This window comes from Physeter macrocephalus, unplaced genomic scaffold (genome assembly GCF_002837175.3).
Source record: "Physeter macrocephalus isolate SW-GA unplaced genomic scaffold, ASM283717v5 random_116, whole genome shotgun sequence".
In the NCBI taxonomy this organism is placed as follows: domain Eukaryota; kingdom Metazoa; phylum Chordata; class Mammalia; order Artiodactyla; family Physeteridae; genus Physeter; species Physeter macrocephalus.
The window spans coordinates 1-105,542 of NW_021145402.1; the positions used below are offsets into that span (position 1 = coordinate 1).

Here is a 105,542-nt window from a genome sequence, read left to right on the forward strand (position 1 = left end):
GTCATAAGGGAGACTGAGGCAGGAGAGTGGCCGGATCTGTACGAATCCATCTCAGCATCTAAGGAGGAGCCTTGCATTTTTATCCTTGTTCAAGGTCAACCTACACTTTCCAGAGCTTTGTAGCTTTGTGAATAATCTGCATAGACAGAGTTCATGTATACTTAAGAATAAAGGCTAACTGGCCCTGTCTCTGAGTGAACTTTAGCGTCAGAGTATTCTATTACATACTCTGGTTACACCTCTTATCAGCATAGTGGGCACTGAGGCATATTATAATCTCTGACCCTCAGTGCTTTGGCTATATACTGATAATTAATTTAGAGGATTGTTTGGAGAGTTAAATCAGTTGATATATCCAAACCTCCTGGCACATACTAGGTGCCCAATGAATGTAAATTTACTCTCACTCTTTTAAAAGAGGGATCAAAAGAGAGGAAGGGGGCTTCCCTGGTGGCGCAGTGGTTGAGAGTCCGCCTGCCGATGCAGGGGAAGCGGGTTCGTGCCCCGGTCCGGGAGGATCCCACGTGCCGCGGGGCGGCTGGGCCCGTGAGCCATGGCCGCTGAGCCTGCGCGTCCGGAGCCTGTGCTCCGCGACGGGAGAGGCCACAGCAGTGAGAGGCCCGCGTACCGCAAAAAAAAAAAAAAAAAAAAAAAAAAAGAGAGAGAGAGAGAGGAAGGAGGTCTTGGGAAGTGACCCAGTTTTACCTGGAGCAGAGGAATCGTTAGTCCTTCAGGCTCTAGTAATTGTGTAGTACTAGAAATAAATTATCTCGTTTGTGAAATACATAGTGGCAACAAAAGAGGTCTGGAATTCTCTCAGTGAAAGGTATGAATCATGTGCTGTTGGTTGATTTTTTTAGTTCTTGGTGGATATGGCAGCCCTTTAAAAATCCAACTGCACAAGCCAAAACAGCCAGAGCTGGGGGTTTTAAGGTGGCTGATGTTATTTATTTTAAAGGATAAAATGTGTTTATTTTAAGCCCTTTCAAATAAGAAGGATCATTCAAAGTCCTTTTTCATACCCACGATTAGACTAAAGACAGGTGTCTCTTTGTCATGGAATCTGAGATTTTTCCAAAGTTGAGGAACTCAGAAACAGTGCTCAAGGTTGTGTCCTGAGCACCTCACACGGTACCCAGAAACTATACTCAGGAACTGTCTATACATGCTTGTGGAATCCAACTAAGACCAAGGACTTGGGCTCAGGAAACCCAGGGACCAGGATTGGATCTGCCATTCCTTTCTTCATTTCTACCATGTGGTTGCTTTGAGTTCTGACAGTCTTCTTTTTGTAAAGAAAGGGCCTGGGGCTTCCCTGGTGGCGCAGTGGTTGAGAGTCCGCCTGCCGATGCAGGGGACACGGTTTCGTGCCCCGGTCCGGGAGGATCCCACATGCCGCGGAGCGGCTGGGCCCGTGAGCCATGGCCGCTGAGCCTGCGCGTCCGGAGCCTGTGCTCCGCAACGGGAGAGGCCACAACAGAGGGAGGCCCGCATACCACAAAAAAAAGAAAAAAGAAAGGGCCTGAACTTTCCAGTACCGAAGAACTGAGCATTTGTCAGAGAGAACCTCTAGACCCAGAATACTGCATGTTCACACCAGCCAACAGCAAGTGTTTTTCATGGCAGCTTCTTTCAAAGGTGGGAAATGCCTTCATAGTAAACTTAGTTTTGTCTCATCTGGATTGTGGCCAGTCTAGAAATCTGGACAAATATCGTAAACCAAAGAAAGTTTGCACACTTCTAAGACAAGTAGCAATTAATTACTTTAAATAGAAACCTTGTCACTTACAAGCAACATAAATATTTGTATTTTGAACCTCTAAGTAGTGGTTGGGTTGACCATTCTGGCCTTAAGCGATTTTAAAAAAAAATCAATTGGTCATATTTTAACAGGGAAGACATTTATAAAGAAAGGGAGGGTCAGGTCATGGAGTAAGAAAACATGAGCCAAAAGAAAGACAGACCTGGGTTCAAATCCCAGCAACCAATTGACTCACTTGGGAACCTTGGCCACGTTACAAAACTACTGGTTTCAGTTTTCTGTTGGGTACAAATGAAAATAATGGCCTGTAACTTTTCAGAGCTGTTGTGGTGATGAAAATACATTAATTCCTAATTAGATTCTAAACTCCTTGAAATCAGAAGCCCGGTGTGGTCCATCTATGCTTCTAACATCTGGTCCAAATTGGTGCCATTTGCTTGCTTTGATTTCAGATGAGCTGCTTAAACTTTCTGAGCCTTAATTTTTCACTTGTAAAGTGAGTAAAACAGTAAAGTTGGTAGAACTCTATATCGTCGGTAAGATGCATAAATTCCTGTCACAGAATCATTTGAGCAACTAGACTGTGCTTGATACCTACACACAGATTCTATATCCAGTATTATTTTGTGAGCAGATATGTAGGCTTTCTGCAGATATTAGTTTAATTATCACTCACACAGATGCTGAACTTGGCTTATTTTAAGGTAACTACAGCTCGGGTGAAGTGGAAAGTTGGACAACTCTGGAAAAGGTACTTGAAGGACATGGTCCATAGGAGCGATGGGAAAATCTCTCCCCGATGCTCTGATTTCGGTCATGCAAAAGTGCAAAAATTTCTCATTCACTCTCCCACCCCCACTCTTTTCCTACCCTCACAAGAGCTTTCTAAAAAGTACCTTGAGAGCAGGAGGCTGTGTTTAATTTTGCACAAACTTGAAGCTGCGGCTGGAGGGAGCAGGGCTCTGGGGCTGGGTCACTTTGGTAACACTTCCCACATGACTTTATCAATGGGTGGGCCACGGAAACTTATCCCATGTTTTCTTACACCCCACCCCAAACCGCCCAACCTGCCCAAGTGTTCGTTTTTTGAAGCCCAAGAACTTTCAAAGGCCTGAACCCAACACAGGGGCTTTTCTTCATGCTTTGATTTTCTGCCCATTAAGTGTTTGTCAGTGAGTTCGTATTTCGCCTCCTCTGCAGCCTACACATCCCAAGAGGTCCCTGGAGGTTTAGGAAGTTAATTGATCCTTGATTAAAAGAAGGAGAAATGCTTGAGTTGAGGTCTAGAATCACCAAATGGTGTGTGTGTGTGTGTGTGTGTGTGTGTGTGTGTGTTTACATACATTTTGGTTCTGCTTTGCAGAAAGCTTGTAATGTACCTTTCATTATAGATAAATCTAAATTCCAGGATACTGGCTTCAGAGTTTTCATTATATTCAGTACCGTCGTGTGTGGTGCACAGTGAATGTTCAGGGAGCAGGAACCAGTGCTGTTGCCTTGACTGTTCCAAACAAAGCATTTTCTTCTTCAAAGCCCATGAGATTTGCTGGGCTTCAATTAATGTATTAAACTCATAGGTGCTTCCTTCCCTCTATTTTAAGTGACTCATTTACTTTAGAAAGCACCCAGGAGTCAGAGCATTTGAGCCCTGTCCACCACTACCGCCGACAGAGGGACTCTGGTAAGTCACTTTAATCCCTTTGAACCGTAGGGTGACTTAACGTGTTAGCTGTTATGACTGCTCCTCCTGTTGGCCTTTGGGCCACTGGAAGGTTGGGACTCCAACCCAGTAGCCCCATCAGCGCTGAGAACAGAACAGGCAGCAGGTTTGTCAGATTTGCCACGGTTTATGTGGGGATCCTCGGTACCTTGTGTATCTCTCCCAGCTCTGTATCCAAACTTAAAATTGTATTCTCGTGATGGCAGTGGCCATCAGTTTTGTTGATGGCCTATTGCGATCCCTAAATGACACTGTTTTTATGAGTGTATTTAGCCCCTGGACCCCAGAAACCTCCGACTCACATAAGGGTCAAATTAAGCCTCCCATCCGGGCCGTCTTTAGTGCCTCTAGTAGAGTGTTCTTTTGTGCCCTCACTGTAGTCTCTGTATCCATCGGTCCTCACACTAAAAATGTTTTAGTGCACTTGTTTTCATGACTTTCTTACAACACCATGCACCTCTTGAGGGCAGGTACTGTACTTTGATGTACTTACCCCTTGATTCCCAGTGGCTAGCCCTGGAATTTTCTTAAAATGAAATGATCAGGGACTGCAGTGGTTGGTAATAAAGATGGTGCCAACGTTGGAAATGGAGATCCTGTTTTGGAAAAGAACGCCTCTTCTCTGTCATGGAGAGGCAAGGCATGGTGTTATGTCTCTTGAGGACTGGCTGCCCCATTGGGGGGACACGTTCATGCTTTTCCCATCAACTGAAGGGGATCTGAGTTTATTCTTTTCCCGGAGCCAAGTCAAGATTTGACTGGCATCACCCCCAATCATACCACAGGTTTGTAGGGGAGACAGAAAAGGCCACTGGGTTTTCTAAATGCTGTCTCCACACCTTTCAAGAAAATAAAATGGACCATATTCCGATCCAACTTCTTGTCTGTGATCATCATCCACATAATTAGAACCGGAAACCCTCCCCAAGCCTTGGACAAGGAAGGAAGGAAAAGGATTTGGATTGTTCCCAAGTTAAGAGTACAGAGGAACTGACCAGACAGATTTTCTTTCCTAACCTTCTCTGTGGGACTTTCCCCTCCTTCTTCCTTTTAGCGTTTTTGAGTGTCCACAGTGTGTGCCAGACTCGGTGCTGACACCACCCCGTGCTGTTGTGCCTGGTTTCTTCCAACTAAAACAACTTCCTGTACTGGTTTTATTCCATGATATGTGTCTTCCCCTACTAGATTGTAAACTTCCTGAGGGCAGGGCTTGTGTCATCTTTGTAGTCTTTGTACTTAGTAGGCATATTTAAGACTCAATAAATATTTGTTGAACGAATGAATGAATGAATACATTATTATATCCTCCCAGCAATCCCAAAGCAAGATTTTGTTTTTCCCATTGAGCAGATGAGAGGGGAGGTTTTGGAGATGGAAAGTAACTTGCTCAAGTAGTAGGGAGCAGAGTTGAGATCATTAACCGAGTTCAGTCTGACTCCACAGCTCTTTTATATGTGTTTTATTGTTCTTAGGAACATATGTTTTACAGACCTATCATGTGAACACTAGTAAAAATAGAAGCTGGGGGCCTTAGGAGCGGAGCACAAATGTAAGGAACTTGGGGTCTGTTCCCTTCCTTTTATTAGCAACGCTTTGGATCCTTTTGGCACCACAGAGACTGACCGGGCTCAGATGTGAAGCTAACGGTGTTTATCACGATGTGTGGAACTTTAAAAGTGGACTATTAATATCATGCTGCTGGCTTCACAGCTCCTTTTCATAGCCAACTTGGCCACATTTCAAAATGTTTAGGCAGTGGAATGAAGACGGCTCAGGCCCAACGTGATATCTTTTCTCTCCCAGCCTCCAACCCAAGAAGATCAGCTAACTGCACTTGCCATCTCGAAGCCGGAACATGGATTCCCTGCTTCCCTTTCTTCCTTTTCTCCATCGCAGAGACAGAGTTTCAAGAGCTAATAGTTGTTGCCTTCCAGGGCCCCTCTGTGTTTACTCTCCGAAGGTCAGGCGTAACGGTGTGGTGTGCGGCTGGGCTTTCTTTTCAAAGCACCAGTATGAATTTGATAAAGTAAATTGTTGTTCTAGCGGGAAGCAGTTGGGGGGGGGGGTCACAAAATAAATAGCTGTAGAATTCAAATAAATCCAAAGAATAAAACCAAATAAATCCATGTGTAAATTGTTCTAGCGGGAAGCAGTTGGGGGGGGATCACAAAATAAATAGCTGTAGAATTCAAATAAATCCAAAGAATAAAACCAAATAAATCCATGTGTGTATGCACAGTGATACATAAATACACTCTTTAGAAAGTGAGCATTTTTATCGCTGCCAGTCTGGACCAAAGTCATTGAAAAACTGCGGAGTTCATGGTACATTTTTTTTTTTTCTTTAAGAGGCCGTCCGGGCCTTCAAGCCACATGACATGAGCTTAATTCTTTTTGAAAAACATGAAAATGGAATCTTATCTTTTAAACGGCTGCTTATCGTGGGTTTTTTTTTTTCCACTAATGAAATTCATATATGGATGAAACCAATTTGCAAAGTTAAATGAGGGATTTAGGCACTTAGGGGTGGACTAAGAGACCCCGAGTGAGCTAAGCATTCTTTCTGAGCCGCTGTTCTCTCCACTGGCAGATGAATGATAGTAGTGCTTAAATGATTTTAAAATGACTACTCAGGGTTGTTGGAAGAGTCAATGCAAAAATGGTTGCAAAATACCTCACACGTTGTTGGTGCACAGCAGTGGTGGGCTGTTACCATCGACAAGATGGTTTTCATGGTCTTCCTTAGTCCTGACATTCAGTGGCTCACCTTGCACTTTTACTTTACGTTTTACTCACCATTGTGAGGTGGCCTTGGGGCTAGGTATTGAACTTGGATATAGGGGAGGAGGTGTCTTTCCAGCCTAAAGAAGAGCATGAACCAAGACAGAGGCTCTGTGTCCTGTTTTGTTGGAGGGTGTATCAAGGAGGTTCAGGTCGTGGGGAACTCTGGAGGTCATATTTAGGGATGTCATCTTGTCCTGTGCAATGGGGAAACATTGAAGAAGCTTGAGCATGGCCATGACATAGTTACGGTCAGGAAGCAAACTGGTGGATGTGGGTAAAAGGCACAGAAGGCCAGGAGACCAATTTGGAAGCTGCCACCGTGTCCAGGAAAGAGATATTGTGGGCCTTCACTTTTTGCTTCAGGCTTATGAGGGCCTTTCCTGGCAGGTGATGGAATCCATTTTCCATGACCTTTAAGAGAATGGCATCTGAGCTGGACATTGATAAACTAGCAGCAGCTGCAAGAGTGCCTCGGTGCCCCTGATGCCCTTGGGCTCTGCTCCAGGTCTGTAGGCAGGAGGGCCCAGCTCAGCTCTGCTCAGTCTTGTCACAGACTCTTTGAACAGTGAAAGGAAAGCACTGGAAATGGCATTCACTAAGCAGCTACTATGTGCGAACACTGTACTAGGAGTTTTATGTGCTTTGTTTCCTATTCCCCTTTCGTCATCACCACAGTTCATTTGTGGGGAAACTGAGGCTCAGGAAGATGGAGAGAGAAGCAGAAGTCACATTGCTAGGAAGTGGTGGATCTGGGGTTCAAATTCAGGTTGTCTGATTCCAGAGTCTTCAGAATTCCAAGCCACAAAGTCTTGGGATGAGCTTCTCAAAGGGGAAATGATTGACTTAAGAGAGGAAGGCACTTGGAGGCATCCTGAGACATCATTAGATTTGGGGCTTTGTTAGTAATAATTACAAATCGGGCTTTGATTTTTAGCAGGATGTTGTAGAGCAGTGGAAAAGCTCCTGCCCTGCCACTTCCACCGCCTCCCTCTGTGCTCTTGGACAAGACAAGAGGATCACACCACACCCTTCTTAGTGGCGACTAAAGGAGGGAAGGGGGTGCATGTAGAGAAGGCTCTCTGTAGGCTGTAGATCAAATGCAAGGAATTAACATTGCCGTCGATGTTGTTATCTGGGGTGGTCTTTGCTGTAGGTCATTCTTCTTTGGCCTCCTCGCACTGATGTTTTTCCCTCTCTCTTGTTTTTTTCTGGTATATGCGATGATGGTTCCGTCTGGACCAGCGGGCCTGCCCTTCATCATCATCGAGACAAGCACCATCAAGCCTTACCACCGGGGGTTTTACTGCAATGACGAGAGCATCAAGTACCCGCTGAAAACCGGTGAGACAATCAATGATGCTGTGCTCTGCGCCGTGGGGATTGTCATCGCCATCCTCGCGGTAAGCGCCCAGACCGCCGTGTACAAAGCACATCGTGGACTATCCGAGCTAGTAGAGGTTTGGAAGATCGAGTAGAATTTCATTTGATTAACACTGTTTCATGCAGTTAATACTATTACTAAAAGTACTTTAAAATACTAAATATATATATATATATATATATATATACACATATACTAGAAGTATTATAAAAGTATGCTAAGCAACCTTCCACAATGCTGTGCATACCTTATTTATCCTTACAACAATCTAACAAAGTCTAGATATCGTTCTTACCTTTCTTCTACAAATTAAGAAGCCGAGGTCCGCAGAGTAAAAATAATTTGCCCAAGGTCACTTAGTTAATGAGTGGTTGAGTTGGGATTTGAACCTAGTTGTCCCTCACCCCAGAGTCTGAGCTCCTAGCCATTGCGCTATAAATCTGAGCCCCAGAGGACGGGGGTAATACCTTACCAAATATCTCAGGCCTTTTCTGTGCTCTTTCCACACTCTCGTGGTGCTGCTCTGACAGTGGTAATGCCACTGACATTCTCTGGCATATTGTTTCATTCTCTCATCCAGTGGCTGTAGTGTCAAAGTGCAAATAGAATGAGACTTGCAATCCAGGGACCTAGGTTCTAGACCTGGCCCTCCACTGCCAAGCTGTACATCTTTAAAATCAGGGGTGACCATCTTGCTTCAAAACTTTGCAGTCAGAAGTAAAAGAGATCATGACTCTATTGAAGTAATTGGCAAACTCGTAATTGCTGACCAGGTTGCTCATACGCCGGTGTAAAATCTAGACTTACATCCAGATCTTCCCTTAGGGGATGAAACCCTCATTGAAGATGCCAAAACGTGCCACCGACTTGACAAGGTCCAGAATTACTTTGAGCAGTGGTAGCCTCATGGGAATCAGGGTATGGTCTATCTGGGCTTTATTTAGAAGGTCACTGCCCTGTTTCAGATGTGTCCATTTAGGGCAGGGGAGGGGGAGAGTAACTGAGGGTAATCCAGTCTTATAATTTGTAGTTCATACATTTTCACAGCCATCCATTCCACACCTCCAGTATTTTCTAAATTTTTTCTTTGTCCTTGAACCTCAGCCATATGGGCAAAGGGATAGGCATCACATCCACCAAGATCGAAAATCTTTGTTTCAGATCCTTGAGTCATCTTTCTATTCATCCTAGACTGGAAGCTTATCTTTGGCCTGTAAAAGCAAGCCAAGAAGGAAGAAGTTAATATTAAGAACACTGCATGTGAAATAAGGGCTTAGTATCCCCCTCATTCAAATGGAAGATCAGAAGCTTGGAGGGGTTCAATGACATGCTCAAAGTCTAAAGCAAATAAAAATTCGAGCCTAAACCTGGCTTATTCCCAAACCGTCTGTCCCTCTTGCAGGCTTGATTTAGGCTTGGAGGTTGGCTATCCTATCCAAGTGCTGAGTGGGATGGGCAGTTAGCTACTGTTGCCTTCTCTGCATCAGATGGAAGCTGCTGATGGTCATGGAGCACAGTGCATGGAGTTTTTCTTTTGACTTCCCCACTCTGGGGGTTGGGTATAACTTTGAGACCCCTCTTTGTTTTTTAAGAACATCGTAAACGAGGCACGCAGTCAACAGTTGGACATTGGGGAGGGGGCAGGGAGGCTAGTAGAATTCTTTCCAACCTTTCAAAGAAAAACAGTCCATTTGGCAACTGCAGTAGTTTCTTAAAGGTGGACTAAGGATCTTTGTGTTCAGAAGCGGAGAAATATAAAATCTAATTTTACTCTTTGCTCCAAATTAACAGTGCGGGGTTGAGTTCTCTAGGAAGAATGGCTTTGCCTGGAAGAAACGTTTGAATACTTAATACAGTGTCTTGTGCTAAGGTTTGAACAGGTGTTTTTTGACGCTTGGAGGCTCAGTTAATTGAATGCTTTTCGAAGCCGACTCTAACCCGGGAGGGGTTGAGATAAGAATAGCGCAGTGACAGTGATGTTCTGTGATCTTTGTGCTCTTCACGTGCGGTTATCAGTGGCTTGCCTAGTGGGCTGCTCCTAGACGGGGCGCCGTGGAGAGAGACACTCCTCAGAGGCCTGGGGCCCCTCTGGCTACGTGAATCAGGTGAATCCCTGGTTCTTCTAGGCCTCATTTTCCTCGTCTGTGAAATGAGAGTGCTGTTTGACTTCACTCCTGGGGGTTGCTGTGGGAATCAAATGCCATCCCTTCCGTGGGCACATGCTTGGCTGCAGTGGGCTGGGTGGACCCAGTGTGCTCAGGTAGCTTCTCTGAGGTCCGTGTGTCTCTTCCATCTTTCCTTCCTCAAGCAAAATTCCTGGTCAGCAGCTCTTTCCCTGCTGTTTGCCAAGAGCCCCTTCTTCCTCACGAGATGCTGGCGTTTCTAAGAAGAATCTGCTTTGAAGAGCTTAGTTGTGGCTGGCCTCTCTCCTCATGTCACATGGATGTTTTAATTAAAATGCTCCCTGACCTCCCAGGTTTCCTGGAAATGGTCATGTGCTGTGGCCTTGGTTATATAGGACGGGCGGCAGCGATGTTTCCTTCTCCCACACAGGGTTAGCAAAATAGGTTTGGTGGGGCTTCCCTCTGGTTCTGAAAAAGACCAGCCAAGCAAATGCGCCAATAATTGGTGTCCTTTATCCGGGGCTACTGTTGTGCCATGGAAACCTGAGACCGTGTTCAAGCCTTTTGCCCTCGTAGAAACCCCGCCACCCTGGCACGAGGTTTTCTGGTGTCTCAGTTTCTCATGGGGTTAAAGTCATAAGCGCTGGTTCATCCCTGAGCTCCTCTGCTATGGAACGTGTAGCAAATTAATGAACCTCACTGCGCTTCAGTGGGCTCATCTGTGACACGGACAATATATGTCTACTTATGAAGGTTTTCAGAAATAAATGAGCTAAAGTATGGAAAGTAACTTAGGGCCCGACACAAGCAGTATAGTAGGTAAATGTTCACTATTTTTATTGTAAATTAGGAAACAGTCAAAAAGTCGTGAAGTGACTTAGCCAAGACCTTATACCCGGTATAAGTAGAATCAGGAAAGGACCTCCAGCCTTTGGGCTCGTCACATCTCCCGCTCTTTCCTTGTAGTTTATTCGTCAGAAACCGGGTCTCTTGACTCTCGTTCCAGTGCTCTTTGCAAGAAAACTTTTACCTCCTGATCTAGCTGCCCCTGCATTTCAGCTGGAGGCATGTGTGAGAGGTGGGCTCCTAATGAGGTCTGCTTGCCTGCTCACCTGCCATTAAGGAGCACTCAGGGGAAAAAGGAAAAGCAAAGACCTCAGAGGAAAAGTGACTAATTCCCTTAATATATATTCTCAATTCTGGAAAAGCTATACGACTTGAATTCAACAACAATAGCAACCCCTCTCTCCCACTGTGACTGGCCAGAGAGCCTGGCTGGCCCCGTCCAGAATCTGCTTCTGATCAGAGGGTGTGAATGACAGTCAGGGAGGGTGGAGGGGGACCCAGAGCTGGAAATCTAATCATCCTGCTACTTGCTGCCTGGGTCTCCTCCCACCGAATGTCAGGTTTGTTTATAACAACACGAGAAGCCTTTACTGATTTGGATGCCCTTGTTCCAGTCTGAAGAGTCCCCACAACAAAGGAATCGCATGCCAGTGGGGTTTAGAGTGTGGTTTAGAGATGCACATATCAGAAGTTATAGAGAAAGCAGACACCTTTCTATGGCAGGAGATGTGGAAAAATCTAGTCATTTTGACCTCTTTTTCAGATGTATCGCAGATTCTGGAATTATAGCATAATAAGAATTCCTTCCAAATCCACAAGGCAGTGGTTCCTATCCCTGCCTTGTAAGGGTTTAATGACTCTAGCAGCAGTGAGATTAGGAGCAAAAGCAGTACATATCATCCCCCATCTAGCCTTCTCTCGATTTGCCTTGTACCGCGCTGTGAAGAGAATTATGGGCAAAGATCGTAATATGGAAACATGCTTAGTATTCTTTTTAAATAAACATGAGCTCAGTGCTTGCCTTGGTCAGACCCTGAAAGGGGTTTAATAAAGATTCTTAATATCTAGGAGTTGAAGCATGATGAGTCACAAGTGAATCCCCTTCTCCCTCTGGCCGTAAAAACACTACTTTTCCTCAGATCCCATTGATTTTGACCTCTGTCATGATATTCCTAACTAGAGAAAAAGCTCAGGCTTTGGCATCATCTGATTGAGGTTCATGGCCTAACTTCTGAGCTTATCCATTCTGTGACTTGTCCTTCAACTTCGAGCAATCCATTGACCCCTTCGGAAAAGAGCTATACCTTCCTTTACTGTAAATTGGTGACAATAGTTCACCAACCCCATCGGCTCGTTCTGGGAGTCAAATCAAGTGACATTATGTGTGTCATCAGTGAGAATCAGCCTTTTCTTTTCTGTAGTGTCGTACTGTAGCCTTTGTACTGTGCATACAAAGTAGCCTTCGTATGCATATTCTTTTACTTGTACTTGGTAGTGCTTCTAGTGGGTAGATTGGTACAGCTAAGGCAACTGGGAATCAAGATATGAAGTGACTTTCCCATGACTAATGAGTGGCAGGGCCAGACCAGTAGTCCTCTGGATTCTAAGGCAAGGCTTTTAAAAAAAATAATGACACCACTGCTGCCTTCTAAAGGCTGCCTCCCCGTCCACAATTACTTATCAAGCCCCCAGGGCGTGGCAGGTGTTGGGGATGCAGTGTTGAACCTCAGCCCAACAATCTGTGTGTTGTCTCTTGTCACTAAACTGCCAGAAGCTGCCCCATCTCAAGCAGACAAATAGCACCTTCAATACACATCGCCTTGTAATGTGTCCACATCTTGTCTCCCCAGCTAGATAATAGGTTCCTGCAAGGCAGAGATCAGGTCTTTTCCTCCAGCACATGGTAAGTACTAAATAAACACCAAGCAAATATCACCCCTTCTCCAGGATGCATCCCTTGGCTGCCTCCTCCCCCCACCTTCCAAAGGTCCCAGAGGTCCCCGGGCCCACTGCTATAGTTGCAGTCACTGTGTTGAACTGTCATGTCTGTTTGATTGTCTATTTCCTCGTTATCCTGCTAGCTGCATCACGGTAGGGACGGGTCTGATTTGATTTTGTGTTGCTAGTGCAAGGCACAGACTTGGGTGCTCAATATATATGTTTGTGAAAATCACAGAGGAGGTCATGCATTTTGGGCAGAAACTCACAAGCATTAGGCCAAAAGATGTCAGAGGTCCTAGGAAGCAGGGACAAGTGTCCTGTTTATCTCCCTAAAATCTTCACTATGGTCCCTAATGCACGTGGGGGCCTGCTCTCTACCACATGCACATTTCTGGCTGGAGAGACAAGAAGAAGAGCTTATAGCTCTGAGACTTGTTTATTCAGGATCAGGCTTCAGTTTGCCCACATCTGGACTTCATTACTGCCTCCCCACCCCCCCCATCTCCCTTTATCTGAGAGAGCACTGCCAAGAAAACAAGGTTCCCCAAGATTGCTTCCTCATTAAAGGTTAGTCAGTCTTCAACTCTGAAAAACATGAAGTCGAGCTGGCCCAGTGGTGCCTTGCTGGGAGACCCAGTTCCCCAGTTTACAATCCACTACATCTGTGCAATTACCAAGACCACCAACAGAGAGTGGCCGTGTTAATCCTTCAACTGTGTCATCCCGGATCAGACAGCTACAGAGTTCTTCTGAGACCTTCTTACCCCTGGGGGTGAGGTGGGGGGAGGGGCCCTATTTGCAATGTAACAAACACAGGCATTGAGATTAGGATTTAGGTTTCTCCCTTTCCCCTCCACGCCCCACACTCTGCAGAAATTCTTCCTTAGTTACTATCACTCTTAAGGGTTCAGGTTTATTTGGAATATGTATCTAATATGAAGGTGATGATATTCTCCACTTTAAGTGATAATGTTTAGGAGGCTGGGAAATCTGTTTGCGTGAGTCAGCGTTAGGGGATGGGGTAGAGGATCGGATACCATTGATGAACTATCTAGCGGGCAATATGCCTTATCTTAAGTCCTCTTCAAAGCTACAGGGGGTAGGTATTATTTACCCCATTTTACAAATGAGGGAAGGTCCTGAGGCTTACAGGGGGGATGTGGCTAGCGTGAGGTTACTCTGCTTAATGAATGGGGAGCAGGAATGAAAACCCAGGTCTGTCTGGCTTCAGAGCCGAGAGCGTGAACTGACATTGAAGACCCCCTCTGTGCTAGGGGCTATGCAGAGTGTTCTTTATTTAGTGAGCTAGAAAAATCTTTAGTTCCTGGTGTAGAGAGCTCAATGTATAGAGGAAGACGAAACATCTAGACCACCGGGCAGATGACTGCCCGAGATTGACAGTGTGGGTTGGTGTTTTGTAGCAAGTGGTTTGTGCAGAATCTCTGGGTGAGACCTTCCTTAGAACAAGCGGGCAGCTTCTAGGCTTCCTCTTGGCCTAGAAGCTGATAGACAAGACATAGATACTGTCCTTGGAGCCTATGGTATAAAGGGGAAGCAGGGCAAGTACAAGACTGACTGTACCATTAGATCCTCAAGGAGACTAAAGAATTGGTCTGAGAACTAGAAGAGAGTCAGGGCTGTGCAGGGTGGTGGGCTCCAGAGAGGTGAGAGCTTCAAGGACAAAACAGGCCAAATGCTATAGATGGTCTAAGGTGTAAATAAAGTGCTATGGGAGTTGAGAGGAAGATCACTGAAGGTTGTTTTCATTGGTGAAGGCTTCATCGTCATCATCATCATCATCCTCCTTCACGGAGCACTTGTCCCATTTAATATCACAACAACCCTTGAGCTCTTGGTACTGTCATCATATCATCCCCCTTTGTACACATAAGAGGGCCGAGAGTCATAGAGCTCAGTTGTCCAAGACTCCTGAGTAAAAGAGCCCAAACTCTAACCCAGTGCACTAGTTGGCACTTGAGCTGTGCTTTGAAGCAGAGGTGAGACTTTCATCAGAGATCCTGATAATCCAGGCAGAGGGGATGGCTTCACCATGACTGAAACAATAGGGTGTTTTCAAGAATAGTCGAGCCAGACCCGTTTGGCTGGAGAAATAGAGTGTAAGGGAGTAGACAAAGATAAAGTAGGAAGAGATAACTGCAAGACTGTGAAACTCCTTGAGTGCTGAGGAGGTTTTACTCCAATTAATTGCCTAGAGATTGATGAAAGTGTTTTCAGCCTACTGGGCCAATTTTCCAACCAAGGTTAAGGATGGGGCCTGAACCACAGTGGTGGTAATACAAGGGGAAGAGAGAGACAAGAATGGATGTGAGACTCCTTGCAAACGGGAGATGAACAGAATTTGATGACAGTGGGTAAAGGAGATGGAGGGGTCTAAGATTTCCTGTCTTTGCAGTTCTGTGTTTGGTGGCATCTTGAGCAGAAATGAAGGGAAGAGAAGTGAGGTTTGGGGCAGAAGTTGGAATGAGTGTGACTTGGTCAGGTTGACATGCTGATGACATCGGTTTGATAACTAACTAGTTGGATGATTTGGCAGAAGATTGGAACAAGACTGATAGGTGTAAATGGTAAGCTGAAACTAGAGAGAGAAGGATGCCCTTTTGAAGGTCATCTTCACAGAGGTAGTCATTGAAGCTGTTGGAGCAGCTGAGATCACAATGAAAAGGCAAGGATACAACCCTAGGAAGACCTACCTTTATCTGGTAGAACCCAAAAGTGGAGCCACTGGAAGAAGAAAGGTGTTTGAGAAATAGGAAGAAAAGCACAGTGGTGATATTAAGGACGTTAGGAAATTCAAGGCCAAAAGGAACGAGAGGTAGGCAATAGGCAATGCTACAGAGAGAACAGTCGGGAGACTCTTGCATGGATAGGCAGAGCTGGTCATCTAGGAGACACATGGCTGTGAGTCCCTGACTTTGGAAAATACGATGCTTCACGCTTCAAACTGCCTTCCTTGTAAAGCTTGCGGGCTTAGGGCAGCCACTACTGATTTCAACCATTAATAGCTTCTATGGTGACCTCTCTCTGGCTTCTTTGCTGTCCATTATTCTAGATATTGGAGTTTTGACCTACCCATAAAGCCCAGAAACTCCACTGGTGGCCTTGGACAGATTTAGGTCCCCATTGCCTTTCCCGATCTGTCAGGCGATGATCTCCAGCCAAGAGGTTGAAGACAACCTAGTGGGAGAAGAATGGGATATTAAATTTCTCATCAGTTATTTCTCATCACTAAAGATACTGCATTTCATTGTAGTAGATGGAGCATTCAGCTCAAAGAAAACACAGCTACATTTATCTCCATCCTTGGAAGCAGGACCCAGATACGATACATTTTTCCTTTCCCTTGGGACTGAGAAATAATGTGAAGAAAAGGATTCTCCATCATTTAATGTTTGTTGAATGAATGAATCCCTTCTGGGCTGAGAGAAGTTCATTAATTCAGAGCTGAGATGTGAAGGGGGAGCTTGGTGCTCTGTGGCTGGCAGGGATCTAGATGTGCACGTGCCTGATAGGGTTACGTGACCTTCCCAGGTGCTCAAGGAACGTCTATCTCCCTGGAGATACCCATCCTGCCACCACCTGCTAGGGCTTCTAAGAGAATGCTAGCTTGACACCATTGGACAGAACACGGGAGGCCCAGGCTGCAGCGACAGCCCTGCCACTGCCCATTGCCTTGTACCTGAGGGTGATTCAATGGCCTCTCTGGCCTTTGTCATACTCACTTACAAAGTATGGATAATAATTTAGTAATCCATAGGGTGTTGTGAGAAGCAGATAACACAGTGGATAGGGAAATGTTTTGTAAGCCATAACAGGCTATGCAGATGTTATCATTCAAGCAGATCAGAATATAGGGAAGTTTGTCCTTCGAACTCAGCAGGGGAAGAAGATGAGTTCTCAGGCTCTGAAAGACGGATTGTTGGGACACTGTGTGCAAAAGTCTTTTCTTGGGAAAATCTATAGAGTGGACTGTTGTAAATAGCCCTCGCTGCCTGGGATTTAGACTTCCCTTCTGCTTTGTTCCCCTGAAAAAGACATCCTAGATAAAATGGTCAAAACCAACATCTCCATACCCGTATTTTCTGGTTCTACCCTGGAGGGGTGGTACTTCCACATTCTTTAGTGTGGAATGTTCCTTTCCAAGGAGCTCTTAGAACTATCTTGGAAAAGATGTACTTGTATAAAAGTGCAGGCATTTCCTGGAGATATTGCAGGTTCAGATCTCAATAAAGTGAATATAGCAACAAAGCGAGTCACACGAAATTTTGTTTCCCCGGTGCATGTAAAAGTTATGTTTACACTAAACCGTAGTCTATTAAGTGCGCAATCGTATTATGTCTAAACATCAATGTATATGCCTGAATTAAAAAGCACTTTATTGCTAAAAAAATGCTGACAATCATCTGAGGCTTGCGGGAATCATAAGCTTTTTGCAATGGTAACGGTAAAGACCACTGATCACAGAGCACAATAACAAATATAATAATAATGAAAAAATTGGAAATATTACCAAAACGTAATACACAGAGACACGAATTGAGCAAATGCTGTTGGAAAAATGGTGCCGATAGACTTGCTTAACGCAGAGCTGCCACAAACCTTCAGTCTGTTAAAAAAAATCACAACAAAACAAACAACCAAAAAAACCCCACAACATCTGCAAAGCACAATAAAATGAGGTATGCCTGTGTTAATTTTTTGTTTCTCTTTTTCCAAGGGCAGAAAACAAAAACAGTGTTTGCATGGATCTTCTGCTAGGAGCTAGGCATTTGATATACCACCTTCTTGAATCCCCTGGCAATCCTGCCAGGTAGAGATTAATCTTTTTTTTTTTTTTGAGCTTTTTTTAAAAAAAATTTTATTGTATATTGGAGCACAGTTGATTAACAATGTTGTGTTAGTTTTAGGTGTACAGCAAAGTGATTCAGTTATTCATATACAGGTATCTATTCTTTTTCAAATTCTTTTCCCATTTAGGTTACTACAGAATATTGAGCAGAGTTCCCTGTGCTATACAGTAGGTCCTTGTTGGCTATCTATTTTAAATATAGTAGTGTGTACACGGCAAGATATTACTCTTATTTCATAGACAAGGAGACCTAAGCCCAGAGAGGTGAAGTCACTTATCTAGGTCCAAGGTAAGAGACGGGATTCAGACCAAGGTTTTTCTGGCTCCAAAGTCAGTGCTTCTTTCACCACCATGCGCTCTCTTCTTTCCAAAATGTCTCTCCTAATGTTTTTTCCAAATTTCCCCTCCGGAACAGTTCAATATTTGTGAATATGTGGCCAGTTGAGCTCTTGTACACCAGAAAAGACAGGAAGAGGAGCTGTCTGAGAGTTGGAGACTCCCTCCCTCCAGACTGCGGCCACTCTCGGGCAAGGACTGATTGACTGATCCCTTTCTCTCCCCTCGTAGCTTAATTGCAATGCGTTCCCACTTTATTAGTTTCCAGATTCCGTGCCAAGTGCTTTAAAAGGCAGGTAGGGGAGAATTCTTCTCTGCTCGCTGGCAGCCTGCCATCACCCCCAGAATCTGTTGCTTGCTGTTTCAGAAAGGGATCGACATTGAAGGCATTTTTCTCAGCCGTGAAATTTACATATCACAACCTTGCTGACTGAAGCAGAAATGAGGGCTCCAGGGGCCGGAGTATGGGAGTGGGGACAGAGCCTTTGCAGGGGGGAGAGGGAGGGGGAGGGAAGAGCTTATTTTATTACCCGGGAATAAAAACATTGTGAGTAATGAATAAAGTCCGAAAGCAGTAAATCTGGAACTCCAGAGTTACGTGTGTAACGTGTTGGAGAACAATTTAAGCCCTCGCCTCTTCTGCAGAAGTGAGGTATTTGGGCAGCCCGAATTTCATTAAATGGTCTTTTAAGGGTTAGGATTACAAGAAGCCAAACCCGGCTGGTTCATAATGATGATTTATGGCTGTGTTGTCGACTCCCCGACCCTTCTGTACAAGGGGATGGAGAAAATACATAATTTGTTGCTCATTAACTCCAAGATCTGTCAGGGCTGCCCCAGAAGCCATGTGGTCCCGGAGTCATGTGTCTGCTAAATGGCTTCAGCCTGGTCCTGTCCTCGAAAATACGCAGTTGCCATTCTACAGTGGAAGTTGTTTTTAATAACAATAGAAATAATAAAATGATCTCGATGTATTTCTTCTGTGGGTCTTTGAACTTGAGAGTCAGAATATCTGGGCTCTGTTCTTAACACTGTAAGCTTACTAGCCTCACATCCTTCAGATAAGTCACTATTTCTCAGTGCCTTAGTATTCCCACCTGTAAACTGGGTATATTGTCTTCACAGGTTACAGATTAAATGAAACTGTAAGTTGCTAAAGAAACAAAAGATTGCTAGTATTGTTAGGGTTGTTATTGGGAATTTGAGGGGCCATCAAATATTCTCTTTTTTATCTTCCCCTGAGAGGAGGAAGCATTTTAATTAGCAGCTTGCTATTTGCAAGACTGTGGCACTGCAAACTGAAGTTTTAGAATGAAGGGATGTTAGAGCTGGAAATGGTCCTTGAGGTGTAATCAAACCCTTTCTCCCTAAGATGGCTGACGCAGAGAGGTGACTCCCCTGAGATTCATCAATAAAATGATGTAAGAGATGCTGATATGCCGTGGGAACCCACATGTTCTTTTTCAGCATCAGATAGGAAATCACGCTCAGGCCATGCCAGTGTAGAAGCAGTTTCTTAATCTGTGGCAGTGGATGGTTCAAGGAACTCAGGAGCAATCCAAGGGCAGGGATCACTCATGGGGCTTTGGTTCTGTTCCTTGCCTGTGGTGTCATCTCCGAGGAAGTACCGTGCCTCTGCTACTGCTTATTACCTTTGTTTGGTTGGGAGGCTACTGGTGGAGGTGGCACAGGAGAGCTGGGAATAAATGTCGTGGCAGTTATGAAGGAATGAATCACGGAGTCTAGCGCCCTCATTTTGCAAACGGAGAAACTAACTTATCCCAAGTCACTCAGTGAGTAGGGACTTGAGCCCTGGCCCCTTGACTCCTAGGTTAGTGCTTGTCCCCCCATGTCTAACGTCACGTGGGCATGATTTATAAATAAAGAAGAATAAGAAGGAGAGAACATGATGGTGGTAACAAACATCTGGAATGTGTTAGCCTCTAAGGTTACATAGGGTAAAAGTATAAACAGGTTCAAAAGGGGAATTAGACCATGAATGGTAGGAAAGAATGCTGGGTGGAGAGTTAGAACACCTGGGTCTAATCTTTAGATGTGAGTTAATTTGGACCTCAGTTTCTTCCATATATAATGAAGCCTTTCATTTATGACCGGCTAGGCTTCTCAGATTTTAATCTCTGCAGCATGTTGTCAAAGGACTCTTAGTAACGTTTAGAGGACATTTCCAATTTTGCAATAAAACTGTGAGGACCACCATCCTGCTCCCTTTCATTCATTTGTTCATTTCAGCTGATCGTCCTGTTCTCCCAGGGAATGGCTAAGCCAGGATGCCAGACCGGACTGGCCTTTGATCATCTCTCTCTAATACAGAGTCATAGGATCTAGGAAACTCAATATGATCTCGGAAACCAAAGGGTAGCACTTAGAAATATCAAGTATTTATAAACACAGAGTCACTGTATAAATGTTAGCAGTGCTGGTAGCTGTTCTCATGACTGCACCTGCTCGCCCCTGGGCCCGGCTGGCATTCCATGGCCATCCTCCCCCCAGACTTGGGAGCCCTGGCCTTGGATCAGATCCCTAGCCTCGACGCCTTCCCCAGCTGTAAAAGAAGGACGGGACACTCTGAGAAGGACTCTGCCCGGATGTGTCAGCCTGTTGCTTCCCTTGTGGTTGTGAACGTGCTCTCTGTTCCCTGAAAGGGCAAAGGGTGGCTCATCAGCCTTCGCTGTGAGGAAGTGTGAAAGGGACTTTGCGGTGAGTGGTGAGTTGAACATCGCTCCCTGGACTCTGGTTGCATCCAGGAAGTGGCCAGGGCTGTGCTGTGGAGTTAAGACAAGGGCAGCAGGCTGTGTGGTGGTGCATCACCAGCGCAGAATTGCTCCTCGGCTGTGTAGGCAGCATAGGCGTTTGAGTCAGCTGCCCACCCCCCATTCTTCACGTAAAACCCGACCGTTTTGGTTAAGGTGCTTTCCCTCCCCCAGCCTCAGTCTACCTCCTGGTCGTACTGAGGAGTTCATAAAATAAAGTATATAAAAAATAGGGTAGAATCTGCCCGCCGATGCAGGGGACACGGGTTCGAGCCCCGGTCTGGGAAGATCCCCCATGCCGCGGAGCGGCTAGGCCCGTGCGCCTGCGCGTCTGGAGCCTGTGCTCCGCAACGGGAGAGGCCGCGACGGTGAGAGGCCCCTGCGCCGCGACGAAGAGCGGCCCCCGCTCGCCGCAACTAGAGAAAAGCCCTCGCACAGAAACGAAGACCCAACACGGCCCAAAATAAATAAATTAATTAAATTAAAAATCATTAAAAAACAATAAATAAATACTGGTAATGCAATAGATAATCAGTAGTTGGTGGCCCTTTTTTTTTTTTTCTTTTTAAAGTAGTGATAAATCGCCCCTAAGCATTAAGGAGTAGGCACAGTGGGATGGAGGAAGGGTGTGAAAACCCAGACCTGCTCACTGCCTTTCACACAGAAACGAAGACCCGACACGGCCCAAAATAAATAAATTAATTAAATTAAAAATCATTAAAAAACAATAAATAAATACTGGTAATGCAATAGATAATCAGTAGTTGGTGGCCCTTTTTTTTTTTTTCTTTTTAAAGTAGTGATAAATCGCCCCTAAGCATTAAGGAGTAGGCACAGTGGGATGGAGGAAGGGTGTGAAAACCCAGACCTGCTCACTGCCTTTCAGGATGGAGGAGACGGTGAAGGTGGCCTTGGGCATTCACAAACTCCGAAGTGCCTTGTAATAAAAGTTTCTTGGTTTGTAGGCCAGTGTTCTTTTCATCATGCGCTACTTCTAAAGAGTAAACTGAAAGAATCACTTTCTGTGACCCAGGGCATTTCCCATCCATGTTACCACATTTCCGGCAGTAACTCTGCAGAGATTTAAGTTATTTCAGAACGACGCCAGGTAGGTGACAGAGCCTGGATTCAAACCCAGGACTGGGTCTGGGGGCATTCGCCCTTTCCCACAGAAACCTCAGCCGTGGCTCAGCATGGCACAGACTGAGGCCCGGTGTAAAGTTAGATCATTATTGGTGATCCTTTACCCCAAATCCCAGAATCCGGAAATTTGCTTAGGCCCTCAGACCATGACCTTGATTCTTCAATAGCTAAGTCATTATTTGTCTCTCTCTCTCTCTCTTTGTTTTAAAATATATGTGTGTGTATAACATATTTTTATATATTATGTATTTTTATATATTATATATTTACATATAAATATATTCGATTGCATATTTTTCTCGTTACAAACGTACTATATGGCCATGTAGAACTTTTTTAAAAAAAGGAAAAACATGACTGTGTTGGCACATTAATCTTTTCTCCTATGCATATTTGTGTCTGTATACTTCTTAAATAGAAAATTGGGATTTCCTAGGTTATAACTTGCAGTTATGTACTGAATATCTCTTATGTCAGTAAATATCCTTTACAGCCTCACTTTTGTTGATGGGTCTTGATACTGCTAACCCCCCAGCCATTGTCTTTCAGATCATCACAGGGGAATTCTACCGCATCTATTACCTGAAGGAGAAGTCCTGGTCCACGATTCAGAATCCCTATGTGGCAGCCCTCTATAAGCAAGTGGGCTGCTTCCTCTTTGGCTGTGCCGTCAGCCAGTCCTTCACAGACATTGCCAAAGTCTCCATAGGGCGCCTGCGTCCTCACTTCTTGAGCGTCTGCAACCCTGATTTCAGTCAAATCAACTGCTCCGAGGGCTACATTCAAAACTACAAATGCAGAGGCGACGACGGCAAAGTCCAGGAAGCCAGGTGAGACCCCCCCACCTCCCGGGGCGCTGTGTCCATGCCTTTGCTGTAGGCAGTTCAGTGAGCACCTACTTAGTAGGGTACCAAGTTCAGAGCTGGGCCCCAGTTTGGATGGGTGAATAAAGCAGAGTCCACCTTCTTAAGGAGCTCACAGTCAGATGATTGAGACAGATAGTAAATAAACAATTACAATAGAGCATTGCTAAGTCCATTCATTCATTCATTCTTTCTTTGTTTCGTTTATTCACACATTCATGGGTGCCTGCTAGGTTCCAGGCAATCCACTACCAAGGATGCAAAAGTGAACAAGGCAGTGCTGCTCTCGGGGTCACAGTCTAGGGAGGGAAGATGCACAGACGTGTATCGGGGATATGAATACGGCCCTTACACTGTCCTCTCTTGCTCTTACAGGAGGTCCTTCTTCTCTGGCCACGCCTCCTTCTCCATGTACACCATGCTGTATTTGGTGGTGAGTACTTTGATTCCAGTGGAGTCCAGCCCCAGCTTAAATCCTGTCTGTGCAAAGAGCCATCAGAATAATTAGGGACACACTTCCCTGAGAAATCTTTGAAAAAGATATTAGATAGAAGAATTAGCTTCTATTCTGAGCCCTGCCACTGAGTTAGCGGAAGTTGTTTCACTTTCCAGACTTTTCCCGTTTTTCAAACAAAAATAATATTTACCATGGCTGCTTGATAAGGATTGAGCACCCATTTTGGAATGATTAAGTGATAAAGACACTTGTATAACATCTTATGGTCATAAGCACCGTTTTCTGAAAATCCGTGAACTCAGTTGATCCTTTCAGAAGCCTTATTTTATAAGTAATATTATCTCTATTGTGGGAAAGGATTACTAAGTAAGTCTTAGAGAATCAAAGCAAACTGCCAAAGTTGACGCAGACACCAGAACTATCGTTCAAATCCATGCCTCTGCTCAAATTCCTCGTAATGTTCTCCGTGCCATTCCTCCCCCACCCTCTACTGATGGAAGGGCTTTAAAAATCATTACGTGACTACAGAGTGATTTTGAGTTTTACAGAATCCTGCAATCCATGAGCACCCATGACCTCATAATAGCACAATGAAGTAGGAAATCCTTGGCCCCGTTGCTCAGATCCAGAGACCAAGGCCCAGAGAGGATCAGTAGTGTGTTGGAGGACCTTCAAATAGTGGTAGAGCCATGGTCTGAGGTCCCCTGTTGGCTTCGCCGTGCCATGCTTCCTGGAGATGCCGGATGGTGCCAGTGAAGCGCCTTGCTCCCCTCCAGCTGCCACACAGACAGCCGCGGGTCTGTTTCTCTTTGTCAATTAAATATGGTCCTGCTGCCTTTCCTTTCCCCTTGAATGAGGTCCGTGTGCCAAAGCACTTCCTGCTTTTGGCTGCTTTGATGGAGTTCAGAGCGAGAAGGCGCTGAAAGGTCAGATGTAGCTCAGAGGAGCATAGCTGTTTGGAAAAAGAACATTTTGATTTCAACTTATTTGAAAAGCATAATTAGGAGTTGGAAAAACAGCAGAGAGGTTTTGTTTTGTTTTGTCTTTTCCCCCAATCCTTTCCAAGTCTGGAGGCCTCCAGGCTTCCTGTTACCTAGGATACAGAGCTAAGAGGTAGGCCCCAACCTCTAAAAACATTAAATGTGGATTTTAAAAATTCACGGAGAGCACTTCCCACCATTCTTCATTTTTTGTTGTTGTTGTTTTTGCTTTGCTCTTAGGAAGGACAATTTAGCAGCAATATTTTGTTTCCTGTTCCATTTATATTTTACCCAGGGCTGGAAGCAATTTTACAAAATATAATTTCAGTGTTTTGTAAAGTAAAAGTGCTGACAGGTCTCTGGTACCTTCTATGTGCCAGGCACTGTGTCGCACTCATGCTATACCTTTCGATTCTCTCAATAACCCGGTGAGATGTGTTTTGATTACACTGTTTTCAGTTTCAAACAAACAAACAAACCTGAATCTAAGAGGTATTTGAAGGCTGGTCCTTATGACCCCAGCATCGTTGTATGTTCTTTTCATTGTGCTGCATGACAAAAAAATAAAGCCAAACAAACCTCTGCAGGATAAACTTACAGAATATAAGCTCCAACCCTAATTTCAATGTCGCTTGAAGGTGAGCTGCCTTTCTTCAGATCTGCTTTAATGGGTGAGATGCCCCCCTACCCCCAGCACCCATCACCTCCTGGAAGCTATGATTATAGCAAGAGCTCTCTGCGGGGGTGATGGGCGAGGAGTAGATTGTGATTGAATGTTTATTTGCATCTTTGAGGGAGGAAAAAATTATAGTGCCTTTATATTCCAGGAAGGAAGGAAGGGAGGGAGGGAGGGAGGGAGGAAAGAAGAAGAAAGAAGAGAGCCTCCTTAATCCTTCATCTCTGGAGCATATTTTTACACACACTCCCCCATGCACACGCTCTCTTCAGAGCTCTTGCAAACATACACACATTCACAACTCACAGACACCCACATATACAACGTGCAAACACAGGGCTCTCCTTTTAGCTCTAAGATTATCTTGTCTGAATACAACCTCTGAAGGTAAGGGCTAAGAAGTAAGGAGGACAGTGCCCTTCACCAGGGCTCCTTTTTATGTGATATTACACAGAAATCTCAACTCTTTGAAAGTCCAATTTGCAAAGCTTTCTAAAGGAAGTTTGCAGAACACCGTTGCCTCCTGTCTGGGGAAGTGGGAAATCCTGCAGTCCGTCAGAGAAGCCCCTAGACTCCTCCCACAGGGCTTTTATATTGGGCTGCAGGAAGTGCCGGAGCTGCACTCAGCCTCCCACAGAGCCCCGTGGGCTTGTATGAAGGCAGCCTGTGATCCGCAGCTTCTCTGGAGCCTTGGGGGGAAGCCCGTTTGAACCGGCTGGGCATCGCATTGACAATGTTTGCCTTTAGAGTTGCACAGACCTGGGTGACTCTGGCCATGCCAATTACTAGCTGTGGAACCGGGAGTTGATTACTTAGGTTTCGAACCTCAGTATACTCATCTGTCAAGGGGAGACAGTTGTGTCTGTTTTTGCAGAGTTGTTGCCACTTTTCTTCTCTAGGCCCTGCTTTCCCCATCCATCAAATGTAAGAGTGGAATTAGAAGGTGTCTTCTGATTCTCAATCTCTGTGGTTCTATTTAAAAGCAGTTTGGACTACGTGCTGAAAGAGAAGATGGGAAGCACCCCGAGACAATTTTGCCCAGACTCCCATGGAGTTCAGAGAGTGGCGGACGAGAAGCTCCGGCCATCCCTTCACCAGGCCTTTCAGTACCAGCCACCATCTAGAGCCTCCCGTGGCTTTGGAGGGCGCTCCATATTAGGTTTTGATTTGTAAAATGGATAGCTTGGAAAAACCATGCTCCAAACACCAAATTATCTCTGGGCATGGAAGCTTAAGGATGAGGTTAAAGCTTGTCAGAGATTAATGCAAATTCTAATCAGAGAAATCCCGCAGCCTATATAAGCATAAACGGTGCTTCCTACCCTTGAGCCCTGGTCTAAACTCCAGAGGACCACATCTGGATTGGCCCCGCGCCTCCATGGTCAGGGATTGAGGATGGCCTGGCTGTCTGGATAAAATGGCAACACAGGAGCCAGGCACCAATTCACATAGCACACCTGGAGTTCCCTCTGTTGTACCAGGCATGCTGCTGCCTTCTGGGGCTACTAGATGAATCAGACCTGGGCCCTGCCCTCAAGGAACTCACCTATGCTTTCAACATTCATCATTCAGCATGTATTCAGTGAGTGGCTATTATGCACCAAGCCCCATGCCAGGGGTGGGAATGTAGCGATTGGCAAGGCATGGGCATGGCTCTTGAGGAGTTCAGTCTAGAGGAACAGGTGGACAGTAACGATAGTCTGGTCCATGCTACAGGAGGGACCGGTGTGTATAGGTTATTATGGAAGCTCAGAATTGTGGCACCCTAGCTAAGCTGGAGTGGAGGGCAGAAGCCGGGGGAAGGCTTCCCTTAGGGTAGTCACGGGATGGTGGGAGGGTTGGAAGGACTGCCCGTGCACAGGTGGAAAGGAGGATGGTGATGTGGGATCTGCAGGTGTTCAGTTGAGTAGGGCTTTGATGGCTGGTAGGAAGCAGGGCGTGGAGGGTGCAGTGAGAGCTGAGAAGGCCCTGGGGGTCCTCGGCCCCAGCTCCTCCTTTTGCAGCTCAGATCAGGCAGCAGCAAGTTCGAGTGAGGCCTTTCTTGGACTACCGAGCTCCTCTCCTGGAAATCTGCACCTCGCCCCTCCCCTTCCTCAGGACACTTTGTCAGAGAAGCCTTCCCTGGACGCCCCCTCCTATACTCCCTAACTCCCTTTGCAGCCTTATTTTTTCCCCCAGTTTCTCGCCATCTGACATACTCTTTGTGTATCTCCACCAGATAAATTATAAGCTTCATGAAGGAGAGGTTTTTGGTCTCTTGATTCCCTGATGTCTCTCACTTCCCCAAACGGTGTCTGATACTTAAGTATGCAATGAATGTTTGATAAACGAATGAACGAATGAATGGATGGATGGATGGATGATGGAGGGATGGAGGGATGGATGGATGCATCCCGCGTCTTTTGACACTCCCAGGCCGTGCTCCTTTTCCATTCCAATCAGAATTTTGTTCGTCTCCTCATCACTGACTTGATAGATCACAAAGGGCCCGTGTGATGTAGGGAAGGCCTTTGCTGCCTCTTTGCTGAACTGTTTACCTTTGGTCTCTTCACTGTGGTGCCTGTGAAAACTGTTGATGTGTCAGAGGGTTTGGTTTGTTGGGTACCAGGGAAGTGGCTGTGCTCCGATAGCCATGTTCTCTGGCCTCTGGTTGTTAGTCATTGAGCTGTTGTTCAACATGTTTAGAATCCTGGAGCAGTGGGGTCTGGTATGCCCACGAGACATGCCCACAGATCCTGGGAGTGTCTGGTGAAACCCCTTCCGGGAGCAAGATTGTTGTTTCCAAGGGGGAATAAACCACAGCACTAGATGTTTTTCCTCTTCTTCCTGCCTGCCTCATCCATCCATCCATCCATCCATCCATCCATCCATCCATCCAGCAGTTTCTGAGTATCTGTTCTGTGCCAGACCTTGTGTGAGCCCCTGGGGACACCAAAAGAGCTCACATTTTGTGAGGAAAGCCTGAAAAGTATTTAAATAGTTGCAAAGCAGTTGGCTAAGTTCTCTGATAGGAGTGGACTGAGGCATTGGAGCCCAGAGGAAAGGACTATTAACTCTGCTCTGAGTCAGTTCACAGGCTCTCCTGGGCTTAAGATCAGGTCAGAGACTCTTCTATTCTAACTCTTACAAAAGCTATACACCTGTGTTTGAGACGTGCGCACTATAAAAGTGTGTGACAGGTGAATTAGAGGAGCCTGAAGTTCCATATGTCCCATTCAGTTGTCCTTTAGTCCATGATGCCTGTATAGTCCCCTCAGATTGCTTCTCCAGAGACAGAAGTCCAATAAAAAAGACCAATACTTGACATGCAAAGCACTAATTCCCTAAGGAAGCCAGGTGGTTCTGTGGTTAGAGCATGGACTTAAAAGAGGCAAATCTTACTCAGTGGAAATCATGGCCCATTGTTACCTTGAGCAGGTGACAGGGCCTCTTTTGGCCTTGCTCTCTTCATCTGTAAAATGGGCACAATGGTGTCTGCCTACCAGGATGGTTGTAACAATTGCAGGGGATATAATTTAAAGCACCTCGCTCTGTGTCTAAGTGCTCAGCAAACCGGTAGTTTCTTTTTCTCCCCCTGATAGTGGCAGAAAACAAGATCCGATTCCCTTCTAAAGGAGGAGAAAAGTCAACTAAAAACTCCTCTTTGTCCTGAACGTAATTGAATAACTTCCCAGTTCTGCACCACGTAGAGTCACCAGGCACGTGAACCTGAGCCATAGAGGAGATGGGAGAAAGGAGAAAGTTTCTCCCGTGGGTGTCAGCGATCTGGACAGACTTCCAGGAAGAAAGAGGGCAGGGACAGAGGAAGGACAAAAGCCTCCTTCTCACTCTTAGCAGAGAGCTCCCAAGAGCAATGGAAATGAAGCAAGAGGACAGTACAGACCTGTTTCACCAGTATGCAAATTGTGTAATGAAACACAAATGACTTAGCAAGAACCAGTGAGACTCACCCCAGTCTGACTTGCTGGTTCAGCCCCGAGCTGGCTTGAACTCAACCAAATCTTTCTAAGGAGGTTTTGTTGGAATTCCACAGGATCCCAGTTTTGAAGCTCAGACCAGGAAGAAGAGAGCTCCATTTCTGGAGTGAGTTCTGTGTGCCGAGGACTTTCATATACATCGGGGGGCGGCGGGGGGGACAGACCTACACCTTTCTACTGTAAACTCCATATCTACAATCAGCAGTTTTATTTTAGCAACTGGAAGAAAAATCTTAGTCCCAGAAAGGGACTGAAAGATTATATTCTTTTTTTGTGAAGGAACTTATTTTATTCATTGTCTGTGTCTTTCACAGAGTTTTGAACAGAATAGATGCTCACAACATTTTTTGTTTAAGGGAACAAATCTCCTTATGTTACATATGGGAAAGCAGAAATCCAGAGAAGCAGAGTGCCTTGTCCAGGGTCAGACAGCTGGTGTGTAGCAGAGAAAAGATTCACATCCAGTTGCTCTGTTTGCAAGACAGGCACTTTCTGTGGCATCGCACTGATACACAGGAAGTGGATTCTGTGAACCCAGAGGCCTTCACACAGGTGGGGAATTAAAGACAGGACAGGACCTCGGGGCTGCAGATGCCCAGGAGAGGTCAAGCTGATTTAGGCTTTCTGGTTTCGTCCAGCTGTGCTCACCACTTTCTTAACCACCCTTTTCAGGGTGCCTGGGACTTTGCTGAAGCCCCTGAAGGAGTTTTGATTCTGGGAAAGGCTCCTTGCTATTTGGTCTAGGACAGGGCATTACATCCTTGGGGCCGCAAGGTTTGACTCCCTCTCCTGAATAAGGGTTACCTGCCCTTGTGGAGTGGGAATGAATGGAGCCTCCTGACCCACACAGTATCCCCAGGTCAGGTTTCCAAGGGAGCAGGGTGTTCCAGAGTGTACTCACTGATTCTGGTGAGGCCCGAGCCTCTGGCCTGGAGTGAGTGACTCTTGTGAACTGGGCTTTCAACTGGCAAAATCCAATCCGTTCAGCACTTCGATTGGGGTGGGGCAGGGCAGAGGGTGTTATCACATCCTTTGATCAACCTCAAAGCCTGTTGCCCTCAGCTGACTTTTCAAATCTAAAGTAGTCCTTGGGTGAAAGGTCACTGTGCAATCGCTTTCTTTAGTAATTCGCTTGTTTTGGTGAAATCAAGAGTCAATGAGTCAATCTCATCTATCAAAGCGAAAGGGTGACATCGATTTCTATAAAGAGTGCCTTGAGTCCCTGTCTCATGCCAGGCAGGGTCCTGTGATGTCTCATTTGATCATGGCAACCCTAAGAGGGAGATGTTGTCCTGCCTGTTTCACAGAGAAAGAGACTGAGGCTTAGAGAAGTTAGTAAGTGGTAGAGCTGGGACTGGAATCAGGGCTGTCTCGCCCCCAAATTCACTTTGCTACTGCTGTGCCCCAGCTACAGACACCAGGATCCACCCTGAGATCTTGAGATATTTCTCAATAAATGTGTCAGTTACTGATGGATCTGGGGGAGCGAGCTGACATCTGCCCACTCACTCCATGCCTGACTGCTTCCCGAAGTGATTCTCTCGCCCAAGGTGGCCCCTCACTTCTTTCTTATTCCTGAGCACTCCCTTTCTGAAGCTATTCTGATGACAAGTCTCTTCCTCCCTCCTCAAGTTCCTCTCATGTATTTGCTTTTTTCTTATATTAAGCTCCAGCCTTCAGTATCTGAGTCAGTGGAAGGGGAGATGTGTGCCTCGTCCGGTTGGGAAACCCACCCTTCCTCTGTCCCACCCTGATCTCCAGGGCCCGTGACCTAAAGTCTACATGGAGGGGGCAGGGAGAGATGGAGGATTTTGAACAATCATTTTTTGAGGACCTGCAGATTTTTAAATTGAGGGAAATGAGAAAACCTTGAGGTTATTAGGTCCAGATTAAGAAAAAAAAAAAACCACGGTTAGAGAATAAAAGCATCTGTTTTTGGAGCAGTACGTGGTGCCAGGCACTTAGGACCAATCTGTGCTACAGCCTGTAAGATAGTGGTTGTTACACTTATTTTACATGGGCGAAAACTGAGGCTCAATGAGGTTTTTCTTTTTTGGGGGGGGGTGGGGGCTGCACCCCACGGCTTGAGGGATCTTAGTTCCCTGACCAGGGATCCAACCCACACCCTCAGCAGCGAAAGCATGGAGTCCTAACCACTGGACCACCAGGGAATTCCCCAATGAGGTTTTTCTGGTGAAAACCTGTGCCCTTTCAGTTACCCACCCCGCCCCTGTCCACTGCCAAGACTGGCTGGAGGAAGGCCACACCATGGTGGTCACACTACATATGGACTAGTCCTTCCCTGAACTTGCTATTGTCTTAAAGACCGGGTTGAGTTGGAGCTATCAACATCATCCCCATTCTCACTTGCAAAAAGGAAGAGATTTCTTTGATTCATGATTGTAGAATCTGCTGTTTGTTGGGTCATTTCAGCAGAAATGAGGGAGTAGCCTTTGACCCGCAGATTATTTTTTTCTGGTACTGAGTACCTTGCTTAAAATCATTTTACACCATGGCTTACAGTACCATTTCCCAATTGTGATTCATTAGGTAGATACTCTGTAAAAATAATAAGTCTTGTAAGTGATGAAAATAAGGATTTAGTATTTACCAGTCTTTTTTAAAAAGACCCTTAGTATTCCATGGAGTATGGTTTGGGAAAGACTGACCTACTAAATAAAGGCCACGTTCATTAGTTTGACCTCCAGTGCCCTTCATGAACTGCCTATGCTTGCCTCTGTAGCCCTGTGTTTCACCCCCTCCCCCCTCCCCTGCCCCATACACCCTTTTCTGCTATTACAGAACTTCAAGAATTTCTCTGCAGCTCTGATTGCTGGCTTATAAGCCTTTGCTCTGCCTGGAATATACACCCCCTCACTACCATCCCCTTAACTCCTAGCAAATACCTATTCATGTTTAGGATTCAAGTCAAGTATACCTTCCCCTTAGTAACTGACCTCGGTCCCCCCAACTTCTTTCATAGTTTCTATAAAGCTCATAAGTGCACTTATGTGTTTTCATATGTTTCCCCAACTGTATGCTCATAGGGCAGGAATTATAACTTCTCATTTCTGTGTCCTTAGCACCTATCATAGTGCCTGGCTTATTTATTGAGCTATTTGTGTGTGTGTGTGTGTGTGTGTGTGTGTGTGTGTATTTATTTATTTATTGGCTAGTTCCACAGGTTTGGCCTTTTGGGTTAATTTTAGAATAATTTTTTAAGGTTTTTTTCTCCAAACCTTTTTAGGATGTTCCTAGGAATCCGATTAAGTTTACATATTAAGTTTTGAGTTTATAAGTTGAGGGTTCTTGTAAATGGGTGTTCTTATAAATAAAAATCCTAGCTATCTATTCAAATTGTCCTTTATGTCCTTGGCTTCATAAAGGCTCTATGCAGTTCTTGGTAAGCTAATAACTATTTATATCATCACCTTGGCCATTATGATGATTTTATCTCTTCTTTTAGATTTTTAACTGGGTATTTTTTATTTTTGCAAAACGATTGGTTTTTATCACTTGTTTAGTGGCCAACATCATCCGTGCATTCTCTTTATTATTTTTTATTTGTTGTTCTTACATTTCCCAACAATACGTTTATATAATTTCGTAGTGATTATAAAGCTGCCTGCTGTTTTCCAGGCCTGGGTTTTTTTTGCAATTGTCTTCCAAGTCGTTGAGGTTTCAGTGCTAGAGGTTCTTCCCACGCGGGCAAGAGTGACTCTGGAATCTTCCACTCTTCTGCCTCCTCAGGTTCGCTGCTGGCTTGTCTTTCCTGACCACCCAAAGGAAGGTGTCCATTTGTCTCAGGAAGGGCAGAGTCACTCCCTTGCCACTGTCCAGGTCTATCTTTAGGCTGTCAGCCCCTCCCCTCTGCTCTCTTCCCCTCTCTCTGGTCTCCCAGTGCCTTGCTTTGATTTGTAGTTGGAAGTTCCCCTGGTCCCGTTGTGTCTTCCCCCTCATTTCCCAAGTTCCCACAGGAACCTGAGAAGTCTGCTGTGCCCAGAGGTTAGAACGGAAACTGCAGCAAGATAACTCCAAGGGACAATGCCCAGTTGACGTCACTGCAACTTCTTTGCCTCGGCCAGAGCAGCTTTTTGGTTTTTTTCTTCCATTTTTCTTCAGGTTACTCTTCTACCCCACCCAGTCCAGTCTCTGTCAACCTTTCTTTGAAAGCTCTCTGGCATTGTCTGGTTGGTTTATGTGTTTCCTCATATTCTAATGCAAAATCCCTAGTTGCAAGTGGTGATTTAGAAGCTTGTTCTTTGATAGAGTTGCTTTCTTTTGAAGCAGAAGCATTCCCTCGTGACTATCATAATAAACCACGCCCCCCACCCCCACCCCCACCCCGTCATCATGCTTGCGTTTCCATGACACTCCTGAGAGGCAGGTAGTGTAGGGGTTGTATAGCCATAATCTCCAGGAAAACACACATGTGCATTGAATGAGTTGTCGTCAATTGTAAAAAAGAAACCTTTACTAACCCCAGTTACTATTCTTTAATTGGTTTCAATCAAGAAGATGATAAAAGGAAACTCAAGTTTCTGGAGGGTCTAGTACATGCCAGGCAGAGTGCTAAGGCCATTCTCATGAATTCTTTTCCTTGGCTCTTTCTGGCTTACCTCCCTAGAAAAGCTCCATTTTTCTTAGTGTTTAGTAGAGGAACTAAGCCTCAAGGTTTAAAAACACGGGCTGGAGGTCAAGTCCAAGTTGAATGCTCTTTCTTCCAGACGGTTCCATGTGTGGGAATGTCATGTGTGTCAACCTGGGGCTAGAATGCAGGTGAGCGGCCTGTCACTCAGTGTCTGTTCGTTTTGTCTCCTCCCTCCAGCTGTACCTGCAGGCCCGCTTCACTTGGCGAGGGGCCCGCCTGCTCCGGCCCCTCCTGCAGTTCACCCTGATCATGATGGCCTTTTACACAGGACTGTCCCGCGTGTCTGACCACAAGCACCATCCCAGTGATGTCCTGGCGGGGTTTGCTCAAGGAGCCCTGGTGGCCTGCTGCATAGTAAGTAGCCTCTTGTCCTCAGCACACAAGCAGGGCCCTGGATGGCTTGCTTGTTAAATGTTTCCAGCTCAGTGACCAAAGCCAGGGAGCTCTCAGTCCTCTTCTCTGCTTGGTGTCTGAGGAGCCATCCTGCCCCAGGAGCCCTTCAGTGAAATGAGGATAATTCCTGCTTCTTCCCAGCCCAGAAGTTTTAATCCAACAGATTCTGTGAATCCTTTTCTCCAGAAATACAGAAGGTTCGTGCTCATAGTTGCAATAGCAAGAGGTCTTAGATGTTATTCTACTCACTCACTCTATCCATGAGGGCAGTCGGGGTTCAAGAGGGGAAGAAACTTGCCTCAGGTCACATGTCAAGAGTCGAAGTCTCTGACTCATATGTTGCTCACATGCTGCTTTGGTGATCACTTACTATTCAGAAGCACCTCCCAGCTTCTTGGAAAACATCTACCCTTCCCACTGTGACCTTTACAGGACTTGGGCAGACCCTAAACTAGGTGTTGGCTGGGGAAGAAGGAGTCTGGTGAAGGCTAAGCCCTCTCCTAGCCTGAGGGCTTTGTACAATCAAGTCACAGAGCTTCTTAGAGAAATGGCCTTGGGATGGACCACAATCTGATTGGCCTCAAATGACCTACCCCTTCACCTACTTCCTCCCTGACTCCCACTGAGGGGGGATGAGGCATTCCACCTCTGAGGCTCTATCTCTTCAGGAATCTCTGCTTTTTTTTTGCCTGCTAAGTTTTTTGTTTTTAAGAGTCAAAAAGAGAAACTTTTTTTTTTTTTTTTTAATCTGTACAACATTACATTTCATGCTTAAATTTTGACGAGTTTACTCAGCAAACAGGACTGAGCACCTCCTGTGACATTGTGCCTTCCTGGGCCCTACTCAGGGGCACTCACCCTGTCCAGCAGGAATCCCAGAACACAGTACTGGCTGGGTGTTCGAGTACCACAAATGCAGCTTTTGTATTGTTAGTTTAACCCTTGCTCATTCTTGGTAAGAATCATGAAGTGAGATCTAGGCCAGTCCCTGGTCCTTTCCTGGTTTTTCAGCCTGGCTGCAGCCCCGTGTCTCCCTGCAATAACCTCCCTGCTTTCCTGCATGCGTCACCCTGTGTTGAAATTGTGGATGTGTGTCTCCCTTTTGATTGTTTCTCAGGGACAGGGACCCTAGTTAACATATATGTTATTCTCCCTGTGTCACCAAGTCCTCTCAGAGATTCTAGCTCAGAGTAAGTGAATGCGTGTGTAATCGACACAAAGCTAGTACTCTTGAGAACGTCCTCTTGAAGGCAGAGGGGTGGATAAGGCACAGCCCTTACTTCCAAAAAAATCCCAGTCTAGTTGCTCACAGCCAGGCCAAGCACAGGAGCTACAGTACAACGAGGGACTGTTGTACTGCACTTTGTCAGGCAGGCGAGGCAAGAAGAGGGGCAGGGAGTTGGGGCGATCAGAGTGGACACCACAAAGAAAGTAGCATCTGAGCTGCCGGCCAGCCTCATCCCAGGAACCCTAGTCTAGGGACTGGCTGTTTTGAGGGCTTTATTGCTTTCTTTCGTTTTTCTTTTCAGTCAAGGCTAGAAGGGAGAGAAATTGGGGGAGCAGACCGTTAATGAGAGCAGCTGTCACTGAGAGCTTGTTCTCTGAAGCCTGGCCCTTTAATGTGAAGTGACAGTGGGGGGTGGGTGTTTGCACGACAGGGTAACCCTTTGCTGACCGTGCCCTCTGAGCTTTGCTCTAGGCAGGGGGTCAGCCCACGGGGGCCTGCTGTGGTGTTTCCTTCTCGGCGCCACTGCCCTAATTAAAGTCTCCTGCATCCCCAATTAAAAAAATTGAAAGGTTGGGGGGGGGGTCCTTCATAGCCTTCCTCTCTTTTATAGAGCACTCTCTACGCACAATGAGACAAAGTGTCCGGGAGGACCATGGTTTATTTTCGAGAAGGGAAATGAGGGGTCTGACTTTTAACCTGTTTGGCTCGGGTGCACTGGACCACTGGAGCACTGGATAGGAATTTGGTCCTAGCGTTCGTCAAGCATCTACTCTATGCTAGCTCTGTTCTGGGTCCTTTACTCATCGGCTCCTTTTAGGGACGCGAAGCCGTTGTATACTGCGGGCATATTACAGATGAGGTAACTGAGGCTCAGAGAGATGACTCAAGTCATCTGAGGCCAGAGCTAGTCGACAGCGGCTCCCGGGATGACCACTGACTCCAAAGCTTTGCCCTCTGTGCTTGGCAAGGAGGCGTGGTCACCGGAGCTGAAGCGGCCGGAGTCACCCGAGGCATAGGCAGCATAGGCAGCTGCTTCCAGAGCAGAATTTAAGGGTGTCAGGGGCCTTCCCGACCCTTCGGGCTGATCCAGTTGCTGCTTTCAGTTTGAAAGCCTGTTTTACGGTGTCAAGGTGGCTTAGAAAAGGGTTATAAACATCTTTCCCTGTCCCACTTAGCTGTGAACACATGACTTGATATTTATCATTTCTCTCCCAGGGCCTGACTTCCAGCCTGGCCCTCAGGAGCTCCTGGTCCTGACTGGCTCAGCACTCCAGCACTGAGTGAGCCATTTCATTTAAGCCACCTGAGAGGCCAGGGCAAGACACTGGAGTCAGCCTAGGAGCTTGAGGAAGACAGGCAGTGGGTCACTTTCCATCAAAGGAAGTATAAGGGTCAGGACCCTGAGTTGAGCTAGAGATGGGTCTGGGGGACCAAGAGGCCATCTGAGGACACCACGTGCTGGGGTGGGGGGGCTGCGAGGTGGGTGAAGGGCATCTGCCCCACGGGTTTTGCAGCTTTATTATCAGGTGCTTCTCCAGAGTTGTACCGGGTAGCTTGCAGCCTAGGCAGGAGCCTGTGGTCTCTGCGCTGCTGTGTCTCGTAGCAGAACTTGCCCCCAAGAATCAAGGCTGTCCTGGCACATACCAGGCAAAGCCGAGTTCTCTTCTCGCCCGTGAATGGGGCTGATATGAATGGATCTTAACACAGGGACATTACCTGAGGTTGGTTAGGGGGACCAAGAAGAGGCAGCCCAGTAAGGTACAAGGCCACCGCACAGAGGTCAAGGAACCCAGAAGCCATTTCCCACTCTGCCTGATAACCTCCTGAGCCAAGCTTCGATGGACCCCCATCAACAGGGGAATCATATTTGCTAACATGCATTGAGAGCTCACGTGCCAGCCACTATGTTAAGTACTTTACGTAGACCATCTCCAGTACCCCCAAGATCCTATTTTGAACCCTATACCCATCATTGTCCTCACTAAAAAGATGAGAAAACAGGGACTAAGAAGGATGAAGTAACATGGAGAGGGTAGAGGGTAGAGGGTCGACCCCAGGGCGGTCCAGCAGAGACAGGTCTGAAGACCCTAGACTCTTGTAAGGCCTCATCTCCTGCCCCTCTCATGTCCCTTCACCTCCAGGCACATAAAACTTATGAAGATTTTTCAACACCCTGAGCTCTTACCTTAGACAGCTGTCCCCTTTTGATGGATCACACAGTTCCAGTTTCACCCCATCTCTGATGAAACCTGTGTTAGTTGCCCATGTTGCTGCTCTGACAAATTACTACAAACTTAGTGGCTTAAAACGACACAAATTAATCTTCTTAGAGTTCTTGAGTTCTGAATTCCAAAATGGGTCTCAACGGGCTAAAATCAAGGTGTTGGTAGGGCTGCGTTCCTTCCGGAGGCTCTAGGGAGAGCCTGTTTCTTTGACATTTCCAGCTTCCGGAGGCTGCCGGCATTCTTTGGCTCGTGGCCCCTTCCTCCGTCTTCAAAACCAGCAGCGTAGCATCTTCATCTCTCTTTCTTTCATTCTCTCTGACCTCTGCTTACATCTTCACATCTCCTTCTGTGATTCTGACTCTCCTGCCTCCCTCTTACGAGGACTCCTGTGATTACATTGGACCCACCTGGATGATCCAGGATACTCTCCCCATCTCGAAATCTTTAACTTAATCACATCTGCAAAGTCCATTTTGCCATGTAAGGTAACATATTCACAGGTCCTGGGGATTAGGATGTGGGCATCTTTGGGGGGGCTGTTGTTTAGTCTAGCATACCTTCTCTTCTGTCTTTTCTGACGACAGATTGCCTAACTGTCTTCTAATGGTCCCATAGTCCTTTGCATGTTTTTCCTGCTGTGACATTCAGCCTGGTTCTGTCGTAATTGTTCAAATGTCTGTCTCCTCAACTAGGCGATGGGTGCCTTAATGGCAGAATCCATGGCTTAACCTTCTGGTTGTTCATTGTCAGTGCCTGGTACAGTGGCTGACACACAATAGCTACCTGATAAGCATTGGCTAAAGAATGAGTGATGAATTAGCCTGTGACCCCAGGCAAGGCACTTCCGCTTGAGCCTAGTTTCCGCATCTGAATTGATCTTGGAGGCCCTTAGCTCCATGACCTTCTTCCACAGAGATTCCGAGGCACAGGCGACTTTGGACTTTGTAGTAACTGAGCTGGACCTGCCTTCTCAGATGGAACTGTCTCCATGCAATGCCCATGTAGGTGGCCTCTATTTGGGGATCATGACATGTCTTTAAGTCCCCAGGGGGTACAGTGCATCACTCCAGAATGTTGGCTCAGCCGCTGCAGAGCCTTGGGCAACAGGCCATGACAGCCAAGCACTTTTACCCGGGTCTGTTGAGAGTAAGACCTATCACAACAAAAAGACGTGTCTAGACAAAAATCACATGCCAAACAGGAGAGGGTTTGGTCCCCTCCCTCACTGCTTACTAGCTGAACGCTTTCCAGAGGAGGAGGGCAATGGCAGCCAACAGAGACAAAAAACCTACACAGCGTCGTGAACTCAACACAGAGACACGGACACGCAGGGGCAGAAGGGCAGGCACACTGATGTACATCTTCACACATGTGGACAGAGGTGCACAGGACAGAGGCACGGGGACAGACCGAGTCGTACCCAGACACAGACATCCATCCTCTTTCCGTCACCAGCACTCAGAATCACAGATACACAGACAGGCCAAGGCAAACACAGGCACATGCTCACCCTCGCAGTCTCCTCTCTCACACACACAAACACACACACACACATACACACACAGAGCCACCCCTCCCAAGATGTGAACTCTACAGCTGGGCTCACCATTCCCACCCCTGGCGTAACCCAGGGACCCGGACGAAACGACAGACATCGGTTCATTTCCTATCTGGTGACAACTTGACTATCTGGCCACCTCCTCCCTGACCCTCCAACAGATGGCAAATTATGGGGCCCTGGGAGGGGTCAGGGCAGGGCCAGGCCGCCATTGCTGTGGGTGCAGCAGAGGAAGCAGCTGCTCGTGAATTTCATAAACATGCAGCAGAGTCTTTCCTGGTTTTCCTCTTGCAGGGTGTGTGGCTCAGCCAGCAGTCGCTCTTTTGTGTGCTATCTTCCTCCAGGATGTAGGGAAGGGCGAGGATGTTCTTTGTCTCTGCCACGAGGATGTTCTTTGTCTCTGCCACCGTTAGGTGACCCTGGGAGAAGGGACAAGTGAGAATGTGAATGGAAGAAGGGTTCAGTGATGACAGCCCGCCAATGGGAAAATGGGGCACAGAGAGAGGATGGGACACACCCAAGGACACATGGTGGTGGCGTAGGAACCAGATCTCGGCTCTCTTGATCCTATCTCAAAGGATTAAACTAGTAAGCTCCAAACATGTGTGGTCTATGCCCTGAATTTGTGAGATGTCCTTCTGTAACAGGAGATTCCCTTCTATTTCCACTGGATTTATTCCACTACTGCCCGGGCACAGGGGAATGGATGAAATGACCTCCCGAATCACTTCTTGCCCTGCAAAAGCCTATCTCTTTGCCCAGAAGCCCTGGGGCTGACCTTGTCATCCTGGGCCTCTACTCTCAGGTGGGCAGGGGTGCTAGGAACCCCTGGGTGTGGGAGAGAGAAGGAAGCAGAGGCAGGGGTAAACTTTGTCCCCCAATATATAATGACAATTTGCACAGTTCTTTTAAAGTCTTTCTCATTCCCCCGCTGAGATGAATGGGGTAGATGATGAGGCAGAGACTCAGAAGGGGGAGTTGTATTCCTGCCATGTAGGCATATTGGGCAAGTCACTTCCTCTCAGCTGCCTTTTCCCACCCCACGATGTGGGGATGATACGTCTTAACATCACCTGATCTTTGGATTGAGGATTCAATGAATTAAAGGTGCGTCATGCTTCACACATGCAACGCATTGATCGGATGTGTATTGCATGTTAAGTATGGTGCCTTGTTTTAAATATTCACAGCTGAAAAGAATTGGTCCTTCAAGAGCTTAGAGTGCAGTAGTTAGCCAGCCGTGATCCATAATAAGAAATACATTATAGGGGCTTCCCCGGTGGCACAGTGGTTGAGAGTCCACCTGCCGATGCAGGGGACACGGGTTCGTGCCCCGGTGCGGGAGGATCCCACATGCCGCGGAGCGGCTGGGCCCGTGAGCCATGGCCGCTGAGCCTGCGCGTCCGGAGCCTGTGCTCCGCAACGGGAGAGGCCACAACAGTGAGACAGGGGGAGGGCCCCCAACCGCAAAAAAAAAAAAAAAGAAATACATTATAACCCAATAGAGGTACCCACACATAACTAAAATATTTCACAAAATAAGACTTACGCTTACTGTATGTGATACATTCTAACATTTTAAATTGAACCCTTAAGAATGCTGGTAGTAACCGCCCAGTAAATTGATTTTAAACTTACTAATGACTTGTGACATGCAGTTTGAAAAACACTGGTCTATTGGGGACAGGCACGTAAACACACAAGTGCAGTAGAAGGGCATGCCATTAGGATGGGATCCTGTCCTGGGGACAGTGGGGGCTTGAGAGAGGGGAGAGCTCATTCTTCTTGAGGGTTCTGGAAGGCTAGAAGAATTCCTGGAGGAGGAGAATCTCGAGCAATGAATGGATATTTTCTGAGATACAAAAGATAAGGAAGGGCATTTCATGCAGAAGGAATAACACAAAGACATGGAGATGGATGGGAACATGGTATGTCTTGTGACCCTAAAAAGTTCAGAATGATGGAACTTGTGGAATATTTGGGGGAAGTCAATAATAGTAGCTCTCTTTACCCTTTCAGCTTCAAAAGGTGGGATTTCTAGAAGTAGGCCCCTGCCTTCCTCTAGCCTCTGTTATTCTTGGGTACCATGTTCCTGAACTCTAGCTGTTACTGGATCTAGCATCTTAGTGACCGCCATTAGCCCTCTGGGCCCCCCTTACCAGAAACCCTCCTTTGTATTAGCCAAGAAGTGCCTTCCTGTGAGACTCCTTACAGGGCTCAGACGCCTATTCTCCTCCAGAATTGCCCGCAACTTTCCTCTGCTGCTCCAAACCCTCCTTCTTTTTATGGGACCAGCTCCCTTCGTGACCCTCAGTAGCAGTGATGGTCATGAATGATGGTAACTGAGGGAGGATTTGAAGAGCTCTTTATAGGTATGAAGCGTTTTCATGTGAATTCTTCCATTTAAGCCTTACAGAAACTGTGAGAAGGTAGATTTTTAAATAATGGTAGCACACAAATGCAGGGCAGACCCATCCTCTGAAATCATAAACCTCTTCATTTTGCATAAATGCAAGTCTAGACAAGAGTGTGACTTGGCCTGGGTCATACAGCAGTAGCAATCTGGGGACTAGATCCTGCTGCCTGACTCCTCGTATGACACTCTTTCTACCTCATCAAGTTCCCTTTCAGATATACCAGGAAATTACTCAGTACGGACACTGACAAGTTCCCGTGCCAGAAAGTCACTGAAAGGCCTCTACTGAGGTCAAAACATAATTATTGCAATCAAGTAACTCCCATTTAGTCAAAAGACAGGACTGCCAAAGTTGACTTTTCTTTAGACGGCACTTTATACTTAGGGCATGAGAGTGAGCTGAGACCCAAGGCAAAGAAAATTATTCCTTAATCAATGAGATTGTTTATTACAGTAGAGCAGGATGCCCAAAGGATATCCCAGACCAGGGCATCAGGGTGTATGCAACAGGGACAGCCCATGGTTTCTATGCTCACAAGGGGTGTGGACTAGATTTATTGAGGCTACGCTTGCTGGGCTCTGCGCACAGTTCATTCGCTTTGAGTATCTCGTTGTCTAAAGGGGAAGCATGACATAGCATTTTACAGCATTATGTCTGCACTCGAGCCTATAGGCCTCATGCTAAGGCGGAAGTTCATTAAATTTCAGTGTGGGTACCAAAGAGAGCAGATTTGAGCAGCTTACGGAAGGGCTCGTGGAGCCCAGTGTATAGATAAGGAAGCTGCTCTCAGAGAGATTACAAGATGTCTAAGACACACAGCCAGTGAGTGGCAGGTCTATGGCTTGAGCCCGTCTGTTCACCTCCATGGACTGTCCACTAATGGCTCTCCTCACTTGAGTCTACATAACAAACACCACTAGTGTTTGTTCAATGCAGATTCTAGGCCACACTTCTAGTAGGTCTGGGTGGGCCCAGGAATCCGCTTTTTCAAGAAGCACCCTGCTGATTCGGAAATAGACGATCTGAAGATTACACTTTGAGAAACACTGGAATAGACAACTCTGTTTTCTTCTGATTCTGAGATTCCAAAATTCTTCCACTCTTATGTTTATTTGCTCTGTGTTGGCATCTAAGCTCAACGAGGGCTTATAAAAATTTCGATATATAAGGATGTGGTGCCTGTCTTCAAGGAGTTCTCTTATGCACTCTCAGGACTTGAAACACTCAGGGACTCCAGAAATATTTAAAGGACAATTTTGTTGTCATAATCTGCCCTTAACAAAGTGACACTCAGGACTTGCTGACTCAGCAATTTGCAGCAATGGGAGTGGAAACCTGGCTGCAGACGAGACTTTTTGTTTCTGGCCAGTGGTTCTTGGTGAGCTCCAGGCAGGCAGCACCTCGGCCAGGCTGGGCTGTGTGCTCTGGGCACTGGCATCTCCAGAGCTGGTGAATGCTGGCAACGAGACATTGGAAGCATCTTCCTTTTTGATCATGCTGACTCATTCCCCAAAATAGCCTCAGAAATTATTGGACTTTGAGAGCATATCCTATCTGTCCTGTGGAAAACTCCCATCTCATATGGTCTTCATGTCTGGCTTGAATCTACACAGGCTTTCACCTATGTGTCCATATTCTCAGTCATTTCAATTTTCCCCTCTCTAATTTTCCTTGTTTCTAGTTCCTTCTCTTGTTTCTTTTCTTTCCACCCAAGGGGCAGGGGAAGAGACGTGACTTGATGTGGGTAGGCACTGAACACGCAAGCCAGTGATCATTGCTCTGTTTATTAACAAGCCCCACTTGCTCATTTTATGACATCGTATAATCCTTTGAGGAAACCTCTGAGGTAGGCATTGTATCCCTCATTTAGGTATTTTGCTGAAAATGGCAAAACTTGGATTTAAAGACAAGTCTGTCCTACTACCAAGAGCAAAGCCTGTCATCAGTGCTACATGTGTAGGATGAGGAGTGGGAGATGGTGACCCAATGGCACAGTCACAAGAGTCGCCATTTAGAAGGAGACTCCTGTACATTTCTCATCTCATTACCGCCAACAGGATTCCTCCAGCCAGGAGTTGCCTTGTTTGTGTGTAGTCTTGCTCTTGGTGGAAGGGCTTCATTGTCTTGAGTGCTTGTCTGAATCAGATTACTACACCCTCAGATCACAGAAAAGCTTGCCTTTCTGACTCAGGAGAAGGTCAGAACCACTTTCCCAAGCAAATATCAGAGGGATCCAGAATATTAGAAGGCAGAGGAAAGCACAGCTGTAATTTTTTCCCTAGCATAGTTACCCAAACTTTAAGAGTTTCATTGGGAACAAGTGAGAGATTTCTAGAGTTGAAAACAAAACTAGAAATAAAAGGATTATGTCCCCCTGCACACATTCATGCTGCCTCCATCAACGGCAGTTGTGTGCTCAACGTTTCAAAAACCCATCTCTTCTTTGTCTTCACTGCATGGTGATCTTACAGGACTCATCCTCTCCTAGATTCTGCAACAGTGTCCGGACCGGGACCCCTGCCTTCGGGCCCTCTGCTCCCTTTCTGACGCCTTCTCCTTCTTAGATAATCATGATCTTAAGGCAAGTCTTCCCAGCGTGCTGCTTCCCTGTTTCAGCCTTGACAGTGGCTCCTCGGGCTGTGCCATACCCCTTCTCAGTATCTGGCTCCCCCTCCAGCCTCACTGACCGCTCAGCCCTCCCTGTACTGAGCTTCCTGCGGCTCCTGAACGAGCTGGGCTCGCTCACTCCTGTGCCTTTGCACGCGCTACTCCCTTTGCCTAGAATAACATTCCTGGCGTTCACCACCTGGCTTACTCCTACTTATCCTTCAAAGCTAAGCTCAAATATACCTCCTTTGGGGGAAGCCTTCTAAGGCCCTCTCCCCTCCCCTTCAGCCTGGGTTAGATGCCACATTCTCTGTGTTGCTTTAATACCCTGGCTTCCCTCTGTCATAATCCTCGGAACACTACTGTACTGCTCTATTTACCCGGATCTCTCCCTCATTGCCCTGTGAGCTCTTGGAGGGCAAAGAACTCTCTCTTCTGTATATTTATCATCTCAGGGCTTTGGTACAGAGCAGATGTTCAATAAGTCTTTACTGATTGCACTTTTCAAAAAAGCAATTTGTGAAGGCAGAGGAGAAGAGAAATGGAATTGAAAGCATATGCTCAGGGTAGGAGAACTTAAAACTCTCCCTGGTGCTTCACCCATAGATTTCGTGTTTGCCAAGACTGTCGTCTGATGGGCTCTTTCACACCGCAGAGGAGGTCTGTGCAGTGGGGCTGTGGGCTGGGAGTGGGTTTGTCCCTCCGACCTGGGGTAGCCACCTAATTCGTGTAGACCCTTCCCAGCCTGGGCCTCTGGGTTTTCTTTCCAGGTGGAAATCATCTTCTGCAGGAAATAGAACTGGCCTTTCCTAGTCCTTTTTGTATTCTGCTGTTCAAGCATGAAGTCGGAGCCCTGTTTGAGTCTTGACAGGATCGTGTTTCATGATCCCCCAAAAAGTGTTTGCGTAACCTCAGGCCACGCTGAAGGCAAAATACAGCTTAAGGGGGGATCCTGCTGGACCCGACTCCACTTTTTATCTTGCTGCTGGGGTGTGTGCATGTGGCGTGGGAGGGTGTGGTCCCCCTGACATCCGTAGGCGTTCTGCGTGCCGATAAGATCCAAGGCCAGAGTGCTTGCTTCTAGTGGACAGAAGTGGAGGAATTCAACAGCAAACATTTTATAAGCTCCTGGTGTGTGTGAGGCTCAATGCAAAGGGCTGTGGGTGATGTGGGATGATTAGGGCTGGGCTCCATCCTCAGGAAGCCTCTCATTAGGAAGAAAGACTGATGGGCAAAGTTTTGGAGACACGAGAGGACGTGGCTTACTCTGGGCCCAGACACGACCTTGGTACCCACACAAGGAACGCCTTTTATTGAACTATGTGCCAGGTACAGGTTTAGTTCTTATCAAGTACATTCTTGCCTTTAACCTTCATTTCATTCCTATCTTGCAGTTCAGAAACGGAAACTCTTAACATGTAGTGGATATGAGCTCAGGAAATTAAATTGGGAAGTCAGCCAGTAGACGGAGGTGGTGTCAGGATCTCGAAGGGAGGGATGTTTGTGTGAGGGTGTCCCCTGCTGTCTTTGCCCTCAGCAGATGGCACACAGGCTGGGAGAAAGATCTCTAAGAAATGAGATCCGTAAGAGCCCTTATTTGGTGGGGCTCGCCGCTAGGCTGGAGAAAGTGGAGTTCAGAGCCAGCGATGGAGAGATTGACCGAAATCGCTTCCTCGGGGACAAAGTGAAGGAGGAAGGGGAAGGTAATTTTCAGGTAGAGATGAGGACATGGGCTCTCCACCTGTCAGAGAAGAGTTGAAAAGTTTAATGATCTCCTGTAACTTTAATCATGTTTGTTCAGGTTTCCTTATACTGGGGGCACCTGAAACCCCCCCTTCCCCACCTGTTTGTAAAGGGTTCCGGTGCAGGGGAGTCTAGGGCCTCCTGGCAGGGTTGGGTACAAACCTTTTCTCTCCTGGCTCTCAAGCTGGCCCTGGCTACGAGACAAACCTTTCTGTGCCACAGTTCTCACTGTTCACACCTCCTTAGAAAAGAAAGAGACAAAAGGCTTAATTTATTCCTTTGCAAAATGGTACATTCAATAGCTTTCAGGCTGCAAATGTCTTAAAATGTTCCATTTCTTGGCTAATATTTCACTTTCTTGCTATAGGATAGAAATCGCCTAGCCTTCTTTCTCTCTCTCTCTCCCTCTCTCTCTCTCTCTATATATATTTTTTAACCAAAAACTAGTAATGAAATGTTTAAGTAATATATATATAATGGGTACAAAAATTCAAAACATACAATACAAAGGATTTTATGGTGGCCAATAAATAAGCTTCTGCCTCCCATTTGCCTTCTAGTCACCCCATTCTCCTGGGGTAACTAGCATCACCCGTGTCTTGCTGTTGATTTTGATTGCACTTTGCTGACGGCTGTATCACTACAGAGAGAACACTGTGGAAAGTGGTTCAGCAAAGGATCCAAGTCACTTCTGTGGCCAGGCCCTGGCTGCAGAGCCTTGGTATTGGTGCAGTCTTATTAAGAACTTCATTTTCTTGCCTATAATGTGCCCAGAATGAAGTCACAGGGCCGTCATTATTAGTGAGCGCATGACCATCTGCAGGACAAAGACTCTTCCATCCAGAAAGCCGTTAGCCATAGGAACTTTGAAGTGTTTTAGCCACTAAAACACTAGTGGCTAAACTCAGCCATATGTTTCCTATTAAATTACATGACTGACAGCTGCCTCTTATGGCTACTTAGTACAAACGCCTGTTGCTTAATGGCTCAAATGGATATCTGTGTATTTATTTTGCCACCTAATACAAAGCATAAATTTTTCTTACTCTGGTAACTTAGCAAGTTCTTGAATCTTTCATCATAAGCTAATTGAGACCGGAACTCTGCCCGAGCCATCCTTATACCCTTGTGGGTAAGCGTTCAAGTAAACGTTTCTCAGCGATTCTAAGAACGACTCCGTGAGGGCACATGCTCAGGAGGAGTCAGGACGTTGGGAATAAGCGATAGGAGAGCTTTTGTTGACCTTTCCACCGGGTTAGTTGCTGACTCCTTCAGCCAAGAGACCCTGGCTTCTTGACCCCCATCAAATTGTTGACATCACTGGGCTTTCAGGAAAAAGTGATCACGACTGCTTCCTTGCTCCAGCTCCTGCTGATAGGAATTCATACTGGCTGATCTCTTTTGGTTACACCCTCGATTCCTTTGTGAGGAAAGAGAAAGTATCACGGACTAATGACGGTGACTAATTATGACTTGCTTCCTTTGTTTGAGAACTTATCTTTCACAGCTACTCATTTACCTTGAGAAATAAGGAAGTGGGGCTTGCAGATAGGGAGCCCTGGACTGAGAGCCCATGGAAGTGAGGTCTGCCCCTCATGCACATGGCTGTGCAACCTCGGGCGTGTCACCACTGTCTTTCTCTGGGCCTCAGTTTCCCTCTCTGTACAAGAAGAATTGGACTCTGTGGTCTCCTTGGTCCTTCCCTATTCAAAGATCTACAGTTTGGGGGCGCCTTTCTCTAAAAATCTATGCTCCTATGGTCTTCCCTTTGCCTTTGCCTCTCCCCAAGGCTCAGATGTCAGTGACTGATTGGGATCTCTGATTTTGTGCTTCTAGGTGTTCTTCGTGTCTGACCTCTTCAAGACCAAGACGACACTCTCCCTGCCTCCTTCTGCTATCAGGAAGGACATCCTTTCACCTGTGGACATTATCGACAGGAACAATCACCACAACATGGTGTAGGTGCTACCCACCTCCTGAGCTGTTTTTGGAAAATGACTGCTGACAGCAAGTTTTTGCTGCTCTCCTATCTCATCAGACAGTAGAATGTAGGGAAAAACTTTTTGCCCGACTTATTCTTTAAAAGGAAAAAAAAAGTCTTACCTTGTGGCCTTCCAAAATAGGTAGTGTTCACCTATATGGAAACAACAGCAAACTAACAGCAAGTGCGGGAATCCTGGATGTGCAGTTGGTTTAAGTGTTCATGTTCTAGTGAACACAGGCTTGTTCTGGAACAAACACTAAGATGATTTGAGTAGAGCCTGCCGGTCACCTTTGTGACCTGAGGAATCCCAGGCCTGTTGGAAAAGCTCAAATTCACCTTGTAGCACACGACGCCAGAAATAGCACTGAATCAAGAAAATAGCCTGTTGTGTCTCTCTGTCCACACCACTCGATTCTCCACTGTGACTTTGGTTCAGGAATCTCATCTGTTTGTTTGTTTTTGTTTTTAAATATAAGAAAAGAGCAAGTTTGCTCAGTCAAGCGATCAGATCCTGAATCCAAATTCCCAGTTGTGAAGCCTTATCACTCACTTCCTCAGCCCGTAGGCCAGCAACCACAGTCCCTCACTTTAGTGATTAGGTGACTCTTTGTGGATGAATGAATTTCACAAATAGCACAATTTCAGAAGAGCTCGAGGGCACAGGCCCTCCTGTGTCTTCTCTTGATGCACCAGCCTGTGATGCTGAAATGTCAATTACAGGATGCTGATGTTGTGTACATCAATCACCAGGGCACTGCCACGCTCAAGTAGTGATGGTTAGCTTCGGTTACTGCTTTCTTCCTGGAAACCCTTGCTGGGTACCCGCCGGGATTGCCTGGGAGCGCCCGGAGACGAGCAAAGATGTGGTCTGCCATCAGCTGATGGAAAGCAGCCTTCCATGCAAGAGATGGAGGAGTGGAGGGGGCAGAATGAAAAGTGAAGCAACCCTTTGGCTACTCAAAGTCTGAATGAGCCAGAGTAGCAGACAGTCTCACATCCCAGAGGCTGCCCTTCCAGATAAAGGCTGGTGGGGGGGGGGGGGTCTCTGTGGGAGCCGCTCTTGCTAAGCTGTGTAAAGCACTATTGTCTTGGGGTTGATCTCTAGGGCAGTTCTTGGTAGGTTCTGCTGGGCAGAACACGTGGGTTAAATCTCCGTAGAGTTTCCTCATCCTCTCTCCGTAAGTGTCCTTCCAAGCAAGGTCCCACTCGAGGCAGCAGACAGGGACCGCTTCTACTGAACCTTTGAGGAAAGGAGGAAGGAAGAAATGCTTTCAGATCTCGGATGCAAACCTTTCAAAGGGCTAAATGTAACCACATGGGTCAACCACATGCACATCCTTACAACAGAAGCCGTCCTTTCATTTCAACTTATAGCAAGCTATGATTTTTATATATAAATATTATATAAATAATGTATAAAACATTAAAAGTTAACTATGTAAAATATTATTTCTGAAACAATTTTAGCTATATCCACTATGACTATAAACTGTGTCTCGACCTGTGTTATTTACATTAGCTGCTTACAAAAGCATGGAGTTCATTTTTTTTTTAATATCAACTAAAATATTGTAGTTCTGTGCTAGACATTGTTTTTACAATGAAAGAAATAACTGCAACTAGAGAAAACTGTATAAAAACATTAAATTGTCAGTATTTTTGTAAGGTTCCATTTTGTAAAGAGAATAATATTCAAAGACTTTTGTAGAATACAAAGTGAAAACTTGTATCTGCGAAACTATACTTGTATTAAAGGTGCTTTTTAAATAAAAGCTCATAACAACTAAGGAGGGAGTTGGAAGCTCGGAATGATTGAGGGGGTTGGTCTTGGGTGGGAGGGTGGGTGGGTGGGAGGAGGGGGACTTGAAGGCTGTGCTCCTCGAGGGGCCTTGCCTCCCCCCAGGGCATCACCGTGGGATTCTCTCAATGGAAAATATGGTGGCCATGGTACCGTCAGTAGGGATGCCCCAAGCTCTTTCATCTCTGAGAGCCTGTTTGCAGAGTGAACAGAGAGATCTCTGGTCCTGCTCTCCTCTCAGGCTCTTCAAAAGAGCTTTTGTATTCAAAAGGGGGGTTTCCTCGGGTCAGGGGGAGCTGTGGGTCCCCCCAAAACAGATAAGGAGCAGGCTCTAGATAAGGTGTGCTTCGGGAGGTCACAAAGGGAGTCCTTTACCCAGCCGGGGACATCAAAGGAAGGAGGCTGCACCGCTAAGAATGGCATTTGCCCCCTGCTTTCCTTCCCTGTGTCTCCCCAGCCTGGAAGAAGAGGGGAAGCTGGACGTTCACATTGTTTAAGCACCTGCGTGCCAGGCGCTGTGGCCTATTTGTCGCTTTTGATCCTTCCAGCAGTTCTTATTTTGAGAAATAAGGACTACTAAGGAATGCAAAGATGATGTTTAAGATCATAGAGGAGTAAACTGCAGGCCAGAGCTTGGATTCATTTCCTATTTTGCTGCTGTCACAAATTACCACCAACTTGTGGCTTAAAACAGCACAAATGTACCATCTTCTCGTTCTGGAGTCTTTAGGGGCTCCGTTTCCTGGCCTTTTCCAGCTTCTAGAGGCCATGTGCTTTCTTTGGTTTGTTTCCTCTCTCTTCAAAGCCAGCAACGTCGGGTCGAGTCCTTCTCATTCTGTCGTCTCTCTGGTTCTCCTCTTCTGCCACCGCTTTTACATTTAGGGCCCTGATGATGGTATTGGATCCACTCAGATAGTCCAGGATAATCTACCTGTGTTACAGTCAGCTGATTAGCAACCTTAATTCCATCTGCTACCTTAATTCCTTAATTCCCCTTTTGCCATGTCACATAACATATTCACAGGTTCCAGGGATTAGGACATGGACATCTTGGAGGGGACCATTATTCTGCCTACCTCTGGCCGCCAAAGATTCACATCCAGCCCACATGCAAAGTACATTCGCCCTATCCCAACATTCACTGAAGTCTCAACGCATTATAGCATCAATTCAAAATCTCAAATCTCATTATCAAACTACATCATCTAAATAAGGTAGGATGAGGTTCTGGGTTTAATCCATCCTGAGGCACAATTGCTGTCCATCTATGAATCCGTGAAACTTCAGAAATAAGTTATCTGCTCCCAAAGGTCTATGATGGGACAGGCATAGAATAGCAGTTATAGACATTCCTAGTCAAAAGAGAAAATGGAAGGAAAGAGGGGATCATTGGTCTCAAGCAGTTTTAAAATGCAGCCAGGCAAACTCCATTTGATTTCAGGGCCTGGGAATAAACCCATGTGGCTTGTGGCTTCCTTTCTGCCACCAAGATCAGCCTGCTCTTTGCTGCTACACAAGCCTCACTCAGGTCCCTGTCCTAACTCAGCATTTTCTCAGCATTTTCCTGTAAATGGAGTTGTAACTTTGGACCCCACGATGCAGCGAGGGAGATTCTTAAGGCCAGAGTCCAAAGTTTGTCCTTCAAATCTAGGGGAACAAAGTTCCAGATAGACAAAATAACTTCCTGGCAGGAGGAGGGGGATACACAGCAAGTTAGTGGGGGAGCTGGGGAGACCAAATCAACTCATTCCCTACTGCTTGTCTCCCTGTCTTCCCATTATACCTTTCCAATGACACTTGGTGAATTAAACTAGTCTCAAGGAGAGAGAACGCCATTTCATGGGCACTTAAGGAAAGATGGGGCTGTGCCATAGTATGGCGCAGCTCTGGGATTCAGATCCAAATTATTTCAGTTATTTGTTGATTAATACTAATTAAGTACTCTGTACCAGGCACTGGTAAACACATGAGGTAGGACAGTGGATAAAAGGGACGGGATCTCAGCTTCAAGGGAATTATGGGCTAGAGAAGAATGCAAAAAATCAAATAATCACACAACTAGGTAATTAAGAGGTAAGAAGAGTGTTATGAAGAAAGAATACAGGAAGCTATGAGAGATGTCATTTGGAGGACCTGTCCTATCTGATGGTGGTTTTCCTGAGATCTACCAAGGGCCAAAACCTGTTTATACCACTTATCCACACCAATGACATGAATGAAAAGAGCTCTGCCAGATGTAGGTCTAGGAGAAGAGACAAGTAAGTAATTACGGTAGTGTGATAAGGGGAGGAGGAGCGCACGGAAAGTGTTGCAGGAGCAGAAGTAGAATGAGTTAGACTTTGATGTCCTCCATGTGGACCCTCTCCCTATCTCTGGTAAGCATCCCTTCTAGGACATCCAACCCTGAAAAAACATTCCAGCTTCTGCATGAACCAACCCTTCCAATGACGATAATTTTGCCTTCAACAGCCCTTTGCAGTTTTCTGAAAACTTGAGTGCACACATCACATTTGGATTCTCCTCACCTCCTTAGGAGAAAAGATGAGGCATGAATGGCCCCAGATGTCAGAGATGAATGTAGGCTCAGGGAGGCTTTGGTAGTTTTCTTTTTTTTCTTTTTTGCGGTACGCGGGCCTCTCACTGTTGTGGCCTCTCCCATTGCGGAGCGCAGGCTCCGGACGCGCAGGCTCAGCGGCCACGGCTCAGGGGCCCAGCCGCTCCGCGGCATGTGGGATCCTCCCGGACCGGGGCACGAAGGCGCGTCCCCTGCATTGGCAGGCGGACTCTCAACCACTGCGCCACCAGGGAAGCCCGGTAGTTTTCTTTTGATACCAAAACAGTTTGTAAATAATAATGAATAAGAAAAAGAGAGACAACATACTTTTAAAACTTTCTAAGAGCGGATATACAAATGGTAGATAAACATAGAAGTGTGCTCAGCTTTATTAGTCATGGGGAAATGCAAATTAAAATCACAGTGAGATATTACTACATACTGTCTAACTTACTACATCCTTGTCTAACTTAACAAAAAAACTGATAGTACGAATGTTGATGAAGAGGTGAAACAACTGAACTTTCATTCACTGCAAGTGGGAATATAAATTGGTACAGCCATTTTGGAAACTTTGGCAGTATCTACTGAAGCCAATAATATGCATACGCCATCCCCCAGAAATTCCACTCCTAAATATACACCCAACAGAGGGATGTATGTATTCTCACCAAAACTGGAAACAACTCAAATCCCCATCAACAATTGAGTTAAAAAGTGAAAATTAAATATTAAAAAGATCATTAAAAAGTGAAATTAAATATTCACATGAGGAATACCATTTAGCAATGAAAATGAACAAACCCCTGCAATGCACAACAATATGAGTGAATTTCACAGAAAGAATATTGAGTGAATGGAACCAGGCACAACAGAATACATACTGTGTGAGTTCATTTTTATGAAGTTCAAAACAGGCAAACTCACAGCAAAAGAAACAATTAACAAAATGAAAAGACAACCTACTGAATGGGAAAAAATATCTGCAAACCTTATATCTGATAAGGAGTTAATATCCCCAAATGTAAAGAACTCATACAACTCAATAGCAAAAAACAAATAACCCAATGTAAAAATGGACAATGGACCTGAATAGACATTTTGCCAAAGAAGTATATGAATGGCCAACAGGTACATGAAAAGATGCTCTACATCACTAATCATTAGGGAAATGCAAATCAAGACCACAATGAGATATCACCTCATGCCTGTTAGAATGACTAACATCAAAAAGACAAGATATAACAATTGCTGGTGCAGCTATGAAGTAAAGGGAACCCTTGTGCACGGCTGGCGGGATGGTAAACTGGGACAGCCACTGTGGAAAAACAGTATGGAGGTTCCTCAAAAAAATAAAAGTAGAACTATTATATGATCCAGCCATTCCACCTCTGGGTATATATCTGAAGGGAATGAAAATCCTGTGTTGAGATATCTGCACCCCATGTTTATAGTAGCATTATTTACAATAGCCAAGACATGGAAATAACCTAAGTGTCCACCAGCAGATGAATGGATAAAGAAGTTGTGGAATATAGATACAATGGAATATTATTCCGCTATAAAAGAGAAGAAATTCTGACATTTGCAACAACATGGATGGAACTGAAGGGCATTATGATAAATGAAATAAGTCAGACAGAAAAAGACAAATACTGTATAATCTCACTTATATGTGAAATGTAAAAATAACAAAAAGAAAAAGAAAAACCAAACTCATAGAAACAGTCAACAGATTTGTGGTTACCAGAGGCAGGGGTTGTGGAGAGGGGGAACCGGATGAAGGTGGTCAAAAGGTACACAGACTTCCAGTTACAAGATAAGAACTAGGGGTGTAATGTACAACATGATGATGTAGTTAGCACTGCTGTATGGCATATAGGAAAGTGGTTAAGAGAATAAATCCTGAGTTCTCATCACAAGGAGCAAATATTTTTCTTAATATATATTTTTTGTATTATAAGAGATGATGAATACTAACTAAACCTATTGTGGTAATCATTTCACAATATATGGAAGTCAAACATTATACTGTGCACCTGAAACTTATACAGTGCTGTATGTCAATTATATCTCAATAAAACTGGAAAAAAAAGAAAAAACCCAAAACAAGCAAGCAAAAACAATACATTTCAAGGAGTTCAGTAAGAACAGAAAATTCCAGAGCAATGATTATACCTTGGTCAGAAAAACACACTTGAACCAAAATAAATATTTGTACCACTTGATTCCTAGCATTGAATTGGGCCTGGTAGGAAACCAAGGAAATTATTTGACTGTCATAATGATACTCAACCTTGTTTTTCTCTACTCATCTCCTATCAGAGATTCTAAAAAAGGGGATCACTGACTTTCCCAGCTCCCATTCAGCTGATCATGTTCTATGTATCTGAGAAAACAGGAAAGCACTTGGCGTCCCCTGCATTGGCAGGCGGACTCTCAACCACTGCGCCACCAGGGAAGCCCGGTAGTTTTCTTTTGATACCAAAACAGTTTGTAAATAATAATGAATAAGAAAAAGAGAGACAACATACTTTTAAAACTTTCTAAGAGCGGATATACAAATGGTAGATAAACATAGAAGTGTGCTCAGCTTTATTAGTCATGGGGAAATGCAAATTAAAATCACAGTGAGATATTACTACATACTGTCTAACTTACTACATCCTTGTCTAACTTAACAAAAAAACTGATAGTACGAATGTTGATGAAGAGGTGAAACAACTGAACTTTCATTCACTGCAAGTGGGAATATAAATTGGTACAGCCATTTTGGAAACTTTGGCAGTATCTACTGAAGCCAATAATATGCATACGCCATCCCCCAGAAATTCCACTCCTAAATATACACCCAACAGAGGGATGTATGTATTCTCACCAAAACTGGAAACAACTCAAATCCCCATCAACAATTGAGTTAAAAAGTGAAAATTAAATATTAAAAAGATCATTAAAAAGTGAAATTAAATATTCACATGAGGAATACCATTTAGCAATGAAAATGAACAAACCCCTGCAATGCACAACAATATGAGTGAATTTCACAGAAAGAATATTGAGTGAATGGAACCAGGCACAACAGAATACATACTGTGTGAGTTCATTTTTATGAAGTTCAAAACAGGCAAACTCACAGCAAAAGAAACAATTAACAAAATGAAAAGACAACCTACTGAATGGGAAAAAATATCTGCAAACCTTATATCTGATAAGGAGTTAATATCCCCAAATGTAAAGAACTCATACAACTCAATAGCAAAAAACAAATAACCCAATGTAAAAATGGACAATGGACCTGAATAGACATTTTGCCAAAGAAGTATATGAATGGCCAACAGGTACATGAAAAGATGCTCTACATCACTAATCATTAGGGAAATGCAAATCAAGACCACAATGAGATATCACCTCATGCCTGTTAGAATGACTAACATCAAAAAGACAAGATATAACAATTGCTGGTGCAGCTATGAAGTAAAGGGAACCCTTGTGCACGGCTGGCGGGATGGTAAACTGGGACAGCCACTGTGGAAAAACAGTATGGAGGTTCCTCAAAAAAATAAAAGTAGAACTATTATATGATCCAGCCATTCCACCTCTGGGTATATATCTGAAGGGAATGAAAATCCTGTGTTGAGATATCTGCACCCCATGTTTATAGTAGCATTATTTACAATAGCCAAGACATGGAAATAACCTAAGTGTCCACCAGCAGATGAATGGATAAAGAAGTTGTGGAATATAGATACAATGGAATATTATTCCGCTATAAAAGAGAAGAAATTCTGACATTTGCAACAACATGGATGGAACTGAAGGGCATTATGATAAATGAAATAAGTCAGACAGAAAAAGACAAATACTGTATAATCTCACTTATATGTGAAATGTAAAAATAACAAAAAGAAAAAGAAAAACCAAACTCATAGAAACAGTCAACAGATTTGTGGTTACCAGAGGCAGGGGTTGTGGAGAGGGGGAACCGGATGAAGGTGGTCAAAAGGTACACAGACTTCCAGTTACAAGATAAGAACTAGGGGTGTAATGTACAACATGATGATGTAGTTAGCACTGCTGTATGGCATATAGGAAAGTGGTTAAGAGAATAAATCCTGAGTTCTCATCACAAGGAGCAAATATTTTTCTTAATATATATTTTTTGTATTATAAGAGATGATGAATACTAACTAAACCTATTGTGGTAATCATTTCACAATATATGGAAGTCAAACATTATACTGTGCACCTGAAACTTATACAGTGCTGTATGTCAATTATATCTCAATAAAACTGGAAAAAAAAGAAAAAACCCAAAACAAGCAAGCAAAAACAATACATTTCAAGGAGTTCAGTAAGAACAGAAAATTCCAGAGCAATGATTATACCTTGGTCAGAAAAACACACTTGAACCAAAATAAATATTTGTACCACTTGATTCCTAGCATTGAATTGGGCCTGGTAGGAAACCAAGGAAATTATTTGACTGTCATAATGATACTCAACCTTGTTTTTCTCTACTCATCTCCTATCAGAGATTCTAAAAAAGGGGATCACTGACTTTCCCAGCTCCCATTCAGCTGATCATGTTCTATGTATCTGAGAAAACAGGAAAGCACTTGAGATGTCTCATTAGCCTGGTTATTGCTGCTTCCTTCCTTCGACATTGTGCTGTGAGGGTATGATGTTTGGGGCTCTGGCAGCTACCTTGCCAGCCATAACGAAAAAGCCAGAACCTCGCAGAGCAGTTGACCAGTGCCCTAGGTGGATCAGCTCTGGAACCACCTGCATCTAGACATCTCATTATTGTGTGATAACTAAATACCTCTGTTATTTCAATAAATTCAATTCAATGTTTAAAAATATCAGAAAAAGCTCATCTATAGTGATAGAAGTCAGATTTGTGATTACCTTTAGGGGGCATATCGACTGGGAGAGGACTTAATGTGGGTGGTAGTCACTTTGTGAAAATTTATTAAGCAGTACATTTCGATTCCTGTATTTGTCTATTGCTATGTCACACTTCAACTGAAAAAGGGAACAGAAGGAAATTTGTTCAATACCAAAGGAAAATAAAAAGATTGACAAGATATTGGCAATTTTTACTTCCTAAATAGCTTTCAAACTCATCCCTTCCCTTTATTCCCTTTATTTATGTGAGGCCTCATTAACTCCTTTTTAACCAACTGCAATAGCCTCTTTACCAGGTATCACTGCCTCAGTCTACATTCTTGTAAGAATTCCTCCATACAGCGGCCAAAGGGAACCTTCTAAACACAAATCTGACCACGTCCCTCACCTGCTCAGGGAATAAAATCCTTCACATGGTATTTATTCTTCTTTTTAAATTTGAATTTATTTCAAAAAATGTAATATAATACAGAGAATAACACAAGAACCGTGTGCCTACCACTCAACTATGAGATTAGCATATTGCCCTATTTGTTCCAGATCAAATATTGTTGTTGTTAAGAAAGAAGCAGTTAAGATATAATTTTAGCCCAGTCCCTTCATTCCGCACAGTCTCTCCGCCAGGTAACTATTATCCTGAATTTGGTGCGTGCCCATTCAAATCAGGTTTTCCTACTTGACCCAACATATGTATGCATCCATGAGCCCTATATAGAATTGTTTTGTGAGTTTTAAGTAAGCATATATATAAATAGTATCAAAGTAGTATGTTTTTTATAATCTGCTCTAATCACTCAACGTCGTGTTTTTGCGATTTATACACGATGGCACACAGATCTGTAATGTTCATTTAACACTGTAGCATCACTGTATGGGTAAACCATATCTTATTAATCCATTATAAAGTTGATGTACATTTAGATTGTTTCCAGTTTTTTGCTATTGCAGACAGTGCAGAAAGAGACTCCTTTATGTATTTCTCCTTTTAGTCCCAATACACAAAGAAATGGAATTGCTAGATGGTAGAGTATATGCATCTCCACTTTAACAGATATTATTGCCAAAATGCTCTCAGAAGTAGTTGTATCAAATTTATATGATTACTAGCAGCATATGTAATTTCTATTTGATTTCCATCTTCAACAACTGGTACTGTTGGACTTTAAAATTTTAACAATCTGATAAGTGTGAATAAGTAAAATCTCTCTGAATTTTAATTTTCATCTTGCACACTAAATAGGTTGAGTTTGTGTGTTTTATAATATTTTATTGTGAGCTTATCTATAGCAGGGTTTCTGTTGTCTATGGGAGTCCCATGCATCCTGGTCTCTAAAAAGCAGTTTTGTGTTTGCTGCCACCAGGAAGGAATCCCAGGGGGTTCATAGACCCTGGGCTATGCAATCAAGTTATGTTATTCTCTTTTTAAGCTTTCTAAAGAAGGATTTCAGAAAATAGTTCAGTCCTATTAGATGGATATACAAGACTGTGTGATTTGGCTTTTATGTGCCTCTCCAACTTCAACTTCAGCCAGAAGCTATTACCTTGGTTTTATACTCTCCTTTGGTTTCTGATACATGGAATGTCTTTTGATCTGGTCCATGTATTAATAGAGGAAGGGAGAGAACTCCCTTCTCTCTCAGTGGAGAGAACTGTTATATTTTATTCAGTATTTCTATGTATTTTTTCTGGGAGAGGTAGTTCTACGTTAATGAAGTCTGCCATGTCGCTAGATTTGGAATTTCAGCATGGGATTCCTTTCATGATCTGGGATTTCCCTATCCCTCAACCCCTATTTCTTGTCATACACCTACCTTTCCCCTTGTTCCCTAAAATCCAGCTATGCTGAATTGCTTGCAATTCTCCCAAACTCAATATCACTTCGCTTTTGCATATGTAGCTACCTCTTCCTAGTTATTGTCAAGAATCAGATCTGCCTCCACCTACCTGGGAAAACTCTGGGCCCAGAGGTTGTGTTGGATGGCTTTGCTGGCCTTCCACTGTCCTCTTGCTCTGCAATTGACTAGATGTCCAACTATCTCACCTATTGACTGTGAACTCCTTGCAGGCAATGACAATGTCTTATCCTTCATTTCCTTAGGATGGAGCACAGTGGCTAGCACAGAGTAAGTACTCGATTAAATATTTTTGATTGAATAGATTACTAGAGAGTCCCTTCTTTAGTATATGTTTGGAAGTGTGTGTGTGTGTGTGTGTGTGTGTGTGTGTGTGTGGTCCCAATACACAAAGAAATGGAATTGCTAGATGGTAGAGTATATGCATCTCCACTTTAACAGATATTATTGCCAAAATGCTCTCAGAAGTAGTTGTATCAAATTTATATGATTACTAGCAGCATATGTAATTTCTATTTGATTTCCATCTTCAACAACTGGTACTGTTGGACTTTAAAATTTTAACAATCTGATAAGTGTGAATAAGTAAAATCTCTCTGAATTTTAATTTTCATCTTGCACACTAAATAGGTTGAGTTTGTGTGTTTTATAATATTTTATTGTGAGCTTATCTATAGCAGGGTTTCTGTTGTCTATGGGAGTCCCATGCATCCTGGTCTCTAAAAAGCAGTTTTGTGTTTGCTGCCACCAGGAAGGAATCCCAGGGGGTTCATAGACCCTGGGCTATGCAATCAAGTTATGTTATTCTCTTTTTAAGCTTTCTAAAGAAGGATTTCAGAAAATAGTTCAGTCCTATTAGATGGATATACAAGACTGTGTGATTTGGCTTTTATGTGCCTCTCCAACTTCAACTTCAGCCAGAAGCTATTACCTTGGTTTTATACTCTCCTTTGGTTTCTGATACATGGAATGTCTTTTGATCTGGTCCATGTATTAATAGAGGAAGGGAGAGAACTCCCTTCTCTCTCAGTGGAGAGAACTGTTATATTTTATTCAGTATTTCTATGTATTTTTTCTGGGAGAGGTAGTTCTACGTTAATGAAGTCTGCCATGTCGCTAGATTTGGAATTTCAGCATGGGATTCCTTTCATGATCTGGGATTTCCCTATCCCTCAACCCCTATTTCTTGTCATACACCTACCTTTCCCCTTGTTCCCTAAAATCCAGCTATGCTGAATTGCTTGCAATTCTCCCAAACTCAATATCACTTCGCTTTTGCATATGTAGCTACCTCTTCCTAGTTATTGTCAAGAATCAGATCTGCCTCCACCTACCTGGGAAAACTCTGGGCCCAGAGGTTGTGTTGGATGGCTTTGCTGGCCTTCCACTGTCCTCTTGCTCTGCAATTGACTAGATGTCCAACTATCTCACCTATTGACTGTGAACTCCTTGCAGGCAATGACAATGTCTTATCCTTCATTTCCTTAGGATGGAGCACAGTGGCTAGCACAGAGTAAGTACTCGATTAAATATTTTTGATTGAATAGATTACTAGAGAGTCCCTTCTTTAGTATATGTTTGGAAGTGTGTGTGTGTGTGTGTGTGTGTGTGTGTGTGTGTGTGAATTATATATGCAAGGATGTACATATATTTGCCAATACATGATTGTGTATCTCTGGGCATGCATGCAAGTGTGTGTGTGTGTGTGTGTGTGTGTGTGTGTGTCCGTCCAAGTATATGCACGTACATGCATGTTCGCCCTGCTTCTTCTGAACTCTTAGGTGGCATTTGTGGGGATGCTATGATGTTTGCGGTGACAGCGGAGAGGGGAAATAAAGGATAATTGCCACTTTGGTGACCAGACTGTGGAATATGTGGTCCAAGCAGCTCTCAGAAACTTGCCCCATGGAAGGTGACTTTTATGGGGGGTGGGGGGGTGGAATCCATTGTACTTAAGTAAGCACCGCACCGCCCTTGAATTCAGGGTGTTGAAACGAGGGGTTGGAAGGAGTTTTGACATCAGTGGTACAGCCTCAGTGGACAGTGACTCCTGCGGACCTGATCTCTTTAACTCCAGTAGAAGCTATGTGCCAAGTTTTCACTTTTCATTTTCTTTTTAATCCTTTAAGGCCAGTTCCTGCCTCACACTGGGGCCTCTTTCCATCCCATTAAGCCTCTGCCTTCTATTTCTGTGTTTCCTTCCCTCTCATTACTCTGGCATGTGTGGGCAAACAAACTTTCTACCGGCACTCTCACTCGACATCTTTCTCTTTCTGCCTGATTCACGGGAGGCTGTCTGGGGGTCCACCTTGATTGGCAGGGGAGTTCCACAACCATGATGTCACCTCTGCTCAGTTGGAGGACCCCAGCATGAATCAAGACATCAGAGGAAATGAGTGGTGATCCCCCAAGGAGACAAGCTCATAAAGTCATCATCAGTGACAGCAAAGGAAATTAAGGAAAACTGAGGTCAGAGTTATAAGAGTACAGCCAGTGTTTGTTTATTCATTCCTCATTCATTCAGTGAATGTTCACTGAGCCCCTACACTTTGAATAAGACATAGTTCTTGCCCTCAAGGAATTTACAGTCTAACGAGGGAGACTGATGGATGGACAAACAGAAAGACAAAAGTAAGCCCAGGATACTCTGGAAACCCAAAAAAGAGGAATCTAAATGACAGGAAGATCAGAGAGGAAGCAAATTGTAAAGAACGTGGGTCCAGAGTCAGATAGACTTGGGCTTAAATCTCCAGTCTGCCACTTAACTACATAAGACCCTCACTTCTTGAACCTCTGTTTCTTCAGTTGGATGTTGGAGATAACAAAATACTTACGCAAAATGGTTATAATAATTAAATGAAATGATATTTTAGTAGAGAGCCCAACTCACCGCGAGCATTTAAACTGAAGATATTTTCTATCTTATATAGATGTTACTTAATGTTAAATTTTGAAACAACAAGTAGGAGATGGCTAGATAAAGAAAAGGGAGCATGGTGTTCCTGGCAGAGAACACAACCATGTCCAAAGGGCTGACACATTTCATGAGCTGATATATGGCTTGATGTGGTTGAAATAAAGGGATCGCATGTGAAAGCAATGGCAGATGAAGTCAGAGAGGTAAGCTGAGGCCAAATCATGCAGTCTTGTATACCTACCTAAGAAGTCTGAGCTAGTATCTTTGGAGGTTTTCAAAAGGGAATAACATGATTAGATTCGCATTTCTAAAAAGTTTCTCTGAGACAACTTGACAAAAGTGCTAAGAGCCTTAAGCATGGCCATATATTTTGCTCTACTAATGTTACTTCTAGGAATTTATCATAAGGAGATAATCAGAAATAAAGACAAAAGTTTATGTACAAGAGTGTGTGCTGAAGGCACATAATGAAATTGGAAGCAATCTAAATGTTGACTAATTGGAAAATGATTAAATAAATCACAATACATCCAGTTGATGCAATATTTTAAAGCATTCAAGTACATTTGGCAATATTTCAAGGTATGGGGAGACAATAAAAAAAAAATGCCAACCCAAAAAGAAGAATTCAGAGCTTAAATACGGTGATTCGGGTTTTGATTTAAAATAAATAAACAAACAAATAAATAAATATGCAAAACTATTGGGAGGAGCTGTATCAAAACCAAAAAATAACTATAGTTATCTTTGCATAGCGGAAATATTGGTGATTTCTGTTTTCTTTTCCAAGTTTTTCTGTACTTTCCACATCTTTAGAATGAATATGTAGCTTTCACAATTTAAAAATATTTTAAAAAATGATCGCTCTTATGGGCATTGTATAGAATACAGGTTTACGTAGGAGAGACAGAAAGAAATGAGACAGTTAGTTGACTATTACAATTACCCAGGAGAGAAGTGATAAGATTTTTAGCCAAGGCAAAGCCAGAAGGAATGTACAAGCAGGAGGGCGGATTCTAGAAATATAAAGAGTTAGAATTGAGAAGACTTCACTGCCTATTAGATATGGGTGAAAACAGAGAGAAGAAATCAAACATGGTGCCCAGGTTTCTGACTTGGGCAATCAGGTGGAGTGTGTACTGATCTCAGAGAGAGAGAAAACGGGGAAAGGGCAGTTTGGAGGAGAGAGTAGTAGAGATGAGGAACTCTGTTTGGGATATGCTGAACTTCACCTGTTTGTGAGATGTTGAGATAGATGTGTCCAGTAAATAGTTGGATAAATAGGCCTGCAGTTCATTTAGTTACTCATTCATTCATTCAACAAATGTTAGTTGAGTACCTACTCTGTGCCAGACAATGCTTGGGGTTTGGACAGCAGTATACAAAACAAAATAGAGCTTGCATTCCAGTTGGGGACTAGGATCTCTAGCTCAGAATAGACATAACAGACATCTGGGCTGAAGACAGACCTTTAGGAATCAACAACTTGGACATGGTAGAGGTGGAGAAAGACATGAGAAGTGGATGAGATGGATGGCCCAGCGGGGTTGTGTAGGATGAGAAGCGTGGGCTTATTTTGGATCAAGTTCAGTCAAACTATTTCTTTTCTATGGCTTAGAGGATTGAACTGCTTTGAAAAATGTCTGCACACCCTTTAAATATGATTACTTTCTGACTGTACTCAACTCCCAGTCTAGCTACCACTTCTGTGAGAGGTGGACGAGTCACTGAATCTTGATGGTCTTATCTCTAAACTAGGAATAATATGGCTTTAAGCTGCATCAGTATAACTTTCCTGCTTCAGGACCTCTGCAGTCTCTGTTCTTTCTGCCTAGAATACTCTTCCCTGTGACCTTCCCCTGCTGGGCTCCACCTTCGCATCAGATCTCTGCACCACTAACACTCCTGCAGAGAGGACTTCCCTGACCCTCCAGGATAAAGCAGTGCAAACCCAGGCCCTTGATACCCAAGCACCCTATTCTAATTGCTGTCTGCTATTTCTTTTACTGTTTTTTACTCATTGTTGATTCTTGCACTCCCTAACTAGAACGTGTCATGAAAGTATGGGTCAGACTTGCCTTGTTCTTTGTGATAGTCCAATCTCCTAGAAGAAAGCTTAGCACATAGTAGTCAAGCAGTAATTTTTGAATTATTTTGAATTTGAATAATTTTGAACAAATAAAGGATTTTCCAGCTTTATGAGTAAATATTAAAAAACAACTCTTGAACATTTCTATGTGCCAAGTACCTTGTTAAACTGCTGGGGATACAGAAATCTTACTTGCTTCTTATTTGCAAACAAGTTTACAATCTCATGAGAGATACAGACACCTATGCAGCTATTATAAGGGAGTGAATCAAAGCGGGGCAGAGGTTTGGGTTGTTGTGAGGAAGGGTCTGGAGATGTGCTGTATGTGTGGAGGAAAGAACTAGGTGGTCTCAGGGCTCCAAACTGGAATACTGGGATTGTGATGCCAACTTGATATTCTGACCCGGAGGCTTGGTTGATGGATGAAAAGATAGGACAGGGGAATGAATCCACTTTACATTTACACTAGACTATGAAATTTTTATCTGTTTGGCTCACAAGCACATCATATCCAGATGTACATACACATAGTAGGTGCTCAATAAATATTTTTTGAATAAACAAGTTTCATCTCAGCATGAAATAAAATTCACAGTTGGTAGATTCCTGAAATGGAATATCATTCAGCCTTAGCAAGGAGGAAGATTCTGACACACGCTCTGCCATGGATGAATATTGAGGACAGTTTGCTAATTGAAATAAGCCAGTCACAAAAAGACAAAAACTGCATACTTTCACTTATATGAGGTATCTAGAACAGTCAAAGACATAGAAATAGGAAGTAGAATAGTGGTTGCCAGGGACTGCAGGCAGGGAAGTTGGGATAGTTGTTGTTTAATGGGTATAGAGTTTCAGTTTTGCAAGAAGAAAAAGTTCTGGCAGTTGGTTGCACAACAATGTGAATATACTTAACACTACTGAACTGTACACTTGGAAATGGTTAAGATGGTAACTTTTATGTACTGTGTATTTTACTACGTTTAAAAGTAAAAAGTATATTTTACTACACTTAAAAAAAAAAGATAATAAAATTCAGAGTGTGACTAGTGATTCAGTTGCATCTGAATCTGTTATTTTGTTCTCCTAAGTTAAAGAACTCAAAAAGTCTGTATTCCTAGTGAGAGTTCCTCCTGTTTTCAGAATCTATGGAACCTGCATGAAAGGGGCAAGGGGAAACTGAGGCTCCGAGAGGTTTTGTAATTTGTCCCAGGTCACACTGTCAGCAGGGCTGGTCCTGTGATTAGAACTCGAGTCATTGACCTGAGTGCAGCTCTCTTCCCATTCCACTTGTGGTCAGGGTCAGGGGCAACCTCTGCAGCCACCTCTCACATCCTGATCCTGCTTGGCGCACCACAGTTCCTGCCGCAGGACAGATGTCCCTTGACATCTCTGCTTGAAAATCTGATAGGCACCTTGCAGTCAGCTATACGGAGCACCTGATTTAGTAGTTATCAGATGGTATGTTCTTAAAAATAATTTTTGATGCTAGTTCACTGTGTGATTTTTGGCATACAACTTAGGAGTTCAAAGAATGAAGTCACAGTCCTATAAACAAAACTCTTTCCCCATGAACTGATTCTTGACACTAAGTTCTCTGTGCTGACATCTGTAAATATGATAAATAGGACTAGAATTCATGCTTAACTCTGTGTCACTCTAGTGATAAATATTATATACCAGTGGGTATATATACTAAAGAAAATTCTCAGATATCCCATTATGAGATAAATTTCCTATACTTTGTATGTTTCCTTACTTTATATGTTTAGGAATTACTTTTAAAAATCCAGATTTGTTATTTTGATCAATTGTGTACTACTATTCATTATAATGAGAACTCAATGCAGATGGAATTTTTTAATGCTCGGAACCATATGGTTAGAGGAAACAAAACATCTTATATAGTATTTATATACATTTTAGAGATATATGATATGGTGCTCAATAAAAGACTTTCAATCTTATAATCTGTATTAGGTTAAGATTCTGGAGGAGAGGTAAATGGAATGAAAATATGAGTTCAAGGAATAAAAGAAACTAAAATTTCTGATTGTTGAGAAGAGTTCTTTCATACATTTTTTAAAGTAAATGTAGGCATCAGAACACTATGATATTCACTTCCAACTAGATCATTTAAAACTGACTTAGTACCTTTATTTCAAATTTTCAATATTTACAAATTGCCATAAATTTCTTTGCAACTATGTAAACTTACAATGAACAATTTTAGATGTCAGTGTAAAATGTGTGTTAGAGTACATAATTTTTCAAAATTCTTTTGTGGGTGTGTAAACCAAACCAGTTTGAAAACCGGGGGGCGCCGACTGTCCTTGATAAGTTGTACTGTAAAGGATGCTGAGAAATGGGTAGGTAGTGGGAGGAAAATATGGAACCAAAAGAGCTGTTTGGTTTGGGTTTACTCCTGTTTCTAAAGATGGGAGAAATTACAGAATGTTTATGTGCGGAGGAGAATGATTTAGCCAGGAAGGTGCAAGTGATGGTGCGGGAGAGGAGGGACGGTGGCTTGGGGCAGTGAAGGACGTGGGCACAGAGTACCAGCAGACGTGAGGCCCGTGAAAGGACCAGGCAGAGCGACGTGGCCGACTCCGGGAGGGAGGGCAGGGAGGATGGGCGAAGGGCAAGCGCGGATATCCATGTGGGATGGAGGAGCGGGTGGTGGCTGGAGGAAGTTCTCTCTGACTGAGTCTATTTCCTCAGTAAAATCAAAGCAAGATTAGCAGCCGTGAGGAAGGGCGGGGGAGGAGGTGTTGCGGACGACAAGAGAGAAGATGTCGAACGGTCCTTTAGAGGAGTGGAACGGAATTCACTCGGGAAGTGCAGTAGGACTTGGGCTTGGTTTCAGGAGTTTGTTGACAGGCGTCAGCCAGGCAGTGTGCTTCTTCCGCCACGTGCAGCCGCGTGGGCGCAGGTGAGGGCGGGCGGGAGAGCTGTATTTACCCAGCTTGCAGTGTGCAGGTGCGAACGCTGATGGGCGCGGGTGCAAGGGAGTTGAGGCCGAGTCATTAAAATGATGGAGCCTGGACTTGAAGCTGCGGAAGGAGGGACAGGACGGCACAGGGATGGGTGATGCAATCCATGAATAATTAACTCCCTGTGGGGGGCCAACTGCTGCGTTTGGAGTATTGACCTTCTTTTTAAAATTTCAGCCGTCGTATTTTTTTTTCCCCCCAAGGGCACTGACTCTCCGAGTCTCCTCCTCTTCCGTCCTCAATATTTCTGTCGTCGTTTTCACAGGTGGAATATCTTCTAACATCTTCAAGGAGGTCAGTCGCGCTTTCTTTCAGCGTTACCTCTGCTGCCTGCGTGGCCCGCTTTGTGCGTTTCCTCGGCATTCGCGTTTCTGTTTGTTTTGGTCCCCGGCTTTCCTCCCGCAGCGGCGGATCCGGGCGGTCCCTTCAGGTTCTGGGGGAGAAGGAAGCGCTGATTGGTTGTCCTGCGAGCCGGTGCGGGGCCTGTCGCCGGGGGGCGGGGAGGGCGGCCGGGAGCTGAGCCAGCCGCGGTCCTTCCTGGGCCGCTGGGCTCCTGCCGTTCCTCCGTCCCGGGCCTGGGAGGCGGGCGCCCGGGGCGGGACTGTGCGGGCCACGGGGGACCTGATTTCTTGTTTTCTGCCCAGCCGGACGTTTTGGCATGCAATGCAGATGCTTTGTAGCTGGGCATTTATCGGGGAAGAGTGTTTGCGGTGACATCACAGAAACAGATTTTGTTTGGCCTGCCTCCCCGCCCACTCCCCGCCCTCCCCAGACTTCCTCGGGTGGGCAGGCACGCACCCAGTGGGGGCGGGCCAGGGCTTCCAGCCAGTCCTCCTTTTGAAAGGCACGGGGTCGGAAGGGTGATTGACCATTAACTCTTTGTGGCGGCAGTTTATCTGTCTGGGAGGCCTGGCGGTCGGAGGATTTGGATTTCCAAGCAGCTCCACGCACAGAGTGCTGTCCACCAAACACTGTATTTCGTGCTTCATTCGTGCCACACCCCGGGGACGTTTCCGAAGAGAAAGGGCAACTTCCAGCCCTTTGGAGTGACTGCCTCTCATTCTCACGTCCCAGCTCTTGGTGGTTCCTGCATTGAATTCTCACAACCCGTGATGTCGACGTTAGTCTCCCATTTTTCAGATGAGGTGGTTGAGTCTTAGAGAGATGAAGTGACTTACCGATATCATCTAGATAGGTGGGACAGAATTCGGTTTGGCCCTGATCTGCCTTCAAAGCCCAGGTACAATCTATTATTCTACCAGAGCCATGCCCTCCAGGGATACTGGGTTTGCTGGGTGGGGAGAGGACAAGAGAACTAAGTAAAGCCGGAAGTGCAGAATCCAGGTGACCACTAAAAGCCAGGGAAAGCACCATGACTTACTTTGTTTGCTTGCTTGTTTCTGTGCCCTTTAGGGAAATATGCCCAGAGAAAGTTCGTTTAACCTGGCCCCACAGGGTGAGCAGGGAATTCCACAGGCCGACAATGGACGTTTCAGGCCCTGGGAGCAGAAGGTCTAAAGGGGAAGAGATTCTGGCATCCACAGAATGTAATGGGGGAAGGCCCTTAGGGAGACCCCAGCCCTTCATTTTACTGAGGGAATAAATGGAGGCCCAGAGAGGGTACTTAATTATTTAACATCACGAAACGCAAGCGCTCAAATTGGGGCTGGAACCCCAGTACTCTGCCCTTTTATCTGTGGTCTGTCTTTATTAGTAATTTAGTGGTAAGACACAATGTAAGAGTTGCTCACACTTGTTCAGCACTTACTAAACAAGTACTTTATATATATTCCTTTCTTTTAGACCTTGGGACAACTCTATGGGGTAGACGATATGTTACAGAGGAGAAAATTGAGACTGAAGGAAGTAACTTACTCAGGATCACACTGCAAGTCTGAGCCTGGAGCCCAGGCTCTTTCCTCTCTGCTCTAGTAGTGATAAGCAGATACGGAGAGAAGGGTGTGACCAAAAAAAAAACCCTTTTCAACGTATGTATTTTTATCTCCCTTGTTCAGATGAGAAACTGAGGTTCAGAGACCGTCAGTGACTTGCCTAAGGTCACAGAGCAATAAAGTGGTGGAGAGGGCAGTGGTGACTACTCCTGGGTTCTCTCTAATCCTATCACAGCCCCCACCTTGGAGAGAGAAGCAGTCAAAGCCCCTTGTCTCTTGATCGTCTTTCACATCTTCCAGACAGCTCTGCCTTGGGATTGTCCTCTGCAGGCCAAGTGGCTCTAGTCAAATCTTGCTTCTCCAATGAGGAATTACCTATCCTAACAAGACAGGGACCTGGGTCTCCCGGCTGCCAGTGTGGTGATTTTCTGCATTCCTGCTCACTTTCTCCTGCATAGCTTTGTCATCAGGGGATCTGGATCACATTATCCCCCAAAGACCAAAGTGTGAGATGCTTTTCGCTCCAGGGTCCTTTGGAGAAGCCACTTGGTCAAGCCCCTTTGGTTTAAGTTTGCAGGATAAGCATCAAGGGGCAAAGCCCGGTCAGGACAGGGGGTGCTGGAGGCATGGGGCCCGCTTGAACTTCATTAGCACCTCTTAAATCTGGGTGAAGAGTGACGAGTAGACAGAATTATGAATTGGGGGTGGAAAAATGAGTCTCCCCAAATGTTTCTGTTCACTAGTAACCCTCAGTGACTGAGTGAATAAGTTGTATGAGAGTGCTCAAAATTAATTAGGTTTATCTGGCTTGTCTTCACTGCTAAATAAGGTGTCTCTGAGGGCTTGGCTTCCAGAAGGGACGTTTGGAAGATGGGTTTCCACTGTGGAAGGAAGCTCTGGACCAGATCCCAGGAGGTCTGGGGGGCTCGAGCCAGCTCTACCAATGACTGACTGTGTGACCCTGGAAAAGGCAGTTCACCTCTCTAAGCCTGTCATTATTCATTCACTCATTCTGTCATTCCATACACATTTCTGGAAGTGCTACTGTGGGCCTGGCACTGTCTTAATGGTTGAGACAACTTCTATCAAGACAGCCTCTGCAGTGGGAGACCTCATAGCTTCTGGGGGGAAATGATCAAGGCCAGAGACTGTGAGTGGATTCTAAGCTGCTCTGGGATATGGGTAAATGCCCCCTGGAAGAACTGATGTCAACAGGGCCCTAGCCCTTATGGAAGCTCTGTGAAAATTTGAAAAAGGCTCCTCCTTTTCTGGACAAATGTAGCCTCATACCTGGATACACAGCTTGGCAAGCAGAGCCCAAGCAGATCTTTGTGTCCCCAGTTGCCTCCTAGGCTGATCACTCTTGCCTGGCGAACAACTGGCTTATCTGAACACAGCAGCCCTGAATGTCAAGATTGAGATAGAAAGGTCCAGTAGAAGGAAAAGGTGGCAGAGACCATTTCAGGCTCAGAAAGGAGTGTGTATGAACCCCGCAGTCTGGAGAGAATGCTGCCTCCGCTTGGGGGCTTGCCTGTGGTTCAGTGACTGGAAGGACGAGTGGGTGGTGTATTAATGGGGGGATTGAGGGGAGATGAGGTTGGGAAGATTGGCAGAGGCTGTTTCTTCACTTATGAAGCAAACGGTTAGTGGGCATCAGTCCAAGTGTAGTGCCATAAATACTAGGGAAATAGTGAACAAAATCAACCCAATCCCCTTCCCTGGAGGAATTCACATTCTAGTGAGATCCTGATGGGCCTCCAGTGTCTATGACGGCATCATGAGGCCATATTGATTTCTGACCCACCTCCCCTCTAGCACTGTATGAGCCCCCAACCGAGATAATGTGTGTAAAAGGCCTTTGAGAACTGGGAACTTCTGGATCATTCCAATGAATAATCACTTTAATCTTATTTTTTTTTTGGCTGGACTGCGTGGCTTGCAGGATCTTAATTCCCCGACCAGGGATTGAACCTGGGCCTGGCAGTGAAAGCACCAAGTCCTAACCACTGCACCACCAGGGGATTCTCAATCACTTTTAATCTTAATCTGAGTGACCAACACTCGTGCCCAGGAATTTGGGGGCCTGTTCCTGACACCCACCTGATCCTACCTTCTGAGAAGAAGACACCTTTGGTCATGGTCCTGATGGGACAGGAAATGTGACACCTTCCCTTGCTCTACTCTCAAGGCCCATCCTGACCAGGAAAGATACAACCCTCTCTGGGTCAGCTGAGCAGGCTGGATGGCCTGTGACTTCCTGGGGCCTGTATAGGAATTCACTGGCTCGTTCGCAGGCTGTGAGCATCTGCTGTGGTCAGAGGCTGTTTCTCTTCTCGCTGAAGCACCGGTGTGGATGAGAGAGTCACTTAAAAATCACAAACAAAAGGGAAGCTCTGACTCTGGAGTAAGAGAGGGTTATCCCCGGGCTAGAAGCTGTGTCTGGCCTGATCAATAAATAGGTCTGATTCGGTGAAAGAGGCTGATTCCTAGGCCTGGGAACTTGTCCTCTTCCTCACTATGTGGCTGTAGACAAGTCAATTCCCCTTTCTGGGTACTAGTTCCTTCCCCTATTAACCAGGAGGTTGAACTTATTCAAACTTGAACAACAGAGTCATTTGATTTCTTCTGTGGGACCTCAGTATGTAAAACAGATAAAAGCAGTGATGCCGCAGTTAAGGCAAGTGTTGGGGCCTGGAGATCTGCTGATCTCATCTTGTCCTGCCTCATCCTCCCTGGACTTCTCCCGCTACCAGATATTGTCCTGGAGTCAGAGTGGAATTTGGTTTGAAAATGAATGGATTAGATCATTTTTCCTCTAACTGGGCTCCTCTGGCCCCTGGGTTCAGGGTAGGGGTGAGGGCAATTAAAAAGTTTTGTGATAATTTTGTGTATCCATTGAAATGGTTATCCAGCCCTCTCCCCGATTCCATATAAACATAATTTGGATTATCTACTTGACCCTCCCCCCATCTCCATTTCTATGTATAGATGTGAGATTTCATGGCCCCATTTGACTTTCCATTTATGACTATGACAGCACCATGAATAAGTCTAAAATGTTTTCCATTTCACTTTCCGTGCAGTGTGTTTCCCAAATTGGACAATCTGTGATTTTTTTTCCTTAAAAAGGATGTATTTGTTAGAAGAGAGTAGCATAAACAAGATAGGAATTTATTTCTCTCTCATATATGAAGTCCAGGTAGGCGGTCCAGGGATAGAATGATGGTTTCTCGAGCATCAGGACCCGAGCTCTTTCCATCGTGTTGCTCTATAGTCCTCATCACGTGCCTTCCATCCTGTGATCCAAGATGGCAGCCCCAGTTCCTGCCATCAAGTGTGCATTTCATCCAAAAGGAAGGAGGCAAGGAGGAAAGGGGCGAGCCTACCATTTCTTTTTAAGGGCAGAAGTTACACACATCACTTTTTTTTCACATCTACTACCTATAGTTTGATCGTATGGCCACCCCTACCTTCAAGGGAGGCCAAGAAATCTCTTCATTTGGGCAGTCTTGTGACCAACTAAAAATTCTATCATTATGCAAAAGAAGAGAACAGACAAATGGGCCAAATGGAAATCTCTGCCAAGAGTCTAGCCATTTCTCAAGCTTGAGACACATGAATTTCTACACTTTTTTTTCTAGGTGTGAAATTCTGTGATGTGAGTAACATCTAAAAACTTCAACCTGGACAGGAGCTCAAGATTTCAGCTAATCCAGTCCCTTTCATCTACTGAGGAAGATGTTATGGACCCATTTTACAGAGAAGGCAACTTTGGGCCAGAGAGGTTAAGTGACCCACCCAGGGTTAACTTGGTCAGTAGCACAGGGAGAAGTTAATCTTGTGGAGATAATCGCAGGAGTGGTGGGATTCGCTGGGCACCTGAGAGGGCTCTTTTCTCTGTGCTTTTTATTGCTGCTCCCATGATGTCCTGGCTCTTCAGACCATACCTTACCGCTGATGCTGTCATTTGGGGGATAAATTGGACTCTGACCCAGGGATCGGGATGTCCTGAGGGAGTCTGAGCTTTGCAGTCACACAGAGCTGGCTTTCAGTCCTAGTTCTTCTTCTTATGACTCTGCTGCCTTGGGCAAGGCATTTTCTCTTGACCTTCGTTTCCTCTTGTTTAAACAGAAGATAATATCCAACTCCAAGTTTTCTTCCCACCCTTCCTCCTTCCTTCCACCTTCCCCCCTGCCCCCCGCCCCTTTTCCTCCTTTTTTTCACTCATAGAATGAATAAATAAAGGGAACTAGTCTGGGACTTAGTACTTAGAAGTGAAAACCTAAGGTAGTTTCCTTCCTTTCTTCCTTCTTCTTTCCTCTTCTCCTTTCATTTTCTTTCTCTTGTTTCAGTTTCATGTAAGTTTAGATTTTTTTCCCACGAGGTTCAATAATCATAGGACCCAGAGGACTTAAAAAAAAATGTCGTAGTTGGTACCCACCAGATTCTCTTCAGAAAATGTGGGGCCCAGAAATAGCTGCCCTGACTGGTGAACTTCTACTTCCCTTTAACTTTTTTTTTTTGGCTTGTGTTTTGAATCAGGCAAGGAGAACTATAGTACCTCTTGGGTTTCCCCCTCTGACACCTTACTGCTGGACCCTGATGTGGCTATTCCCTCCCTTCTTCTACGTGATTTCTGAACGCTTGAAAATGTTTATAAAATGTCATGCTTCCTGTGGGGTTTTCTCCTCCTTGTATTTAGCTCTGGTTTTCTATAAGCTCCTTGAGGACGGGGAATGGACATCTGTGTATCCCCGCCTTTATGTGTTAGAGAAGTGAAAACTGAAGCCTGATTGGAGATGAACTTCCTCTGATCAAGGACCCTGTGTTCTACTTCTTTGCTTTCATCATAGCACCTATGAAGGACAAAGGAAGGAAAGAGGAGTGGAGGGAAGGAGAAAGAAGGTAGGGCAAGGGGGAGGAAGGGAGAAGGTGGGAAATCAGCATTTAAGCATGAAAAGTACCAGCTTCTAAGACAATGCTACTTCACTTAATCTTGACAGTGCACATGTGAGACAAATTGCAGAGGATGAGATTGAAGCCCAGGAAGGTGAAGTCACTTGTGCAAGCTCCCACAGTGCATGCAAAGCAGAATGAGAAATGGAAACAAGATCTGTGAAGCTGAGGTGAGGCTCTTATTGAACCACGAGTCAGTTACTGACACAGTCAAGTGTGAGAATTAAATGCACTGTGTAGGAGGCTAGGTCTATCTCAGGGATTCCCTTTAACAATAGTAATAATGAAGCTCTGTGACCCTGACAAAGTAGCTGGTTGTCTTGGAGCCTCAGTTTCCCCATCTCTAATGAAGGGGGCCCTCTGTGAGTGTGGGGGTCCTCCTAGGCTCTTGAGGTGCTGGGATTCAGCCTCTCTCCCTGAATTCCTCAACCATCAGTGTGAGCCATTTAAAAATGATAGATTCTTCCAGCAGGAGCAATGCTTCTTTAGCTAGGTCAGGCCAAGCAAACTTACTTGGGGTTTTTGATGGGATTTCTCTTAATTGATTGGGGTAAGGAGTTCAGAGTTAAGTTGGAGGACTGGCTTTTCAGCTCCAAGCTGGAAGAGACTGGGGCCTGACATGATTTGAGGTTGTCTGCCCCCTCTTAGAAGGCTGATTGGAGAGCATTCTGCATCCAGCAGCACTCCCTACTCCCTGGAGAGCACAAAGGGAGCTTATGTATGCTATCTTGGTCCTGGAAGAAACGATGTCAAATTTCTGGGGCTTTCCTGTTTTGACTCTCCCCATTGCCTGGATGGTTTTCAGTGTTCTTTTGTTATTTATTTATTTATTTTTTGGTCTGTCTCTCTCTCTCTCTCTTTTTCTTTTCCTCTCTCCCTCCCTCTCCCCCTTCCCTCTCTCCCTCCCTCAACTTCCTTTCTTCCTTCTTTCCTTCCAGATGTATTCTTATTCTCAGTTTAAAAACATTTAGACAATAAGAGATTTTGAATGGTAATGCTCTCCAGAGTCTAGCTATCAGTGATTTTTTACGTCTCCTGATCATTGGAATTTTCTGTCTCTTCCTTATTCATTTAACTAAGACTCATTAATAGTAGCAATAGTTACAATTGGGAGAACTTACCGAGCACCATTCTTTCAGGTCCCACAAGGCACTGCGTTCTTTCACCCAACAAATATTTATGGAGCATCCACCCATTTCCAGGCACCATCTTGGAAGAGATTCAGCCACAACCAAGGTAGAGTCTCTTTTCCGAACGGAGCTTACGCCGTAGTTGGAAACACAGACAATGAGCAAGTAAACAAATATTTAATGTATTTTCAGGTTATTTAATTACATCTTCAAAACAACCTCATGGCAGGTATTATAAGCCCATTTTACACACACGGAAACACTGAAGTGTGGATAATGAAGGTACCTGCCCAAAGTCAGATGAGAAATTTGAATTCGCCTCAGCCTGTGGTCTTTTTAGGACCCAATGAAGCTTTTTATTGTTAGCCCAGAGGCAGTAAACTGTGAAGCTATGAAGCTGAAGCTCCAGGGCTCCTCACTTGCATGAGCCCTTTTTCAAGTCACTTCGGACCTAACTTTTAATCCCTTCCTTAGTGAGGGCCCATCACATTTTATAAGCCTCGGGCTTCACAAAACCTGGACCAGGCTTCACCAACATAAGGATTCAGAGACGATTCTAATTTTCCTCAAGAACTTAGAATCCAATGGAGGAGAAAGACATGAAAATAAAACATCATAATACATAGAGATGAGTGCTATAATGGAGGTGTGATGGACTAAATTGTGTCTGCCAGATTCATATGTTGAACTCTAACCCTCGACGTGATTGTATATAGGCAGAGGGCCTTTAGGGAGGCAATTAGGTTAAATGAAATCATAAGGGTGGGGCCCTCATCCCATAGCATTGGTGGCTTTGTAAGAAGAAGAAGAGACAGCAGAGAGCTCTCTCTTCCTACACACATGGAGCAAAGCCCACGTGAGCACACAGAGAGAAGGCAGCTGTCTGTAAGTCAGGAAGAGCACTCTCACCAGAAACTGAGGTTGCTGTGGCACCTTGATCATGGACCTCTAGCCTCTAGAACAGTGAAGAAATAAATTTTTCTCATTTATGCCACCCAGTCTGCGGTATTTTGTTGTGGTATCCTGAGCAGACTTGAACAGGAGGCAGGTACAAGGCAGATGGATTTGAGGATGGGGGAAGCATTCCGGGCATAGGAAACAGCCTGAGTAAATGTGTGGAGGCCTGAGGTAGCACAGCATACCTGTAGAACCATAAATAATAACTGTACATACTCTGGTGGAGTACGAAGGCAGAGATAAACAGTGAAGGTGGGTGGGAGAAGGTGGCAACCATGTGAGATGCCATGCTTAAGACTGGATAGGTGTGGGAGTGCCCCTGGTTTGCCCTTGAGCAGGGCAGAATCAAAACCATCACGGTGGCAGGAGGAAGAAGATGGATGAGAGGGAGGGAGACTAGTTAGGCGACTAATGTAATAGTCCAGGTACGAAAGGGTGAGGCTATGAAGTAGGTCAGTGAGGTTGGAGAGAGGGAATGTTTTGGAACTCGGAGGAGAGAATGGGAGAGAGAAGAGGAGCTAGAATCATACTCGGGTTTCTCATTTGGGTATCTGGGTGGATGGTGCTTGGAATATTTTGGCCACGTGTAAAGTGACTTGAATATATACATAGATTTAATTTACTTATGAGGAAAAGGGTTTGGAATTCTTGTATTTCAAAAAATGTTAGGTAGAAGTGTGCTATCGTCCTAGATCTGCAGGTTTGGTCAACTGGATGCTCTGATGTTTGGGAGCCAGCAGAGTGGGAATAGGGTGTCCAAGAGGCATGGGGGAAGATCTGCAGGCAGCTTTCATTAGCAACATTATGCTTCTTAATAGAATGCTGGTTCTTTTTCTGTTTTTTTTTTTCTTTTTTTTAATAAACCTGAAACTTGGGCCAAGAAAGTTATAATGTCTTGGAAGGAGTTGGGGTCAAATTTGGTAACTGCTTGGCTTGGGACAAAGAGTCTGGTCGAGTCCTAGTCCTGACCTAACCTACCATGTGCCTTTGGGTGGATCATTTACTGTCTCTGGGCCTCAGTCTCACCTTTTCAAAAATGAACCACTTGGGTTAAATGATCTTTAAATTCCCTTTTAGTGCTCATACTTTATGTATCAATGTTTAACCAACATTATGTAAAAAATGTACACAAATCAAGAGTTTGGGGAAGATTAGAGTTTTATTTCCAAGGGCAATGCCTAATTCAGTCCTGAAATGACAAGCTTTAACTCCTACATCATTTCATCTCACCCTGGATTCACAGACTCATAGAGGAGTCTAGAGAGAAGAGATTATTTAGATACCATCCAGTTCAGTTTCTTGATTCCACTTTTGAAGGGAATGAGGAACAGGAAGAGCATCACCCAAGGTCATACAGCTGGTTAATAGCAGAGTCAGGCATTGAACCCAAGTCTCCTGACGAGGGCCATGAGGGGCGTATAACCACCAGCTTACTCTGTAGACTCTGACGTGAGTGGTATCCCTGGAATTATGGAGGCAGAGATCCTGCTCTTGACCCCCACTTCAGCACCCCTCTCATTCTATGTATCTAATTGTTTAAAAGTCTCCTCCACCCCCTGGATACCTGGCACCCTCACTTCTTCCCTTTTACTTCCCAGCTGGAATTCTATTCATCCTTTAAAACTCAGTACAGGGCTTCCCTGGTGGCGCTGTGGTTGAGAGTCCGCCTGCCGATGCAGGGGACACGGGTTCGTGCCCCGGTCCGGGAGGATCCCACATGCCGCGGAGCGGCTGGGCCCATGAGCCATGGCCGCTGAGCCTGCGCGTCCGGAGCCTGTGCTCTGCAATGGGAGAGGCCACAACAGTGAGAGGCCTGCGTACCGGAAAAAAAAAAAAAAAAAAAAAAATCTCAGTGCAAATGTCACCTCCATGGTCCCCTTTCTTCCCTTTGTACGTACCTTTATGGCCATATATACATAACACATTGCATGGGAATGCTTTCTTACTTATCTCTCTACAGTTAACCCAAAAGGTTGGGAACCATGTCTTATTCATCTCTGTACTTCTAACATCTATCTAGCCCAGGTGTTCAACTAATGTCCATGGAATGAATGAATACAACGGATAAATGATAGCATGAGTGTAAACTGAGGTCTGCTAGAGAATATAGAATCAAACAGAAAAGGCTTAGGAAGCCATGTCCCATGAGGTGTAAGTGAGGCTAGGGTTTTCCTCTCATCTGGTTATTTCTTGGACCTACAGGTCATCACCCTCATTAAGGACAGCTCTGCTAAGCTATAAGCAGGAAATGCCTTGGTATCAGGCCCGATGGCCCATATTGAAGACATAATCCTTTGGCCCGTGACTCACCAATGGATTCCAGAAGGCTCAGTGTGGGTGGTCTTCCTCAATCAATCAATGGTTGGGCGTCCCAACTTGTGATTGGATCCAAGCCACCCAAGCATACAGGTCTCTTAGATGCAGGCTGTATGGAGACCTCTGGCCACCAGGCCTGTATAAGTTGTAGCCACCCACCAGGAGATGCAGAGAAGCATCCATAAAATCCAGCTTTTATGACCACTGACACCCCCTTGAGCATGGTTAATATGATTATTTAACATTTATGAGACACCCTCCGTGCAGTGGGGCTAAGGGAAAGCCAATTTGGCAGCCTCAACACAAATGGATGTTTCTACGTAACCCCACGAAGGTGATCCCTCCTGCCCAGATTAGTTCATTTGCAACTATATTCAGGAGCTCATATAGGCCAGGGCAAAATTCAATGCATTCTGTATAACATCAATCTAGGCATTAACCCAGGGGAACTTCAGTTAACCAAAACCCAGCAAAGGAAAACCCTCAATTAATTGGATCTTGATTTTTGCACTTCTACTGATTTGTTCTATGAGTGATGTTGACGTGCAAAGTATTTTGTTCAGTCTTTCTCATTCAATAAAATATATGAGCTGCTGACTTTATGCCAGACCCTGTGTCTGCTCTCCGCACTGTAGAAATAAATAGACAGCCTGTGCCCCCAGACAACTCAATCTTGGGGGGAAGAGAGGCATGGCAATAAAAATATAGTCTTGCAGGTGATGTGTAAGAGCCAAGTTCACAGAAGAGTAGAGGCCTAGAGGAAGGAGTGGTCAACAGGTTAGGCAAGCTTTATAGGAGGAAAAGCTTAAGATGGCATTTGATTGGTGATGACAATTTCAGGATAGGTTGATATGGACCTTACAGGAAGAGGAAATGATTGAACAAAGGTACCGGAAGGTGAAATGCCATAGGATATTCAGGGAACGCTAAACCATGCAGACAGGCTGGAATCTATGGTGTGAGGGGATGAGGTGGGATGAGGTGAGAAATCTTGGCAAGGGCTAGATTATAAAGGGCCTTGCCCATCGTTTAAGAAGTGACTGTTGCGTTTGGAAGCACTGGTCATCCCCTTCTCGGAATGCTCTTCTCCCTTGGTCTGGGTGACATCACATTCTGATGGAGTAGCTCCTACCTCTTTGGCCATGTCCCCTCTGTTATTTACATGGAACTATCTTTCTCTGCCCATGTTTTGTTTTTTTTTTTTAACATCTTTATTGGAGTATAATTGCTTTACAATGGTGTGTTAGTTTCTGCTGTAGAACAAAGTGAATCAGCTATACATATACATATATCCCCATATCTCCTCCCTCTTGCGTCTCCCTCCCACCCTCCCTATCCCACCCCTCTAGGTGGTCACAAAGGATGACTCTGCCCATGTTTTAATACCAGTGTTCCTCCCCTGTTTTTTTCTCACTCTAGACCCTTCTCTGAGCAATTTTCCCACTGCAGTGATTCCCCAAATGATACCCCTCATGCAGATAAGTTCTTTCCTGAACTCCAGATGTGTACATAGATCTAACTGCCTAGTGGACGTCTCTACCCAATGGGGGTAGCCCTTTGTTCTCTAAACCTTCATTCGTTCTGTATTTCCAATCTTATGAGAAGCATCAATATCCAGCCCCTTGTTGTAGCCTCTGACCTGGAACTCTCCTGGACTCCTTACTTTCCTTCATAAGTCACATCAAGTCCATCAACCATTCATTCATTCATCCCCTAGACATTTATGGAGTTTTGACTTTTTGTCAGAGCTTTGACCAGCAGCTGGTGATGTGGAGATGAGTAAAACAGAACCCTGGCCCCTGAGGAGGAGTCAGAAGAAAGGGACATGAACAGGTGGCTGTCACTCTGGGTGCACAGTGTAGCAAGAGGGGGCTGTGGGAGTATGGAGAAGGCACCTGCCCCAGCTTGGTGGCTGGCCTGGTGTGAGGGACAACTGGCAAATCTTCCTCCAGGAGATGATTACCTGTGCCGGCCCTCAAAGAATGAGTAGCAGTAAGGCCGGGCAGTAGCGGGTGGGAGATGGTGAGGGAAGAGAGTCATTCCAGGGAAAGGGAATAACATGAGGAAATGAACGGAGAGGTAAATGGCACAATGTGGCTGTAACTACAAGCAGTTGAGAGCTGCCAGAGAGAAAAATGGGTGGTGGTAGGAGAGAAGGAGGTGAGGTTGGTTATAGTTACACGGAGCCTCGTGTTCCCTGATCAAGAGTCCGGATGTATCTCAAGGGAAACAGGAACCCGGCATTTGGAGCAGGGGTCTGACCTGATCAGGTTAATTGTGCAGGAAGATTACACCAACAGATGGGGTAGGTTGTCAGGGGAGGGAGGGGCTGCTCCAATAAGAATACCAATGCAAGAGGTGATGAGGCCAGACCTGGGCCAGGTGCTCCAGGAATGGGGAGGAAGTGCTCCTGGGGAGACGTTTCTCAAGTAGGGTCAGCTGCCTTTGCTCATCATTTGACTATGGGAATGATCCAAGGATGGAATGAAGGGACTGAGTTTTTTCCAGCTGAATGTGGATATTGTTGGTGCTTTTGAGAACACAGGAGTGGAAGCAGGCTTCCTGGGGTAAGAAGAGCCTTCAGTTTTAGACCACTTTTGAGATGTTATACCCCAAAATGCTTTGTAAGCTTGATTTTCTTCACATGGCGGACTGGAGCTGCCTGCACCTCCTGGATCTGACCTTGACCTCTCTGGGTTGAATCCATAACTTTGAACTGGGCACAGAGGCCCAGAACAGAACAGAGAGCTGCTGGGAAATGTGGACGGTGGGAGTGAAGTCACCAGTCACCTTTGCTGACCCCCAGGCTGCTGGCTGCAGTGGGACTCCCGCCCCCTGCCATTTCCCGCCAGGAATGTGGAGCCATTGGAGAGATACAACCACTCTCCATCCGCACTGGCAAGGGGGGAACTTCTTGAACCCTGTCCATCCCTGCCTCCGTGCCCCTCTACCTCCACGTGTTTCTCATTAAAGGGCTGATGGAGGGGCTGCTGTGGTTCGTGGATTTATCATCACTCTGTCCTCCTCCAACTTAATCCTCCAGAAAAGCTTACGGTCTTAAAGGGAAAGGGGCTTTGACGAAGAGTGTGCGGTTCTCAGGGAAAAGTGGGTTTTAGGGTTCTGCCTAGATGATGGTTTCCTTTGCTCTTTCTTTGTTTTGCGTTTTGTTCATTTTGTTTTAAAGGGCAGGTGTTTCCTGTTGTCTTTGGACAGAGTAGCATCTCTCTGGTATTTTCTTAGAGCGAGTGAAGTGGGGTCAGCCTGAGGGAAGGATGGTAAGCATAGGGGTTGCCAGCCCTGAGCTACTCCTTCCTTGTCTGTAAGAGGTTGGCCTAGATGAAGTCTGAGTCCTCTTAGGTCCAAGAATCTAAGATATGGTTCCGAGGGTCCGTGAGGTGGGGTGGCAGCACCATGAATAGAAAAAGTGGGGAGCTGGGAGTCCTCGCTCTACTTGCCGGCTGTTGAGACCCCGGGCAATTCAGCTCACCTCCCTGAATTAGGATTTTCCTATCTGTCAAATAAAGACAATTATCCTATTTGGGTACTTTCAGGCTGTTGTGAGGAACAAATGGAAATGTCAGAGGGTAGTTTGTAAAGGGCTGTGCACGTCAAGGAACTTGGGCCCAACTGTTGACTTTGCTCAGCCAGCTCCTTTGACAATTTGAATTGGGCTGGTTGAATTGTGGCCTAGAACATGGTCTGTGGAAATAGTGTGAATAGCCAGTGTCCCTCCTCAGTGAGACCCAAATTTCCTCATCAGTACCATGAGTACAATAAAAACTATCCCACAAGGTGGTAGTGAGGAATAAATAACGTAATTCCATTCACCTCGTCTTCTATCCACCCATCTGTCCATCAGTCCATCCATCCATCCATGCAACCATCCATCCACTAAACTTTATTGCACACCTGTTGTTCCCCAGTTTCTGTGGTGACCTCTGGGTACCCAGAAATGAATAGGACATAATCCTGTCCTCTATGAAAGCGCAATCTAAGTACAGAGACATAAAACTAACCAAAAAACTTATAAAACAAGGAGTTCAGGGACACACATGTACTCCAGGTGTTTGGGAGCCCAGCATTTAGCTTAGTCTGTGGGTCAGCAAAGTCTCCTTGGAAGAGACGGCATCTGAGCTGAGACTAGAAGGATGAATCAGCCAGGTACTGGGAGGGTTGGGAGAGGGCACAGGCGAGGTAGACCACCATCCAGACAAAGGGACCAACGTGGGATATTCTTTTTTCATAACTTTGCATGGCTTATTCCTCACTTCTTTCAGGCCTCTGCTCAAAATGTCCCCTCCTCACAGGCATTTTCTCTGAGCACTTTGGTCACTCTCTATCCCTTTATCCTGCTTTAGTTTCATTTACATCACTTATCATGACCTGAAGTCATAGTATATTTATTTTTGTGTACTTAGAGTCTGTCTTCTCTGTTGGAAGGTAAGCACAACGTGGGCAGGGACCTCACCTGTCTTGTTCAGTGCCAGATCCCCATCCCTTCAGGTCTGATGCTGTATTAGTAACAAGGTACTATAGGCTGGGTGGCTAAAGCAACAGAAATTAATTTTCTTATGTTTCTGGAGGCTAGAAATCTGAGATCAAGGGGTCAGCAGGGTTGGTTCCTTCTGAGGTTCTTCTGAGGAAGAGTTTGTTCTATGTCTTTCTCCTAGCTGCTGGTGGTTTGCTGGCAATCTTTGGTGTTCCTTGTTTTGTAGACACATCACCTTGCTCTCTGCTTTCATCTTCATGTGGCATTACCCCTGCGTGTGTGTGTGTGTGTGTGTGTGTGTGTGTGTGTGCCTGTGTCCAAATTTTCTCTTTTTATAAGGACACAATTCCCTGTGTTCCAGTGTGACCTCATCTTAACTAATTACATCTGCAATGACCCTATTTCCAATTCAGTTCACATTCGGAGGTACTGGAGGTTAGGACTTTAAGATATGAATTTTGGGGGGACACAATTCCACCCAAAAAAGACACATTGTAGATAGTCGGGATATATTTGTTGAATGAAGGAATGCATGGATAAAGGCACAGAGGCAGGGATTAGCATGGTGCCTCTGGGGAACTCTGGGTTGCTTGGGATTCCTGGAGCTTCAAGGGCAAGGCAGGGCCTGGTAAGAGCTGACACCCAGGAGGTATGTGTACCTCTTCTTTAGCACATGGGAAGCACCCAATCAGATGTAGATGCTACGCTTTTAATTTCTACTGGCTGTTAGATGGATGCATTGCTATCTCCGTGGCAATGCATCCTTGCTTCTGATGCATCGCAGTTCACAGCATGGCAGAGCTGAGTGTTAGCAATTTGGGCCAACACCATCCTGTTTACCAAGAACCATATGCGCACCACCTTACTCAGCAGGTCCCAGAGGCCCATGTCTTATACAAGGCCCTCTAACCTGGTCATCTTTTCCTTATATCCCAACAATGGGCTGCATTCTGTCCTCTGATAAACAGCCTACATTCATGACCTGAGATCAGTAATGGTTACAGGGGTTCTGGTACATTTCCTTTAGGGTCATAACCACTGAGACACAATTTCTGATTAATCAACCCTTGTGATACAGCATGTGCAGGGTAACAGAACATAAATAGCAAAGGAAACCAAGATTAATGTGGAAATGTCCCTGAGATATCAGGATAGGAAGTTGGGAAAGAGCCAGGAGGGCTTCTTGGATGATAAGCTGGAGTCAGATGGCTGTAACCTCAGAGCGGAGTGAAAAGGGCTCTGGTGTTGATTGCCTGTCATGAATCCACCTACGAGCTCTGGGATCCGGGGTAAGTCATCCTCCCACGGTGAACCTCAGTTTCCCCAGCTCAAAAGTAGGGATCGTATGACCTGCGTCATTGTGAAAATGCGAGAAAATGCAGGAGAGTTTAACAGAGACTGTGGCGTTTAACAAGAGCTCAAGGCATGGTAGCAACAATAATATCGCACACAAATTTAGCGCTTATGATGGGCAAGGCATAATTCTAAGTGATCTAACCCCGTGGGGTGGGTACGATCGTAAAACTCACTTTGCTGTTGGGAAAACTGAGGTTCAGAGGGTTTACGTAAATACCCAAGGTCACATAGCTACTAAGTGGTGCAGCTGAGATTCACACTCACGCAGTTTTTCCTAGAGCCCCTGCTTTTAATGATTATGCGTTGGCCTAATTATAACTGACGTTAATTTTCTTTCTTTTTTTGCGGTACGCGGGCCTCTCACTGCCGTGGCCTCTCCCGTTGCGGAGCACAGGCTCCAGACGCGCAGGCCCAGCGGCCATGGCTCACGGGACCAGCCGCTCCGCGGCACCTGGGATCCTCCCGAACCGGGGCACGAACCCGTGTTCCCTGCATCGGCAGGCGGACCCCCAACCACTGCGCCACCAGGGAAGCCCTATGTTAATATTCTTTAGCTATATGATGAGAATTTGGGGCATTTTCAATCAAGAAAACTGGAGGTAAGATAAATAACAAAAGTTATGAAACGATTCCCACATGCCAGGCAAAAAAAAATACTTATCTCAATTAACCCTCACGTGCAGCCTGGAGATGTATTATCACCTGCATTTTAGAAATAAGGAAATCATGACTCAGAATTATTGTGCAGCTAAGATTCAAACCAAGTCCATCTGGGTTCAAAGCCCAAGCTCTTTCTACCACACCCGCTGCCTCCGGGAAATTCATTGGAGATACATTGGAGGGGCTGCATGACATCCAGAGCCCTATCCCTAAGGGGTGCCTAAAACATGGGAGGCTCTTCCTGACTTGCGTCAGAGCTGAGTTAGTAAGGAAGACCATTTACAGCTTCACAAGACACCGGGTCCAAAGTGAGTAACAAGTCAGACTCCCAAAGGAAGTTAAGAGGGCAGTAGGAAAAATACTGCTGGGTCTTGATGGTCCATGAAAGCACAGAGGAAACATCAGCAAGTAAGGAAGATGGATAGGAGAGCTTATATTTAAAACTGGCTGGAGGTAAGGAAGGAAGCGATCAACCTACTTTTAGAAAGCCTTAGACTCTGAGGCTCCTAAGGTTTGAGACTGGGAACTCGGGTGAGGATTATTTGCCATTCATCATCCATTGGCCTCTGGAGGAGGAGCTGGGCTGATTCAGCTTGGAGGATCCTCCAGTGGGGTAGAAAAAGGATGAGCTTTGAAGTCAGGGAGATCTAGTGTTGAGCTACATTTGGTCAACACTAGAGGTGAGGTGGGAAAGGCTTTACCAGCTATTATCAACAGGGTCTCAATTAAAGATCTGATTTACTCAAGTATCTGAAAACATTCTACAATGAAAACTGTTATCAGATGCTGCTTGTACTGTGCTATGGACCACGTGTATACTGCCATACTGTTTTCAGAAGACTTGAAATGCCAGTGATAGTTTAAAAACTGTACACCTGATGGAGAAGGAAGACAATGTAATGTTTCTTCTGGATCCAGAGGTGCATCAAATTAAAGGACAGCTCCAACTGGCAAACAGGTGTTTCATGTTGGTATCCAAGAAGAAGTGGTTGATAATGGACAATTCAGAAATGCTTTCCCAAAAGGTGGATGGTTCCTTAAAAAGTTTGAGGTCACACCCCTTGCAGAAAACACTGACACCCAACACACTGATTCTTGGTCCAGGAAACACAGGTCTTCCACGTATTAAAAAAAACAAAAACAAGGGCTTCCCTGGTGGCGCAGTGGTTGAGAGTCCGCCTGCCGATGCAGGGGACACGGGTTCGTGCCCCGGTCCAGGAAGATCCCACATGCTGCAGAGCAGCTAGGCCCATGAGCCATGGCCGCTGAGCCTGCGCGTCTGGAGCCTGTGCTCCGCAAGGGGAGAGGCCACAACAGTGAGAGGCCCGCGTACTGCAAACAAAAAAACAAAAAACAAAACAAAAAAACCTATTTCATCTCTCTGTGGCTTGGCTTCCTCATCTATGAAATGGGACGGTAGTATCTGCCTGCCACAGTTTTTGTTAAAGATTAAATGAGAAAGATGGAAAGGGCCTAATAAACTGCCTGGCCCATGGGAGGCACTCAATTAACGTTCATTGTGTGAACCTCATGGGGAGGTGAAATGTTTGTAAAAGGAAGTCTTCACTGAATCACGATAAGAGTATCATCAGTAGATTCTATTTTCTTTAGATCAGAGGAGGTTTTCATGTCTTCTGTGTTCTGTTTTTTGGCCTTTCCCTTATTCAATGCCTACTATGCTCTGAAGGCTCTAAGAACGCTTAATAACTGCATGAGTATAAATGCATATACTCAAACCCTGGCATAAAGTATTGTTGCTAATTACATAATGCATGCTGAAGTTTACATTAGAGGACTTTAACGCTGTTAGCTCTTTTTTCTTCAAAACTGAGGTATATTTATGTTTTTTTTCCCTGATTTCAAAAATAATGTAAGTTGGTTGAAAATAATTCTGTTAATTCAGGATGATATGGAGTAGCAAGTAAAATAATTCTCTCTAATTTGACTTCCCAGACATAACCATTTTTTATTATGTGTATGTGCTTCCAGACTTTATTCTGTATGCATATAAACCTATATGTTGCATTGTATGTACACACACAGACACAGACACACACGCACACACACACACACCCACACACACCTTAGTGCAGAATCTTGATCTCTAGCTGAGCACATTGCCACCCAGAATAAAGACTACATTGCTCAGCCTCTGTTCCAGCAATGTGCATGCAGGGGGCTAAGTTCTAGCCAACAGCATATAAGCAGACAGGTTGTGCAGCACCAAGAAGTTTGCTTAAGAGAGGCTGATGGAGATGGGAGGTGTGTCTTTTCAGCCTTTTTTCCCGCCTCCTTCTGACCTACAAAACAGATGTCAAGGTAAAGTGTTAGCAGTCATCGTAGGCCGTGAGGGGACTCTGAGGATGGAAGCCGCACGTTGGGGACCAGAAGAGAGTAGCTGAGGCATTGATAACTTAAAGGAATAGCCATACCAGTCACCATCGTCCTTCTCCAGGTCTTCTTTAACATTGGAGAATAACTCCCTGTGATTTTAAGCCACAGTGATGAGGTATTCTGTTAGTGGTGCCTGGACACTAAGTATCTAAATGATACACAGTTCTTCCCCACCCCTTCCGCTTAACTGTATATTATATATATTTTCCCCTGTCCGTGCATAAACAAATCTACTATGTTCTTTTTCATGACTACATAAATATTCCATTGTAAGGATTTACTGTTAATTTTCTCAATTCCTCATTGATAAAACTCCTAAGTTCTTAATTTTTGAAAATGATAAACAGTGTGGAACATAAATCTTTGGGCACATTTTAGTATTTTCTTAGGATAAGAAGAGGAATTTTAGGGCTAAAAGAGATGTGCATTTTAAATTGGTAATTTAATAAAATTGATAAATTGTGCATTGTAATCGATATGTATTGCCAAATTATCTCTAGAAAGGTTGTTTCAAGCTATACTTCTGCAGGTAGAATTAAAAAAAAATTTGTGTCGTGAGATTTTTCATGCATGCAAGGCACAAAGAGGAACATACAAAAATCTACATACATACTATTCTGTTTAAGAAGTAGAACATTTCCACAAAGGCCTGAAGTGTCCTGTGTATCTCATTCCAATGTGACCATCCAACTCTTCTTACCCAGTGGGCTAGTGTCTCTCCTGATCTTTCAACACCCCTTGAGGCCAATGGGTGAATCAGTAGGATTCTTTTACTTGCAAGCCATGGACACTCTCCCCCACTCAAAAAGAATGCATTGGTGCATACAATTTAAATGTCTGGGGTAGAACTTGTTGGAGGGAGGAGTCAAAGGATGTCATCAGGACCCCATCTCTCTTCCTCTCTCAGGCCTCCTCTCCTCCACGCTGGCAAGATGGCGGCCAGCACTGCGAGGCCTGCATTCTTCAGGTTCCCATCCTGAACCAGGAAAAAATAGTGCATCTTCCCAGTAGCTCCCACCTAAGACCTGGATTCATTCCAATTAGATTAACCAGAGTGCTGTGCCCATCCTGAATATATCTAGCTCCCATTATGGATTTGTCATCTGGAACCTCTCAAACCCTTCTGATGTTCATTTATATTTTCTGCCTGAGATGGGATAGCAAACCCCAGGGTTAACTACCTTTTTGGTAATGTGGCCCCTGGCAGAGGATACAAGGATAAGCAATGCTAACATTTACTGAGTGCTATAATGTGCTGGGCCCTTATCTCATTCATCTGCAAGGTGGGTATGATGTCCGTTTTGTAAAATGGAGAAAATAGTGGCTTAGAGAAGATGAATGGCTGCCCTGAGCTCACACAGCTTGTGTGTGTTGGGACTGGGGTCTAACCCTAGGGTTCTCTCATTCCAGCGTCCAGTGGACACACGGCCAGGACTTGCTGTCTCTTTTGCAATAGGCATGCACTCACCTCACAAGGCTGATGTAAACTGAAGCACTTCACAAACATTAGTGCATTGAACTCATTGTGATGTCCTAAATTTACCTCCTTCAAGCCCCCTGGGGGAGGGAAGGAGACAGCTTGGTAATTGGCCTGGTAATTCTGAGTAAACAGATTAAGTAACGGCTGAGAGAGACAAGTTATTTCCTGAACTATTTTTTTCTTTATTTCTACAAGTAAGTTTCCAGGGGATATCCACAACTGTTTAGAATTTTGAGCATTATATAAAACACTTATAGTAAAGATTTACTCTGGGCATGCTGAGCGGACCCTACAAGGTATGATGGAAAGAAGCAGGGTTCAGGCTAGACGGGTGGGGTTTCCAGCCTGCTTCTGGCTGTTGCTGGCCCCACTATGTAGCGCGGAGCTGGTCCCATCTCCTTGATGACCTCGGTTTCCCCACTGGTTCAACCTGGGCTTTGGATAAAGACATGCCCATCCTACAGCTTTTCATCTGTAGAATAGCTGTGGGGTAAAAGGGTGATTAGGAGCTGCTGGTAACCCCAGGCTAACCAAGTGTTATCCGTGAGCGTCTCAGGAAGAAAAGAAAATATCTCCCATTGGCTTTAGGGCAACTTTCTTGTGGGCTGAGGAGGAGCTGAGGAATGGGACCCTAGGGGTTTTCCTGCTTCTGGAAATATTTGGCTTTGGTTATTCCCCAACCAAAAGCTTCATGACCCCTGCAAGGAGTCACTTGGAGTACCTGACCAAGCTCCAGTTTGCACGTGAGAAATATAGGTCATTAGCAAGAGGCTTTAATGTCCCGTAAACTGGCTTCCTGGAGGGGAGCGCTCACCACAGCATAATCAAGCTGTTAGCCAGAAGCTCAGCCTATTTCCAGCCAGGGGCACACAGAGCTTCTGGAGGAGGGGCAGTGCCAGGAGGCGGGAGGATCACTGGACTGGGGGTCAGGGGCTCTAGTCCAGGCTCTGCCACTGAACTGGGCAAGTCACTCTCTCTCCTTAGGGCTCATTTTCTTCATTTTCAAGATGAGAGGTGGTTATGAGTGTGCTTTGGGACTTTCCAGCTCAGACAAAAACCACACGAGGAAATGAAGTGAACAGATCATGGAGCCACTTGCCTGAGTTCTGTGGCATCCTTGCTACTCACTGTCTTTGTGGCCTTAGGTCATTTATTTAAATTTTCTGTGCCTCAGTTTTCTCATCTGTAAAATGGGAATACTCAGCGTTCACACCCTATGGAGTTTTGTGATGATTCAAGGTAAAGCCCTTTAGGTAGTGCCTGGATAAAGTAAGCACCCTCCACGTATAAACCCTCACAGTGATCATCACCCACTCCATAGCAGGCGGCACCCTCTGTTTGGGGACTTGGGGGAGCAGACCTTCTGGGGTTGGGACCTCAGGCCTGCAAGGCTCCGGCAATGCATGAGGCTTCCTGTGGCAGTGGGAAGATGCCTTTATACTCAACTCTGGCTACTGGGGACTCTACAGGGGAGGATGCCCCTCAGCAAGGAAACCCCTGGGAGGTCAACATGTAAGACTTGGAGGTCTCCTGCCAGGAAGAGGGGAGGGCAAGAGAAAGGAGAGAGAGAGGAGGTGGAAAGATAGGACCAGGCCGACTTGGGTTCAAGTCCTGGCTATGCAGTGTCCTTGCTGTGGAGCCTTGAACGAGTCTCTGGATTCATCTGAACTTCACGTTGCTCTTCTGTAAGATGAGAGCATGGTGCCCAGGCCGCAGATCTGTGCAGCGTGTGAAAGAAACAGCAGATGAGAACATCTGGCCTGGTGGCAGCTATACCAGGGATGCTCAACAGGTATCAGTCGAATGTGAATCAGAGGCATGGAGGACGCAGCCTGAGATTGCACCAGGGTGCTCGGAGAGGAGGTGGTGGTGTGTGCATGTGTGCACGTGCCTGTGCAGGTGTGGCACAGTGGAGGTGGGGGGAGGGAGAGGAAAGGTCTGCCTCCTACCTCATGACCTGTCCGGGTCTCTTTATCCTAAACACCCCTGCCGTGGTTCCTGGCCACACCCCTCCCACCGAACACTGGCTGCAGCCTCTTAACTGGCCTCTCTGCCTCTGGTCTCACACGCTGCATGTTTTCCTTCACCGTGTGATCAGTCATCATTCCAAAATGGAGATCTAGTGTCACTCCTTGGCTCCTTGCTGTCCTCAGGATAAGTAACAAAGCCCTGGGCCAGGATGTCTTCTGATTGTCCCCTGCACGGCCACCATCCTCCCTTCTCCTCCTAGGACCCTGACCCCCAACGGTCCCACCATGTTCATGTTCCTAGCTGGGTTCAGCCAATGAAGACCTGGGAGATGGGAGGGAAGGAGGAGAGCGGTCAGAGCACCGACCTTCTGCTTCCCTCCTGCAGGCTCCCGGGGGAGGTTTGTTTCCCTCTGCCAAAGGCCACAGCTCCTGTCACTGTCTTCCCTGTACCCTGCCTGCTCTGGCCCCCTCAGGCTTCAGGGTGGCACCGGCTACTAGCCCATGATCACTGCAGCATCCATTATCACTTTTCCTGCTCCCTGACCACGCTTCGTGTAAATTTTCTTACACTTTTCTTAAATCACTCAAGTGAATGTGCTGTGTCTTTCCTGCTGTGACCCTGCCTGATACATACTGCTTACAAGGCCCTATATGCTCTGCCCCAGATGGTGTCACCCCTGCACCCAATGTGCCTACTCCTCCCTATTAGTCACACTGACCAGCCTCTTTCTCACCCCAGAGCTTTCCCACAGTGGGAGTTTCCGCCAGGATCACTTTGTTACTCTGTACCTGCTTCCTCCAAGAAGCCCTCCTTGATACCCCCAGGCTCGGTCGGAGCCCCTCCTCTAGCTCCACAGGTCCGTTTGTACTCCCCACATCACCGCAGCATGAATCACGATACTGCAGTTGCCTGCTTACCTGTCTTTCTTTCCTACCAGATTGTGGACCCCATATCTCACTGGTGGAGAGTGAGGTAGAGGTTAAGGGCACAGACTCTGGAGCTGTCCCTCCTGGGTTCATTTCCAGCTCTCCACTTCTCAGCTGTGTCTGTGGAGCCTTAAGCAAGTCACTTAACCTCTGAACAGTTACCCCATCTGTAAAATGGGGATATAGAAATATCTACCTTTAGGGTTGTTGGGAGGATTACATTAGTTAATATATGTAAAACTGAGTATTTTTGTAATTCCGTATATTAACTAAGTTTGTATATATATAACTGTTAGTATTAACTCATATATGTCATACTTAGTTTTACATATGTTAACTTAGTTAATATAAGGAACTTAATGTATGGAGTTATTAACTAATTTGGTTAATAACTGGTACCCAGAAAACGTTAGGTTTTGTTTTTTTTTAAAATTTTTTGGCCACGCCGTGCAGCATGTGGGATCTTAGGTCCCCAACCAGGGATTGAACCCACACCCCCTGCAGTGGAAATGTAGAGTGTTAAGCACTGGACCGCCAGGGAAGTCCCAACATTAGGTATTATGGTCAGTTGGTGACACATAGTGTATGCTCACAGATGATAAATGGATTCTATGTGACAGGTGTATCATTGCACAATACTGTACTTTCTCGTTTAGTTTTTACAGCAGGCTTGGGAGGAAGAGAGTCTAGAAATTCTTTTTTTTTTTTAACATCTTTATTGGAGTATAATTGCTTTACATTGTTGTGTTAGTTTCTGCTTTATAACAAAGTGAATCAGCTATACATATACATATAATCCCCATATCTCCTCCCTTTTGGGTCTCCCTCCCACCCTCCCTATCCCACCCCTCTAGGTGGTCACAAAGCACCGAGCTGATCTCGTATGCTATGTGACTGCTTCCCACTAGCTATCTATTTTACATTTGGTAGTATTTATAAGTCCATGCCACTCTCTCACTCTGTCCCAGCTTACCCTTCCCCCTCCCCGTGTCCTTAAGTCCATTCTCTACGTCTGTGTCTTTACTCCTGTCCTGCCCCTGGGTTCTTCAGAACCATTTTTTTTTTTTTTAGAATTCCCTATATATGTGTTAGCATACAGGAGAGTCTAGAAATTCTATCCCTACTTTACAATGAGGACACTGAACTTGGATGGACTTGCCCAGGGATCCACAACTGACACAGAGCCGAGGGGCAGTGGAGCCCGGATGTGGAGGCCCCTGGCTGGGCACCGTCACCCTCGGCTGCCACGGGGAGTGAGGTCTGTGTGCTTCAGCTCTGGCTGGGTCTGTTCTGGGAGGGGGGAGCTGCAGAGCGAGTGGAATCCAGGGGCTTTAGAGGCCTCAACTTTGGTCACTTTCCCTGAAAGTCTCTGAGTCACCTTTGGGATTTTCCAGGCTATAAGCTCCTGAAGGGTTGAAAAAAAAGCCCAACATGTCGCAAGTTCTGAAACCAACTTGCAAGTGCAAGTTCTGTTGGCCCAGACATCCATCTGAGGAATACAGGATGGAAAGGGAGAGCCCCAGGCAGTGAGACCAGAGGGGAAATGAGCCTTTAACATGCCAATGAAGAGTGACAGTAATAATTCACCTAAGGTTCATAAGAACATTTATCCAGTTCTTATCCAGTGGCAAACGGTTCTCTAAGAATGCTCAGCGTGCTGCCTTTTGGTTGGCTGCATCTGTGTCTTTTGTCCTTGTCACTGGACATTCTCCTTCAGCTCCTGAACCCTGGATCCCAGCTCAGACACACCAGAGGAGCTCCAGACGTGGCTGTGGACTGACGGGCTAAATACGAGAATGGGTCTAGTTTTCTTGGTCCCCACGTAACTCTGTTTTACAGATAAGGAAACTGAGATTCAGAGGGGTTAAATGCTTTGACCAAGGTGACACCATTAATAAAGGGAAAGACTGGAGTGTTGAGGCATTTCCCCCAGGAGGTGTAATGGAGAGCAGCCACCAGACCAGGGTTCATAGTCCCCATCTGCCAGCTACCTGCTGTGTGATTTTGTATAACTGACTAAGCCTCTCTGAGCCTCAGGGGGCTGTGTTGGTGAAATGGACACAGTAGTAGTAACTATTTTATTGAGTTGTTGTAAGGGTTAACACAATGCGTGCAAAGGGAACTGCATATTGGCACAAAGAACTCCGTAACTGTTGATTACTGTATTTGTTCTTATCGTCCTTTTTAATTGCTATTATTTCTTACTATTATGTAAAAAAAAAAAAATACCGCAGTGTTAGTTACTTTTATCATTGAATATATGCCTGGTATACAGCTGAACTGCAACAAATTAGTTTCTTTCCTTTCTGGGGGTTAGTCTATGGTAGCCTCTACTCTAACTGTGGCCCCAGGACTGAAAGTTTGCAGGGGGTTCATGAAGCCCGACTCTGGCACATGTTGGGGGGCATGGACAAGGGTGAAGAGATTGAGGGTGATGACCTCGGAGTACATTTGCTGTAGGCAGGTGGATATAGCCCCCTCCTTCTAAGCAAGGGCAGAATCACTTCACGTAAGCCCCAGCTCACCTGCGCTTTTCCTGCCCTGCTTGCGTGATGTGACTATGAGAGCCCTTGCAGGGGCTTTCCAAGGTTTTCCTGAAGCTTCTTGCTTCTCCCAAACACTCCCACACCCCCATCCCACTCCCAGACTCTCCCTAGTGACCGACATAAACTCTTTTGGTGTCTTCTGAGATATTTTCCCTCTACGAAGACAGCTCAAGGACAAGCTACTTAATATTTATTTATAATCCAACCAGGAGCCAGGTCATCTCCCCAACACAGAGAAACTATTCTGAGGGGCCTCTGTTGTCTCACATTTATAAACCTGGGAGGCCTTTTCATGATGCAGAAGGGGAAACTGAGGTTGAGAGAGGCAAGTGGTTTGCCCCCAGTCACACACCAGTTAGTGGCAGGGTCAGGAAGAGACCCAGACTGTGGGGCTCATTGTCACCAAGGGGTGTAGGGGAGTGGAAAGCGAGCCTGGGCTGTGGCCCGGTTCTGCTACTTACTGCCTTATGGCCTTGGCAAACACTCTGATACCTGGAACCTCTGTTTTCTTACCTCTGAAATGGGCATAATTGTATCTTCCTCACAGGAACGATAGAAGGAACAGAGAAGATCCTGAAAAGGAAGTCACCTAGCACAGTGCTTGGCATAAAATAAGTCCGCTTTCCCTCCTGCCTCCCCTTTCCTTCTGGAAATGAACAAAGGCTTTGGAATCAGACAGTCTTGGGCTCAAATTATGTGTGGACTTGGGGAGAGTATTAACTTTGGGGCTCTTGATTCTTCTTGTTTATAAGATGGCAACGGGAGTCATCATACTGAGGGGTCTTTGAGGAATTCAAAGGGATGATAGATGTAACAGAGGAGCCCCTTCTAGACAAAGCTGCTCCTTTCCTTCCACCTTCCTCCAGGACTCCATCCACAGCGTCACAGATTTGGGTCCCCTGGCCCCAAGCTACAGGGGCAGGAGAGAGTGGGTAAGTTCCTGCGTCCCCCTCCTCTGGGCAAGATCAGGGCAGCGTCGGGCTCGGGGTTCAGCCAGCGGAGCTGATGTCTCTGGGGACAGCAGTGCTCCCTCCGTCCCAGCCCTCGGGCCACTTCAGGACATGGATCCCTTGCGGGAGGGGGCATCAAACCCAAAGAGGGTCACTGCAGCATCTTGCAAAGGGGGTGTTGGAGACTGGGACATGTAAATAACCCCGAGGAAACAGCCCCTTGGCACCCCTTCCTGGTCAGGAGTAAACATTACGTTATTAAGAGAGACACTTAGGCTTCAAACCACTTCATATTTAATCAGAAATCACGTTCCCTTCCAAAAGCCATTCCAGGAAAAACATCAGTTGAGTTTTTGACAAGAAACAAAGCTTTCTGAAATCTTGTGCGTGCAGCCCAGGCCTCGAGGGACAAACTCGTGGCCCTGTTTTGAGCCAATGGTGGCGCCAACCTAAGACACTGGGGCCCACGTGGTGCACATCTGTCTGGTGTTCCCGCTGTCCTGAGGAACAGGGGTGGAAGGCTCAGGAACGGAGGGGCAGACGTGGGCTGTGAAGACGTCAGGCCTCTGTTTGAATCCCACATCTTCCTTCCGTGCCTGTGTGTCCTTCATCAAGACGCATGACCCCTGAGAGCCTTGTGTTCTTAAATGTAAACCAGGAATAATTATGCCTACCTGGAAGGCTGTGCTGAGGTTTCCGTCAGTGACACCGATGGATTAGGTTGAACCATGTGAAACTGCCACTTCTGGAGGTCATAAAGGGTTGAATACTGACAGCTTCAGACGCTTCATGCTACCGTGTAAAGTACGTGGCACATTTGAATAGCGCCCAAATTGGGTTAAACATTTACACAGTGAGTCTCAAAACTTAGTAAGCGTAGGAGGTGGGGAGGGGCCATGAAGAGTGTGTGCAAAATGTCTGATTCTGAAGATCTGTGCGGGGCCTAGGACTCTGCATTTGAACAAACTTGCAATCCCTCACTCCAGGTGATTTGGATGCCGTGATGCTTAGCATTCAGCTGAACTAAGCTTTGAAAAAATAAAAAACCAGGAGAGGAGGGAAAGGACAGGCTAGAAAATGGCAATTCCCTCTCCCAAGCCCTTGTCGTCTTCTTTTTGTCCAGGTAGGTAACGGGATTACCTTGGGGGGGTGTGTGTGTGTAAAAGAGAGTGGGAGAGGGGTTGAGACCCTTCTGATTATCTTAAAACCCTAATCCTAACACTGGGGGCCTGTCTCCCCCAGTTTTTTTTTTTTTTTTTTTTTTGCGGTACGCGGGCCTCTCACTGTTGTGGCCTCTCCCGTTGCGGAGCACAGGCTCCGGACGCGCAGGCTCAGCGGCCATGGCTCACGGGCCCAGCCGCTCCGCGGCATGTGGGATCTTCCCGGACCGGGGCACGAACCCGCGTCCCCTGCATCGGCAGGCGGACCCTCAACCACTGCGCCACCAGGGAAGCCCTGTCTCCCCTTTTGAATTACCAATATCCTACATCTCTGCACCATTTTGATGTGGGTAGTCAACATGAGTTTTACCCTCAGTAGCTGCCTCTAATATTCTGAAATTCTGGACACAGTTTCAGCTATTTTCAAAATGTCCTTGAAAGTTGGAGCAAGAGGAGTTAGCCAGTGGACACATGTGGACATCAGACTTGGAAGTGTGCTGTGAGAGCCCCTGATCCAGCCTCCTCCCATGTCAGGCGAGGGAGACGGCACCTCTCAAGGTCATGCGATGTGAGTCTGGGCAGTGGTGGAACTTGAACTTGAGTCCTCGAGGGCTAAACATTTGCTCTCCTGGGAATTCGTAACTAACCTTTTACTTTCGTCTCCTTATTACTGTTGTGACTTCAACCCAGGCCAGCAGATTCTGAGTTGCACCAACGTGAACCTACATGACTTGTCCTAAGTGCTCCTTCCTGGTTCAACTGGTACCACACACACACTGCTGCCAGGGAAAGCAGTCCTATTAATTCATCTGTTCATCCAGTACCTAGAAATCAGCCACGCTGAGGATGCAGTGATGAGCACATTAGACACACGTCCTGCCCACGTGAATTCCTCAGCCTCGGTGTTCCCACTGTGTGTAATTATAAGAACTATAAGGAAAATGCAGTGGCACTTTGAGAACATATAACAAGGAGGCCAGCTCTACTCGAGGCTGGTGGGACTTGCCTGCTCCTTACTTTCTGATGGGAACCTGGTGATGAGTCCAGGCTCCAAAAAATATGTGCACATTTCTATGAAATCCATACTAGGTCCAGACACCATGCTGGTCTCCATGGCTACAGCTACTGATCTAGAAGAAAGGATGGTGAAGCCAGGAAGAGTACCGACGTTCAAGCCGAGGTGATGTTGGCAACAGCAAACACCTCACAGTGTTTGGGCGGAGTCCTCCTACTTCCTTGGGGAAGCATTCCTCGGTCCCCGTTCCACCCACAAGGAACGGAGCTCAGAGACTCTGCCTGTGTTGCTTGATCTTGGGCTCTGTCCCCACAACTGCAAAATGGAGACAGTAAGAATCTCTACCTCACAGGTGTCGTGAGAATTAACAGGAATAACATACGGAGGTGCCCAGCCCCAAGCCTCGTCTTGTACTGCCTGAGGAATATTGACTTGTTTCTTCCAGGAAATTTGGTCCACGCCACTTAGGCACTACGTGGCATGGGCCGGGCTTCCGCTAGGTGTGTGTGACTCCTAGAGGCTGGAGCTGCGCCCCCATCCCCCCGTACCATGAGCTTTCCTTGGGATCAGTGGTGGAAAATTCTAGAAGACCTTAACTTTATGAACTTCATTCAAGACCCAGATGAATTTGAACTTCATTTGGGAGATATTGGGAATCCACTCAAGTTCTTTGAGCTGGGAGTCATATGACAAAGCTGCTTTTAGGTGATGAAAGAACAGGGTAAATATGGTGCTTGAGGATGGGATGGGAACTAGAGGTCGAGAATCTATTTTATTTTGGCTCCTCCGTGAATTCAGTCCTAGAGGAATGCTCCACTCCTGAACGGGGCAGGGAGAGGCTGGGAAGGACAGATGGCAGAGTGGTCAGCTCCCCCACCAAAGCATTTGGCGGCTGCCTGTGTAATATGAGCCTGGCTCCGATTTAACCTATGTGGCCCACGTGCTGCCTCCACAGCCTCTACCTCCGTGTCTGCTTGCCGCAGAGTTGGCTGGCGATTACACCGTTCCACCCTTTGAAGAGGCAGTGGCTTCAGATGCCAAATTTAAATCACTACCAAATTAAAGCAGGAATCATGCTGCCGGTTGCCCACCAGGAATAATGTCATAGTTGCTCTTCATGCTAGGAACTTTCCAGATAGTATCTCTCATTTTCCCAGCTACCCTGAAAAATGGGTGTTATTATTTGTACTTTATAGAAAAGGAAGCTGAAGCTCTGAGGTTCCCTGAAACAACTTGCCAAGGAAACACAGTTTACTACGTGCAAGACGTAGATAATGAACCTAGCCTGCTCTGAGTGTGAAACCTATTCCTTTCTTTTTAATCACTTTTTATAGATGATCCATTTTTCCAGATGAGGAAACTGATGCTCAAAAGAGCTAGGTGAGTTGCCCAAGATCGTGCAGCTACTACAACAGTTAAGGAACAGCTAATTACAGAATGTTCACTATGGCCCAGGCAGTGGACTAAGGGTCTATCATACACTATCTCATTTAATCTACGTAACAGCTTGCCTTATGTCACAAACAAATGCCAGAACTGGTATTTGCGATCGCGTCTACGTGCCTTCAGAGCTTTCAACTGCCCAGTTCTGCTGTAAGGAGACTGATGGGGGTTGATATAAATCCCAAGACTTCAATGGAGGAAAGGTAATGTTGGCTAAGAAGACACCTAATCAGAATTTATGGGGTGAAGCTGCTACAAGCCACCTCTTCCTCTGAATGCAAGTCCTGTCTATTCCTAAGTGACGGATGGAGGTCTGAGCACCAAGGATCAGGAATGTCTGGCCTCACATAATGGGCATTTGAGTGAAGGGCGCCAGTCACTTGCTACAACCAATGAAGATGTAAAACCCCAGAGATGCCCGGGGTGGCTGATATTAGATGGATGAATGCAGGCTGCGTCTCTGGGATCTTTCTTTCCCAAGGAAATTGATGGAACATATGTCAGGCCTAGCTCACAGCATTCCAGCCCAAAGCGGCAGCTGTCCGAAGCCTGCGAGTGTCCCACACCCAGAGGTGAGGGGGCCGGGGAAGGGTCCTGACGGCCTCTGACCTAGTCCTGGAGATGAGGTACTGTCTGCTCTGTAAATACCACAGACATTCCTGGGGGATGAAAGCCATGTCCACAGGCAGCATCGTAAGCCCCTCCAAACTCCAGACGGGCACTGGTCATCCTGGCTGGTTCCCTCTTTAAACCGCATTGGAAGATAAAGGTACGGCTGTGAAGGGTGTGGAGGCTGGAAGCCAGCAGGTGTTTTGGGGCCGTGCTGAGCGGCTTGCGGGATCCTAGTTCCCTGACCAGGGATTGCACCCAGGTCCCCAGCTGTGGGAGCGCGGAGTCCTAACCACTGGACCGCCAGGGAATTCCCCCAGCAGCTTTATCAGGAGCACAGTTTATTTTCTTCATGCAACCCCAGGAGAGCCACTGCATTGTGGAGTTGGAATGATAATCATAAAATGAATGGACTTTAGTGGAAATTTTTGGAGTTATAGCGAGTGCTTGCATATCAACGATCTCTTTTCTCTCTTCTAACAGTCCAGTGAGGAGTGCGTTGTTACTCCCTTTTTTTTTTTTTTTTTTTTTTTTTTGCGGTCCGCGGGCCTCTCACTGTTGTGGCCTCTCCCGTTGCGGGGCACAGGCTCCGGACGCGCAGGCTCAGCGGCCATGGCTCACGGGCCCAGCCGTTCCGCGTCATGTGGGATCTTCCCGGACCGGGGCACGAACCCGCGTCCCCTGCATCGGCAGGCGGACTCTCAACCACTGCGCCACCAGGGAAGCCCGTTACTCCCATTTTAACGAACGAGGTGACTGAGACCCGGAAAAGGTAAGTCCTTATGCCTCAGCTCCTAAGTAATGGAGCAAGGTCTTGGGTCCAGGGCTCCTAACTCTGGCTCACATTTTTCTTACCGTGTAACTTAGAGATCGCCTGGTTTAACCTTGCTGCCTCCACTAACCATTGGACAGATGGATATCCCACCTCTGCTTGAACATCCAGCGTGGCCCGTTCCGTGCTGGACAGCCGAAATTTAGTGTTAACAAAATAGTGACCGTTTTTGAGCCCCTGCTGTGCACCAAACTATATACTAAATGCACATTACCTCTAATCCTCAGATCAACCTCGCATGGTTTAAATTTGTGGGCTCTGAGTTTCACAGAACACAAGTGACTTGCCCAAGTTCATACAACCAGTAAGTAACAGAGCAAGGATTCAAAGTGAAGTCCATCTTACGTCAAACTCATGGCGAGCAAGATCTTGGGTCCAGGGCTCCTAACTCTGGCTCACATTTTTCTTACCATGTAACTTAGAGATCGCCTGGTTTAACCTTGCTGCCTCCACTAACCATTGGACAGATGGATATCCCACCTCTGCTTGAACATCCAGCGTGGCCCGTTCCGTGCTGGACAGCCGAAATTTAGTGTTAACAAAATAGTGACCGTTTTTGAGCCCCTGCTGTGCACCAAACTATATACTAAATGCACATTACCTCTAATCCTCAGATCAACCTCGCATGGTTTAAATTTGTGGGCTCTGAGTTTCACAGAACACAAGTGACTTGCCCAAGTTCATACAACCAGTAAGTAACAGAGCAAGGATTCAAAGTGAAGTCCATCTTACGTCAAACTCATGGCATCACACTTTCTTCTTATATTGAATGGAAATCATCTTGAATTCCCATATAGATGTTTTAGTTCTGCCTTCTGTGGCTGCACAGGACAAGCTTGCTTGCTTTTTCACCAATCGGCCATCCTGACTGATGCTGGATGACATCTTTGCTTTCTAGGTCTTAGCTCCTCTAGGTGTAGAATTCCTGGGTCCTCTGACTCTTCCTGATGGGACCTGGCTGGCAGATGGTTCATGGTCTGTTGTTCACCTTGTGATATCAATCACAGAGTGGTAGAAAGAGCATCGGGCTTGAGGTCTAAAGAAGTGGGCTCTGTTTCAGTCTGGATTTACTAGCTGTGCTTCATCTCTGGCCTCATCTATTACATGCAAATACTACCTAATTCTCAGGGTCCTTTTAAGAACACAGAATATGAACTAAGGATGTGATATGTCAGTAAAATGTAAATAAAGTACTTGGATGTCCAAGGCAGCATTATTTATAACAGCCCAACCTATAAAAGAAAAGCCATTCATAATAAAACAGACAATAGTATACCTACTTAAACACTCACCACAGGAGAATGGATAAGTAACAGTGATACATCAATTTAGTGGAATGTTATGCAGACATTAAATTTTTCTTGAAAAAAATGCCTATGATAAAATGCTAATTAAAACAAGCAAGATATGTCAATTATACATCAATAAAGCTGAAGAAAGCAAACGAGATATAAAACTTTATCTTTAGTATGATCTCAATTACACAAGAAGTAAGATTGGAGTAAAATACATCCCAACACTGAGAACAATTATCTCAACGATTATCTTAAGATGATGGGCTTATGGGTTCTGTGTGTGTATGTGTGTGCGTGCTTCTTTACCTTTTTCTGTCTTCCACATTTTCTGCAGTGAGCATGGGTCACTTTGAAAATCAATACAAAATACGGGGCTCAGAATGGAGCACAAAAAGCTACCCCCAAATAGGGCCTCACCGGCCTAGAGATCAATTAGTACCTTTTTTCAAAGCCCATTTGTTTTTGTTTTTCCTGCTGTGCCAAAGTGCCACTTCAGCGTCTCTCCTCTGCTCACTCATCTCTTTTGGCATCACTATCTTGATACGACTGGACTCAAAGAGGAAGCAAATACAATAGACTAAACCCAGTCTGTAGGAACTGCCCGGGCTCACGTTGCAAATAGGATATGCTGAGACAGTCTTTACAAAACAACCCAAACCAACAACTTCTTTAGTGTCTCACTGAACAACCACATGGTGGGAAAGCTACTTGAAAGATGATATTCTGGCCTTGGCAGCTGCTCCTGGAGGGTCAGCTGTCCTGGACATGCCAGGGCCAGACAGGGCAGGGGAGGGTGCCAGATGAATGAATCTGGCCTGAGATACCATCGGGTGACCTGGGCACCATTGAGTCCTATCAGGACGGCTCCCTAAGTTATGTCTTCAGGGCCTGATAATATTATAACTGATGGCCTCTAGGAAAAATGCTGTCTCTCGCTTGCTGGGGAGGGCAGTAGGGGAGAGGTAAGGCAGAGAATGTTTTCTGGAGGTGCTTCAACTACACGTTCAGAACAGCAGCAGGGCGCTAAGTCCTCTGCGAGCATTGGTGTGGCTCGTCCTGAAAATGGCGGAAGCTTAGCCTCTTTCCTGCCCTACTGTTGGAGTGGCCAGAGCTGGAGACTTCATTTTTCTCTATTTATACGCTAGAAGTATGTGAGAAGGAAAGGGATGTAGACATTAGGGGGTGCATCCTCTACGTTAGTACCAGGGTCTTGCCAAGGTCGTCCAGGCAGCAAGGCAGGATTAGAACCTAGGGTGCCTCATGGCCTGCTTTGTCCATTAAAGCACATGAGAGAGAACTGGTGGTCTTTTACCCCACAATTCTTCCCCGTGATACTGATGCCCATGATTTCTGCCATCTAGTCAGTGTCTGCTATGTGCCAGGCATCATGCAGACATTTAGAAACATTATTCTATCTGTCATGGGCTGAATTGTATTCCCCTCAAATTTATATTTTGACGTTCTACCCCGCCCCGGTACCTCAGAATGTAACTGTAATTGTAGATAGGGTCTTTAAAGAGATAATTAAGTTAAAGTGAGGTCATTAGGGAGGGCCCTAATCCCATATGACTGGTGTCCTTATAAGAAGAGGAAATTAGCACAGAGGGAAGACCATGTGAAGACACAGGGAGAAGATGCCCATCTACAAGCCAAGGAGAGAGGCCTCAGAAGAAACCAATTCTGTTGACACCTTAATCTCAGACATCTAGCTTCTAGAACTTCAAGAAAATGTTTCTGTTGTTAAAGCCAGTCAGTCTCTGGTACTTTGTAATGGCAACCTGAGATAACTAATAATAAAGACACCATCCTAACCATAGCCCTGCCAATAGGGAGCCTTGGTTCCAAGTGACAAATGAGGAAATTCAAGCCCGGAGTAGAAAAATAACTTGTCTAAGGTCACAGTTAATAAGACTTGATTAGAACCCAGTCTCACTGAAACCTAGGGCTTGACCATTGCTCTTAGAAGAAATGGGGCCATTTTTGCGACGGTGCTTTGCTAAATGTACATGGTTGTTGGATGAACACAGCATCCGGAGGCATCACTATTACTTTTGCTATGGTGAGGGACAGTCCCTTCATAGGAAATTTCAGATCGAGCCTGGTCCTCCGGGGGGGCACTTCCTGGGGATGCTTTGCTCTTCAATCCCAGGGCCCCACCTTTGGGCTGGAGAAGGGTCTCTCTCCCCGATCTGTCTCACAGTTGCAGGGCATTGTGAGGTAGCAGACTTGGAGCTGGGGCCCTGGGGCTCCATCTCTCTCCATCTGCTAGAGTCCCGGGGATGACCTTGGGAAAAGTACACAGCCTCTCTGACCCCCACATGTTCTGATTGCTCTGCAGACTTCTGCTACCAGGTTCTGTGTGGGCAGTTTAGGGTGGAGGCATTGATATTTTCCCATAGGCAACCCAATGCATTGCTAATCATAGCAAATTTTTAGTCTTTCTACCTCCTGCCTCTTGCTTCCTAATGCTGACTCATCCCTTAGATCTTGGCTCAGCTGTCCCTTCCTCAGGGAAGCCTTCCCAGCCTGGACTAGTTTCCCCTGTTATTAGCTAGGTTATCTCCATAGTGGACACATAGTTCCCTGATGTATCCCTCCCAGAGCCAAGACCTCTGCCGGGCATACAGACAGACATTGATGCACAAGTTAATATGCTCTTTTATTGCCCTGCCCTGTGCTTTCCCTTATTAGCACTTATCATAATTTTAAATTATGTACTTGATTAATGTCTGTCTCCCTGGCCCTGGCCACAGACTGAAACTCCATGAGGGCAGGGGTTTCGTTTCGCTGACCGTTCCAGTCTCAGTACCCAGCCATGCCCTGAATGGAGGAGGCACTTTAAGAATATTAGTTGCACAAAATTCAGTGAAGGAGATCCAGAGGTCAGAGAGGTTTTGATTCATTCAAAAGACACGGTCCCAAAGTGAATTTCCAGGCCTTAGGAGAGCTCACTCTACACCATTCATTGCTTTATTCATTCAACCAACGTTTACCCATCCGTCTCCTCTTGGGTTAGGCAATGCATTTACAAAATCGGTAAGAAATTGTCTCGGCCTCCATGTGGTCACAGCCTGCTGGGGGGAGGTCGTATTGACAGTGGTCGTAATAATTCAACGTAAGCAGTGCTGGAACTAGAGGCCGGAATTGGGTTGGTGCAAACCCACAGCAGGGTGTGATGGACCCAGGCCTCAAAGGGTCACGGAAGGCAGAGAGGAGGCAGCTTGTGAGCTGAAACGCTGTAGCCTGAGTCAGTGCGCTTAAGGGGAAAGGAGGAGATGAGCATGTTAGAGGGAAAACTTGAGGGAAGGCCTAGAATAGACAAGAACATGGCTGGCTTGGGGGAGGGCAGTTAGGCTGCATTCCTGGAGCTGTGCAGGGTGGGGAGGGGCAGGGAGCTGGGGGCGGGGAGGCTGGAAGGTGGGGTGGGCCCCTAAGGATCTACACACTCACGCTCACTGCTCCTCCCACCCCCAGACCTTTGTAACGGGAGGAGGAGAGCTGGTTGTCATTCTTATCAAGCTGGGGCTCAGCTTTTGTCCCCAGTCCAGGCCCAGCTCTCTTTGATCCCAGCAAGGCCATTGTTTCCCCAGCGCTGGCCTCTCTGCTTTGTAGGGGAAAATGTGATCTTTGTTCTCCTGAGACTTTGTATCCAAGTCCTGCCCTGGTGGGGACAAGCCGGGAGGGGCTCCATGCGAGGATCTGGTCCCCACGGCGGCTGAGGGACAAGGGCCACCCCTGTCTCCTGGCCTCCGCCTCGTGTGGGTTGCACTCGGCTCCCAGAACCCTCTCACTGGCACAAGTCATGCTGTGTTGGGGGTGGAGAGGGAACACTGGGTAGTTTCAGTTTCTTTATTTTTAAAAATTGTCTTTGTTAGCATTTCCAGCATGATCTTAATATAAATCAAATGCAGTGAGGCATTTGGTGAAAACCTGGGTTTGAATCTTAGCTCAACTATTTACTGGCTGTGTCAGCCTGGGTAAGACACTTCATCTCTTGGGGTCTCAGTTGTCTTCTCTGCACAATCAGGAAAATGAAAATATTTAGCCTACAGTATTGCCGTGAGGTTTTATTCATTCATCAAATGAATAAGCAACTACATGGAATCTGTTAAGCACCTACTCTCCATCAGGCACTGTGGTCTGTGCTAATGAGACAGACTTGATCAAACCCCTCCTGAAGCTTACCAGAGAAGAAAGACATTCAACTGACATACGTGTGAGTTCTACAAGAAGAAATGCAGATTGCTAAGCAAGCGTGTACCGGGACTTCACTGAGTCTTGGGGATCAAGAGAGGAGCCCCCAGAAAAGTGATGCTAATGCAGAGATTTGATGCATATAAAAGGAGCCTGGGATGTGGGATGTGGTCGAAAACATTAGTTCCTGCCCCCTCTGCCTGGGATCAGATCCCACACCAACACCTGCTGGGTTTGAGTGGGTTTAAGAAACTCCCCCTCCCCTCTAGGGAACATACTCAGCTGAAAAGAAGTGGGGGCTCCCTGGTGGCGCAGTGGTTGAGAGTCTGCCTGCCGATGCAGGGGACGCGGGTTCGTGCCCCGGTTCGGGAAGATCCGACATGCCGCGGAGCGGCTGGGCCCGTGAGCCATGGCCGCTGAGCCTGCGCG

At 45.6% G+C, this 105,542-nt stretch overlaps 1 protein-coding gene and 1 long non-coding RNA gene across 5 annotated transcripts; both read left to right on the plus strand.

The window, feature by feature from the left end:
* The first annotated feature begins 5,706 nt into the window (after positions 1–5,706).
* LOC102991729 (phospholipid phosphatase 3) lies at positions 5,707–48,854 on the plus strand. 4 transcript variants are annotated; one of them, XM_028484065.2, is made up of 6 exons: positions 5,707–7,666; positions 22,224–22,504; positions 22,913–22,970; positions 33,456–33,632; positions 43,571–43,680; positions 47,286–47,373. In XM_028484065.2, exons 1-5 carry the CDS (start codon positions 7,364–7,366, stop codon positions 43,661–43,663), a joined length of 912 nt encoding a protein of 303 aa, XP_028339866.1. In that variant the 5' UTR covers positions 5,707–7,363; the 3' UTR covers positions 43,664–43,680; positions 47,286–47,373. The 4 variants fall into 4 exon arrangements, with proteins under 4 accessions (XP_028339866.1, XP_028339867.1, XP_028339864.1 ...); XM_028484063.2 differs by having other exon boundaries at positions 5,709–7,666; positions 43,588–43,680; positions 47,286–48,854; XM_028484066.2 differs by lacking the exons at positions 43,571–43,680; positions 47,286–47,373 and adding an exon at positions 39,096–40,135.
* Positions 48,855–73,443: 24,589 nt separating this feature from the next.
* On the plus strand, positions 73,444–74,776 carry LOC114484877 (uncharacterized). Its single transcript, XR_003678249.1, has 3 exons — positions 73,444–73,560; positions 74,530–74,626; positions 74,713–74,776. It is a non-coding gene; the product is annotated as an uncharacterized lncRNA (long non-coding RNA).
* The last annotated feature ends 30,766 nt before the right edge of the window (positions 74,777–105,542 follow it).

Coding starts and splice junctions, on each gene's coding strand:
- LOC102991729 (XM_028484063.2), top strand. CDS start 7,364: ATGCAAGGAATTAACATTGCCGTCGATGTTGTTATCTGGGGTGGTCTT. Junction 7,667..22,223: donor TTGTCATCGCCATCCTCGCG/GTAAGCGCCCAG, acceptor ATTGTCTTTCAG/ATCATCACAGGGGAATTCTA. Junction 43,681..47,285: donor TAGATAATCATGATCTTAAG/GCAAGTCTTCCC, acceptor TTGTGCTTCTAG/GTGTTCTTCGTGTCTGACCT.